Here is a 144,179-nt window from a genome sequence, read left to right as displayed (position 1 = left end):
GTAATTGTCCCGAACAAAAATTAAATAAGTCTATATTTTAAGCTTGTTTGTAGCGGAAGCTTCTCGTCTTCTTCTTCTTCTCCTCTTCCTGGTCCGTCCAAATATCGCGTGATTCGCAGTAACCGCACTGACGCCGGCGCAAATCACGCGATATTTGGACGGACCAGGAAGAGGAGAAGAAGAAGAAGACGAGAAGCTTCCGCTACAAACAAGCTTAAAATATAGACTTATTTAATTTTTTTTCGGGACAATTACGCAATTTGGGGCTTCAGCACAAGACGGACATTACATACGAGCATCATGGAGGTATTTGGATGTTTTTTTGTGTGTGCTTTTTTACGAAGAGCTCCGGTGTCCCTTTGCAACCGTTGCATTGAAATTCACTGCTACGCCGAGACCCCCTGTAACTAAGAGAAGGGACGGTGGACTCTGATAATTTTTCCAGCCCTTAGTCAACATGAGGGTGAGTAGATAATGAGCGAAATATCATTCTAGGGTGAACTATCCCTTTAAGGACATGGGATTGAATGGGATGGACTATGAGACCTCTGGGATGACAGTGCAGTAACACAATGTACTTACTGGACAGCACGGTGGTGAGGAAGATGTAATCAGAGAAGGAGATGAGGCCGCATTCTCCCAGTGTGAAAAATATGCTGTCCTCATCTGCAAATTTCTCCCTCTCCTGGGCGATCTTCTGCTCATCCAGGCCGGGACAATTAAAACAAGGAAAAAAAAAAAAAAAAAAAAAATTAAAAACATTTCACATGATTCAGCACAAGCCTTCTGGCCTTAACAGCTGCCCCAGGTGTGGCGTCGTGTGTGTGTAAGCAAGTGTGTGTTGTGTGTCTCAATTAGAGACGGTCAAACACAGAAACGTACACACATACTGAACTTCCACACACACAGATTCCATGTAGTCTCGGTGTGTGAGGATGACCATGTATAGACAGTTTATCGTAATAACATTCATGCAAGTGCTGCGTACACATGAAGCCAAACAGCCAGGTGGAGGGTGGTGGTGGTGACGATTAGTGTGTGGTCAGTTCAAGTACAAAACACGTTACCAGAGGTTTTACTCACAGTGTGAGACGGACATATAGAGAGGGAAAACATCACAAAGAGACCGCAGCACAAACATAAAGACGATTGATTAACCATGTCTTTAACACAACAACCGAAATGTAGTATTTGTGTAGCTGTTAAAAACAAAGTGACCTCAGCTCTCCCTCACACACACGCACGCACGCACGCACGCACGCACGCACACAAATGCACAGACGCAGTTTTTCGGTTAGCATGTGTATATTCACAGCATTGCATGAAAGTGTGACTTAAAAACACATGCACACTACACACTCAGTGATAGAGACTGGAAAGACAAGTGTCCAACTAGTAGGACGCTCCACCAAAGAGAGTGGACAGATGGACAGAGCATGCCTGAGGAGAAGGAGGCCGGGCCACTCTGAGCCCGCGTGAAGTTACCTCCGTCTGCAAGCGTCCCATTTCAGAGGAGGAGGAAGGAGGAGAGACAACTGTTAGAGAACAGCATGGCCTCTGCTGTCTTTAGCAGGGCCTTCAACAACAAAGACACGCATGTTCCTTCATATTGTCACACAAAAGCACACGCACGCACGCACAAAACAAGATAATTGGGGGGATACCACTCAAATTAGGAACGCAATTATGTTTTGCGGTTCTTTGCAGTCTGTAATTAAAATGAGCACACATGAACAACAATGCCTGCCAAAAGTAGACGGGAATCAAACAAAGGCTGTGATTTACCCGAAATACAAAATGATGCCGCTCTACTCATTTGCATTGTCAGTCCCCTTATACAATATCTTTCCATCAGTGTTGTCACTGAAGCTGTACACTCAGTGCACAGTACAAATGAAAGCTATATATTCTCTTAAATTTAATTGGAAAAAAACATATTTGAATAATATGTAGTGGGATCCCCCTTCAAAACATAACATGAGCAAATTCTGTCAAGTGTTTTCCCCTGTGGTCCGACTCCCTCCTCCCGACATATAGACTGTATAATGGCTGGTTAAGTCAAGTGGTTAAAAAAAACATCAATATGCCCAATTTGTTTCCATCTTGACTCTTACAAATCAATGTTGCAAATACAGCAAATTGTGGGCTTCTATATTCACATTTATTTTTGATGGTATTTACAGTATATGGGAGAAGGGAGTGGGAGAGAGAAAAGGGGATGAAAGAGAAAATAGTTATTTTGGAAGCAGTGATACTGGTTGAAGGTTAGAGACAGACAGATTGAGGTAATAAAAAACATTTGATGCCATAAGAGTTGAAGGTTTCCAAGCCGTGTGTATGTGTGTAAGCACAAGAAAATAGTAGAAATGGACACAGGGTTTGCCCATATAGAAGGAAGAAAGAGGAAGAGGAATAAAAAGAGGTTTGTGTTGGCCGCCTCAGTTTGGAACAAAGACACAAAAAGCACTCTCTGGGCCTGAGGTGAGCCAGAGCCCTAATGCCAGTCCACAAAAAAGGGTCCACACAACCGCACAGGTGTGTATTTCAGTGGGCAAGAACAAATTCACCACCACACAGACAGATGCACAACTAGGCACAGACATAAACACGCTCAGCCTCATTATAATGATCAAAACAGAGGCACAGAGCATATTAAGCACAATAACTCCCCTTTTTTCAGCGTCCCGAGTCAAGGACAAAAGCAACCCCCCCCCCCCCAGCGTAGCCAAAATAAGATCGAAAGGAAAACAAAAACCAAATGTAATAGCAACAACGACTGGAGCCAAATCGCATACTCATCTGATAAAAGGAGAAACTTCAGAGCGTGCACGGGCATACTAACTAATAAACAGAGCTTTTTGTTACTCTGATGCTGCCTGTGTCCCAGTGAGAAGAGAATATGACTCTCTCTTTGAGGATGTCAGTCTACAGTCCCAGACTTCACTTCAGAGCTGACAATACAGCTTTCACCCTTTCTCTCTCATATACAGTGGACTATCAGACTGTACACCTCCACAACAAACGTCTGATGTAAGACTGCGCTCTCAGGCAGACACAGAGCTATAGCAGGCGTATATCAAGCTGTGCTGTGGATGTAATCTTGTTCTTTTAAACCTTTTCCATGGAGCTGGTGGCACTGCTGTCAGATTATGTCCCGTCTTCCATCTTTCAGTCACTGAAAATTGTGCAATATTGGGTGCTCAAGCAAAACTCCATTTCAGATTTATCTATTAGTTTATTTGATTCTCCCACACAGACTTAGTTTCTGCCTTTCATTGATTCATCAACACAGGGGATATCATGCCTCCAAAACAAGCTGCTGCCATAACTAAAAGGGTCCCAGATGAAATGTTGGTATTTAACACTCATTGTTGATTTTTCCCAAAGCTCAGATCTTAAAAAAAAAAAAAACTGTAAACCTAAATACGGCAGCGTTCGAGCTAATTAGCAGCTAACGCCTTGTCTGTCAGTGACAATTTTGTGGTTGTGTAAATGTGAGCTGAGCATGAGGACTTTTTAAACTGCTGCCTTGAGCATGTTCATGTGATCACACATGTCTTCACGCGTCAGCAATTATGGCCGAGTCCGAGGGCTGTGTCCAGATGACGTACTGAACATCCCAACTAGCCTGTGAGCTGAGGCAGAAACGCGCCGCTGACAGAGCTTGCAGAGCTGCTGGCCGGTGCTGTCGGCAGGGCAGTCAAATGTACTGCTGTCCTATACACACACAAACAGGGTTAAGGGTTTGGTCAGGGATAATCTCTCCAGTGCGCAACGCTTCATAGCAGCAGCCCGATGGCTGCCCTGGACAAATTTCATCAAGCTGAAGTTTTAAGAGCCCAACAAATGAGACAAGTCAAGTACAGCCAGGGGCATGCATGCAAAAGGGCTGAATCTCTTTCTGCTCATTTCGCACGAGAGCCTAAGAAACACTTTCAAAGCGTATCACTGGAAAGTGGCATCCTTAAAAACTTGGACGGAATAAAAGTTCTTTAGGATTTTCACATTTCACTTAAGAATTCTTTGCTTGCAGCAACATCTATCAGCCATCTCCCACTACAGGAAGCTCAACAAATGATAGAATTTGTAAGAAATTAGGTCAATTTGTTGGCTCTCTTTTACTTCAAAGAACTTATAGCTTTACATACCCATCATGCCCTGATGGGTTCAATTACAACACAGCTGTACTAATGAGAAGGTACATTCCTGTCATCCTCTATCATCATATAATGATGCGAGAAAAACAGGCAGCCGTGTGTGATATTGTTTAACACAGTATCCTTCAGTCCTCTAATGTGGACAATAGGATACTAAAAATATGTCATGTGCCATCATCCATTTTCTGCCAGCTTCACTCTGGTTATTTTACACTGCTCCACAAGCACTTTGTGCAGCCAGGCACTTGGCTGCAGAGGTGATGACAGCTTAGACTTGGCCCTCTCTAATACCACTGTACTGGCTGCAGTGCTTTGTTATTGATTAGATCTGTGACCCTGTCCAACACTGCAGCTTCAGACGCCCCCGATAACAGGGAGAGGAAAAGAGGGACGTGGATGATGAAAGAACAAGATACAAGCATAGTTGAGGCCTTAAAAGGGTTATGGTTAGCTACAACTATTGCACAACAGACACTATTACTTTCTAAGACGGTCAAATGAGTGTGTTGTCTGCGCAGTCTGCTCCGGGCACTGCCACAGAAGAAAAAATGAATTTACGGGTCTAGGCTGAGACCTGCCATTAAAGATGGAAAGCTTGGGTTTCAAAGAGAGGAAAACTGCTCTGATTCCCTTTACATTCGTGTGAGTGGTGTGTGGCAGCGTGCTTGAATGATGCCTGTCCCTGAGCGACCTCTCATCTCTTGTACAAGTGAGTCTCGATTAAAGTCTGTGTACTGGAGCGTTGCACAAGTGGGCACATACTGATTAGAAAAAAAAGCAAGAGATGTGTGTACAGTGTGATGGGGTGGGGAAACGAGGCAAATGCATTAAAAATGGATCAGTACCTTTGTGCCGCTTTGTGTGATGTGGTAGCTCTAGGGTTACGGTCACTTTGGCAGGTACAATGAAAGAAGCCACTTTCAGGAAAACAGGAATTCAGAATGACCTGCTTGAGGGTAAAGCTGACCCCAGTCTGAGGCTGACCTTTTTGAATGGTGGATGAAAGCCCTCATAGTGTATCAATGCACTTGCCCTCTACTTCAACACGTACAGTTGGAGCACATTCTCTCTCCAAGCCCCAAAGAAAACCACAGAGTTTCCACGTTACACACAACCAAACACACATAACTAAAAGACCAGAATGTCTGACCATCACAGTGGTCAAAAGAGAACATTGTTCTCTTGACGCTGCTCGGAGTCGGCACCAGCCTATAGGTGAGAGGGCAGGTGTGTGGGTGGACAGAACATTCATGCATTAGCTTTCCACCTCCCAGAGGTAACTGCAGAGCAGGTGTACCATTAATAACTCATAATTATTCTGGGAGCGCGTTCAGAATAATGGACCCTGATGTGGAACGCCCAATAAACAAATTGCAGTCGCTGAGGAATGGCAGCTGTCTCGTAAGAGGAGAGGGCGAACCAAATTAGTTGACCAGGTGCACAGACAACCCAACCTCTTCTAGATTAGGAGAGGGAAGAACGACAGAGGAAGAAAGGGAAGGATTTAGTGTGTAAATGTGTTTGTGTGCTTATGTGAGTGTGAGTTCTTGTTTATAGACACAAAAATAGACAAAGAAGGGCAAAGAAAGCATGTGAGCATTGAAGACAGTGTGAAAAGACAGAGAAATAGAGCTATGACAGTCCAAACGGCGGCCGCTGGGAGCTTCCTGTGAAATCAGAGAGTGAACATGACAACAGTCGGTGTGATAAGAGGCTCGTTTCCATTGGCCCCTTGTCGTGCTCCCTCTGAGTGACAGGTGTCGGCTCTCAGTCATAGCTGGTCCTTCAGCAGATGCTGTGGCTTCACGTACAGAGAGGGCCACAGCATGTAGGAACAGTTTGGACACATCGGACAGACTAAGTCCCGCCTCGAGTAAATAATCTCAACCATGCTCTACAGAAAATCATGCATCACTGACATCTGCACAATCCAGAGGATGGATTTGTGACGGCTATCAAGCACACATCAATACAGCCTCGATGTTAGCTAACAGAGCCATTTCCTGGGCCCGAAACCACCCTGTGATGCCACCATGCACAGAGAGGGGGCTCCACCACCAGCTACTTTCTCTGTGAGAAGCAGGCAATAGAGCAGTGCATGCTAGGAAAAAGGCTAGAGTGCCAAAGCAAGTGAAAGCTAGAGGTGGTAATTCTTAGAGGATATGAAAGGATGAGGAGAAAAGGTGTGTTTATAAAGCAAGAAGTAGGGAGTGCAGGGGAACAGCACTGCTATGATTTGGCATTGACCAATACAAGTTCCTTATAAATGACTTATTTTTGCAGCTCTTTGCACCTCAGCTTTGCAAGACTTTACAGTCTTCTTAAAATTGCACTATAAATGCATGTGAACTGACTAGTGTGTAAATTATGTAGTGGTGCAGCACTGTTTAATAATCCCTGTAAAGGTAAAGTATTAAGTCTTCCCTTTTAATTATTCAGCAGGGGAGGCACGGCATGCACCTGCTTCCAACAAGCTATACAAAAGGGCACCGGGGATATCTCCAGCCCACTGTCCTATAACAATACAGAGTTTGCGTTTGCATATTATATGTGATATGAGTGTGGTGCGCACACACAATAGAGCGCATACCAACTCCAGTTTCTGACACTCCCTGTCATTAGAAGGTGAGCAGGTTGTTACCTGTCCTTTGCTGCGCCTGGCTTATCCTCACGTTGATTGACAGAGGCATTTAGACCTGCTCAAAGGCCAAATCATTTAGTAGATAAAGCTTATAGGTCAAGGCTTATTTATCTACACTCACAGACATGAATGTGTATATAACATTTTAAATACACAAAAACATTTCTCCAAGGTACTCTGGAGAAACATTTAGAGGATTGCTGGAAACTAGCAAGCAAAGGCTAAACTGAACAAACTCATACACATTCATGTCAGTGATATAAGTGACTTGAGAGTATTAATATAAGAAATTAACAGATAAGGCAGAGGTGGAGAACACCACGACAACAATCAGACTGGTGTTTCCTCAACCAAATTTGTTATTTCCCATATTAAGACACCTCAGAGTGTATTACTGTGCGTGTGCTTATACCATGGCCACTTACCACAGGCTACAAGAGACAAAGTATTCAAATCATCGCCCATCTTCAAAGTTTGTTTAAAAACGGCTGACGGTGGAACAGACCCAACCCATGGTTGGCGACACAAGTAGTGCCAGGGTTATCTGCAGTTTGATGTACTTTTGCGCTGTGGTTAAGACCAGCCAATCAGAAACAAGAGTTTACCATGGCCATGATATAATCTGCTTTATATAAGAAAATATGATGGCAGTGCTTTATTCTATTTCCATCCTCGTACGGTTTGACTTCCCCCTTCTGGATGTGTTTCACGCCTACAGCATGTCTACCCTGTGAGAGAGAAGCTAGATGGAAATTCAACAGTTTATTACCAGTTCACTGATTTTTTGTTAGAAATTAAGAACATCAAAAGCACATTTTGGCTGCTGTCCTATCCACAGTGGTTGTTACCATGACTGAAGTCGTGTCTCTGGTTTCGCATTTCCTGAAGCTAAGATGTGGTAAATGGAGAAAAACTACTTACTTAGCTGTTCCCCTGTACTAACAACAGAGAATAGCTATGCCCTCCATGTTACTAGAGAGGAGTGAGAGAGTGAGTAATAGAAAGGAAGGAAAAAAGAGAGAGGAAGAAGAGCAAAAAAGTATAAAGGAGAAAGAGGATAAAGGAGAAAGAGGGAGTAGGTCGTGACTACAAAGTGCAGTTTTTCATTCAGGTGCACACATGCTGCTCGGCACACACCCCATACCTGCCAGAAGTCCTGCAGAGAGGGAGGGGCAGAACGGAGAGGTGATGAGAAGGGACGGAGGGAGGGAGGGAGGGAGGGAGGGAGGGAGGGAGGGAGACAGAAGGAGGAGGAGAAGAAGTGGCCGAGGGAGTTTGGATGTTTGGATAATGGGGGATGAGTAGATGGGATTATTTGGGGGAGGACAAGAAGTGGGGATTTGTGGAGACAGGGAGTTGAGGATGATGGTTATTCATGAGGAAGGGAAGAGAGAGAAAAAAAATGGAGGGATTACTTGTTATGTGTATGAGAGAGAATGACTGACAAGAGCATGAGAAAACAATGGCATCATCAGGTCACATAAAAAATAAAGATTACAGCAGCTGAAAGCATGTCCACATGATCAGGGGAGATGGAGAAATCACAGAGATGGAACAGAGTGAACAACAGAGAAAAGATGCAGTGAAACAACTTGAGCAAATCAAGCAATCCCATTTATAGGCTTTTAAAATAACAGGAAAATAAAAGTAAAACAGACAGGGTGAGTCAATATGAACAGTTGTTTAACAGCCATATAGGGCACGTAATGTTTGCCTGCATAGAAACTGAACCTGGAACAAATTAGTGTGTGCAGAGAGAGGGGAGGGAGCTCACTATATATAACTATATAACAAATACACTTATAAACAATCTTCCACTCTAACTGCAGATAAACATTATGTGTGGGACAGATGTCTCTGTTAGCTTGGCTATTTTAAAATGAAACCACAGGAAGTGCAACACGGGTCTTTTAAGAGAGCTCTCATGTTACTTTCACACAATACTGCACTCCCGTCTGCCATCGACCTCAGCCTCAGTCGCCGCTTACCCCCCAGCCCCCCACCTGAAACACTCCCCTCGTACTTCACCACGCCCCTCGTGATTTACACACTACAGATATTGCACCACTGTACTTGCCGTGGCCATTTCATCTCGGTCTAATTCATTGCAGTTTTTTAGTTTCATGTGAACTAAATTTCATGGTTTCTTGGCAGGAAACAGTAACGGTTTATTCCTCTGCCAACTAGCCAGAGGTGCCCATTAAGCCAATGAGTAGTCACATGTCTCTTGGCGAAAAACGGGAGGTTGGATACAGCCTGTGAGGGAGGGGCGCTCACAGGCTGCTCTAGCCATGGTAGGAAAATCTCAGGGGACAACCAAAGCTAAATACAGTGTCAGAGAAAACCATGTGTCCAGAGATTTGCCTCACAAATAAAAGAAACACAAGGCCTCGAGATAAGAATGGCATTTACATAACATTTACAGGCGCCATAAATGTACAGGGCTCCATTTCTATAGGAGGCTTCCAGAGAATTTAATATTTACTTTTCTAAATGTACAGTACACGCCTACATATTTGAAATAAGGGTGAGGGTTAGGATTGTAACTTTCACAGGAGGATATTTCTGACAAATAAATAGACTGTCTTTTACTTAACTGACTTGGTGCGGTTCATCTTCCTACAATATGGAGATGAGGTACAGTCTTACTCATAATACTGGCCTAGGGGCCGATGGACTTTGTAATGAGGTTTGAGACTACAATCATCACAGTGATGACCAGTAAATGACAAAAGAACGAGAATGGTTGGCTAGTGGGTGTGAAAAATGCTCCCTGAGATCTGAGAGAGGGCAGCAATGGTCACAAATCAATGTCAAGGAAGGCAGACACGGAAATAATGACGCTGGAGATTTATATTGATGGTTTCTATTTTCCTGACTGTGAGCAGAGAAATGTTAGAGCGGAGATTAGGGTATTTTAAAGTGGCATTGTAGCCATTGAGGGGAGGGTGAAGGGGGGGCCCTGTCCAAGGTTCACCTGCTGTTGTTGTCTTTAAGTAGGTCACTATAGGTCCCATTATTCATTAGGTAGGCACATTTTGTCCCTTTCAAATGATTCAGTATGGAGCTGTTCAGTTAAAGAATCCAGGCTTTTCTGAGCTAGGATTATCTTACTGGATGCTTGGGGAATGAAAGTAGGTAGGGAGAGGAAACCTGTGTAGGATGAAAATCATTTTTCTTCATTACCTTTAAAACCTTTTTCTGAACTTTTACAGTTCAACCAGAATTTGGAAAGCAAGATTTTCTGATTACTGACTGCAGTCTGAACGCCTTATTTTCCATTCACAGTAACTGACTGCTGAGAAGCTGAAGTCAGAGAACATGAGGGGAAAAAAACACATCGTAGAAAGGGTATGGTTTTGACTGCTGATGTATAATGTGGTAAAAATGTTCTTCTATGATTTGTACCTGCAATGAAAGCATCAAAGTGTGACACTGCACAATTTCCCAGATATCATCAGTAAAAATACCAACTAACATCCATGTGGAGCCAGAAATGCCACCTAACTTTCTTATAGATGTGTTTCTAACAGCATGATCATTTCTGCACTCCTTGCTGACCTGACAAAAATGTAATGTTGTTTTCTGGTTTTCCCATTATCTCTTTCCACGTGTCATCTTTTAGGATACTGTAACTCTACTGCCCCTCATGAGTATTTATTCATCTCGGTGACACTGAGTTATCACCTCAATTTATACATTGTTTCTGCTCTATTTATCCACTTTCTTCAATGTCATTTTAGCCAAAAAGATGAATGAATGTGGCAGTTTTTGTTTTTTTGATTTATATCGCCATTCATAGAGGGATTGCATTGTGCTATTATATAATACTAAACTTATGGGGATTGGAAGTGTGCAAAAGACACTTAAAAATATCATTCCATACCATTTCCAAATTTAGGGAACTTATGGAAATAGCACAACACTGTAGATGTTAAGCTGAGAGTTAACAGATTTGTCTTCATTTCATTAACAGTTTCATGTCTACTGCCCTGAGTTGTGAGTCGCGTTGGTATATTTAAATCCCAAACAGGAACAGATAAATCCTTAAGTGTGTGGTTATACAGGCTAATTATTAAGTGTAGATGTAATTAGCTTGCTCTTTTCGGGAAATAAGATCAGTAGTTAAATTACAATTTTCTGATAAACTTCTAAAATGATAACTTACTGCAAACACATGGCTATTTTCTCATGTTCACTCAATTTTTACATTTAAGGTGTTAAGTTCACCTTCATGATATTGTGGCAGAAGTTTCAAAGGCAAATACCTTAAAACATCAGCTAAGACTGACTTTATCTGCATACCAGGACATCACCGTAGGTAAGTGGCATAAGAAATGAAGATGTGCTTTGAGTATATTGGAGGAACTGATTCTTTCAGCCGTCACTGACGTTGGCCATTCAGAGGGAATAAACCCCTGTGGTGGACTAGAAAGTTGTTCAGTGGGAAAATGCATAAGCTTTGATAACATATTATTAGAGCAGAGCTTTCTGGGGAAATGCAATATTCATTGAGTTTGGGATAATTACATAAACTCCCTGCTGCTGACCTTCATGATTGCTAATATCGCCTTCACAAAGACGCCTACTTCTTACCTTCCCATCATAGCGCTTGACAATGAACTGATCGAGGCCTAGATCTGAAAAAGAGACGAGAGAAAAGAAAAAACAGATGCAGATTAGGAGACAAATATAACAAATGAGATGAGAGGCAGGCTAGTGACACAGCAGGGGCATCAAGATGTATGCCAAACATGAAGCAGAGCAAATGTATATTTACTTGGTCTCATTACTGAATCTCTAGCTAGAGATATAAGGATAGGATCTAACCCTAATATCATAGCATCTCATTTCCATGTTGCCACTAAACAATCATTATTCAGCTTCGACCTCCCTGATAATTAGTTATAAAGTTCTTAATTGGGGTTTATTTCATAGACCTGTCGTATTTATATTTATATAGCATGGCTTCTTGAAACCAGTATCTCCGTGTGTTTCATATTGATGTCATTACATTAAACAAAGGCAATGAATAATCACTTCCATGAAGCACACCTAAGATTATCTGGAAATTAGAAAATGTCTCTGTTGCCTAGGCTTCTTTCTCCCCGATCACTCTGGGTCTATTTCTGTTCCACGTCTTTCTATGCAGACGTCACTGATTCATTTTCAAGCTGAATACAATTCTGCTCCCTGCAAGGAAGATATGAAATGTGACTTCCCACACTTTCCACTGAACTTAATCAAATATACTTCAAACTTGAGTTATGAATTTTGCATCAAAAAGACAACCATACCTCCAAAATAATGTAATTCATACTAACAAATCTTGTTGGGGTGATTTTCTAAACCCTTGTGAGATGTAGCAGTTGTCATCTGTTCAATGATGAAGGATTTAGTGCTTGAGCAAAAAGAAAATCTGGGAGTGATGCGGGCCTCTTTATATCACACAGGAAGACTATGCACAGAGAGACTGCCTGACCTGATAAAATAGTCTCAAACCAGATTAACTTTAAGGGTGGCGGTTAGAGTATAATCCCATTACACTAAATGCTAATAAAGTGAACATCATAATTTAGTTTGAAGTTGACTTCATCACAGTCATAGAAAACCTAATCACACCCAAGACCTCTGCAAACAGTTTACCACCTTCCTCTGCTGGGTAAGTCATTCTTTAAACTCAGGCCAGTTACTACAATGAACTGAGATTTCCTGTTCAGGGGTTGGAAAGCTGAGGTCCATATTTCTCAACCACCAGATATTGTGCAAGGGCCTCTGTCACATTTCAAAACCTTTTCAACCACAACCGAAAAAGACAGGCTTCTATTGACACAACTGGTCTATTCCCAGCAGCCCTTACTAGACTACAGTCTTCTTTGTTAAGTACAACAACCTAATTATAAAATTAACATTTTAGCTTAACATGATGATAAGGAACATGAATATTGGTCCCCTCTGAGGCTGGACCTTTGGATTTGACGATGTACTGCATCCTCCTGAGGATCGATTGTATTTCTGTATCACCAAACCCTGTCCAAACAGACTTTTCAAAATAAAAGGGTGGATAAAACTATTTTTTAAATTACTTACTAGGTCCATGGGTTATTCATCATCTATGAGCCCGAAAATCTGCTGAGCATTAAAACAACAAAACCAACTGAGACCATTACCTTTTAAACTAACCAAGGCCTGTTGATTACCTCACTAGGGTTGGGGGTGGGGTGCTATAAAAGGAAAGTGTAATCGTTGCCTGTGAAGTAACATGCAGCTATTTCATCTGCTTTCCTGAACCTTCTCTTAACAGAGCTCAGCTGATCATTAATTTCAGTTTGGAAGAGAAACAGTCGAGTTGTGACCCCACATAGCTGGGAAGAGAAGCATCTGAGAATGGAGGCCCGTGGGGGCCAAGCTGGGCCAAGCCTTGAACATGGTTAACAGATAGAAGTGCTGAGGTGAGCAGCAGAGGCAGTGGAGGCATGACAGACTCAGCTAAGTGATATGATAACTGCAGGCTTACTTCCTCAACTGTGGATGAATACTCAGGGTGTAACAGTTGTTACATGCCCAGCATTTGCCCGCAAGACTGTGATGGAGGCTAATATATACCCATACTAAAAAATGTCACACATATAAGCCGAGTTTAGGTTCTAAAAAGCAGAGTAGTAACAGACAGAGACAAGACTGGCATTGAAACACGTCAATGCCAAGTAAAGCTCACTGCCGTCCCAACCCTCCCATGGCTGTAGATCAAATATCTCTCACTGGCTCCATGTTTGACGCCTGAGATCTGCTCTGGTTTGAACCCGTTAATTGAAACACCAACTGCTGTGGCGCAGTTCCCTCAGCTCAGTGTGATCGGACAGCCTCGACACTCCTCCTCCCTCATCTCCGCCTCCCTTCATACTTGTGAACACAGTCAGTGGGAACATTATATCATGAACTGTCAGACATCCCAGACTGCCATGCCAGTGTGAAAGTGGGCTGTGTCAGGTAATGCTCCACCAGTGGAGAGATACAGGTATAATATCACAGCTGCTAACTGGAAACATTTCACCCTGGATAACCCTGAGCAGTAACTTGTCTGTCAAACGTGAAATTCGTAGAAAAGGACAGTAACATGCCAGAAGTAGCAGATAAAAAGCGTGAGCAAAGGCAGCAGAATTAAAGAGGAGTAACTCACTTTCAGGCTGCTTCTCGTTGGGTGTGATGGAGCGGATGAAATCCTGGGGCGTCATGTAAACCTCAGCATCTCCATGCTCGCCAATGACCTTCAGCGTGGCAAAGTAGCGGAAAATCTTGTCTGGAGTTGAGTAGGCCCTTATCCTGTTCTCGTACTCCATCACCTGCCAACCAGACGGGAAGTACAATTAATGAGCTGAAATTTCACACATTAGACACAAGGACCACTCTAGTAGCCCCAGACAACAAGATCAAAGAACCAGCAATATTTCAATCCAGTGAGCAGCAAAAGGTAAATAATCTGAGGGAGAGTTAAAAGTGAGCAGAGGGGTTGAAGGAGTGACTGGAATAAAGAAGCAGGTGTCAGCAGGATGGGGAAGTATATTAACCTCCTGACTCAACTACCACGGCACGTAGTAAAACTGTGAATAAGTGTCAGCATCAGTCTGACTGATGGGTTAACATGAGGGGAGAATGCAGAGCTATCACAGCTCAGAAAGCAGAAGTGCAAAAGGCTGGGATCAGTGTCATACTGGTGTCCAACAATTCAGAAAATACAAAAAAAACACACCAATTTATTCAGCTCTGTTACACACATAAGCCACATCAATGTTTGTCTAAACACATGCCACTTTTAACTAGGAAACCGACAGAGTGGCATCTGTTTGGGAGCTGGGAGCAGCCACAGTCTGCACAGGCCATTATTTTATGTGACACTGAATGATTGTGTACACTAGACAAACTCCCTGCGGAGAAACCAAAACACATTTTACAGCTTCAACTTTTCGATGCTGTTCTCTGCTTCAATTGGGATAACAAAAAGAGTAAGAGAGATTCGTAGAGTTTGATTCAACTGGATTCTCTTTTTTTTTTTGACTGTAGCTATGATCAGGTGCATCAGTGATGGTTCTAGCTGTTTAGCAGACTTTATTGGTCTTGAGGGAAATCACCAGTAACGTGTCGCCCAGAAGAAGCAACCACCATCATTGTATGGATGAGAGGTTATAGGACAGTAACTGATGGGAAGCCTGTGACATGCCGTCATCTCTGTCTAGCTCTCATCTCCTAAGATTTACAGGCTACTGAACTCAGCGTCAACAACGCTGACGGAGACTCTGTTCTCTTGAGCATCCGGCCTTTCATGCTCTGTCTTTCCGTTACAAATATTTCTTGTACCAAATAAGGTGAGTTGAAATTCAAGTCACACCAGTTATTTATTCATTTTACTTCAGATTTTCAAAGATAGTTGTGCAACACCTGAGACCATAAAGGTAAATCCATTTAAAAGTAAAAAGGTGACAGCGCTGAACTTTAAGCACACCAGAGTGGACGTTCCCTAATGCTGCGTAGTTTTGAGTTCATATTATTCAGAAAGCCCAAATGGCCTAAAACCTTTAAATAAAAGTTCTACCGACATGTTGATGTTTAATGTTTAAGTACGTCCAAGTTCCCACAACACATACTGCAAGCCTCCATCAGCATTTGACCATTTTGAGAGCAATCTCAGTCTGAAGCACTGACGCACATGCATGTAGATTTGTATGCACACACACAAAATTTACACTGCAGTCAGTGAGTGTACTTTATCAAACCCACTCTCTTCAATGTCTTTGACATAATCGTGAGCTGGCAAAAACAACCTATTTTTATCAAGGCACCAGTGAATCCTGTGTTGCTGTGATTCACTAAAATGGTTTGTTCCCTAGACATCTATATGCTTTGAGCAGACTATGGCTGCTGCTTTTGCTGCTGCTGCAGCAGAGGCAAGAGTAATTGCACAATTTCTCCATCTGTACCCATAAGTCAGCAACCCATTGTTTGAAGAAAAAAAAAAAAAAGAGGGAAAAGGCCATAAAAAGCTGCTTTATGCACCTGGGATACATATTGGTCAAATAACCTTCCTTGTCTTCATGCATTTTTGTCATCTGCTGCCTAATTAACAGCAATATAATCTGATGAGTGGCAAATTTCTGTTGTTTATGACAAAAGAAACGCGTGCTGATTAAACCTGTGCATCTCCATAAAATATTTTGTCAATATGTACTGGCGTTTGCATATTGGGCATTGGTTAGGAAGGCAATCAAACACCATTCTCCAGCTGAATGAAACAGGGGACTGTCTGAACGGCTGAATGTTTATTGTTTATTGATTACCTTGCGGTCACGGAATCCAGAGCGTGGCTTCTTCTTCTTCCCGTCTCCACCTTCATCCTTCCCGTCGTTATCTCCACTTGTGGCCTCAACCGATTTCTCCGACTCCGTCTCAGAGTCTGTGTCCTTACCAAAGTCGGCTTCCTGCCCTCCATGCTGCTCGGAGTGTCGAACGGAAGGCCCTGCGTCTGCATACGCTCTTTTTCAAACAACGAAAGAGAGGGGTAAAAGATTAATACCCGAAGGACAGATATATATATATATAACTGTCCAAATGGTTACCTGTGGCAATTTCCCTTTGTATTTCGCACTGGTACCAGCCAGGGAGAGAACAGGGGAGGCATGTAGCTGTGCAAGTGTGCACTTTAGGTATGATGCTAAGCAGAGTTGAAACAGATAAGGGGGTGGGAGAGATTATGTGCTGCACTGTGTTTTACTTGCCTGTGCAATGCAGAGCCAACTCCCACTTGACCATTTTTCTGACTAAATTGAAAATTGGAATAATAATAATAAATAGCTGGGTCTGTCTGCAGCAGGCTGAATAATTCAGTTTAATGAGACACAAGGAGAATGAAGCCTGGGGTGAAGGCCTGGAACAGTCTCGTCCCATCAGTCTCAAATGCCCCCAGGCACCATCCATCACTCTGCCTACTGCAGCACAGTCATTGCGTCCCCATAGAGCTCTCACGTCAACACCCTCTCTACTGCTTTGCTTTAACTAAACACCAGTCTCCTTAGTAATGGATAGCCATAAAAACATTGTGACGTCCCTTGGGTGGTGGCCTGGAATGTCAACAAAAATGCAGGTGAGCAAATTCATTGTGGTGGTTTCCCTAACAGTTGTGTAATGTTGGGGAATCGACTCTGGCATCTGCTCAATAGTGGACCTGCCGTTGAATACTGCACCCCAAGCAAATCCTACCATGTGGATCAATGCCTCTTCGTTTAATGGGGAACACACCTGATAGCAGATCCTGCGAGTCATAGTACAAAATACAAAACAGTGCACTGAGAGGTAAAGGTGTATCATTCCAGGGGAATGTATAATATTATAATTTAATATACAGCTGTAGAGATATGTGAGAAAATGAAAACATTGGGTTTGGGGGTAGAGAACTAGTTTTAGTGAAACTTTGAAAAGTTTTATAGCAAGCTATAAGCGATCAACAAAAAATATTCGTCATCATTATCTCTGGGCAACAAATTGAATCGAAGGCAACAAATACCCAGTTGCCTTCGATTCAATTTGTTGCCCAGAAATAACAAGCAGCTTGTCTCAAACTGATTAAATAATAAATAAAACACTTCTAATTGTAGGCCAAGTATCAGAAAGATAAGTTATTTTATAGATGTACCACAGAAGCACAAAGGTGTGAGGACAGACTGAGATGTACCTTTTCCAGAGCAGCCCAGTACCAGCAGAAACACCAGTTACCCCAGCGAGGGCTGCCAGCATCAGCCTCCTTCGTCCAGACCCGCGCACTGCCCCACTGTGGTAGCGCCGGGACAGCTGCACTAGCCCCACCGTAACTGCAGACAACGCCCGCAAGCGGAACATCCTGCACTGAGGAAAGAGTAAAGGTGTGGTGAAACATAAATCTGACACAACATGAGACAAGAAATGCTCTGCAACTTTGTTTAAGGGAATTTTGTCCAGCATCTGACGGCAGAAAAATTTCAAGAGCCACAGATCAGCTTCTGTTATTCTCAATACTAACAACAAAAAAGATGAAACACCTTAAAATGACACAAGGTACATAGTATAGCTACACAAGATGTGATAAAATCACTTTATTTTGGCAGATCCTGCAGTTGCTATGTGCGATTTCAGTTCAAACTGTTGTTTTTTCATTACTTTTTTTTTACATGATGATGTGACGCTTGTTGGGTCTTGTATCAAACAAACGTGTTCCTTCATGTTGCGAGAATGTGATTAGTAGGTTGAGGCTTCTCTGCAGTACCACATCACTTGTGCACAATGCACAACAATGTTGTGACACATTTTTACCTTTATCAAAAAGAGAGAAAAACATTTTTTGATTGATGTTGCAGCACTAGTTCATCTCAATATCACATAGAAATAGGCACACCGCTACTACTGCGTTAACCACATTCCTTCTCCAGTTATAAGCCACTGAAGTGTTAGGTAAGGATTTGGAGAATTTGACCAAAAACTAATTAACACTTATCTCAAGAGGCAAAGCTTAGAACCAACAGCAGTTCACTCTTGGGATCCATAGTCATACTGGACTACAGGCAAAACTGTACCTTCAGTAGTCGACGCATAAATGTGCTGAAATCCTAACGCACACCTCAATTAATAAACAACGGAAAGTAGGGATAAAACTAATTGCCACCAGTGCAGCTAAGCTCCAGAACTTCATTTTCAACCAGACCACTGCTTAATTCATCAGTGTCACGGAAAGATGATTAACAATTAAGCATGGCGGCTACTGGTGTGTATCTGTAGCTCCTGTGTGTGCACTTTTTAAACTATGGGACAGAGTTCATCCCAGCGAGGCCTGAAGCTGCCACCTGTCAATACCCTATTAACAATTAAGACACCTATTGTCAAACTGATTCAGCAGAAAGAAAGAAAAAGAAGACATGGTATGGTAATTGGAGTGCTCAGCGGCCCATGACAACTGACTGGAGGGACAGTGGGGAAGAATGAACATGCATGTGGACCGTTTCTGTGGAGCTGGAGAGCGCTTGATCTTAAAACACTGTAACCAAAGACTCTACAGAAACCAGCAAGAGGAAAACCAGTGCAATGCAACAGGACAGCTTGAATGAAATGTCCTGGTGTGGATGGTTTTATATGTAAGAAACCAATAGAGCAATGATGCATATTTCTACAAAACAAGATAAAGAATTGGCCATCTGGATGTGGATGGTTCCTTTCAATGCTTCCCTCTGAAATTTTGTTGATACCTTGTAAGATCTGCTTGAAATGTATTTAGAGTCTGGAAAGAGTCTCATCTGCACCCTGACAAAATCGTGACACAAACACATAATGTGCTCGGCAAGCATACGCAAGAGACCGAAGGACAAACACGAAACACTGATTTGTTTTTCTTGATACCACTGACTCTGAGCTGCCAGCTGAGGGTCGCCAATTTTGGCTACTGTAATTAAAATCCACCTGGGCCTTTGAAACATGTCTACTGAGATGAAATTAATCATTTTCAAAGTGAGAGTGGTCCCTGAAATGCAACATCCCCAGCTGGGGGTCTTGGAGTTTGTACAGAATTTTTACAGGAATATTTTTCACAGCTGAGGCATGCCAATGATTTCTCTTAATAACAATAAAGAGTAAAATGATTGTCTAAAATTGACACCTTACTGAGGATGCTCAGCTGTATCATGTTACAGTGAGCCAAGTGTTTTAAGGCATTCATTTTCCTATTCTTTAAAAAAAAGCCTTGAATCCATCAACTCCCACAGCACAATCCTGAATCCCATTCAGCCCCTGGGATCAGAAAATGACCTGGGACATGACAAATCAATACCACTCTTGGTCATTAACATCCCCCTCCTCCTAACAGTGATGGGTATTTCTGATGTGCTCTGATATGTGAACACTTTTTGGTTGGATGATCACTTCTTAAAAAAAATAATCTGAACATAAAAGGGGAATAAACAGACTGGACTTGTCACCTCAACGGCTTGGGGCACCAAGAATGTGTAATGCACCCCGTTGAGACTATGATACACTCTTCATAAATAACAGTAAACTCTGTTGCTCCAAAATGCTTAACTTTGCAGTTCTTCTGCTGCTCAGGGATGTTTTCTACCTCCGAGCAGTAAATATAAACAGAAAGAGGGAATTAGTGTCAGGAGTAACAGAAGCACAGAGAAAGAAAACTTTGTATGTATACCACCTACACATGAAAAACAATTGCGGCCATCTGGAAATTCACACATTGCATAGACTTCTCTAACTTGCACAAAACTTACGAAAACTTCCTTACAGGTTGATCCATTAACCAAAGATGACGAAAGACGTTAAAATAGTCAATTTCCCCACAGATCCTACTGTCAATAATGCCTTAAGGTGTATCACGGTAAATCAAAATAGGCTTCTGCTGGACAGTGGACAGACAGTAAAGACGTAACAATACACAAAGGTTGAGCTTTTCTTTACAGTATAGTGACTCACACCATAGTAAGCCACTTCTCACTGCCCAACTGGAATATCAAGTGTATAAAAATAAAGTGGTTTACCAGTATGTAAACATTCTTGTGTATTGTCAATAGACTATTGTGTATTGTGACTGAATTTGGTCAGACCCAACATTTTCCAATAACCACACTACAGTCCAGAAACACTCAAAGGTTTAACTGACAGGTTTACTTTGAACAGAAGACACTATAAAACTAACATGTCTGCTAAGGGTCATGTCTTTATTCTTAAATGTCACCAAATACTTCCAACCATATAATGTAAACAAATGTGTTCACAGATGAGAGACAAACGCTGACTTTGTCACGTGGGGTGTGGCTGGTCATTTTGCCCCAACTGAGGTCGGGGTGTTTGACATCAACATTTAACACAGCACATAGTCGCCAAAAGTTAAAAAATTAACCATTAAACGTCACTTGCAACAAACGACATAAATGTGACGTTTAAGGTAATAACACTGTAATAATTCGCACGTCAAAGCGGAAACGTGAAGAACTTAACTTTTCTCATGATGCAAAAATCTGTGTTTTGTTTTTAGCCCCAAGTTAAGCTTGCTGACAACCCTCCGTAATAACATGTTTACTGTTAGCTGTCTGCCAGCTCGTAATAACCTACACGTTTTCCTCGGCAGTCGTAAGTTTGTATAATTTGTTACTGTCGGTGTGACATGTTTATCCATCGTTGCCAGGAGTCAGAAAACTGTTTCGCAGCTCAGCTAATGCTAGCTAGCTACCAAGCTAACCGTTAACGTTAGGATAAATGTGCACTGTTAGCTCAGGAGGCTACCACTGGTTTGTTAAAAGGTTACACGTTACCTGGTTACAAAGGTTGGTTCGCAACGAAGCGACACGGTTACTTACATTAGTGACAAGTCAAACACCAGTCAGTCCGAAACGTCAGCGTCTTCAGCGGTTCAGGGGAGTGCGTCTTTTCCTCCGGTGCCTGCAGCGACGGAGCGGTGAGCAGCAGTTCCGTGTTGAGCAGCGGCGGGGCGGGGCGGCGTGTCTGCGCTCCCCGCCCCCAGACCCGCGCAGTCAGCCCGGCTCCCTCCCTTCCTCCCTCTCTTTCTGTGGAAGTAAAATCAGATGAAAATCCAACGATCAGACATTTTATATTATCGATCAGAAACATGGCTTGTTCCCTAACTTGGTAATCATGTGAGGAAAATGACTTTTCACGGTTGAATAGAGAAATACACATCAATTTAAACGAGCCTCCTCTAGTCTTATTAACTACAAATTGAAGTTGGAGTGTGAAAGATGAAACAAACTGACTCCTTGCTTGGACACACTGCATGATAAATATAGCCTAGGTGATTAAGGTCAATAATATTATCAGCAAATGCCATATTTTGTTCAGATCAAACTTTTTTCTTTCTTTCTTTTTTCTTTTTTACAGGACAAACTAGAAACTGGCTGTCCATGTTCAGATGACAAATACTTAGCATTTTGTTGTGTGTAGGCTACATTCTGAAATTAATACTCTATGACCAGCTACAACTTTGGTCTGCTTTGCTTTTTCATTAAAAAATAAAAAAAATAAAAGCTCACTCATTTCAATATCATGACTGAACTGGGAAATAGGGAGGTTGCCATCAACCATGCATGCCTTGACAGAGAGCCAGCATTAAAATTTATGATGTAAAAAAAAAAAAAGAAGTAAAATGTAGGCCTATCAGAACTAAAGGACTTGCCTCTTCCCAGTGTGCTTGGTATATTTGTTAATACAATTTGCTGGACTGAATGCATAATGTGAAAGGAAAAGCTGAGGAGCTGCTGAGCTGGCTGAGAATGTGTCATAGATGACAGCAGGTTGCACAGACCTGTCACATCCAATCAAAGTGTAGGTCAGATTTCTGCTTGACAAGCCCGTACGTCAGTGTTAATGAGATTATAGACTGCTAGACAATAAGGCACAGCAGTGACTGTTAAGTTGAATCCAAGCACCAGTTGCAAGGAACGTCAGTTTTTCTCCCCCTAAACACATAAACAAATGATAATCATCTTGTAGATTTCTCTCTCTCGTCTTTTCTGGTTTTACATTTTATTATTTCATAGCCATATGCATATTCTTAAACTTAAAAACAGCCAAACAAAATTGCTCTGTGCAAAACCTCTCTGATAGATGTCTGGTCCATTGATTTTTCATTAAGTGCCATTGACAAGAAACATTCTGTTCATTGCTGCTGTGGTCTTACCCATCTTGATAATATTAACCTCTCAGTTCTTGGCTAAGTGAAGTGATTCAATACACCTTGATTCACAAAGAAATCTAGATAAGTTAAGACATGCAATCAGAGCAGTAAATGCACATTTGTGCAGTCATAAAAGCAGGATGGGGCACGTTTGCTTCTTTGCTCACATTACCCCTGTTTTAAACTCTGCACACGCTCTTACACATTCTTTTTATTGTCATCACGCTTTGGTAGATTAACTTGTGTTAAGCTCCTACAATGTGAATACACCAATCTTGTGTAACTACTGAGAGATCATTTAATTTTCTTGAAACTTGTGAGGTGTGAGACATAATATGGATTGATTCATAAGCTTTAAATTGATGAAAATGAAACCACATTGTTTCCTTTGAGGATCCATGACATATGAGGAGCATTAATGCTTTATAAATGGAATACTGTCCTGACAAGTGGGACCAGAATCGGAGCATTCTGTCAATATATTGCTTAATCAGTACAACAAATGGACCTGTGGGTCAGAAAGGTCAATGCCCAGCAGTCATCTATGACTGTTTTCTATAAGCTTGTTTGATCATTTATTGCTGCTTCATGTAGCTAGCACAAAGGCATGACCATTTTCAGTAAAGGTTTAATGACGTTGAAGTAATTATTGCCCTTACAGAGCAGCACTTTAATATCAAGTACAGATTGCAACTAATATCTCTAGTTACTGTATTACAAATTACTGTCTCTACTTATCTCTTTGTCTCCTCCACCAAGCAATTTTCAAATTCACCACCTCCTCCTTTCTCTCTTCCTCATTTTTTAAATAAAGATGGCTACTTAATATGCCTGAAGCCCTCCAATGGAGGATTCATTAATGGAAGCAATTTATTGCAATATGCAATATGTCACTGTCCCCTATTCAAATTATATATTGAATTGAATAGCTTCATAACAATAGTAACATCAGCACAGGCCAGGAGTGCACAATGGTAGTGCAAATTCAAAGACATTCATAAACCCAACTGATTTTACATATGGTACTTTTTTTTTTTTAATCATCCAGTAGACATGAGTTTGGACACTGGGAATAATAAGCTCCCCAGTTAAATGTAAAATACATACGTACATAAATTCTTAGTCTGAGAGGGTTAGCTGCCAAATAGCTGTTTTTAGCGCTGTAACCATGTCTGAGGCACCTAGTCACAGTGTAGGGTTCAGTGTCCAGGCCCATTAGACATTAGGCCTCAAGGATCAGCTAACAGTCATGTAAACCGTAAAACACACCACATGTCTTGCTCCTTCTCAGGTTTCCACTTTCTGAGTCAGTGCATCCCATTAGTCTGACTTAATTCGTGTTTAAGGTTAAGTGTTTGCAAGGTAACTGTTTAGCTTGTAGACCTTGTGTTGCACTGCCACAGCAATAGCACTGTCTGCACACCAAAGCCAACATGCTGTAGTAGTGCAAAGGTGGAGCAGGAGATAAGATAAGTCTGCAGAGGAACCCCCTCAGCTCAAGTGTTTCCAGTGCATACCAACAGTGTTACCACTGCCGTGACATGTGTTTGGTTTAAGAGGCTCTATTACTCCTGGGTGCCACACAGAGATCAGACTAGTGACTTCAGTGGGAAGTGTTGGCTTTACAGCAGCAACAGCAGCTTTTGTGCACCCAAGTCCCAGCTGAGTTGCTTTGTAGAATGAAAACTGTGGTGAAACTTGATCCACAAGTTGGACCTAAGTATGAAGGTGAATGTTGGCCCAGGTAAACACCTGCAGACAAAAGCAGGCTCCAGTTTCAGCAGTTCATATTGCTGCGTGTTGTCTGTGAGTCTTCATGTGAAATGTAAGCAAGAAAAAAAAGGCAGCACACACAACCTAATTAGGTGTGTGTTTACATTACTGCGTTTGACTTAACCTTTTTGGGTAGGGATTGTCAGTGCTGCTAGGAGAGTCTTGCACAGACATGCAGGCACACACATACAGAGCATGGATACACAACTCATTGTGTATTCTGCTCCATTTATTCATCTCTGACCTTGAGATATGGGTACAGAGAGTTCATTTAAAAGCTGCTTTTTTCCTCTTGTCAGATTTTTTTTTTTTTTTTTTTACAGTTGGCAGACAATTGAAAAAAAAAGAAAAAAAGATTAGTGCTAGTACAAATTTGAATTGCAGAAATCTTAATTTCGCTTGAATTTGCCATGCACATATTGAACATTACAGCTTTTGAAACTGGAATTTAGGAGGCACAATTTGAAATGAAAATTAGGCTTTGGACTAAAAAATATGAATATCCTTGTTTTTTTCAGTACAGTCCTCTCTGTAAGTTTGTAAATATATATTTAAGGACTTAACTGCATTATGCAGAAGGCACTAATACTTGTTATCTGTTATCTGCTCTGTTATTGGCTGTCTTTATGGAGACTGGCTAACTAAATATTTGTGAGTTACCTTTGTTTAATACTATAAATCCTGTTAAGTCTACACGTGAAAATTAGAATGATGAGTTAGTATTGAGTAGATAAGTACAGCTACTGTAATCATCTTGCAAATACCATAAGCCATATTATGAACGAATCTGTGCTATGTAAATAACTGTTGGTAAAAGTATTGGTAATTACGTTTTGTAACACTGCTTATAAACTGATTACAATGACTGATTGATTGATTTCACTTGACCACAGCTTCTATTATTTTAACTGCTGACACAAATCATGTGTAAATGCGTTCTATGGTGGTACAGTAGTGTAAAGGTTTATTTGAGACTGTGCTTGGTAGTGTTTGGCATCACACAAAGATTCGCTTTGTGAATCGATGCAGCCTCGAGGCCTTGAGCAGGTCCTTGTCCATAGCTGAGAATTTGCATTTAAATTGCATCGCCCACACAGCTTGATGCACTGCACCTGAAGAACTACAGAAGGAACTGGTATGAGGTTTTGGAGCAATGAAATATTACAGTTGTATTTCGGAAACAAAGAGAAGACAACCACAGTCTATTACAACAAAAACCAAATCTCTATTTGTTTTTCTTATTCTCTAAAGTTGGAGCCATCTTTGTATTACAACAATGAAAGTTATAAATTGTGTTTACGCTTGTACATTAATTATTCAAGATTTACTGTATGCTATCTGTTTCACCCTTGACCAATACAGGTGTGGCGGCGGTAGCTATTATATGACAGGCTTGGTCAAAGATTAAGCAGGACAGGATACATTCCACTGAGGGGAGTCTCCTTGACATTCATTGACCAAACAGACCCATTAGTACTTCTATTACCTGCATTTGCAGTGGTTGGGTGAGTCTACAGAAAACAAAGCACTTCATACCTGACTGCTCGCTCTTATGTTCTACCATAGGGGCAAGGGCTCTGAAATGCATTACCATATTTGTACATTAAGAAGCTCCCCTTGCTGTCATTGGAGTTCATTGAAGATCAGTTCAATTAGATTTGATCCAGCAGGTTTCTCTTTGGGGACATATAGTCACAGGAGTGAGAGTGACTGAAGGACAGGCTAATATTAGACACAGTTGTGGGAGAATGGATGGCGTGGCCAGTGACAGCAGGCCTGCCAAGACGTAGCCTAACAGAGGGACAAGTTATATTGTGTCTGTCTCTTTCATGACAGCTGGAAATCTTTGAAGCGAAGTCACCTCTAGACTAAGTGCCAAGTTTTACTCCAGCAATAGCAAAGAAAGCCAGTATAGCATTCAGCTATGGACAAGTAACCTATAATAATAACATGCTTTGATTTAACAATACTTTATAAACAAACAAAAAAGAGGTTATCTTGACTATAGTGTCAATGATTTTAAAGCAGGTTTTTTTTTCTACATATAGTACAGGATCTATTTCTTATGATGAGTTGCTTCTTTCACTATTGTGTGCATGACAGATGTATGCTGTGGAAGGGGAAGGCAAACTCACCACATTACACACCAGAAACTACACATGTTATCTTGCAGGATTTTTTTTTCCATTGAGAGAGATAGGCAAATCTAAGAGGAAGCACTGATATAGGCTAATTTATGTTGCTTTTTTTTTTCCTCTACTGAGCTAGAATATGGTCTAATTATTCATGCAAATGCAGCACTTTGAGAGCCACTGTCCCATCACGGCACTTTTGTTTACTGTCACGTGTGCACTACGTCTGTAATCAATTTATAATGTGACATTTTTTTGTGACCTTCAGTACAGGAGTAGCTGAGTGATGGGCTGCTGCGGTCCGAGGATGTGTTTGTTTTGAATTAGCCAGGCACAGGACGTGTTTTTATCTATGCATACTGGTGCAACACTGGGCATGTGTACGAAGCAGTAGTCCAGCCCCGCAAACCCGCCCACCACCCTCCCTCTTCCCTTCGGTGCGTCTCGGTCCGCCCGCAGCAGTCTCCTTCTCGTCTCGGTTTCACTACAGAGATGGCTGCTAAAGTGTGCAGATCAGTACTCCTGTTGTCCCGGAGCAGCGGAGCGGCGGCCGGCAGCCTCCCCGCACTTGTTGTCTCTTCACAGCGACATCATCAGCACATAAGACCGGTAAGTCCCAGGACGTGTGTAGCGCACAGGCTTAGAGAGAGAGAGACACAGATAGAGAGAAACAGAGAGAGAGGTGTAGGACCGGGCAGACAGGGAGGGAGGCTGGCCGGGGAGGGAAGGCAGCGGTCGGGCTGGCTAAGGAAGTAAAGCTAACTAGCTTCAAGATTTTTTTTTTCACCCCCCCCCCGTCCGCGTCTTTCATTGAGAATGAGCTGTAGGAAGCGGAAGGTGAGGCTCAAGATGAGTCATGATATGTGTCCCAACCCGGTGCCGTGTGGTATTTGAATCCACAGTGGGACGTGTGGAGCTTTGACAGAGGCAATGCAGTTTTTTTTTTTTTTTTTTGAGTGAGCGCTTGCTGAAGCCCATCAACACCCCCCCTCCACCCCCCCCTTTGGCGCTGCCCCGCCGTTTACTGTAACCAGCCCTGTGTATGTAGACTCTCTGCCCTGTGTGCTTCCACATAAAGCCTCACACCTCATCTTCTCTCTCGCGTCCTTCAACTTTGCAGACATTTTTTCTTCTCATCCTCCAGCCACTGCTGCTCTGATCGCTGTGTATGAATGTGAATGTGAATGTGAGCTCGTTGAAGGTGTTTTTTTTTTCTTTCTTCTGCAGGAGATGTTGTTGGGCCGACCGACATGGTTGTCTTATTGTTATGATTTATTATTTTTGTGCAGTTGCAGAGTGGATGTGTGATGTGAGAGGTTTTTTTTTTTGTGGTGTGTGTGTGTGTGGTTTTTTGGCTGCAGTTTTCTTATCATCTCTTTGCTACACGGTGTGTGAACTGCGGCGTGTTGGTGCAGCAGCAGCAGAAACTCAGAATAATGAATGTCTGCACAGAGCTGGAGAGTGGAGAGGAACACCACAGTTGTGCTGGTGTGAGGGGAAAAGACACACACACACACACACACACACACACACACACACACACACACACACACACACACACACACACACACACACACACACACACACACACACAGATATATATATGAGACTTCGCAGAAACATGCACTGCCTACACTTATGATGTCAGACTCTCCAGCCAGCCTGCTGTTTCTCTCCCCTCCCTGCGGGTGTTTCCCCATTCAGCTGGGAGATCCTGGGTTTTCCTGCGAGCCGATTGCACAGCCACTGTCAGCAGTAGATGCGGGCTAAGAATTTCTTACAATAACAGGAAGGTTATCGTGTGTGTGCAGAGCTGTTATTATAGTGCAGTGGTTTGCACATGACCCTCTTCTTTGGCTGAAACTCTCAGCAGCTGCCCAAGAGAGAGAGACAGAGAGAGAGAGAGGAGGGGTGGGGGGGGGGGGGGGGGGGGGAATCACAGGATGGACCTGAATGTGAAAGAATGAGGAAGTCGTTGCAGCCCAGGACAGAATTGCCCCCTCTCTGTAGCCAGGGAAACTGCTGTGTTATTTTACTGTCTTCCTTTGTCACACAGCTCACTCCCTTTTTATGTCTTCCTTTTTCTTGCTCTACATTTGGCTCGAGATCACCTTTATTCTTTCTTTCTTTTTCTTACCCCTCCCTTACTGACACACGCACGCTCGCCACAGGCCTTGTGAAATCAAACGAGGCTCCCTTTCCTGTGAAAACAGGCCAGTCTGCGGGTTAAGTAGCTGTCAAAACACACACTTGGTCCAGATCTCCACACCAGCCCCTTGTGCTGTCACCTACTGTGAACTATCTTAATAGGACACATTTGCCCCTGTGGAGCTGAAGCATACACCCCTCTTCTAAAATAAGTGGGCCTATTTAAACCTTAAAGATATTAAACGGGATGAGCTGTGTCTCGGCAGAGCTGGCACTAATAGGTTTTCATTTTATTTAGCTAGGCTCAGGTTGTAGTTTTGTTTGCCTGTCATATTGTGTCTTCATCCATCGAGGCGTTGCTGCAGCTCTTAAAATCAGGGCCTGTCACTGTGTGACAGCTGAACCTCTGTACTCAGTTATGAGTCCTTCGCTGCAGTGTGGGAACTCTCTGGTTCTAGACTTGCGTCTATAAAGCTGCAGAGGGACATCTGCTAATGAGTTGCCATTAAACATTTTGTCTGTTGGTGGGACATGGGCCTCTGAAGACACAGATATGCTATCCTAAGCCCAATTTGAAGCAGTGAGCCAGCTGACTGCAGCTTCTATGACGTGGTCCGGTCATGAAAGGTCAACTCCTCAGGGATGCAAAAAAGACTGTGGGCTCCAGGGGCTCATATTTAACCTGCACTGGATTACTATTGAGTCAGCTGTCATATAAAACGCTGCTGTCTGGAAGTTTTTTTTGCAGAAGAGTTGAGTCATTGAGAATAGATAATTGTTATAAAAGAGTTATAGCTTACAGGTTGAAGTGGTATTTTCTATAGTATGTGCAAACAGAATCGATGTTTGCCTCAGTTACGTACAGCAAATGGAATTTCAGGGTGAACTTTGGAGTCAAAGAGATCAAATTATCATTTACTTTAGTTATTTATTTCCATTTAACCTGACACAGCACACACACACACACACACACACACACACACACACACACACACACACACACACACACACACACACACACACACACACACACACACACACACACACACACACACACACATTACACAGCTGTTTTTTTTAAGCTGAGCATGTAGTGGCTGCAGTCTTTGGGGCCAGGGGTCAAAGCCCACTCCTGGTTTTTAATCCAATCAGTGTAGGAGTAAACTAATTTATCCCTGCTGCTTTAACGGGCTCCCTGCTGAAGTTATCCGGATTAGTGTGATAAGAGAGTGACTGTCGGCTAGTGGCTGTTGTCTGCTGAAGGTGATAAGACAGTTGAATGATTGATAAACCTGTCCACATTGGCAGTTTCATTAATGTGGTCCTGCCCTCTATGGGCAATCTGGGTTTTGACTCTGTTTATAATATCACATTTACATGTATGTATGACTACAGAGGGGAAACGGGTGTATTGAATGAAAGATGAAACCTTTTCACGTGAAATGATGAATGGAGTCTCGTATTGGCTGCAATGTAGGCATATTAACGATCTCTTTCTTCAGTTTAGAGTTGATTGACAGGTGAGTGGCCCCCTCGTGTGAGGAAAATAATTGATGGTGTTCAGTGCTAATGCCAGATTGACTGCTCATGACATGACAGATAATGATGATGACCAGCATGTCTATCCTCAGATGTTATCATATGGATTCTGCAGAATCTTAATAGCTATAGGCCAGCTCGGCCTCACCGATCCATCATCTCATTGATATCGGATTGCCATCTGTACACAGACGCAATTGTAATGGGCATGAAGTGCAATCTGGAGGGTTTTTCTTACGTGGGTGAGAAAATTGATTTGAATTTTCCTGAAGGGTTTCACACACTCTGGTGAGGCTATATGAGACGAAGTGATGTGATACAGTTTCAAGTCAGACAAAGGTAAAGTTACAGTAAAGATTGATTCGTTGACCTGATGTTCCATTCGGGCCATATATAATGGGCCATGTTCCTGATATGGCTTTATGTATTGCTTACACTTTCCACATTACTATACAGTGTCTACTGGTGGACCAGACTTGCTATATGTATAAACTGCTAGGACGTGTTTAGTAAATGACACGCAGAACTAATTCAGTGAAGCCAAGGCATAAAGATGAGAGTAAACTGCAGAATAAAAGTCCTAACAACTTCAGGAGAGGTCACACTAAAGACGACCGTCTTCTAGCAGCGGGAGCTATGAGTTTGGCAGCATGTCAAAAAGGAGATCAGCAATATAGCAGTTCTGTAAATAGACCACTGCTATTAAAACGCTGGATGAAAAATTGCTGTTATCATTCAGAGATGCTTTCAAAAATATTACAGTGCACTCCACCTTTGGGTCAGACCGATATCTACAACTGAGCGGTGCGGTCCACTACTGACGGCCGACTTTTTCACTTTTTGAATTAGTTTTAGATAGTGGGCTGCAGAAGACTGTACGGGAAGCGGAGGAAAAAGTCTAATCTTGTATTTACAGGCAGGCATGCTGGTCCTTCTGCATGAGCAGCAGCCTACCTAATCTATCTGAGTTTGACCAATGTCTAGATACAAAATGACTACATTTTCCTTTCTATAGGGCCCCAGTGCCTGGTAAAATCTAGAATTTGTCCCAAGCTTTGACCCCTGTGTGTTTTGTGTTATTTGTATTGGAATTGGTTCCCCAGAGGCTGTGTTGCTTTGTGTTGTGCGTAAAGCAGAGTGTCCTTTTTGCCACTGCTGTTTGCTCTCATTTGTTTGTATGTGAGCAGGGGATCAGTGTGAAAGGTGGACTTACAGTAAACACACAGCAGCTCATCATTTGATCATCAAAACGAGCAGCACGAGACATTGGGAGATGAAATATTGAAAGGTGCAACAGCACACTGGATAACACCACAGATGTTTGAAGTTGTGTAATCTACAATTCCTCACATTCTTTACTTGAAAGAAACAGGTGAGACGTATCATTGCAAACCAAGCCAACGCTTTTAAATTCACTCCATACACATCACATCATAAAAATAGAAGTTACGGCATAACAGTTATATTGGTGCATTAGATCGTACAGATACCACGCTCAGTGTCTTTATCAAAGCAAATTTATCCGATATAATTAGCTCTTTGGAAACTCGGCTGAACTTTGGCCAAACGCCCACTTTAGTGTTTCACTTTGTTAGAGGACATCTAACATTTGTCATCTTGACATTAAAGTGCTGTGCTTACTCAGGGATAGGGCTGGGCAATTAAGCAAAAAGGTATCGAAACCGACATTTAGAACCCTTGGCTGACTTAATCTTGCTCATGGCGGCTAATCCTTTCCCCAGTGTCCCTTTAAAAAAAACCCGACTACCTGGTGTTTACTTTTGTAAGTCCTCCTTGTCCAACTCGTGTCAGTCCAGCCTCACTGTAAGCAGAGCTGGCAACACAGATGGTACTAAGCCTCAGCCTGAGCACCTTATACTACTGTATATCATTTTTGCTGAACAAAATGAAGTCAGATTGTAATATTGCAGGAAAACAATTTCAGCGATCAAAGGTTACACCACCACCTTATTTAATTACTTGGCACACAATCACATTGCCCAGCCCTAGTCAAAGGCTGAGGCAATGATACAGCTTACTAATGGCCTACTGAAAACACAGACTGCTGACTCTAAAACAACCTAGTTACCACATGTGTATCCAGTGCTCTCGTCTCACGACCTTCACTGCTGACATCATGGATTGTCTCACCATCAAACCAAGACTCTGTTGTCATATCGGTGCAGTGATGAAATGCCGATGGCCTCGGCTCGGCGGCTGTGTTTCTGACAGAGCTCCTGTCAGCTCAGGTGGCGATCACCCCGCCGAGCGGTAGCCGGAGTAATTTCCAAGGTCTGCTGCGGTTCAGGAGTTGTATGGCCGACCTGGCAGGTGTTCTGGAGCTGAGAGTGGAACATTTGTTTCTTCCTTTCTTTATTTTTTGACAGTTTCTACCATCCTACCTCCTCGCTGTTTCCATTTCAATTAAGCTGACAGGCCTGTGAAACGGGTGAGCCAAAAATTCATTGTTAGCCAAGTTATGTGTGAAATAAGCATTGAAAAGACGATATCCTGACAATGCTTTGACATCCCATCGACTAAAGTGGATCATCATCACGCTGTAATTGTTGGATATTGTATAATGATAAACACATTACAACATCTCATGGCTTTCCTTTATGTTTTTAACATTCTGGTTAATTGCCTAAGGTGTTGCTGCAATCGAACGCAGCCCAGTTTGAACAACATACAAAGCAGCTTCTACTGCAGGTATTTTGACACTTCTCCCTAAACAGCTGTGAATTGCAGCTAAAGGGTTACATAATTCTTCCCAACAAGGTCTTTTCAGAGAGAAAATAGTCCTTTTTCCTCCCCCTTCTGGGCTCTTCCATATCTCCCAACATATACAGTATATACCAGTGCGTGTCCTGTTTCCCCTGTGCTCTTCTTTTCTAATTTCCCTGAGCTCTCTGAGTCGGCACCTGCTCAGCACGGTAACCTCTCTCACGCTCACCAGCTGTTTGCCCTATAGGGAAAAGAACTGTCCTGGAAGGTGAAATGTGTAGTATTAGACACTCTACTGAAGACAGTGCTCAGTATTTAGCAAGCGTAGCTGCTGCTGCTGCTGCTGCTGCTGCTGCAGCAATATCCCCCATCTGTCACCCTGTTTGAATACACAGTTATTATTTCAATGCTTAGAGTCGACTCCTCACAAGACGATGTGGCCACATGCTTCTGTAATCAGCTGTTCATTATGGAGATGCTGCAGCATTGTAATGGATGAGACTATTGTGATGGACAAAGTCCTCATTAATACTCGAGAAGGGATTTCACCCTTGAAGTGCTAAATGACTGGTGAACCTCTGCTGTTGGCATCGACTAATTAGCTGCTTCCCGTGTTTCTGTGTGGCCCAGCGTGTCTCCAGTCAAGTCTGAAAAGGACATTAAACTAGGCCAACGTGTGTAATGCGATGATGGATGGCAGCAACGCTTGGTTACCCCCTCCTCTCATCTCTGGGACGTCTGGGCTGGTGGCGTCCTCTGCCAGGAGGGCAGGTGAGGCTGCCGCTAGAGAACCTGAAGGTCATCGACAGCCCAGCGTTTCATGCCATTAGAAACGGGGATTGGGCTCATTATTTTGACAGCAAAACAAATCTGTGGCAACGCTTCAGTCCAAATGAGAGCTGTAAATTAGACCGGGCAGATTTAGCTTGTACGAAGGTCAGCTGTGTCCAAATCGGCGGGAGAATGTGCAACAGACTAGTTACGTGAGGTGATGTGAGTTTTCCACATTGAGGCTTTCTGCTACCGTTTAGTCAACACATAGTATACCTTACGTACTGCAGTTGTGAAAGCATTGCAACTCTGCTGACAAGATTTTCATATAGTTTATCCTCTGAATAACTCTGCATAATTCTGCATAACGTAGTTGGAAATGATGTGCTGCTACCTGTATTGTTGTCGGCCCCTTTGGATGTGGAAAGTTGGAAAATTACACAGGAGCAACAACAGTACAATAGAGGAACTATGTGAAGGGGGGGAAGGGGTAGAGTCAATTGTATCTGCAGGGCCAAAGAACCTCGAAAATAGGGCGGAATGAATTGCAAACAGTCATGAATATGCTAATGTGTGTTACCTGAGTCTGCTCGTGTGTGGTGGTCGTCCACCTACTGGCTGCTCCCAAGGTGCCACATCACCAAAAAAAAAAAAAACTCCACAGAAACGGGACGAGATGCATTTTGCTTCCCGTCGTACATCGATCCTGTCTTGTTTGCTTTTCCACACACAGTTAGATTTGATAGAACTTTGCCCTGCAAATATCAAGACCCTCTAATATGGAGCTAATTAGCGCCAGGGCTGGGTGGGGTTGACCTCTCCTTCAGGAAGTATTGATTGATTGTTTGTTGTTTGTACAAGTTCAGGGTGAATTAATACAGGCTGCAGAGTAGGACAGATGCTGCCTCATGCAGGGACCTTGACAATGGATAGTGATAATTATGCTTTTGATAAATCGGTACAACTTTAACCTTGTGAATGATTTCTGCCTTCCCCGCTTGATTACTGATGCTCCAAATGTTACTTTTCCAGTTCAGGTATGTCCTCACCTTTACTCACAGGAAGAGCCTCTTAATTAAATACTTCTCAGTGTAGATCTAAATGCCTAAGAAAAGAGAAGGCCTTTAGTCATGATTGGATGGAGTTTGTATTCAAATGAAAGTAAAAAACCATCATCAGATTATTGTATCCTTGAGCGTCTATGTCCCGTGACAGAGCCGTATCCTCCAAACACAAACTGCCCGGCGTTCCTACCGCTCTCGCTCCCACTTATCTACATTGCACTGTTTGTTAAATTGAAAACAATATGGCATATTGAATCTGACAGAGCAGTGAATTACAATTGTGCAACGAAAAGCAGAAAACAATCATATCAGGGCCGGGCAGCGAGAAGAGAGTCATCACCGTGAGACGGCAGGAGCAGCGGGAGAGAAAACGCTGGCTTCGCTGTCGGGAGTGAGACAACTCTTAATTGGAAATGCTGCCTACAATGTGTGAATGAGCCCTGTCTCGCTGATTATTGGAGTAATGGCTGGGAAGATGTTCAGAGGAATGCTGGGATTCTGTGATGTGAGGTTTCCTCCGGCCTCAGGCTCACCTCGATTTGTTGAAGAGAAAGTGGTTGAGCGAAGCTGCCTCTCATTACGGTGTTCCCATGTCAATGCCAACAGAACTGAAAGGATTATTGCAAATATCTAACCACCAGACACAGTTTGTCTTGAAATTGGAGTTTTATTCAGAGGATCATTACCTGTTTCTGGCAAAATTAGTGAGTAAATATATATAGTATATATAGTCCGTGTGTGTATGTGAGTGATTGAAGTTGTTTTTTGTTTTCTTTTTTCTAGCTTATTTAGGGGACATTGTGCAATGACATTAATCATTTACAGAAAATTAAGAGATGATTGCACCAGATTTAGCTCACAGCTAATTTCCATCTGCAGTCCCAACATGTAACATATAACAAATAGGCCTACACAGGAAACGCAGACCACAAACTACTATACAGGAGTGATACACAAATAGACAGTAGACAACACATAGACAATACAAAAACAACAGTTTCCACATCTAAAAAGAACAGGTCAAGTGCAACACACCTGAGAAAGGTGAACCCTATCCTGCATAATCAATGGAAAGAAAAGCTAAGTCTTACAAGATACAAATATACATGAAACATTTTAAAATTCCACAATTCATATTCCATAAGTCCAATGTAAACATATAATATGGACAAAGAAAATAACTCAGTCATGGTCTAAATTAGATCATGTTGAAGCAAGAGAATTTAAACATCAGACACTAACTGATTTGAGTATAATAAACCTGTCAATTATTTATGCATGCATAGAGGTCAGTAAGAAACTCTACTGGAGGAACACGTAGCTAGTTATTCAAGGACACAATTCTGCTCCATTAGGTTATAGTTTAACCAAAACAGATACGGTTCAAATACTGAAATTTACATGAGTTTCAAAAGGGGGTACACCTCTGCAATCTTAAATGATGCTTTATTATTAGTGTGGATGTCCCCTGCCCCACCCCACCCCACATGAGCTCATAAGTAGTCCTTTTGTTCCTGCCGGATCGATGTAGCGGGTTAATGGCAAGAGAGCTTGACATTTTCAAGTTCGTTACACCTTTTGTTGCGGTGATTTGGGAGACCAGACCGGTGTCTCCTCTGATAAAGCTGGTTGATCTGTGAGCAGGAGACAGAGGAGGCTGCTCTGCTGGCCGGAAATCTGCATGCACATCCATATGTGTGTGATACACCGTGGTGTTTAGTTACTAGGAAAATAAGGGCCCTGCTGGTCATGGTTAAACAGGATGTACGGAGAGCTGTGACATCATACTTGTGTTGAGGTCATTGTGGCTAGTGGGAGTGTGTGTGTTGACTTGGGAGGAATTATCTCTCCACGGTGGCTTAGGGAGGCGTGGTGCCAGGCAGACGGCTGTTTTGTTGTTTTCTCCTCACCATCGGCTCATGTTGCTACTTTTTACCCTCGGTGGTTGTTGGCAGTGCACCCATTAGTTACAGCCATCACAATGGAGCTTGTTTAAACCTGTGTACAGTACAACTCCATGCTCCGTACTAAGAGCAAATTCAAGAAGTGTACACATTTGACACAAGTCGGAGTATTTGAACTCTAAGTAGATTTGGTATCACATATTGTCATGATCAAATTGCGAAATAATAATAAGTAGTAGCCTTCCTCTGGGCACAACAACCATCAAGGGGGGAGTTGAATACCAGTTTCTCGGCCGCTGCTGAGGCCTGGGACCAGAGGTGAGCAATTCTCCATTGATCTCCATGTTAAAATAGCCGACTTTACAGGTTTAAAAAAAATTTGTTTGTAACCGTTTTGGTATTGTTTAGGCTTAGAATTCTTACATAAATTGGAGCGTGGTTACGTTGAGTGACAGGTTTGCAGACATTTACCGGCAGTTAGCTCTTTGCTAAGGCATCGGCTGGACTAGGCTAGGCTACACCCAGAGGCCCGCGGCTACATCCAGCGGTTAACAGTCGGGTCGGACTTGGGGCTGACTGCCGGTTAGCTGTCGCTTAGCTTGTTAGCCTAGCTAATTAGCCTTAGGCTAGCTCGGTTTGGCTCGGTTGCTTCGAGTTCAGTGGGCCGGTTCTTGGCCGGCTGACCCGTAGAGTTACTGCCTCTCTACAATCCCACTAAAATCCAAGATGGCACAGTTCAAATAGTAGGATCACAAAACAGACTCCCCCAAACCAATGGGTGACGTCACGGGTGCTACGTCCATGCTTTATACAGTCTATTTCAACCATTTAAGCCATTGTTTCATGTGAAGCTGCTCTTTGATGGTGTCATTGTGTCATCATGGTGAGTTGAAGCTGTCTAGTTGAAAGGTGATGATGCTCTTTAAACATAAATCTGTATCTCAGAGTGCACACAGTGTTGTTCATGGTGGGGGGACAGGGCCTCTGCCACCCACAAACATCACAGTACATCAGAGTTGTTTTTATCCAGAAATTTCAAGGTCCATTTATGCTGACTCACAAAACTTGGCTGTTTCTGTTTTATTCCTTTTAGCGTTCCCAATACCAGCCTGCTCTGAGCCTGAAATGAGCTGTCTGTATTTTCTGAATGATGCTCGCGGCAAGCTCATTACACAACCAGAAGTCAAGAACTGAGCCTTAACTGAGATTGATCACACTCTGAGCACATCCAGGGAGTCAATGAGCCCCAGAAAGCAAGACTCTGTTCGGCCTGGCGCCCAGTTTGTTTGCACTGTAATTACCCAGATTGTAGCTCTGCCATGCTAGATGCAAGCACACACGGGGGATTCACCAGGACGAGAACAGACAAAAACGCACACCTTTGTCAAACAATGGACTCTTATCCCTCAAGTTGCATCTTTTAGATTGCATTTTTGCTTTATAGTGTGTTTTTATAGTATCCACTCTCCAAGGTCTGATTCTAATAGTTTTTCTGTTGATAAGAGGCCGCTCTCATCTGACTGCTTAACTGCTAATTTTAAATGAATCATGGGTCTGAGCTTTGATTCTTGTTTCTTTTAATTAACTCCAGTATCAGCACAAGTGGATCAATGGCTGGAGACACACATGGAGTGAGGCTGGCTACTATCAGAGAGCTGGGCTATGAGGTCGTGCTGGCGTGAGAAGAGATGGGGAGGGGTTAGATATATACGTTATTGCAGTGCTGGTGGTTATGGCTTTTCTTTTTGCTGCCTCAGCACTTTTGCAGCCTCATTCAGAACCGACCAGTCATTTTTATATGGCATTCTATATTTCTTTGTTGAACTTGAGGTTTTGACCAGATAATCCTATTAGAGGGGTTTTTGAGCAAATGTTGCTCAGCCTGGGAAATACTGCAGAATTATTGCATCACACAGTTTTGACTATACAAGAGGCAGGACAGTGTTAATGCAGTGTTACTGACAACTGTACTGCAGTGTTTCTTAGTTAGCTCCTCCATTTATATGCATTGCTCAATCTTCAATATATTTCTTCTCACAAAACATCTAAACACAGAGAGCAAAGGTTCTCCCTATCCCTATCTACTATATGATGTAAAATTAAATTATTTGACAGTTGCTGAACTGAGAACTGATGCATGACTTTGAGTGGCAAAATTGTCAAAGAGTCACTCTGGATAATGGATAAAATCTCCCATCATGGTTTGAGTCATAGAACTTAATATTGCACATTTTCATTAAATGTAAAATTTATTTTAATTTCCTGTTAAGTCAGTTGAATTAAGGTAGGCTACTTTTCTGTGCTGCAAAAAGCCTGTAGTTATAAGATTTGCATAAATCGGTTCTGCCCATTAACTTTATCATTGACCACAGTGACCTAATACAACCAGAGATACTGACTAAAGTAATTTGCCTCTTCATTATAAATCTGTAGACCATGTCTCTTATAATTTATATACAGTGCTTGTAAACACACATTTATATGGTTTGACCTGACTTTATGACCAACTTTAGCAGGCCAATCTATCACGACCTATTCTGAAACAGTGTTCGAATCGGTATAAAGTGGTTTTCTCCCTTTTTGTATGTGAAAGTCAGGCAGGACTTAGAATGGACGATGTGTGAGAGATACAATCTCATCTCAGCTCAAAGGCACCTCCGGCGAGAGAGGCAGTAACTAAATTGCTTATGTAAATAGCTCCGCTGCCATAATCCATTGGTGATTAGATGTCTGACGTGACTGTGCGTCGCAAAAGATTTCGAAAATTCTTTTGTTCTTGGGATTAAAAGAGCACTTAACTCTGGACTTGTGGCCGTATCATCAGGCCATCAATCTAAGAGGGGACATTCAGGAAGAACAGCCGGCAGCGGCTCAAGCAGATATGGCAGTGTTTGAGTAAAATGACGGCGACCCGTGGTCTCATTAGCGGACACTGAGAGTGAGTGTGTTTGCTAACGAAAGCTGACAGCCATAATTGTTGTTCTCGGTCATTGAGTTAACGCCATGTTGTTTGTCGTCGCTCATCTTTATGTTGCAACCGCAGCGTGATATCATTAATTTATGTAGGCTAATGCTAATTAGCCCCAAATCAGCATGACTGGGGGAGGACACTACAACATGTTCAGACTCTGACTGTTACTTTAAAGGCACTGAGGTGAAGTTCTTTTTTGCTACTCACTTTAATAAGCTGGGGCTTTGCTGTAGTTGTGCTACAGCCAATGCGAGTCCAGCTCTTTGTTCTCTGACAGACCTCTGAGGGAAATGAGAAATACCTATCTCTATTCATTTTACTGCAAGCGCCGGCTTCACATCCTCTCCTGGCTTTTACGTTGAGGAAGAAGCTGCTGACCTCAGACATGCCTGTAGATTTCTCATCCTCATTCCACACATGAAGGTCAAAAAAGCACCGAACGGCCGAGTCCCACAGCCCGTCTGCCAGAGAGGAGGTTAGCGGTGACCCCGCTGCCTGCTGTCTTCACTCTGATGTCTGGCATGTGTGTGTACGTGTCGTCGCATACCCTGAAGGCCTTGCATCAGCGTGAAACAACACACACAAGCATCTCCGCGGCTTCACACACACATAGAAACCTGGGACAGTTAGTCAGCCGTTTGTTTGAACGTTTGTTTCAGAGCCTTTGATTTGAAATGAAGCTGTGAGGGAAAAGAAAGGCAGTCGAGATACTAGACATTTCCATTCTCACTATACTGTTACTCATCCTTTGCCAGTTAGCCAGCACTCCACCATGCTATAAATAGGATGGAGGAGATGGTTGGAGAGGAGACTTTGTTGGAGAACATATTTCCATGGAGACAGTCATCGTTGGGCTTTTGCTTTGTGAGCAAAGAGCCAGTGTGCACTGCAGGACAGGACTCTGGACTGGTTTCTGTATGTTTGTACATTCCATATCTAGTTGTCAGGACAGTGTTTCCATAGCAGTGCGGGAGAGCCAAAATAAAACAACCCTGGCTCCTCTCTGCTGGTTGCTCCACCCCAGGAAGTCCTTGTAATAGGTTCAAATCACTGAGATGGTAAAGTTTACTCAGCATTGCTTGCTTCATGCCGCACGCATGCACAGACTGTATGCAAAGCAGATGCAGCCCTGCTCCTTCCCCTCACACATGCAAAAGATCCAGTGAAGCCAGACAAAGAAATGCAGATCAAAATCTTATTTTCATAGATCAGTCTCAGAGACACACAGAGAGAGAGGAGACAGAAAGAGGAGCGTCTCAGGTTTTCTTTTTGCACTGCTCTGGAATCTCGTGACCCACTGGCATTTAAATGCGTCTGCTTCAGTACAATTGTGCTCCATTATGTTGCTCATAAGGTATTTAAAAGAGGCCACATGATCGGCATGTGGCCGATATTAAATTATTTGAATGTTTCACTGAAGCTGTTTTCTTGTTCCTCTAACAGAACTGTGGGGTATTGACCTTCGAGTGGGTGCAGCTGTTTACGGTTTCTGTGGTTTTTAAATAAGAAATAAAAGGGTTGTGTTGCTTATGCAAAAACCCAGCTGATATAGATCTTTCTGACCCTCTTATTTGTGTATCTCCTTTGGTCTTTTTACCTGATGTGTAGTAGGTCACACACAACTCAGCCCCATAACTACCTACCCTTATTATGCAGGGAGAGAAAACGATCTGCTCCTCAGGGAAAGGTTACCAGGGATTCAGCCTGGCTGTTGTTTTTTCCCAGGGAAAAAAGGGGTAAAAAAAAGTTAAGCAGCGAGGATGCAGAAGAGCTGAGCCCAGCATCAGAGCGGATCAGTGCCTCCACCGACCTGGGTCCTGAGGGAAACCCGGGGGAAATCCCAACCTGGACATGAACTGCATGGGGAAGACAAAGAGGTGCAGAGGAGGTTGAGGTGAAGAAGTGAGAGGAAGACTATGTGAGAAGAGGGGAGGGGGAGTTAGGTATATTTGTATGTCCCATATGTAATGACAACATGATGACAGTGTTTTTAGTCTTTTGAAGTTGCAATGTACTGAATCAATGTCTAAATTCTGGTTTTACGAGGTTGTGAAAAAATCTGCTCGCCACAAACCAAGGCCACGAAGTGCGCATGGCTGTGACTAACAGGCAGGTTTACAGTACATATACAGGCTGCTGTTGCCTGGGTAACACTTTGCACATTGAAGAGATCTTTTACAAACAGACAGCGAGGTTATCCATCACATTCTCACCTGTTCTCTCTCTCTCATGCAAAAATGGCTTCTTCATTTATTTAGCATCATCATCTCATCCGGCCAACAGGCCCCTCCAGCTTCAACAACCACACAGTTTGTTGCAGCTTCTAATTCTAGTCTGTGGAGAGGGTCATGTGAAATGAGGCAGACACAAAAATGACTCTGGTTTCAGAAAAATCTTTGTACTATGTCACCCGACTCCTCTCATCGTAGTTATGAAGGCTGCTCAAGGTCACCTAACAATAATTAAAAAAAAAAAAAGTGAGTTGTAATAAGCTGCATGAACAAACCATCTTTGCTCATTTGTTTCACTAGAGGAAAGTCTCCATCTAGCAGGATACACAGTTCTCTATGCTGACATGTATTGAGCTGAAAGCTTTCTTTACAACCTGGCCACCATGGCCGCTGCGCTGCTGTGCACTCTTCACTCCCCTCCTTTGAGCCGGCTGTTAGGAATAAATGTAACGCTACGATGCACAGGCACTGGCAGGCGGTTTTCATTCCAGTCTTGAATTATTGATTTACCTATAAGGCTTTCCTTCAAATTTATACCCACTTTGATACAAAATTAAATAAGTTATTATTTTGTCAAATATGATGTAAAGAGAGTTGCTGCTGCCTAGGTTTTTATCTTTTCTATTGCTTATTTTTGCATTTGTCAGAAAAACCCACAGGGCGAATGCATGGAGTCTCATCTCCGCAGTCTGTCTCTTTATTGCCATTTTGCTTCATAACGCTTTCGTATTTATTCCTGTTCTCGCCTGACATCTTTCTGCAAACCAAAGTGTGTTTTGCATGTCAACAGCGTGAGAAGATTCCCCTCACATATAAAAACAGACAGCAAAAGCCACAAGGCCTCTTCTGTGATGAGACACAGAACAAGACGGGGCAGACTAGAGGCGTGTTGAAGCGTTGACTGTGATACCTTTACTGGCTCCTGTGATCAAGACTTGTGACGTGAGCGTGGCTTGGTGGGTGAAGCACGATAGGAAGTCACACTGAGGTTTGAGGTCACCCAATTTCACTTAGCACCTGTTGTCTTCGTGTCACTTTTTATCCCGGTTAAATGTCTGCAGTGGTTTTTTTGTGTGTTTTTGTTTTTTTTCAAATTTGTTGAATACCATTCCCCTTTTGCAACATTTAAACTATGCTTTGTGACTAAAACGTGATTCTCAGCATACCATGTATACTCATGGAAGTCTTTTAATGTGGTGGAGCAGCACAAAGTGTCGAGCTTGCAGTTGCAGTGTCTAAAATACAGCAGCTCTTAAACTGGGCCATAACACCGCGGGTCAGCGCCGTTACTTCCTGATGTGTGGCGGCAGTGGAAAATTATATACAAGCTCACATCACAATGGCTCAAGTGTGATATAATGATCCGCTTTGAGAGGGGAAACACTGCAGGTGAGAGGACAAGCCCTTCAGTCAAGTGGAGGAGGGAGTGTGCAGGGTGGGAGCGGCTGGTAATGATGTGGCCTCTTTAACCTACAGAAGCTGTCCATGTGAATCTTTAAAATGTAAATGATCCGCTCAATCAATCAGCCTGTTAATATTCTAATGCACAATTTAAAAAAAGATCTGCGGATGGGGAGAGTAGTTTGACATATGGTGCGAGCTGTCGCAGCTTAAGAAGTGATAAGGTCACTCGCATGGCCTCGACGATGCCGCGTTTTGAATTTCACGCCCTGTGTGGTGTGGAGCGGAGCCAGTTTAATGTATTTCCCAGAGGGAGGTCAGTGTTGTTAAAATGTATTTTAATTTGACTGATTATGATTGTCATTATAGGTGTATTACAGGATGCGCCACTGCTTGTAAGAGGCCTGAGATGCTACACAAATTGGGAACAATCCCAAAACAACTACCGACCCTGCACGTCCCATCCGCTTTTAATACGGCAACATCCTGCACAGAAGATGTCGGTAGGGTAAACAGCTCCAGCAGAGGCAAATGACAGGCCCATAAAACTTTGATTCATGCGGACGGATAGAGTTACAGTAAGGGCTCGGAGTGTAGTCAAATTTGAGCCGCACTGCTGTGACGCTGTGATGACAGTGGTCTCCTACAGACTTGTATGGTTACTGGAACAGCAATCTGGATACATGGTTGTTTTGCCTGTGTGAGACTCGACCTGCGGAGACACAGCGAGCAGACACCCATTGTTCTATGTAGCTCATGCAGCTGCAGGCTGTTGTAAGCAGCTACTTTATAGACCCACACATGCAACTGCTGGCTGTGTTCAAAGCTTCATACATAATATATGAATGCGTGTGTATATGTGTATGTATGTATGGAATAGGCCCTTTATTTTTCTGTTTCACTATTATATCAGAACACATCTATTCATACAGCATTGTGCCAGTAGGTGGTACTTGCTATTTGTGGATTTCACTGATGCGAAGAATGAACGCTTTGTAATGATTACACACACACACAGTGGCCAACAGACATGCAGCGACACACACTGTGACTGAAATTTCCCCTGCATGGTCCTTCCTCTTCTTTCTGACGTATTCACTCCATCTCTCTCTCTCTCTCTCTCTCTCTCTGCCTGTGTTTCCTCCCCCTCATGCCCACGCTTCTCCTCCCAGTGCTGCTGATCATTAGCTGCATCTCCACGGCTTGGAGGGTGTCTGTGTGTCTTCTGGATCATGTTAAGCAAACAGCACGTTGGTCCCGTCGTTGCAGGTCCCCCCCCCCCCCTTCTCTCTCTTTCTCTCCTTTAGCTCTTACCTTGTCACTGCAGTCTGTTTCTGAAATCCAGTTTTGTCTTTCCCCGCTTTCTCTTCATATTCCAGTCGTTCCTCCCTTTTTTTAAAAGATAGATGGAACAGCAAGCGTTATAAACTCGGCAGTGTTTGTTCTGACATTTCCAGGCCATTCCAGCTTTCTGATAACACCAGCAATGTTTTGGTGTTGCTCTCTCTCTGCCCTTTTTTTTTTAAAGCTTTATTTGGGTATAACACCCGGGGCAGTAAATCAGAACACTATTTTCATAGTAGATGTAGGACTTTTTTTTCTGGGATGTGTTGGGTATTGTGCTGTACACGCAGGCCTCTCTCCCCGTTCTATAGCCCCCCCCCCTCCCCTTCCTTTCTTTGTGTGTTGTCCGGCTCCTTCAGTCCTCGAGACACCTGGGGATGAAGCTGCTTTGTTGCCATGTTCCATTATGAATGAAGGCAGTTTTCAGCCCGGCCCATTCATCTCTGCTGCAGCAGGCAACGCTAAGTTGTCAGCCTCACTCCCTGTGCTCCCCCCCCGCCCTCGTGACCCTGTTTGCGTTATACGGCGTGCATCCCACATAAACAGTTGAATAAATGGCTGAAGGGCGGTGAGTTTTTTTTTTTTTTGCATCACATAACGTGCGCATGCAGGTGAGGTGAGTGTCCAGGTGATAAATGGGGAATAGGAGACGCTGGCTGTGCAGCCTCCTCTCCCTCTGTCTGGTTTATATTGGAACCTCGACGAAGCTTGACTTTTCTTTGTTCAGCCCTGCAGCAAATTTCCTGCACTTGTACACACACACACACACACACACACACACACACACACACACACACACACACACACACACACACACACACACACACACACACACACACACACACACACACACACACACACACACACACACACACAGTCACAATGTCTACAAGTCCTTGAGAGAAGAGGCTGACAGTTGGGTACACTGGGAATGTGAGCGTCTATCATGCGTTCAGTTTTGGGTCCTTCATCCTCTCGGCTTACCCGCACAGGTTATTTTCCGTCCGTCCTTCAGCCTCCTGTCTTTATGTGTCTGCCTGCCTATCATCTGGGAACATCCGGGGAAACCCTGCAACTGGATCAATTCTCCTTAGCTCTAGAAGACGGTCATTGGCCAGCAGCCTCTCAACAGCCCCCTCTATACCCTGCATGTGCAGTCAGTGGGTACCAGGGTGTGCTTAATGTGTTGGAAATTTCATTTAACTCTCCTCTTCACCCTCTCCTATCTCACTCTCTTCATCCTTCCTCTCGGTGACCAGTGATTGCCTGCAGCCTCCCCACTTTCTTGTCCTCTTACCCTTCCTTCTCACTCCCCGCTATCTCCCTGGGGCTGACTGCCTCTCTCTCTCTCTCTCGTACGAGGAGGATGCAGAGAGGGTGAATGAGCAAGGCAGGAAGAAGTACTGAGAGCGGAAGATAAGGGGATAGTGAGAGATGGGCAGATCAGAGTGTGTGAATCACAATTTTTATTATATATATATCGGTCACTTTGATGGAGAGCCTTTGAAAAGCCTGCAGCTTCCAGGACTTGACATATAAGATAAAGATAAAGCATATAGACAACAGACTCACTCTACATCATTCTCTGTATGTACTCGGCATGTAATATTTAAGCAGCTGTGCAGATGTGAACTTGTGTGAGGACAACAGGATGTGACAATAGGTTACAATGGCAGACTCTCTCCGTATAGGACACGATTTAGCATCTTGTGCAGCCGTGAATTCACTTGACTGGTGGGAACAGAGCCATTAATTTGTCTGCACTTATCTCACTGCAGCTTCTTCATCTACAGAAATGATTTAATCTACACCCACAGACCGACACACACCCCTGCCATATTCTGACACCTGCCTAACCCACAAAACCAACACACAGGAACCACTGTTTCTTCTTTACCCTTAAAAACTATATAGCTAGTTTGTGGCTTGTCATCAAATACATGATGATTTTATTTTCAGGTTTAAACGTGTGGTAGAAAATTTGGATTTCATTTGCTTTCTTGGCTTCTCCACACTTTCCCATTGGTCTTAACTTAGCTACTGCTGTGGCGTGCATTATTTTTAGATGTTTGCATCATTTAGTCATTTATGAAGAAGATTATCAGACACTTGATATTCCCACTCAACACCCAGGCTGCCTCACCGTCTGAAGTGTGCCAGAATTAGAAATCTGTTTATTATATGTTGCTCTAACACATAATTTGACTTGAGTTTGTGCGTTTACTTGTTGGGACTTTTCACCTTGCTGTGGTTCAATGAGCTATGAAGAGTGTACAAGACATTTTAGCATCTGTGGGAATCATTTTTCCAAATGAAATAGTTGAGGCCGGTCCAGTCGGGGGGTCTTAGGTAGATGGTGCTGAAAAACACAGTCTGACGCCGTCTCCACAGAGCACACCCTCAGGCCTGTTCGATTGCTCAATCTCACATGGAGGCCCTCTTAACTTAGCATCTGTGACATCCACGATTAGCCGTTAGCCAATCCGAGCGGTGAGATATCTTGCATAAGGAGACATCTGAGTCCTCTGGCTGCTTGCTGATGAGTCGTTTCCAGTAATTAAAGATGCCGGGGATCATGTCGGTTCAGGCATGGGAAATGTGCAGAGGTGACAAAATGCTGGAGTCTAGCCCTGGCTGTCGGATTCGCATAAACATGAAACATGTGCCCATGCAGGATCAGGATCAGGCTGCGCTGAGGTGTCGAACGCGGCACAGTGACGACACGGGAGGCTTGATGGATGAAGAGATGGTGTGATCAGAGTTACCTGACTCCGGTCACGCTGTGTGTGTGAGCTGCGGACTGGACAGAGTCTGGGTCTGGGTCGTCTGATGCGTCTGTGATCTGTGGAGATTGGTCCCAGAGCAGCGGCGCGCTCATAACACACCGAGCTATAAGTCAATCAACAGCTCAATACACAACAGCCGGAGGTCATTTATTTTCTCACTGTGAAGCAGAATGAAGCACCTTTTGTGTCTCACAGTCCTCAATGTGTCGCACATGATGCAGCTCAACTTTTTGCCATTTTGACAAAATTGAAGTTTGAGTCGCTCTGCCTCTGTTTTGACGTGCATTTCTTTTTTTCTTTTTTTTTCTGAATGCACACACGTCTTCGCACGACTGGTACCACCATTTGTGACCTGACACCACCCCAAAGTCCTGGCAGTGTCCTCAGCCAGCCCTACCCCAGAGCGAGTGCTGCATGGGCTAGAGCGCCATCCCAATTATAACAAACTATGCACCATTTTTATCATCACATGAGAGTAGAGAGAGGGCTAGCAGTGACAGTGTTGATGTGTACTTAATAAAAACATATCAAGCCAAATTATAGTGCTAAATGTAGTCACCGCTTTATTCCTCAGCTCTGCTTTGAGCTCGACAGAACTACTTATGTTTTAGTGCAAGTTTGAAATTCTGCGGGCTGTGTAATAATATGGGATGTTTTTCCTTTTGGTTGTATTTAAGTCGCTGGTTTGTGTAAAGTAGAAAATAAATCTGTTGGTGCTGTGAGATGGGACTTCTCTGTCTGGGGGCTTTTCTGTTATCAGGAGAATGAAGTGGTGCGTTGTGAGCGTGCATACATTCTGTATGATCATAGTCAGTTTATTGAAGCCGGTATCTAGAGAGAGCAGCTGTTGTCCTCTGTGGCAATCTAATCAACAGAAATAGAAGCGGCCTCCCCTCAGAGGGCCGCAGACCTGCTGCCGCAGAGAGGTCACAGCTACTTCTCAGATTGGCTTGTGCACATTGCATGTTTAGAAGGACATTTAGTTAGACTTTAAATCACACTCATGCTTGTTGGATGTTATCTTCTCCATGTAAAACAAGAGTTTCAACTAACAGCTTTACAGTAGCAATAAACATGTGCTGTGTTTATAGCAACGCGTGTTTCAGTCCTGTTGCACAATAAGATCATTTATTTGTGTCTGCACTATTGTTAGGGTAATGAAAGTACAGCCGACCCATCTGTCCTACTTCAATGTTCAGTTGTTTGCACTGTGTTTTCCATTGTGTAGTTAATGGTCTAGTGTGGAGTCCTATTGGTAGATCTCATAACGTGATTTCTCATATTTATTTTGTACACCTTACATAGCCTCACCTTTATTCCACTATAAGTTACACCTTATTATAGTATTTTTTTTTTTACCTCATTGACCCATACAGGCATATTATTCTGTGAGTGTATTGCTGCAGCTTGAATTCACTGCCAGGATGGAAAAATGAGTCAGTTTTGGCTGCTTGGCAGAGACCTCACTTCAGTAAATATCCCGCATCACGTCGACAAATGCTGTTCCTCCTCCACAGCAACGAACCAGAGGACGGATTCTCTCTTTACAGTTCACAGACACTTTACAACAGTCGGAGTCTTGAACGCATGCCCCTCCTGTGTGAGCTGATGCCTGACTTGTCACAGATAAGGGAAAAGGAGTAATCCCGTTGAAACATGCTATCTGAGTACCAAGGTCCATGGGCTATCTTAATGTTGAGGGTGATATTACACGGTGCCAAAGCTGTAATGCTCGTTCTTTGGGCTGGACAGTGTGTGGTCAGTTGAAATTGGGCTATTTAGGGGGGGTGAATAGTCTGCTCCTGCTTGTGCTGAAAAGACTGTCTCACATAATTGTGAACAATGGAAGGTCTATCCTCACTGAGTGTCCTCAACAGTCCCTTTCTGCTTGTTTGCTGTTTGCAGTTGTAGAAGCTGAGAGCTGGGGGGGGGGGGATGTCATCAGCGGCGGTTATTACAGCACCTCTGCAGCGTAGCTAATGTCTGAGCTTGACTGGGCCTCAACGTGCAGGTCTACACGCTGAGAAGAAAAGATTTTCCACCAATTAAAATCACATATCAGTCCCTGAGTATATTTGTGTGAGGGAATCTACAGACCCAATTTACCAAAGTGTTCCTTGTGTAAAGATATGTTCATAACCACTGGCAAAAAAAACAAAAAAAAAACACTCAAATGGGCATAATCCAAGCCATGTCCTTGCTTGTCAGATGTAATTTACCGAAGGCTGAAAGTCGTTAAAGGAAAGGTAATTGTGTGTGTAATAACATGTAGAGGGAGAAGGTATTAAGAAGACAACCGTTCATAGATGGGAGCTCTGATAGCAGAAAGGACACAGCAGATATGTCATTAGAGAATTGCTGCTGTACCGAGGCTTCTCGTTCCATGCTTCTCATAATAAGCTGTTTTACTGATTATATTGATTCATTAACCTAAAGCTTGCATGTACTGGCAGCGTGGTGGCTTAGTGGTTATCTCCGCAGGGTCACGGCTGGAGTCCAACCAGCTACATGGAGCCTCTTTGTGAGGCGCTTGCATGCTCACCTCATGTCGATGTGCAGGTTTCCATTTACAGTTTATTAAAAAGGATTAAATGGGATTGTAAATCAAATGTGGCTAAAAACACCAAGGCTAAAAATGTTCTTAGATGTAGCTGCAAAGGATGTTTACATGTTTTATTGTATACTCTAAGGTTGGGAGAAATTTTCGATTTAGCATAATATAGCGATATTTTGTCTGGCAATTTTTATTTTAACACATGGACACCAAGTATTAATCTTTTATTATGTAAATTGCAAATATGAATGTAGTTGGTCTGCTTGACAATCCTATTCTATAGACAGATGAACAGTCTCAGAACTTAGTCTTATGAAATAGACCAGATGTTGACAAAGTTTTCCTTTCAGGACATAATTTGCAGATACAAAAAGCTCATAATTCACAATTACACCACAATATGTTATTGTTATGCTCAGGGAATCGCAACATGTTTTCCTGTGGCTTAAGTTTCGTGATAATATACTGGGGCTTAAGTTTCATAATAAAATCATATTGTGGGCCCTCTGGTGATTCCCACTACTTAGTAAACACCTGCTGCCTCCCATACATTCTCAAAACTCAGTTAAGCACGTCTTGTTTGCGATCTTAGTAAATCAAGTCTTAACTATTTCATTTTTCAGCATTGCCTCTTAAATCTACTGGTGAAGGTGGATGGCTTTAGAAATACAAGCTTCACGCCTGACCTTTCTGCTGGTAATTGCTTACTGTAGGAGGCCCACAGCAGGTTTGTGGAGTGTTAAAAGTATCCAGCAGCTGGTATTGTTAAAGTGTCAGTGGTCAGCCCCCTCCTGGGAGGGTGAACAAGTCCACATACAGTAGTTTGGGTCTGATATGAGTTTATGGGGGTGCACTTGTTACTGTTTACAGTCAAGGTGCTCTCCGTGTTTATAATGGAAGAGCGTCCCACTTTATCTCCCATCTAATCTTTCCTCAGTGCTGGGAGGCATGCAGGGAACAGAGTGCATGCGCTGACTTTGAAGGTGAAAGTATTTTAGTCATTCCAGTCTACTGTGACCCTGTGCTATACGCCTGCCTACACACACACACACACACACACACACACACACACACACACACACACACACACACACACACACACACACACACACACACACACACACACACACACACACACACACATGCACACAAAGCTGAAAACCTTTCTTTCCCCCCAAACAAACACACAAAAGCTCCGATCCACACACGTCAAAGCAACAGTATTCTTTTTGCCTTTTCTCTCGTGCCTAGTCCTGTGCTAATCCTGGTTGAGGTGTGCACTACAGCAGCTGTAGGCCGGTCATTTCTTTGATCTGTGATTGACGGCCGCAGCAGCAGAGCCCCCCCCCCCCCCCCCCCCCCATGGGAAGTTTCTCATGATATTCCCTCTGACGTCCACGATCAGCATCGACTGCATGGCGCTTTTGAAACTGGCCCATGATGGGAACAGAAACATAAAAAGAAACACAGCTACCACTTTCACGCCTCATTATTTTAAGCCTCTTTTTTGGCTGGTAGTAATGCACTTTAGGTCCTGACGACGGCTGTTTGGAAAATAGCGTGAGTTTTTTTTTTGCCTTTTCCCATTTTGTGCTGTGATTATCCCAAACACACTGCTTCCGCTTTGAACTAATGATGATGCTCGGTTCGCCAACTTGACGCTCGTGTCTGTTTGTGTCTTTTTTCTCTCCAGCAGGATGTACTGTCTGCTCCTTTCACCCGTCAGACTGTCAGGAGAGCACATGGCCTACGGTCAGCAGCCCACTCCACACTCTTCACCCAGCCTCCCACTGCCCTGTCTCCACAGGTTAGTGCGTCCGCCTACATTTAAAAACATAGATTATCCCATTTTGTACATTATTGATTTCTGTTCCATACAGCATCCAAACAAAATCCATACTTGTCTGTTGTGTGTGTACATGTCTGGCTCATTAATGTGGACAGCATATGCCTCCGGAGCTTCTTTATGTACTAATAGAAGTGAGCATGAGCATCGTCAGCGCTTCGTGACGCCCGGTGCAGTCTTTAAATGCATTTGGAAAAGTCACTCAGGAAATCGTTGTGTCATTATGAAGCCAAATTTCAGATTGTTGGAGATATCGGATCGATATCGGCCCTCTGCGGTATTGGCAGCTGCTCTACCCTACGTCATTTCACCTTAAGAAGCTGCCAACTACTCTAAGAATTTGAGTTTTACTTTATTCCCTTGTGATCTTCTGAATGCTGCGAGAATAAAAGTCTGCTAATGCCCACATTCGGCGCAAAAATGTTCCCTGTTGGCAGTTTCAGATTAGATGTGTTTATCTAATAAACTGTCATCATCCAAATCCCAGGGATCCCTCGCCACTTGTTCATGTTTTGATTAAGACTAACCTGTTATTTTGTCTATTATTTTCAGTTTACCAGCAATTAACATGCAGGGCCTGCTTAGCAGACTGTGCTTTGAAGGTTGATGAGGTCACTGGACAGCAGCCCTTTGATGAAACCATTACCAGGAGAAATCTATTCAAATGTATTCAAAAAGCCCTCTGTTCAAAGCCTCAGCCTCCTCTCTGCTGTCGTCTCCTTGATTTTACTGTTGCACATGAAGCAGTGTGCGCCGCCGTATGAAGCCGGTTGAAGTTAAATCGAGCCTGCGGATCCACACGTTGACACTCACGCGATTTTGGAATCCAAATAATGCAGTCTGTGTGTAGCCGTGGAGAAAACGAGCCGCCTCGGTGACGTGTTGCTTTGGTGTGAAGGGAAAGTTATCAAAAGGCATTTTAACACACACTGCTCCGTGTGTGTGTTAGTGTGTGGGAGTGAACAAAATAGAAATGTAATAGCTGAGTAAGGATGCAACAAAGTATTGCAAATACTACTCAGTGCCACATGGGGAGAGTTTATAGCAGCCAGAGTCACGTAAGGTATCATCATATACTTAATTGAGTTGCAGATGTTTGATTCACTTGCCAGACTGTCTGGTCCTTGTGGGGCTTTCAGATTGAAATTTGTCTTTTGACAAAATAACGGCTGACTGCGTATTATTATGCACGTGCCTGTTGCCAGTGTGACATTAACTTTGCGTTAATTTCTTCCTCAGTTCTAAATTTGATCGAGTGTTGCCATCTGTTTGTGAATCACACTGTGGAGCAGGACAGCAACAGTTTGGTTGTCTTGCTCTGCAGAGTTGTGCCGCATTAAGTGCGTTGCAACAAATAACTGAAGGTCATATCTGTTGTTTTTCACAAAGCTGGTGTCCGTGCTGATGTTAATCGCGTGGTGCATAGCAGATGCAGAAGAACAGTGACTAATGATACATGTCCTCATTGATCTCACTGGAATCTATTGACAGTTATTGTTAATAGTGCAACATTATTTTTATTAACCTGTTTCAATTTAGGCTTTACAGTTTATACATACATTTAGTTTTGGGCCTTTAGCTGTTTGGGTGCTTTTTATCAAACCACATGATCTTCATCAGCACATGATGACGTTCGCGTCTCTGATGCAATGGGTCTAAAAGTTGAGTCCAGGGTCCTGAAGGTCCAGAGCAAAAATTGGAATAATTTATTTTCACCGATATTAGTTACAAAACGATGGCATGAATGACTGCTAAGGTCATGGGTTTCAACATTTTCTACAATATAATATTTAAAAGAAATACCTCAGGGGTCTATGGTTTAATTTGAGTAAGTTCAGAGGTGTTTAGAACCTCTGCGTTAAGGACTTGCTGGCTCTAGGTTGAGTTTCACCATCCGCACTCGGCTGTACAGTAGATGATCATGTGATATGACCGTCTGTCTCTGAGCAGCTACTACAACAACCTCTAAGGTGAGACAGTTTGCATAGACGATGTTGCACTTATTTAGATCATAATTACAGTTGGTATGCATGTGTGCACACGAATGTCAGAGTCCACGTCTTTACACGTTCGTGTGAATTTACTCTGCTCCCACATGAGGATTAGTACAAGTCTGTTGCAATGTTCCCAGCGCAAAGTGACAGTGTATCAGCGTCCTTCCAACAGAACATGAGGACCGGTCATAAGATCTGACTCCTCGGCGCTGCCACCTTGTCCTTCGTCTCCTCTCCAACTTAGCTCTGGTCAGACCACGACTCTTAGCTCTCTTCCTGCGCCTAAAGGTCCAGATAGAATTAAACGAAGGAGGCGCATTATGTTAAAAAGATCACTCCAAGGTTAAGTGTGTATATTTGTCACCAGGAAATATACTCGGCCCACCAACAGGCTTTGCACTGGATGAAAATTTTATGATGAGAACAGGATATTTGCTCCTTGAGTGCTTGCAATCCCTTCTGCCGTGCATAGCAGTGCATTAGCTCAGCTCCTTGTCTCTCTTTGTGCGCGTATGTGCACGGCACGCGTGTGCGCCGCTACTGTGCATACAAGCGAGTGCATGTTTCGCCGTGCTTTGTTTGTGTCGGCCGGTGTGTTTATGTGTCGTTGGACTGTGTGAAACAGAGAAGGCCAGGAGTGGTTTGTACACACACACACACACACACCATGGTGGGGGTGGTGATTGTACAGTGAAAAATGAGCCGAGGCTTCCCTCTGACTTTGCATACATTTTACTATAGAGGGTCACTCAGACAGGAGTTTTTTTTTTTTTGGGGGGGGGGGGGTGAATGAGAACAGAGGAAATGTATACATTACCTTCGCTGCCGGGAAGTAAAAGCATCAGGCATGGGAAGCCCTTGTTTACACCGGGGTGAAACAACCGAGCCGAGTGCCAGTCGATAGTCCCGAGTGTCCCTCTCTCCCTGCCACGTGGCCTCCGGGGGGGAAAGCTGTTTGTTCAGAGGGCGAGGGAGGGAGGAGACGTATAGGAGGCTCAGAGGGTGTTTGCTTTGCCAGGGCTTGTTGTCTGAGGGTGATATTGTCACAGCCGCAGCGGAAGGAGGGAACATCAGCAAGAGCAGTGACACCCAACAGAAATTCACAGAGAACGAAAACCAGGTTGCATAAACTTGTCAGCCTTGCAAACAGGCTCCATACATGCTTACTCCGCTGTCTTCCACTCGTGTACTGCATTGTTTTCCTCCAACACTTCAATTTCCCCCCCTCTTTTTTTTCATTTCATTGACATCCATTTCCCTTTTCTCCTGCATTGCTGCAGTACAGACACTTGTCTCCCACTTGGCAAAGCCAGCACTCCCTCCCTCCCCTTCCCCTCTCCCTCTGTTGTTCCCTGGCATCCATCAGTTTAGCTGCAGCTTCCCACAAGGCCTGATGGGTCACGGCTGCACACTCTTCCCCACACACACACACACACACGCACACATACACACTTGCTATTCTCAGCAGCGCCGTTCATGCGTGGACCTCTCGACCCATCTGCGAATCGGCTCCTACAGATGGGAGCTGTGGCAATTTGGAGAAGTTGTCAAATATCACACTGACACATGAAGAGGGAAATCTAAATGGGAGCGACACAAGTGGCTGGAAACTACCCAATTCACGCAGTTCATGCTAGTCCATGAATAAATTGCAGGGGAAAAATGCGTGGACGGTTTGAAGATGAGATAGAAGGGGGGGGAAAAAAAGATGCTCAATGAAATAAGGAAGAATCGCTATGGGAGCCGGTAAAGATTTAAGGGAAGGGCGGCCGAGCCGAGGCGTCGATGGTGATGCAACGGCAGTCTGCAGAGCCGTTGAGAAAGTCGGACTTGACAGGCACTTTGAACCTGTTCCCTGACTCATGTCTTCACTGAGCCTGCGTATGTCTAAGGGATCTCTCCTTTTCCTAGCCTGGCTTGTAATGCCCCTCTTGAAGAGCAGAGCAGAGCAGACATGGGTCAGTAAAGAAATAACATCAGTCTCAGCTGCTTAATGCTCTTTCTTCTATCTTTTGTGGGGCGAGTTTTGTCAGCAACCTACACTCACAAGGGCAATCGCGCATTGTCCAATCTCTTCCAGGTGGGTGTAGTTCAAGAGCAGAATCAGCGGCTTTATGCAGAAAGCTCAATGTACAGGCAGTGTGTGGTGTGGTAAGTTTGGAAAGCAGCCAACCTCTGCAAACAATGGCAGCTGGTTTGTGAGGGATGCAGGTGTGCAATGGAGCAGGTTGTTTCTTTATTTAAATGATGTATTGAACTGGCAGAGCTGAAGTAGCAACTAGCAAGCACCCCCCCCCCCCCCCCCCCACCCCCATCCCTCTTAAAGTTTGTTCAGAGTTTATTCCTCTTTCTGTTTCAATCACTTCCTCTTCTTTTATGGCACCATGTCAGCATGATTTTGTGCCATATACCATCCATTTACACTGATTGACCGTAAACTGTGTGGGATGGGTTGTCCAACCTTGTAGCTCATCACCCACACAATCGGGCTCAGACAGGGATTTTGTTTGAATGTTGTCACAAAGTATTTGTAGCCTACTCGCCGCTCACCTTTTAAAATCTGATTTATATTTATGTGCAGTTGTGTAATGTGGCAATGACAATGGAGATGCTTGCAACAAAAAAACCCCAAAGGCTTTAGTCAAGTTGTTTGGTTTCTTTATATCTGAACAATTCAGATATACAGGAGCTAATCCTCTTTTATATGTTCATATAACACTCTGCCTTTTCACAGTTTTCATTCACTGAAACCAGGTTGTGGAGGCTAAAACTTTAAAAGGGGTTCGCAAAGTGTGTGGCGCACCACCCTCCACTCCTCACAGATTTCTTCTCTGAGTCACAACTGAACAAGGAGACATTATTCACATATTTTTAGATGTAGTGTGACTTAACACCTCTTGAGGATCATTATCTGTTGTGAATAAACATCTTAGGAAAACAACTCCTTATAACCCCAGAACTTTATAACGATCATCATATTGTTGAGTTTTCTCCAGGATCAAAAGAAGTGCAGTGATAATTGTCTGGATATCCGCTGGCACATTTGCAAAGAGGAAATGCTGATAATTAATCCAGCATACTTTTAATGGTGATTTTACACAACATCGCTCCAAAACTTAGAGCGTTGTTATCTCCCAAATGTCAGAGAAAGAATATTAATAGATATGACAAAACTCACTGAGATCAACTTTTTCAATATTTCTTTTTTCTCACTGTTCTTATGTTAGTCTTAGATGGTGTGTGAGGGGGATGCGATGCCTTTGAAGCACCGAATTCCAAAGTTAGACTCACTGTACTTGTCAGTACAGTCTAAGCCAGCCTACTGTAACGTAACCTTAACCCCAGTGGCTGTTATTATAACCATGCCCTGTCGCACACAAACACACCCTGCCATCTGACATTTGGGTTGTGAAACACCTCCATTAACAATTCAAAGTTATGCAACCGACTCCACTGGATTGTTTCCACGCAGGCGGCGTTGTGTGAGAACGGCTTTGTGTGGAGTGGAGGGTGTGTTCCCCTTGTGCTACGTGGCCCTTTCACAGTATGTTTTTCCAATGTGCATCTGTTAGCTTGTGAAATTGCGCCACCACTGTTAAAATAGATGGAACATAAATAATTCAGTTCCACCTGAACGTGTCGAGAGTTTTGATAAACTCAGCGGTTACAGTCTGATATAATTGTCTGTTTATGTAATTGTCTGATTTGAGAGCTCCTACGGGGTGAGAGGAGTCATCCCAGCTGTTATTAGGTTTCAAGTGTCATTTGTCAGCTGATAGAGTAACTATTCCACTCCACGTTAGAGAGGAGACTCTGCACGAAGAAACCACACTGAGAAGTTCTTGAGATTATTGGCTTCAAATCAAATTGATCATTCCTGTGTGACATGCAGACACCGGTCGGCTTAGTAAAGCTTAAAATTACCTGTAAGACTGAGATAGCATCACTGTGCTTAATTACATTATTGATCTGTTTGTGTGCATGTCTGTGCGCCACGTTTCGTTCAGGATGAAGGTTTAAGAGTGTTGTGTGTTGTGTGTGGGATCACCACCACCTGTGGTTAAACAGTGTGTAAAGAGTCTCCACTAATTTGTGTATAATGTTAATTTGCTATAATCATTTATGAAACGAGTTCTCATTGAATTTCTGATTGTTCACACGTCAATATGAAGAAAGTAGATTTTCTTTTAGGAGTCTTTCTGCCAAAGCCTCAGCAGTCAGTTTGAACAAACCCATTGATGTTCACGTCTTAAAAAAAAAAAAAAAATCCTTCATTGACTGAAACCTGCTCTATATTCAGCATCTCCTCACCGCTGTGTAAAAGTTAAAGTCTTAAAAGAACAAGCAGGAGTTCACGATGAACTGCTACCTGGTGGTGGACTAACTTTAAGTCTTCATTCAGGTCCTCATACAAATTGATTTTATCAATTTGTGATGTTCAGAATAGGAATGTGGGGAGAAAAATCTATTTGGGTAAAGAAATTTGTTTGAATCATGATCCAGTAAATGATAGCTATTTCTTTTTAATCATGATTGAGTCATGAATTGTGGTAATACGACCAGCATGTGGGTGAATCTTGGTGGATGTGGATGCCACGGGGAGTTGATGCTTCAGCTAAAAAGTTGGGTTGGAAACGTGCCTGTAGATTTTTTTTTGCTGATATTCAGAAATTCACAGCCTTGCAGATAAAACTGTCCCTGTCATCAACCATCTTCTAAAATCTCATTAGACAGGGCATTAATGGTATAAAAAGTGTCATATTAATCAACCTTTATTTATATGATGCCAGCTTTTATGCACTTAACTGTGATGAAGGCTCGGGAATATCATAAGCTTTTGCAGATTTTAGTTATGAAGAAAGACGTAATTGCTTCTTTGGCACCTTTTTTAATCATTGGAGGACAAGGATGAGATGGAGCGGTGGGGGCGGAGGATTGGAGCCAATCCCATCTGACACAGGGTGAAGGCGGATCAGCCCCCAATTTTCCATGACCCAGCTCTTTGGCCATAACAAAAGGAAGGAAATCCACAGAGTTGTACTTGAAATAAAGAACAAATCCCATTAACTCACATAAAAGAGGCAAACATATGAACTGGAGGGTGGATTTATTGTTTATGGTGCAAACCATAGACTGTGGGTGCAAACTAAAACAGGACAACCAAAAAGTGCAAGAGGGAAATCCAGTGATGGAGTGAGAGGGTGGGTGGACTGGTGCAGTGACGCTAACTCCACCCCCAGCATCTGACAGAGCCAGAGGGCCGTCACTGCAGGCTACACCCTGAACAGGTTGGCAGCAGTCGAACACAGGGCTACATACACACCAACAACCATTCACAATCACATTCACACCTTGAGGGTGTTTAGAGTTGCTAGTTAACCTAAGCTACCTGTTTTCAGATTGTGGGAGGAAAAAGCTGGAGCACCAAGCTGAGCAGATGAACGGCCACCCTAAAGTCATTTCCAGGGATTATACGTCTTATATATTGATAAGGGGCGAGTCTCAAAACATGTATTTCCAGGCAACCTCAGGGGTGTGAAATGGAAGCAGGTAATTCCTGTAATGGGAATGTGCTGCCCAGGCGTTATGTACTGATGTAAGCAGCTCCTGTGTTTGTGCAGCAGAGAAATCTAAATATGAATAACTTCCCTTCAGCCTGTTTTGACATACATTGAAAATGTTCTCGGGAGCATAATCACATCCTCGTATATGGTTGCCATGGGAGCTCCACCCTACCTGTGTTACAGCTATGATCCCATTGTGACAAGATAATGTGTGGGTGTAGAAATGAGACGCTGTTGAACATCTGCAGGGTGCTAAGTCTACAGAAATGCACCGACCTTTATGTGTAAGAAGTTGGAGATGACATTAAGAGCTGATGTTTAACATTATAATAAGCTCCTTTTACACTAAATTAAACTAATATCTGGCATTTGTTGTTTGTTTTGGCAATGAAAAAGAGTTCAGTTGGCATCACACCTCTGCAATCGTTTTTGATTGGTGAGTTAAAAATCGGCTTATAGCCAGTTTTGGTGTATATGAAAACGTAAAACTAATACTCCAAATTACAAATTGGCTGTAATAATTCATCAGAACACGTTCTTTCTTCCAGTTTCCGCCAGTGCTCAGACTGGGGCCATGCTGTGTGTGGCAGCTTGCCAGAGGTGATGCTGCAAGGTACCGCTCTCAGAAAGACAGCGGTTACACTGAAGCTGTTAAAACCTCTAATTTGTAGTGATTGTAATTGTGGCCCTTTGAGATTAACTTAATTTACACATTATTACCATCTGTTCTAACTGCAAAAAGGGAAGATGTTTCCGAAGATGCTTCAAATGAGCCCAAATCACTCGGTAAGGTTAGCCCGCTGTGGGGAGTACCATGATGGAGAGACTTAGGTGCCCTTGCCTGAGCTCATTTGCCAACATCCAAGCTTGACTGAACCCTGCAGTGAAGGAGAGAGGAAAATAGGAAGGAACAATAGCGGGGGGGTAAGGGGGGGTTGGGGGGTGGAATCAAATAACATTGAAGCTGGAATCGCAGAGGAAAAGGCAGCACAATGATGATGAGGATTACGATATTGTGAATGGGGAGCAGGAGGACGGAGAGATGTGGAGACGCGTTATATTGTCAGAGCATTAGGGAGGCTGACTAGCTCATTTCGATTTTAGGTCACAATGTCACTTAGGGGAGATTAAAGGGCAGAGAAGAAAGGGAGAGCTGGAGGCCAAATGAGACGATGGGGGCAATCTTTAACAAAGACGCCGACGGCCTCGCAGCCCGATCCGCCGTTAATATCGGGTGATTTTTCTTGAGACTGTTCGGCGTAATCAGTCTTGTGTGGTCTTGTACGTCCAGGTGATGGTTCGTCGTGACTGCCCGCTGGAGCTAATGGGGGGGGGGGGGGGGGGGGGGGGGGGCAGTGGGGGAGGTCACATCACAGAAACCCTTTGAGATGTGAAAGCTCAGCCGTCTGCTTATTTGACCGCCGTGACTTCCATTCCCCCGGCCCTTGCAGGTGGCGGCCACAGCGATAGACGGTTCACAGACTCTGGCCCACTTTCTGCCGGCCATCCAAAGTCCGTATGAGAGCGAGCCGCTCACCACACACCGCCCCACGGCACACGACTTGTGAATTTTTGATGCCTGTTGTGAATGGCCTGCAGTGAAGCTTTTGCTATTATTAACAAGCTGACAAACAGGACCCAACAGGGGAAAAAAAAAAATCCCAGACCGACTGTCTTTGTAAGATTTTAGTTCATTTGTATGACGTGGTGACCACTTAAAACTACATAGAGCAATCTAAGCTAGCAGGGAACATGCCACTATAACTGCTCACACAGTTTATTCAGCCTTTTTACTTCTGTCTCATAACTGTTGAAATAAATGATGCCTATTTTTATTGGGGCTGTTTATGTTAATAAGTAAAAATGGAAGTTCAACACAGCTTCTAAGTTATACTGGCTTCCTCTGTTTTGGACTCTCAGTTCCCTCAGAGATGAGCTCCGGCAGCTCTGACGTCTGTTCAGAAGAGTTTAATTTGATGCTAAATGCCGGTGTGACTGGGCCTCACAGATCCCCACGTTCTACACTTCTGCTTCGTTTCACTGTGTTTTTCTGCTGTGTCTCAGTGTCTCTTCCCTCAGGCTTCTCTCTGCATCTCTAACCACAACAGGTTGGGAAGCCAGTCAGAAGAGAGGCTTTCTTTTGGTCTGCTAAATGTTGATCGACTTTCTGAGTGTTTGAGTAAAAATATATCACACAACACCCAAATGCAAAATCCAGGCTATGAATTACATACTTTATTATGGTATCGGATGGTGGGTGTGGATGGGTATAATGGCCGAGGGTAGTGACTGCTTCTTGTGACATCACAAATTTAAGGATGTCCCAACAGCTCGTTATAAATATAAATTTATTGGACTTGCACCTGTATTATGCATCAAATAGTAAAGAGTTAAGTGAAGTACTGCTAAATACAACACCAAATATAATATAATTAATAATATTAATAAATATATATACTACTGTTTTTACTTCTGCATTCTCTCTTTATAGTGCTCAGGCCTTAATCAGGCTGAATTCACATGAGGATTTTTCATATATATAGAGACAAAAAATGTTGCATTCATTAAGTGAGATGGAGAGTCTGCACAATTCTTTTCAAGTCGGGGGTTTTTGATCCTATACACACACACACTCATAACTAAGCCTTAATGATGCATAAATCCCTTTGTGCACTATAAAGTCAAAAACATTTTGTCTTCCCTGTAAAGTCACTGAGTGCAAACCTCCTCTGTCATCATTAGTCAGTGTAGCTGCTATATTGCACCAATGTATTGGATTTCCTCTCATCATCTAATGTCTTTATGACATGTGCATATTTCCATTTGTCTTAAACATTTATGCTGCTCATTTATGCCGCTTGATGGACCAAATCAAAATTACAAATTAGATCAGAGTTGATGGACAGATGGGATCTGTGCAGTGTTATGTATGGAGAGCAGTCAGGATCTGAAGTTGGTCTTAAGTCAAGGAACCATAAATATACTTTTTACTATTGCTGTGTGACAGGGTTCTGTAAATATTGATTTAAAGTTGATGTGGAGGAGCATTTATACTGCTCCACTCTTGGCTTTAAATGTGCAACATTCCCACGCTTAGTTTCCACTCCTATTTCAAACAAACAGCAACGGGCTCAGGTGTTTGTATTAGTTTCTTTTTTTTCCCTTTTTCTTCATCATACATGCACATCGAAGAGATGTAGTTTAGTGATGGAGATGTAAAACTCTGACACCAGGAACCAGGGTGTTAGCTGTGAAGCCTCCAGCCGGGCAGATAGTGTTAATCCCCGTGTATGTTCTGTATGCTCTCCCACTGAAACTCCTCGCAGGTCGAAGACACAGCTGCTGACTGCGAACAGGAGGCGTATGTTGCTGCTACCACACCCTCTCCAGGCTACAACTAGAAAATCATCACCATAGTTGGAAAAAATCTGTGGCCGTAACTCAAAGCTCTCGCTACGTGCGTCAAAGGCCACATGTAGTGGGCTGTGTGTGCCTCTGCTCTGTATGAGTCAGTCGTTGTGCTGCATGCAGCCTCCCCACAGCTCCTTCGAGCAGTGTCTGGTCCAGTCTGCGTCTGCATTCATTCATTAGCCCACTTCTAGCTCTGGCATGTGTGCGTGCCATATGTCCATGAGGACCGCAGCAAAGGAAAACTCAAAACAGACTCGCTGACACAGCTGAGAGGGCAGAGCTCTCCGATGCTGTGGATTTTCAGACTTTTCTAGCACAACTCCATGGACCATGTCCACGCGAGGCGTTGCTGCGGATTGAAAGCTGAATCCCGAGCTCCGTAGGATCGTTGTAGCGGTGCTTTCTTTAGAGCGTTTGTCCTCCAGGTCCAAGTCGTACCCAGCAGCAGAAGGCCAAGAGAGAGGCGACCTGATGGGAGAGCGCCGTCAAAGTTGGTCTTTCCCAGGCTCCTGCTCCATAAATAACAGCTGCTGCTTCGGGAGGAATTCATAGTAGTGTGAGATACTTTACTCTGAATGTCACCTCGCATGCTCTCGGAGAGCAGAGACACAAGCGTCCGGGGTCAGCTCTGCATCGGGGAAATGAAACATGCACTCTGCCAGCCGCTTCTTGACCATTTATGGAAGCAGCTTGTCTTATTCACTTACAAGATGCAATCATTACATCTTCAGTTCCTCCTAGGGTTCTCGGTATGCAGGGAGTGCATTATTAATAGTTCTTACAAATGATAAGATTATGACAGTACTTCGACAGGGAACACAGACCCACCATATTCTCCCTGTCCAGGTTGATAGTTTAAACACTTGGAGGTTAAAGTAGAGTGTCCCTTCTGGTCTGGCTTATTGTTCAAACAAATGTCACTTCACCGTCCTCATCTTTTACTAAAAGCTTAAAAGAAATGCCACAAAAGAATCACCTATAATTGAATTTAATAACTGCCCAGCTGCCTTGAAATTCAAATTTGACATTTAATGTTGAGTTTTCCTGCATTTGTTGTCTCAGCTGACATTTAATTAGTCAGTACCTCAACTGAAAAAAAACCCTAAAGCTTTGTACCTTTTTAAGATACTCGAAACTTAAATTAACTGGAAGGCGAACACTGATAACCGGATGTAAGACGCAACTCTTTCAAAAGTAAGACTCTATAAAGGAATAAGGGAAGGATGTATGGCCAGCTTTAAACTTGCAGGAGTTACCAGAGAAGTCCTTTAATTATAGATGAATCTATTGAGTACTTTTCTGATTAAATTCTAAAGAACCATCTTACGCTGTTCAAACCTGTTTTGTAAGCAGGATAAATATGTTAATTTACCACGGTTAGATGATTTACAAGGTACAAAGTTTGTATATTTGGTTTTTTGCCCGAAAATAACTGGGGGGTCAGATTATGGTAGCGATGCAAGATGAGATGAAGCAGGAGAGAGAGAGAGAAAGTAGAGCATCCTGAGCCCTTCAGCATCACAGATGAGAGATAAATTGGTGATGACCTAGTACTAATGCGTGCGCTGTGAACATGATATTTTATTCAGTGTGGATTTTGATAAAAGTGATCATGAACTTTGAAAACAGGCGGGATTTTTTTGCAACAGGAATCCTTAAAAAAAAAAACTTGTTTTGTGTCTCTTTTAACAGACCAATTTTATCTCACACCAGAGAAAACAGCACTGAGATAACGCTGCTGTTGCCCGGAGCAGCTTCAGCAGGAACAAGTGGTCACAGAGGACCAGGGTGCTGTCTTAGACAGAACTAATGGGAGGGGCCTCATTTCTCGATTAAAAGCAAGTGCTTTGCTTTCCACTATAATTAGTTTAGTTTAATTCAGGACAGTGTAGGCTACAATACCATTGAACAATTGTCTAGAGCAACGAAAAGATGGTCGTACCAGATTTAGATTCGATTAATGCATCCAAATAACTGTGTGAAGGGGCGATGAGGAAAAAAGAAAGAAAAAGTATCTCTCACCCCTTGAAAAGAGGATAACTGTAATGGTGGGAAGTAGAAATAGAGAGTGAGGCTTTCAGGCTGCTGGTGGTGAGAAAAGAAAGAAAGAGAGGAGAGTAAGAACTGCACAGTGCTTATTCAGCAGTATTGATCAGTGTGTGATATGTGTGATGTGCGTGGGTGGACGGTAACGAATTTAGTTGAGTGATGTACTTGAGTAAATTCTTCCAGTATTTGTACCTTCCTCAAGCATTTTCCTCCTTTTTAAGACTGTATAACTTTTTACCCTACACGTACAAGACAAATATATTTCTTTTGGCTCTTTATTACTTTGAAGAAGCTTTTATTTTGAAAATCCGACGGACCATAAGCTGTGTTCATCACAGGAGAAAATCCAATCCCAGTCACCTCCCACACTGTTAGTCATGCTGCGTTTGCTGCATGTTTGAACAGCTCACTTGGAGCCTGGCACCTATAAAGACGAGGAACAAGATTTTTCACCAGAGCCCCCCCGGCCTTATCTCAGGTCTATGCTTGACATTTTAGATATAAAGAGTCGTTTCATTTCAAATGTTTACTGTGTTTACCACAACCAAACAGAAATGTGAAAATTAAATGTGAAAATGATAGCCGTCTTTGTTGTTCAGTTGTGTTTTTATGGCAGTGTACACAGGCTTGGAGTTTGTCCTACAGGCTTTTTATTCTACAGGTTTTACATCCAGTTGATCCATTAGGTTATTTCAGTATCATTAGGCTCTGTAAATGTGCAATAAAGCAATGAGTTGTGCTTTTCTACATTACATTACAATATTAAGTGTTATTAAAAACAAGTTTGGTTATTAAAAGTTAGTTTATGCCCTTAATTAGTCCGACTGTGGTGATGTGAGGTAGTTCAAGCTGTTTCCCATCTTTTCATTCACCAGTGCAACCAGTAAGATCATGGGTGGTGTGTGTGTGTGTGTGTGTGTGTGAGATTGTGTATGACTGTGCAAGGCTGGATGGGCACACATCCTTCAGCTATATTCTGTCAGTGTCAGCAGTGTCTCATTTACTTTCAAGAGATGGAAGAGGCGATGATGCTAGAGGTTAAAGTGAAGAGGAGAAAAGAAAAGCTCCCTCTTCCAATCTTCCACAGCAGGTGAGGGCCAGAGGATTGCGTGACCTGCACTGAAATTAACCCTGGCACAAGCGGCTAGTGCCATCTGGTGTATGAGCAAGTCAAAGAGGGTCTTACTGTGCCTGCAGAGACTTATACCCTAATCGAGCACACCGTTTTCAAATTCTTCAGCTGCCCCCTCCCCTGATCTGGAACGTGACCCGAGGAGGAAGTCAGAAAACGCAGATTTTGCTCCTCAGCCGAACCAAATTCTTCGAGGTGCTGAGCTGAGGAGCACAATGACCGAGCGATGGCTGTCTTGTGAACTCTGAGGGCGTGAAAGCCTGCACTGCTGTTCAATAATGCATCATGTCCCACTAGTGTTGGTGGTTTCAAGAGGGTGTGTGGGGGTGGTGGTGGTGTTGGTAGTGATGGTGTGAAGGGCAGTGTTGGCATGACGGAATCAAGCTGGCCCCTCTGAAGAAGCCCACGTGTCATAGAAACAGATTCATTCACAGCTGAGATCTTATCCCCTGGATTAAGCATGCCATGAGCCAGGATTAATTAATCAAAGCATGTCCACAGTATGAAAGGCAATTTATTGAAATGGAATGAGGGATTAAACTGGAATTATTTATACCGTGCCGTAACTGGTGGTGGGGTTTTGATGTTTGAAATTGCCTAATCAGGGGGGAAGGTTGTTTTCACTATCAACTCTGCATTGCAGTGGAGAGATCAGATCGGTTTGGGCTTTCGTGGGGCGCGCTGTGCTTTGTCACGGCTTCCCCTCAGTGTGTGAGTGAGCGGCGATTACTTAATACGGTGGCGTTCAAGAATGTGACTGTAGATTTCATATCTGTTAATGGCTTTTACCAGGCGAGGAACACAGCCAAGAGAAAAAAAGCAGCATTTTCTTTTTGTTACATAAGCTTGCCAGCGCTGAGGCAGAAGAAATGACAGAGTGATTACTGTCACACTGTACTTAAATCCACTTTCTTCTGTAGCAATTGCTGAGTGGCCCGCCTTATCTAGGTGAATGTGTGCTTTTGTCTGTATTTATGAGACGGCCGAGAGTGGGTGTGTGTGTGTGTGTGTGCAGGGGATTGTGTGTGCACCTTGGAACTTGGACGCAGCTGTGCTTTTCGACTTGTTAACCCCACAGTGGAGGTGTGGGCAGCAGTGGGGCTGAGTGTACAGGACCTCGCTCCTGGAGCTGAGAGAGAGAGAGAGGAGGTGACATGAAGAGCAGCAGTGAGATACAAAACTGGACCCATCAGCTTTACTGCACTGACACAATTTGCCCTTAAGGTGTGAGCCAGATTTTTTTTTTTTGTCCGGCTCAATATGCTTTAGCTCAGTGTGAGTAAGCTCAAGCCAAGGATGACATCTTGGTTCATAAATCAATGTATCACTCAACAGACAGTTTGATAATCAATTACTCCTCATTTGTCCCCACAAAAAACTCATCAAGTGTGAAAATTAGCTGTTATTATTTATTTTTGTCACATTTGGCATAAATAAATATATATATATATATATATATAAATCTTAAGATGAACTGATTATGAATGAGCATTTATGGAGCTATTTGTGAGTTTTAACAGCTGTTGTTACAAGTTACTAAGAGCTGTGTCCAGTGGTGGAAAGCAACATTGGTTCTAACTGTTATTTTTATCATGTTTCTTTTATTGAAGTTAGCATCTAAATTAGTGCTTAGCAACAAAAGATATTTAATGTCTGACTGTTTTTGAGGTTGTGAAAAATCACCTGGCATCTAAAATAAAATATATAAAACATTTTAAAAATATAATTTAGTTGATATGTAATGATTTCTTTGGGAAAATAAGGAAGTCACAGCATTTCACTGTAAATGGGGACATGGCAGAGCTTTTAAACTGTCACAGTCAGCAGCCTCATAATGTGCTATGAAAGAGTAATAAAGATGGAGAGAGAGTGATACAGAAAAACAAAGCTCAGGCACCTTACTGGGTTAGTGAATGAGAGCGTCATCCACATGCATTCCCCTCCAGTAGCCGATGAGATGGAAGATGCAGTGTATTTCTAATTTTATAGCTCATAAACCTCATTCACCTATTCCAGTAATCCACAAGGAAATAGTCCTCCGAGGTGAGCAGGATGTCACAGCTAATTGTTGGGGATACACAGTAAACGCTACACTCAGCTCGGTCATATAATACACACAGTGTCGTGTTTACACCAGCGCTTAACGAGCAGGTGGATCACTAGGTAATATGTCTTGGATTAACGCCTTCGCTACCTGGCCCCCGTATGTCCTGTCTGCTACACTGGCTTCAAATTGATCCACCCCACCAGTCCTCACGTACTGGCGTTCTACGCGCAGTGACCTCCCGCTGACCCCACCCTGACCACTGCTGCTCTCCTGTGCCTCTGTCTGTCATGGTAGCATGATGGAGTTCCCCACCTCTCCTTGACCCCAGCCTTTATCAAACCACTGAGCCACTGAGAAATTGATCTGGGTGGCTTTGATTGTAAATCTATCCACACGTTATGACTTCTGCCAGTAAAAGGGAATGGAGAGAATGGAAAAAAACAAAAAATAAAACAACAACTAAGCATATCTGATAATAAGTAGTAGCATTAAAAGATAATTAAGCTGCATGCCTAAGACTTATGTAATGCATAGAATCACCTCTATCGGCTTGCATGAGTTTGTGTATCCATGAATGATTTTTATGAATGACTTTGTGGGACTACCCGCCTTATCCGGTCTGCAGCCGTGGCCCAGGACAGCACATTACCACCTAGATGGATGCAGTCATTGTGTAGATAAATGACAAAGGTTCCCACTCCCTCAGAAGGGCACCATGAAATGGGAATTATATCAGCAACATTATTCCTCAGTGTGCACACACACACACACACACACACACACACACACACACACACACACACACACACACACACACACACACACACACACACACACACACACACACACACACACACACGCAAAGACAATTTATGCCACACTTGGCACCCAGAATTTCCCTGCGGTGTGCAGAAGATAAAAGGATGTGTTCTGAGGAAGAGGAGATTTTTAAACTGCTGTGTCATTGTGTGTTCAGATCAGATCCAACCACAACCACAGAGCTGATAGTCCACACATACAAGGTGGAATAGCTCAGCTGATTTGAAAAAAAATTAAAAAATCCATAGACACAAACATTACTCTTATATTGCACATCTGAAAACAACATAATCTAGCAATATATTCAAATGTATTTATTCATTAAGTCTTCAGTAGTAGTCAGATTGAGATCAGTGTAATTAGCACAGTGTGAAGATGACAGGTGTGCCTCTGGGAAACACTGCTTTACATTTAACACAAGACCTCATATATTTCAGCAGTTGCACACAACTCCCGAAATAACTTGTTTTCTTACAGTAACTTCTTTTTTTTTTTTTTTTTTCCTGTGGCAGAACAACAGTAGCAGTAGTTTTTAATCCATCCTCAAAGCAGCTCTGCTAACAAGTTTATGAATCTGTGTGATTGAGCTGGAGGAGGAAGAGGAGGAGGAGGCTCATAAATCTTGCAAATTTCTCCACATACATAATCTAGGCTGAAATGAGAACAAGAATGTCATTATGTTGCTGGAATTTCACACAGCAAAAGGCAAACGGCTGCTGCACGAAGGGGAGAGGGGCTATTGATAGTTGGCAGAGCTGCAGCGCTTTCACTCTCGAAGGTTGTGTGTGTGGATTCCCTCCCCTGGCTTTACTGTATTAATGCAAGGTGTGTGTTTTTTTCTTTCTCCTCTTTTTTTTTTTTTTTTTTGGTTAAACCTGGCACGACTGTGTGAAGTAGTTCGAGTCATACTGTATGAGGAGGATGATTCATCTTTACTACAGATCAGTATCATATCTTCAGCATTGAGTTACTATGTCGTGTGTGAGCAGGGAAGAGCTGCCACTAAGAAGACTTTATATTTCCCCCTTAGTGTATCAAATTTATTTTCATCTCCTGCAGTATATCCTCCCTTATCTATTGGGTCTCCTCCTGCTCGCAGTGCATTTACTCCACTGAGAGAGAATTTAAATGGAGGGGTGTGTTTTCTTTTTTTTTAATTGATGGAAAATGCACCCATGCACACGGGGGAGATGGCTGTGGTAAAATGCAGTGGAAGTTAAAGCGCAGTGCAGATGAGAATTGCAAGGAGATCAAAACCCAGCGCATCAGGATTCAGTGCGAGTAAGACAGAAATGGAGGGAGGGGAGGAGGGAGGGAGGGGGAGTGGGTGAAATCGAGGGGCAACCCCCCTTTCTAGACGAGGGATTCCTTTACTGCAGTGATCAGCAGTCCCCCCCCCCCTCTCTCCCCTCCTCCTCCTCCTCCCAGCAAGTCTGCTGCTCCCCTCCTCTCTCCCCATGCTTTCACATTCACGGTGTTCTCTTTTTTATCTTCATCTCCCCTCTCCTTTCTGTTTCCCTTCATCCTTTCCTCCCCTTCTCCCTCCCCCTCTTTTTTTGTAACCACCATCTCCACTATACACACACGGGGTATCGGTCACGTTTCAGTGGGGAGGGATTGTCTGCTGCAGGGTACAGTATATGCAGCACATGGTTAGAAACGCAAGCGCACTCGTGACTCACACCCTTTTACTCCAGCCTTCATTTATCTCTATCGCTCCCCTGCTGCTCCTCCATTTATCCTTCCCTTCTTTCTCCACCTCCACCCCTCCACCCCCCCTCCTCACCTCCAATTCATCTGTCCATCTTCCCAGGCATTCCCGATGCCCGTTTCTGTCTTTTTTCCTTCTATTTTTTTGCTCTCCCTCTCTTAGTCGTATGACATTGATTCCAAGGTTGCTGTGCTATTGACTGCTGCTACGCTGTTAAATATTTCAGGCAGCGTTTCAGTGGCGGTGTGCCGGCCAGGAGGGGGGTGGGAGGTGGGTGGGGGGGCTTCGCTCAGTCGCTCTGCAACTACCGCTGACAAACAGGCTGGCGAACAGACGGGTTGGACGCACGCACGCACGTACACACGCACACATGCACGCGTGCACCGGCCACCTGCAAACACACTGAGGTACATTCGCACCTATACGTGACTCTCCACAGATGGATGCACCCGCACGCACACACACTCCAGCATATTTGCATATGTTTGTGTGATGGTGCCGCGGGTGTCGGCCGGTGTGTGTGTGTGTCTGTGTGTGTGTGGGTCCGTGCTGGTGATGTTGTGGGTATCTGGATGAAATCTTTCCTCCTGGCTTCAAGCTGCTGAAGTTAATGAATGAGCAAAGCAGTGCTGGGCTGCTCTCTGCAGACTGTGCAGTTATTCTAGACCGGCCAAAACGCCTTCCTCAGCATCTCATCTGATCAGCCACCTAATCACTGTTTGGGCTCCTCTTGGTGCCATGGGATGGTAATCAGGATTCTCATTTCGGACTCTCACTCACACATTTCATCACAGACTTACTGCAACGTTTGGTCACTTTTGGCCTGGTTACCCCAAATCTGTCAATCTGTAGAAAAATGACTGTCCAGTTACTTCTCATAAATGTTTACAGAAATCCCCATGTATTTGCAGGTGCAGAAAAAACATGAAAGAAAAAGAGTTTGCAAGAAGTTTTTATTTTCTCATGGGGGGGTGGTGTCATATGTTGGCAGCTCCAGCAGAGGGAGCGCTCAGTGGGGGGGAGGGCCTCCATCTGTGGACCCTCGCTGAGCCAGCCTCTGAGCGGTGGGGGAGCCAATGGTGCGTCGCATGTACCTGGTGAGGACAAAGACCCAGAGCTGACGAGGGGGCTCATCACTCATTAATGTAGCGATGAGCAATTTTCAGGCTCACAAGACTCAGTGGCTGTTAACTGTGGCAATTGGTGTTAATCTAGACATTTATCCTCATCCCCATCATGGTGACGTGTGCGTGCCGTGGTCTGACTGGTTGGGACCCTCTGACTGAAAACTGGATTAGCTGTGGAGATGTGATTGGCAGTCACCGCCGCTGAGTAACACTGGGACATTTAATGAGCAGCGACTGATTGTCAGCAGTGTTTGCCAGGTTGATGCTGGGATTACAGGTGTAGTTTCTTTGAACTGGCATTGAGTTTGACTGTGGTAGTTAAAGGAGACACATTATGCCCCTTTTCCACAAATTAAAATAGTTCCCAGGTGTCTTGAAGACATGTCTGTGACATGCTTCGGTCCAAATACCTCAAGGATCAAACATCACAGCTCTTTTCATCTGCTCAAAACAGCCCTGTTCAGAACGGCTGGTTTCAGTGCCTGTCTCTTTAAATGCAAATGAGCCACTCCTCGCCCCGCCCACTGTACCTGTACCTGTACTCACAGGTAGGGGTGGTGTTAAACAAATTACACTAACCCTAACTAATGACATAATTGTATGACAACTGAAGGAACAGCTCATAAAACCACATGGATTTTGAACCTAAGGAGCCTGAAAATTATAGATTTATTTTTGTCAATTCTTACATTTGGGGGGCCGGAAGGCAAGACAAACACCCAAATATATGTTAAAGAGCCTTCAAAAAGTGATATTTCCATAATATGTCACCTTTAAGTTCACACAGCTGTCGGTGACCATAAACCTGACAAACATACTGAACTGACTGTAGGAGCCATATTATGTATGTTTTTTTGTATTCATGGGCTTGGTTTGTGTGTGCACAGTGACACTGCACTGGCACTTGGGTGAGGGGTGTGTCACTGTGGGTGTGTGGTGTGTACTTACTTGTAATTGCACTCACCTGTTCTCCTCAGCTGGCATTTGAACATGGGTGTGGGGTGAGCAGAGTCGGGAGTGAAATTTTCTATCAACCTCTTTAATTTACTGGATCATGTTGTGTTTTAGATTGGATTAGATTTAGATTGTATTGTCCTTTTCAGGATAATTGTTTCCACCTTCCACACAGCCTGTGGAAGCCATGTGCAGCCGTGTGCTTTGCCTTTATTATCTTTGCGCAGGCGTTTGTAAGTATTTTGAGCTTTTGCATCATTGTGATATTGAAATAAAGGTGCTAAACAAAGCCTCGGAACCTAGAATGGATTTCTGGTGTGCGCGTCAACAATTTTCTCCCATGTTCAGCCCACAGCGGCTGATTGATTTTTAGTGCTTCCCAGTTAGCCACAATACTGCCAAAAACGAAATCTGAACTTTAAATGATCTTAAAATGTTTTTACTGTAACAAATCTCAGTATATACATTAAACATACAAATCTTACTTTGAACTATGAAATCTGAGCCACAGTATTCATGAGCTCTTGAGCTAAATTACCCGGCCTTGTCATGTGGCACACACAGGGAAAAAAAATAGTGCATTATGAGCTTCCTCTGCTGGTTCCTGTATCACAGAGTTAGCCAGGATATCTGTCCTGCTGAGTAATGATAAACTCTGGCCTTACGATTCAGACCACTGACTTTAGTGTGAGCAGCTTAGCCTTGATCCTGCTTCTCTGATGCTGATTTTCCAGCATAAAAATGCTGTGATTGGCAGATGGGTATCCATGGTTATTTTGTGCTTAGCTCAGTGCTTCAGATACAGAAAGCGTCTGCTTGCACTGACAGCACCCGCTAAGATATCTTTTCATTCCACAGCTGTCAGTCCAGAGTCGTAAAACGAGAAGCAGCGAGGGCTTTGGATCTCCGCTTGTTGTGATTCAGCTCGGTGCGGGTCAGCGAGCGAGTCTGTGCATATTGTAAAAAATCTCATATTACCCCAGTTGTACATAGAGCGAGTGCATCAGACTGAGGCCTGCTGGATGCTGGGTGCCATGCAGTCAAATCTGTTGACAGTGTGATAGCTGACCTGAGCCTCCAGGAACTGAAGATTGAAGTTATTGAATGTGCGTATTCACTGTGCACTCACAGGAGAACGTAATGTCGCCTGCATACCCAGTGAAAACAGTTAGATGCAGCACAAATCACATGGCCCCGGGCGCCACTTATTAAATATTAGGGCCCATTCTGCAGAGGAACAGAGCTCCTTCTCTTTTTTTTTGCAATGCAGTAGAGACATGTTTTGTTTGTGTGTGCACACAGTTAAAACTTTAATCAGAGAAGTTGTGTTTTCGCCCCCTGGCGCTCCTTCCTCGCTTGATGTCTCATCCTCGCTCCCAGTTTGCGTAAGTTTGAGGAAATCAGGAAACTGACAGCCCGCCTCATGCCTTAAAAGGCTTGATCGAGAAAGAACGAGGAGCTCTGTAATTTGAAGCATGTGCTCCCTGTATGAACACTCCTACTTCACTGAAAAGAAGGGGGAAAAAATAAGAGGGTTTCCCCGAGCTCTGCTCCAACATTTACCTCCTTCCCCTCCTCCCGCTAGTCTGTGACACAAGTGGAGAATTCATACTGAACCACACTGTTGTTATTCAAGCTGCATGTGGCTGCTGCCTTCATTCTGTGTCTCCCACTGTGGCGTTTTCCTCCGAGTGGTGGTTTCTGTGTCTGGATGCTGGTGTATGTGAGAAGCTATGTGTGTGTGTGTGTGTGTGTGCGGTTGTGTTTTTATGCGTCAGCCTGTTGTGGAGTATTTCTGTGACTGGAAAAGCTGCAGTCGGATCAGTTCAGATCTATTAATGTGAGCTTCTTTGGGTGTGGCTCCAGCCTGTACACGGGAACATTTCCAGAAACTGACGCCATTTTGTAACGTAATATAAGAGGTCAGCCTGACAAATACACAATGCACAGATTTAGGGTATAGTGTCATGTTGCTGGGTGTCGCACACTTGGCTGATAAAAGAGTGTTATGTACAAGTGGTGTGACCGTGTCGTTGCCCTTTCTCTCCTTGTCTGCAGGTTTGGAGGGGCGGCCCGTCATGGCACGGCCAGAGACTGTTGTGTACCTCCGCTGCTCCAGAAGGTAAGACCTCATAGTGCTTTATTTCTGACAATAACAGCTCTATGAAGGATTTCCCTGTTTTTAAGAAAACCCCAACCCCAGCCTCTGCCCCACGTTTCAAAACAAATGAGTGTTGTGCCTTTGAGGAATTCTGCATCGATCAGACAGGAGAGGCTCATTTGGAGTTAACAGGCAGTAGTCATTAATATGGAATCCGTCTTGGGGGAAAGCATCTGGTTCTCTGTGTGAGAGGCAGGAGGGATGGAGGAGGAGGAGGAGGAGGAGGAGGAGGAGGAGGAGGAGGAGGAGGAGGAGGAGGAGAGGGCAGCAGTGAGTTGATTTGATTTTAAAGCTATAGCATTAATAGCTGTAGCTTTTAGGAGCAGAGATAGGGAGAGGAGGATCCTCACGCCTTCAGCAATGTGTCTGTCTGTGATGATGAAGGAGGACAAAGGGGAACAGGTGCAGGGAGAGGACAGCTCAGCTACCGGAGGCAAAGTTTCCAGTCGTCGAGAAGCGGGTGCAGAGTGAAATGTCTGCACGTCGTGTCTTGGAGTTTGAACTTGGTCAAAAGCTCGAGCTGTGCCAGTGTCGCCGCCGCCGCCAATCCTTCACTTCCTGGTGTGGAGCCCATGCAGGCAGAGATGTGCTGATTCACTGCAGTGGTCCTGAGCAGGAGGGAGAGGTTGTCGGGCGCAGCAGCAACAAGGCAGCAGCTCGGATCTCCCTCGTGTGTGTGTGTGTGTGTGTGGACTCGCAGCCCTCTGTCTTGATTCATGGCTCTGTCATTAGGGGCCACTCAGCATGATAATGCTATAAGCTGTGCGGGATCATTACAACCAGCTTGGTTACGGAGCAGTAACTTCAAAATAGCGTTAGAAAAGTGTGCGTCCTTGGTACACACACGCAGCCAAAAGCTTTCAGTGAATGAATACACGGTGACGTGCAGCTCAAGGTCTGTCTGATTGTCAGTGGGTTCCTTTCTAGCCTTTCTGTCACAATAAGAAACATCAGTCGTTGGCGTCAATGAATCAACACAATCGTCCTGTGAGGAGCTTAAGAATAAAATGCTGCATAGATCAGTGGCTCTCAAAATATTCCACATTAACGACCCCTGAACTGACACATAGTCGTCCATATGATAAGATTTTTGCTTTTATTACAGAATAGACAGATTCTGTCATTGTGTTACTTACGGATGTAACAATAGTGAGCCCCCTCTTTTGCTGGGGACCTTCAGTGACCCCATCCAGGACCCTCGGGGGTCTGCAGACCTTTTTGGTATCCGAATTCACATGGTTTACAAATAACTATTGAATTAGCTGTAGATACTGTATGCAGTGTTTACAACATTGTAACTGAAGTATTGATTATAGTGTCTGATGGTGAAACAATAGACTGTGGCTGTTATAAAGGGCTGCTGCCGCCATCGGCTCTCTTGAGTTTTTTTGCAGTTGAGTTGGTGAACTCCTCCCGACAGGTGGGGCTGCTGCTGTACTGCCCCCTGCTGGGTCTCAAACCACACTCCTCTTTGGGGTCAGTTGGTTTTTTAGCTTGAAGCCGCAATTTAGCGCCACAGCAGCTGAAGGTCAGAGGTCTGAAATGTTTTGTGGTGCCGTCGGGGACAGTGTCGGCCTGTCGGGTTAGTTCAAGGCAGAGGTACAGACGGTACAAATGAGTTATGTTTATGTTCAAAAGCAAGTGACAAGTGCTAAGCAAAACAAACAGGACATTTCTCCTCATTTATTTTTATTGAATGTTTAGTGTCTTCCATCAGAGGGAGAGAAGTACCGGTACATGAAAGCTTGTTTCCACAGAAAGGGAAGGGAAATGAAGGGAAAGGGAAAAACTCTCTACTTTTTTTTGGCTGCTGTGTTGCGGTGTTATGTCTTTCTAGTTTTGTTTTGTGCTGTGTCATGTCTTTATGTTTGCTTTATGTTTGTCACTTGTATTGCACAATAATAATAAAAAAAAGCTTGTTTCCACGGTTCACTTGGAACCTCAGGGTGTCACTTTACATTTTCTGCTTTTGTGACATTTGTCTGACTCTACATTTTCTTTTCTTTTTTGCCTTGCAACCCCCCCCCCCCGGCAGAGGTGACAGTGGTGTATCAGAACGGGCTGCCGGTGATCTCAGTCAGTTTGCCATCCAGGCGAGAGCGCTGTCAGTTCACCCTCAAGCCTCTCAGCGACTGTGTGGGAGTTTTCCTGCAACAGCTCCAGGCAGAGGACAGAGGCATCGACCGGGTAGCCATCTACTCCATGGGTATGCACACACAGACACAATAACACACACACACACACACACACACACCCACATTATGTCCATTTGCTCCAGCAGGTTATACGTATACGTGTCCTCAACACGCTTTCAAGTGTTCTTGTATTTTGAGGCGATTAAGTGATCCTGCAGCTGTGGCTCTGCATCCCAGTTTAATACCACTGCATACGCCATGAAATGATTTTCCAGCCCTCGCTCTGCTCGCAGGGCTCATTATACAGGAACAACTGGTACTTGAAAATCTTTCTCTTAGCGTGTGAGTGCATCTGCTTTTACCTCTCGCCCGTAATCAGACAGCAACGAGGCTGATTATCAACAGAGGTGAATGGCGTTTGAAGTGGCCTCCTACTGTATCAGTGCTGCTCCATCTCTCTTACTCACTCGCTTTCCATTTGTCTCTTTCCGTTCCAGATGGAGCGAGGGTTGCCTCCTCCACGGGCATAGACATCCTGCTGCTGGATGACTTCAAGCTCGTCATTAATGACACCACACACCTAGTGCGGCCACCGAGGAGAGGTGAGGAACGGGCGACAGTGAAGCCGGAGGCCTTGTGCTGTTTTGCTCTGAGTCTTTCCCCTCACAGCCGGCCATTAATAACAAGAGAAAGAGGTTGTTTTATTGCCAACAAGTGGGTCACATTAAAGCCGGTGTGTTTGTTTTGCGTGTGCTTGTGTGTGTGCTTCAGAGCTGCTGCCCCACGAGGAGGCGGAGAGGCTGAATGACGTCAAGTTTTTGGTGCAGCAGCTCTACACCACCCTGCGCATCGAGGAGCACCAACTTAGCAAAGAGCGCGAGCTGATTGGACGACTGGAGGACCTCAACACTCAACTCCGCCCCCTAGAGAAGGTCAGTGCACTGACATCAGTAACATCTCTGTGTTTGGCTGCAGAAGGCCATTACTGACCCAGCTAACAAAGTAGAATTGAATTGAATTGAATTGAATTGAATTGAATACCTTTATTGTCATTCATACCAAGGTATAAACAAAATTCAAATTGCAAACCTCCATGTGGTAGCTGAACAGTGACCTTGAAAGACAAATTGTTTGCGTGCTCTTGCACACTTTTCAATCAAAATCGAGAGGAGCTGTGGTTGCTTAGCATTTTGAAAGCCTGTTTATAATCCTCTTATCTGCAGATGATATGATCATCTGCAGATATCTGGTGTTGTTTCTGTTCAGCCATTGAAGATTCACAGTTGAAGAAGGCCTGACCGTTCATCAGCGGTGTGATTAAGGGACAATCAAGTTGGGAATTTGATGGAAATAACAAAGTTGTTAACTCTGTAATCAGTTTGTGATCACAACAAAACAGCTAATCTTATGATAATTAACTCTTAAAGTGGGAAAAAAAAGAAAAAGTTATTTTTGATCTGTCTGACTGTCTTGCTCTCTTCTTGACGTCTGCACAGGTGAGGGAGGAGTTGAGTAGGAAGGCGGAGCGGCGTAGCACCTGGGTGCTGTGGGGCGGCATGGCGTACATGGCCACCCAGTTCGGCATCCTGGCCCGGCTCACCTGGTGGGAGTACTCCTGGGATATCATGGAGCCCGTCACCTACTTTATCACTTATGGCACAGCCATGGCCATGTACGCCTACTTTGTGCTCACACGCCAGGTAGGCCACAGCGAAACACAGTAATAGCTTGTTTGTTGTGAAAGATAAAATCTTTAGTTGAGTAGTTGATTAGCTATTTCATAAATAGCTAATTAACCATTTGTTTCAAGGAGGAAGATCCAACCTCTTACATTTTTTCCTATGTATTATCTCATTGTACAGGGAATATCTTTGGTTTTTATACAGTAAATCATTTGAATATGTCACCTTGGACTTTGAAACTGAAATAAATTCTGATGTGCTTTTCTTAAAATTTTCAGATATTTTCAAAAGATTAAATAAATTATCATCAGATTAATGTTGTTAATAACCTTACTGCTAGTGGGCACGTTTTAGATGCTTCCTTTGAGCCAAATACTGATTCCAATACCAAATATTTGGCGAAACTAATTGAACAACCAGAGAATGAAGCATCACAGTAATGAAATCCAACGGTTATGCTTCTTTTGCAACACCATGTGTGAAGTAGAAATATTTTTGGCTGTTCAAAAGGCTGAACTGTGCTCTTTGAAATTTGATTCAGCATCTGTGAATCAGAATTTGATGTTCGGTGTGTTGTGAGTGGGATTTGGCCCAAGGACAACCCCCTCTGAGTAACTAACTCTGTCTGTGTGTCTCTGTAACCTGCAGGAGTACATTTACCCCGATGCTAGAGACAGACAGTATCTGCTGTTCTTCCACAAGGGGGTGAAGAGGACACGCTTCGACGTTGAAAAGTACAACAAGCTGAAGGGTGATGTCGCTGAGGTACAGTGAAGTCGCTCGGCGAAAAGCTGAAGGTTGTGTGATGTTGAAATAAGCACGAGGGATTCGCACATTTTATGGTTCAATACTTGGATTTGTAACAGTTGTGGATAGACCTACTTTTAAACCTCCTCCTCCCACACACACACACACACACACACATACACAGTTACTTTCATCTCATCGTGTTTTTTCACTCCGCCCTCTCTCTCTCCTCTGTCCGCCCTCTCCAGGTGGAGTTGGATCTGAAGCGTCTCCGGGACCCGCTCCAGCTCCAGCTCCCAGTTCAGCAGCTTACCGCCAGTAAAAATTGATGGAAGGAGTGACTCCCTCCTCCTCCTCTCTCAGCTCCGACCCATTACCCTCTTCCCTCCTGTCGTCCAACACCCTTCTCCCTCCCCTTTTACCCCCAGCTATTTCTCAACCCCCTCCCTTACCCTCCCACACCCAATAATCCCATCCCTTTCTCGACTGTGGGAGTTAGTTTTTTTTATTTTGTTTTATTTTGTTTTGGGTTTTTTTCTTTTTTTCCTTTTTTCTTTCTTTTTACTTTCCTGACTGAAAACTCCAGTTGGAATTGCAAGTGAAAACCGCTTAAAGACAACGAAGAAGGATGGTGAGAATACCAGGAACTGAAAAACTACAGCCGAAGTTTGGTGAGGATGATGAAAAGGACGACGACGATGACAATGATGATGATGATGATGATGATGAGGATGATGGAATACAACTGGGCACTATGGATATGCCTCAAATCTTCAGAGTGACAGCCTGCAGGGAACTCCAAAGGGGGAAAATGGGAATTTACCACAACTCTATAGACACTCAAGGACAGAGGACACGCAGAAGGGCATTGTCAAGTCTTTGTGTGTGTGTGTGTGTGTGTGTGTATGTGTGTGTGGGACTTTCAGGGTACTCTGGGACACCGACCCTGGCCACACAGCGGGTCGACACAGCAGTACAGTCCCGCTTCCTTGAGCAGTCAAACTGTCAACACACAACACACCTATACTCTTGGCTGGGGCAGGCTCCAGGGAGACTCTCTGTCCCTCATGTTAAAGTTTACAAGGAAGTCCTGACTGCAGTCGCACCATCAGGGAGACGGTCGTCTTCCTGTAGCTGAACTCTGCTGCCTCTCCCTCCCTGGGCCACGTCTCCTCCAGGTGACGGACAGGTGTCCTTCCCGGTGTGACCTTTGTGTCAGGAGCTTGTCTCGTCCCGCAGGATGTAGGCACGGCGACGCCTCGTTTCCTCTTCCTGTTGACGTCCTGTAGCGGCCCGGTCTGCGCAAGTTATGAGAGTACTACCGACAAACAACATCACTGTGTGTTCTTTTATTCCAAAAAAAAATATTTTGGCACTTTTTATTTTGAAAGCCATAGTATATTTGTTATGAAAAGAATATAAAAATATATATATGTATACAATCAAATAAACAGATGACCAGAGGCTAGTTTTTTCAGTGGGGGGAGGAGCTCTCTTCCAAACGTCATCTCATGAGAATCTCATTCACATCCTCTGGAGATCTCCTGCCACGAAAAGACCCCTGCTACTGCATATCCACAACGTCACATTACGCACATTCACACTGTATGCTATTCCATATCTTTTCATGACAAACACACGTGGTATATTTTAACAGTAACTACGTCCAGGTTGGACATACGGCTCGTGTGCATGGCCAACAAAGGGGGCGACAAAGCTGAAGCCAAATCAGGCTGAACGTGGCTTTGATTGGAATTGATTACTTTTGAGCAATGCCACGTTTGGTCGGAAAAAAAAAAAAGCTGCTTAATGCTTCAAGTAATGAAGGGGTTAAAATGCTCAGAGACCTTTGCCTTCAGACAAACCTTACAGGCATGTTATAGGTTAATATATCTGATGAAATGAATGGCTTTTTAAAAAAAAAAAAGAGGAGCCACAGTTTACAGGAGGAGCAGAATCTGACTAAATGTCCTGCAGTTCAGTATCTCCCTCTTCCCTGTATCATAGATTTTACCTTTTCCAAATCAGCCTTTTCCTCTCAGCCTATAGACAAAATAATAGGCGACATCCTAAAAAAAAAACGTGGCATTGTATCATTGAGGCTTTTTTCATCCTGAAACAAAGCCAGAGTGTTCTCCTCCCACTGTTGCTGTAATGCCCCCCTGCTCCCTTGATGGCAAGGCAGGGTAGACTGCATGCTGTGGTATGCCCTCAGTAGAAATTTGTGAATGTGTAGGAGCATTATTGCAATTTTGTACTTAATTGGACACTTTTCTTTGCCACATCTAGCTGAAGTCTCATCCCCCCCGATCAGTTACATCAAAAGTGATAGAAGCCATATGTTTAAGTTGTCCATTTGTTTTACTTTTTTGGATGGTCACTGAATAAGCTTAGTTTTCTGTTTAGGGTGGGGATTGGTGGCCCTCTCTCCACTCCCATTCATGAGTCAAAAAAAGAGTCTCAGTCAGTTATTTTCACTCTTAACTGCTGGATATCGCCTCTGCAGAGGGGGAAGCACAACAACATGACGTGCCTGCACACAGACTCCAGCTCCAGATCATCTCCTGCTCACGTGTAAACAGTTGGCCGAGTCCGACCGAGGAGATCCTTGTGTTTAAATGCAATTTTGTTTTTTCCTTTTTATTAAAATGCATGATTTTAGGTGAAATCAGACGTTAGCCATGCAGATCTCAGAGCAGGATATGGTCCGATCTGTCACTGTGTGTGGTGGTATGTGTGCGTTATCTCCAAGGGAAATGGTGCCTTTTGGATGAGTAATTAATTAAATGATATTTCAGTTTGGTAAACATTAATTGAAATGACGCCTTTGCATTAAGGAGGGCTACATTTAAATGTTTGGAAGCTGAAAAAGATCTTTCTGTGTGTGTGAGAACGTGTGTTTAATTAATCCATATGTTGATGAGTGGTGTGGGCTCTAGGTGCAAAGTTCAAATCACCATATTCATGAACAGTTTGTCCCTAATCCCCGCTTGTCAATAGTGGTAAAAATCAATCCCACCCTCATCCTCATGAGCTTTAAATTCATTTTTTTCCCTCAGACACACACAATGACACTCATACACACACACAACGTTTCCTTGGAGATGTATTCTGGGAGCTGAGAGAGTTGAGGCCTCTGTCAGCAGTCCAATCCTCCCCTCTGCTGTTTTTCTGCACAACACTCCTCCCCATCATCACGTCCTCCTTTTTTTTTCTATCACACCATCCACCGTTAATTGCCTTTGTTTTTCTCTCGCTTTTATTTTTTAAAAACGAAATATATCAAATATAGGGAAACTTTATTATAAAGAGGGTGTTGCATGAATGTATGTTTACATGGGAAATTATGTAAAAATTAAAAAAAAAAGATGATTTATCAAAAAAAGGGAAAAAAAACAAAACAAAAAAAAACACAACAACCTGCAAAGATAATTTAAGAACGTTGTTCGTAGAGATTCCTAGATATAAAGGGCAGTGGACAGGACTGTGTCTTTACAACCTGCCCTGTCAAATCCTGACTTAATCCCAGCCAACCAACTGCGCAAACCCCATCAAAACCCCAGTTCCATCTCGTCCTCACCTTATTTACTCCCATAAATCTGCCATTTATACTCCCCAATAAATGGAAGAACACCCTCCATCCTCGGTGCACCTATAAGGAGGCTGTGACCTCTTGACCTCAGTTAATATCGTCCTGGATCCAAAGGAAAAGTCCTGAGTCCAAAGGAAAATTGTCAGGCGCACGCATGTACTTATCGGGGAACACCTCCCTTTCTCGTCCCTCTCAATCATTTTCATCCACCCTCACCCTTTTTTTTTCTCCCAAAGTCACATTATTATTCTCTGTTTTGAATGTGTGTTATGTTTTGAATATCTTGTTTGTGTGCACTTACAATAAGACATGTTTAAAATGCCTAAAGAGTGAAGCAGAATATAGGATTTGAAATGATCTTGTACTCCATTCTGACCTCTTGTTTTATTTTATTTTATTTTTCTTGTCTATTTTTTTCTTCTTCTGTTGACATATGATGCTGTAATGTTGGCAAAAAAGAAAAATGTAAAATCCTGTATCATTTATGAAATATGTATAAAAGAGAAATGTAATTCAATTATCAATAAAATCCTTATCCAGTTTTTGGAGCCAGTGGTCCAGTTGTATTTTTGTTGCTGTTGTTGTTCTTGAAGTGAAGAATGATTTATGGACTTACTGTATGTGAGATATTTACAAGAAGCAGATGTTCAAGGTCTCCTCTCCTTGGCCTCGAGCTCTGCCTCAGGCCACAGGACATCCTATGAGATAGACCTGCAGGGATAAATGTGTGTGTATCCAGTAAATACATGAAGCAACACATGGTTATGATGGTCTTTTGCAAGTTTACAGAAAAGCAATGGGAACACAAGGCATGAAATTACTTCATTAGTGTGGTGAAGTAATTAAAATGTTGACCTAATGGTGCTACCACTCATTGCTCATCAACATGTCCTCAAAACTTCATAATACTTTATACAGCTACAACACATGCACATTCACAGACTTGCTACAAATTAAGAAAACAACTTAATTTATTTGACAATATGTGCTGGAAACCCTCCACAACACCTGCATAATTACCTGCTGCAAAAAACTCACAACACAAGTATTTCCTGGGACACTCAAAAGTGAAGGACCTGACTAAAAGCTAAGGATAAACTAACAGTACACATTTGCAATAATATCTGGATAATGTGATGTTGACAACATAAAAAAAAACTCTGCTTATTTTACACTTACAGGTAACCACTTTTATTACTTCTTAAGTCAAGATGCATTGAACAAAAGTGCTCCCCACAGTCCATCACTTTTCTGTGTCCTTGGAAACACTTTCGTCGTTGTGCAAAACAAAAAATATATAAATTCAGTTGTCATTAAGATATTTCTGTATGGACTAACATCACCATCCAAATATGTCACTTTGCCAGCAGGACTAAACCGCAGTATAATCACTAAAACCAATGTAAGCACAGTTAATATAATTTTAAAGTTTACCCAAAAGTCCAAAGTCTGAAAACTATATTAAGATGAAATTTAGAGGAAAGTTGAACAAAAGGAAACCATTAAAAATAAAGAACTCTGCGTCCATACTGTATGACTTCCCTCTGCACAGTGTGGTTATGCAGTGGTGTAATAAAATGCTGATTGAATCTGCCTGTGCCGTAGAGACTTGCAGCCGGGAGGCCTAACAGTGTCTTATTTCCAGGGGTAATCACAAAAGAAGAATGGCATGTTCCACCTCATTTATTCTAACAGCCTTGAGGATTAATGCTTCCATTGCTTCAATTACATATAAGCAATAAAAACTGCTAGCAAGAGGTTAGTTTGGGCAGCGTCTAAATGAAAAGAACCATACTTTAGGCATTTTCTGGCCTGTACTGGTGGGTAAGTAATTAGTTGGATGAGAACATATTCAGTCACTAGGACAGTGTCGCTCAGAGTGTCTCAGTCTACTTTAAGGGAAATCCTGAGTGTGCAAACCCAACTATTGCCTTAAAGTGAAGGATGCTGCCGCCGGCTGCACAATGTTACGCAGATTAATCAGGCTGGTTTAATGCTGCTGGAGATCACATCATTGCTTTCATTTCAGTGGCCTTTAAATCAGGGGGGGATGAGACAGAGTAGATAGCCATGTATAATTATCATAAGCCCAAAACACACTTTTTCTGAATATGTTTGGGATAGTTTAGGGTAGTGTAAAGTGATCTGTGTGTGGAGACAGGGGAGGAGAGTGTGGGGACTGTTCAGTCTGAAACAATGGGAGGATGGTCCTGTTGTGGGATTTAGGGAGAACAAGGTCAGGGGATCAAGGTGAGAAACAGACATGACAATGTGACGTATACAGATAAGACAAGCCTATTAAAGACAGACCCCCAATAGGAATACACACCATACACATGAATCTGGATTTATTATTCATCCAACTGTGAGAAAACATCATGATTTTTTGGGTGATTACCAGTCTGCTTCAGGAATTTCTTGCAGTTGCAGGTGAAGGTGAGTGTAATATTTCCCATTTTGTTTACACTCAGAACAGGCAGGTGTCTCATGCACTAAGATTATTTTGCATTTTTGTACAGAAATGTGTCATTGTCTGTGTCCATTGTGCTTTACGATATAATAGGCTTTATGCACAGCTCCACTACTTCCTGAACTTAAACAAGTGTATTACATTATTGGACAAACTAATTAATAAAGGTGTGTCTGACTCTGACCTCAGTAGTCACAACAATGGTCAGGCACACCTGTATTAATCAGTTTGTCCAATAATGTAAGACAGGAAATAAAGGAGCTTGTCTAAGTTCAGGAAGTAGTGGAGCTGTGCATAACGCCTATAGATTAAGAAAAGGAAGCAGCCAAATCTTTCTTATTGTCAACACATTTTTAAAAAGTATTTATTTTGGGGCTTTATTTCTTTGCCTTTAATTGACAGGACAGTTGAAATAGACAGGAATTGGGGAGACAAAGAGAGGGGGAATGACAAGCAGCAATGGGCCACCGAGGGAATTGAACAGGGGCCGCTGCAGTGAGGACTGTAGCCTCTGTATATGGGGTGCCTGCTTAACCCAGTGAGCTATTCAATGCCCCACTTCCAACAGATTTAATGAAAAGTCCAAAACCAATAATGTGGCTGTTTAATCTCTTAATACTAGAGGACTTCTCTGACACTCAGCACCGAGCCAATTAATTTTTACTAAATTTATTTACTTATTGTGGAAAATTGCACATCAAATACATATTACTTCCAAAGGCTAAATATGTTCCCAGAATGGGAAGAGATCTATAGTTGTTGTTGTTGTTTTTTTAAATGTCACTCAAACTGGGGTAAATTCAGGCTGGGACCGTTTTACACTGTGGATTGATTTATTTGAAACAGTATTTAAAGCAGCAGTATCAGGAAGTGGGATTGAAAATGATTCATAACACACATGTTTATGATGAGGTAATATATGAGACTCCAAGGCTCACTGATGTGTTTTAATAGTGTCTAGATAATAACTGAGGTTTATGGCACAGGATTTGAAGATACTATATCAGATTCTAGATAATCGGCACATCTTTGTAGAACCGTTTCTTTGTTGGTTCTGCTGTTTTCATGGGATTTATTAAAGATAGTGAAAGTATATCTTCAGCTTAATTCTTTAACATGAAATTGTTTTTATGAGGAACAATAAGGTTGGACATTGTCAAGTGTTGGTCCTCATCTTCATCTATATAGATAACACACAGGAGTCTGACCTGGGTCTTGTGCTGCTCCACGTTCCCTTAATAGCTGTATTAAGTTATTCGAGCCCCATCTGGAAGATTTAATACCTCCATTAACATAGAACTGCATGAGTCAGCTCTGTCCTCTGCCCCCTCTGTGGTGCTCGAGCTGGAACACAGTCGGCCAGTTGTACGTCTCAGGCTCAGGCCCAGGACATGGATTGATCCTCCTTTAACTGAAGCAGCAGGTTGCGACAAGATGGACAGTCCATTATTGGTTGGTGTGTGTGTGTGTGTGTTCTTGTACATGCTACGTTGTGAGGACCGGAAGTTTTTAACCAACAGAGTGAGGACATTTTTGGGAAGTGAGGACATTTTGGCCGGTCCTCACTTTTTCAAAGGGCTTCTTGAGGGCTAAGACTTGGGTTAGGCATTTGTTTTGGATGGTTAAGGTTAGGGTAAGGGTCTAGGGAATACATTATGTCAATGACATGTCCTCACAAAGATAGATTTACAAGGATGTGTGTGCGCGTACGTCTGTGAAATGAATTCACATTTTTTTCTACCACAGCTTGTGCATGGTTGTGTGTCATCATGTTTACATGTGATATCAGATATGAGAGGAACTGTTATTGTCAGCCTTGACCTAGGTGTCACACAGAAAGCCATTTTTATTCAAGGTATGGAGGGGAGGGAGTAAACGTGGACATTTTATGTTGAGCATTAATCCAGCTAAATGCAAAGCATGGAGCCCTGGTTACGCTGGTGTTCACTGCTCCGTGCCGGTCCTCCGCACTGTCATGTTTCCTGGCTGTGGCCTGTCACTGAAGATGCTTTACTGCTGAGGTGATCAACCTCCTGCTGTGTCCTCATCACCACTGATACTCAGTGATTAACAGTTACTGTCACTCTTATCCAATTTGCCCATTCCCATTATCCCTCATGTCTTCTTCTTCTCTCTTTGTTTTACATCTAGCTCTTAATTACACTGTTGAGAGGGCATGATGAGGGGGGAGACTATTGATTGTGTAGCTGCACTTTGTTTACTCTGCCCATTCAGCTGTTCCCCTGATTCGGCACAACTGGCTGCAGTGAGAAGAGTCGCCACTGACAGAACTGGCTGGATAAAGAGCCCTTTGTGGACGGCTCGACTTTTAGCTCAATTAAAATTGACTGTGGTACAGTTTATCTTGAAGCTTTGCTTCATGGTAATGTATACATTTGCTCCAGTGAGCAGGATAGACACAATCTCACTGAAGAGAGTAAAGATTTTGTACTTGTTTATGGGGTGAGCAGACATTTGGATCTTTCACAAAGTGACAGCTGCTATCACCTGGAATCAACTCACAGCTAAAGGCGCATGCCACTGAAATGACGAGACAAAGACGGCTCTATTAACATGTAGCAACGGCAGGTAATTTTGGTTGTGGATATTTTAATTTTCACAGGAATTGAAGAAGAGTTTATAACATAATTTTGCCTCTGTTGTGATAAAAAGAAACCTGTCTAGAAGACTGGGGAAGCATAGAGGAAGTATACTGTTATTCTTAAGGGTGAAGTTTCCCTTCCATTGTTTCATCACATTATCATTTGCTTCAGTAAAAGTTGAGTCTGAGTCTGAAAAGTTACCAACTTTGACAACCCTTTCAGAGACTGTACAAAATTCTTCTCATTTTTTCCATCCCACACACATGCCTCAGCCCTGGACCCGTGCTCTGCCTACATCAGCCTGAACGAGCCCTGGAGGAACACAGACTACCATGTCAACCAGACGTCTGGTGTGCCCCTGTGTGACAGCCACATGTCTGGAGAGTGGTACCGCTTCACCGGCATGGCTGGGGATGCCATGCCCACCTTCTGCATCTCTGAGAATCACTGTGGCACCCACGCTCCCATCTGGCTCAATGGCAGCCACCCCCAACCCAGTGAAGGCATCGTCAGCCTGCCTGTGTGCGCCAGCTTCAATGGCGACTGCTGCCAATGGAGCGCTAACGCAGAAGTGAAAGCCTGCGCTGGGGGGTACTTTGTCTACCGCCTGCCCAGACCCTCAGTCTGCTTCCATGTTTACTGTGGCCGTGAGTGACCGTGTCTGACGTGTAAAAAGTCACCGCATGCTACATAAAACCTATTACTGAATTTTCATGCTGTTATGTTAATGTACATGTGTGTTGCACAGATTTCTATGATATCTGCGATGAGGTGGACTGTGAGGGTCCCAGATGTCCTCAGTCTGACTGTCGCTGTGGATCTGGAACTGTGCTGGGACCAGACGGACAAACATGCCTGGGTGAGACTGACAGGGACACAGAGGGACAAGGAAGCGAGGGGACAGATAAGATGTGCAACAGAGGAAGATAAGAAAAGGGAATGTTGAAGCAGGAAACACTGGAAATGGTTTCTGAAAAACAATAACAAGCCAACCCTTGATTTGTTTTGACAATATACATTCATATTTTAGGAGGCATGTTTTTATGCCATTCTGAGTCAGTGTTACATCCCTGTTTACCTCCCTCAAATGGGATGTCTGAGCTCTAATAAAGTTTATGTCTTTCTTTATTATAAGCCGGTGCATATTCTCATTTGCCCAGGTCATAGTATTTCAAAGGAGGTTAAATCGAAAGCAACTGGACTTAGTTATTTGTCTAGGAAGACGTTTCACCTCTCATCCAAGAGGCTTCATCAGTTCATGTACGCAACTGACCAGGCTGGGACTGGTCCAACTATCTGGTGTGGAGACTCACTATTTACACACATCCACACCAGAGGTTAAATAGTGAGTCTCCACACCAGATAGTTGGACCAGTCCCAGCCTGGTCAGTTGCGTACATGAACTGATGAAGCCTCTTGGATGAGAGGTGAAACGTCTTCCTAGACAAATAACTAAGTCCAGTTGCTTTCGATTTAACCTCCTTTGAAATTCTTTATTATAGTTTTTCACAGTCTTACTCCATTATCATTCATGTCAGGTTTTTTTTTCAAGAGCACAAAAGTTCAAAACAGTAAATCTGATGAAAATTAATTTGATTGGATTATTTTGTCACTGAATATCAAGACAATTAAATGCACTTTGCCATCTGACCACGTAGTGGAAACAGCGAGAGGATTCACCTATCATTCTCAGGGGTTTAAAACCTCTTAGACCCTCTTGCTGTACCCAAACTCGACACTCTTCATTTGAACTGATTTAATTGGATATTATTGAGCTGTTACAGTCACTAAATACTGTAATAAAAATGGATGACATAGCAGCTGTTACATTTCTTACTAAATCTTTACTTTTAGCCATTTTAGCAGTTTCAGCAAGCTGCTCCAACTTCTGACTCACTCACTTAATAGTTTTCACACCAGTGAATCGCAGCACTCACAGCACTGTGTGATTTTATTGCTGACTAAATGTGTGGATATTTATTCTTGTAAAATCAACTCATTGTATCAGCTACACCATAATATTTACACTAACCAGGGGGTTAGACGTTTTGAAAATCTTTTTTTTTTTTGGTTTTTGGTCATTTTCTCCAAAACCACTGGCCCGGTTTCAACCAAACCTTCTGCGTTGGACTCCACTCGGACCCCCCAGATGATATATTTGAGTTTGGAGAAATTAGAATTTTGGGCCAAAATGCCATTTTTCGTTAGAAGTTTTTAAAATCGCCTGTGGAGTTTTTGGTCATTTTTTCCAAAACCACTGGCCCGGTTTCAACCAAACCTTCTGCGTTGGACTCCGCTCGGCCCCCCAGATGATATATTTGAGTTTGGAGAAATTTGAATTGACACGCCCAGCCCCCTTCAACTGCAGAAACATTACACTGCACCATGACTCTGCCACTGCTGCTCCGGCCATTTGATCTAATTTCTATAACTGTATTCTGATTGCTGTTAACAGGAGGTAACAAAATCATGTTTTATATTTGCTGACTTCAGTATTCGTATGTGTGTGTGTGTGGTACACTGGATGGTACACCTGATTATCTGTGACAGGCATGAAGTAGGAATCTAGCATATTTGAAAACTGCCATTATCTCATTATTCATCCATCAACCAAATCAGCCTTTCAGTGTCTCAGAAATGACTTCCTCATCTCTCCATCCTCACTCCCTCCATTTCCTCACTTTCTTGCACGCTCACTTTTGTCTCTCCTCTTATTTCATCCATCATTATTTCTTTACAAGCCCCCTCAGTATTATAAACTTAGATTTAAAGTACTTTAAAGTTGATTTATCATCCTCTTCCACAAAGTGCTAAGCAAATTGCCTAGAGGTAATAACTCCACCCTTCTGCTACTCAGTCAATTAAAACAAGACTCATCTGATAATTACTGACCCAGGTGTGCTGTGTGTCCCATGTTCAGATGTGAATGAGTGTGAGAAGGGCAATGGTGGTTGTGCAGAGGTGTGTGTGAACACCAAGGGCTCCAGGCGTTGTGATTGTGGGCCGGGCCGTGTGCTGGATGAGGATGGACACAATTGCAGAGGTATATCTATATTTGTATAACACACCAGTGTTGTACTGAGATAATTAAACCATCAACCACACGGTGTTCTCCATCTTTTCCTTTTCTCTGTGTTGCCTTGTGCAGAGATAGCAGGTTGTGACGGTAACAATGGAGGCTGCAGCCATGGCTGCTCCTCACTGTTGGACTCTTATCAGTGCCACTGCCCGAGAGGACTGGAGCTGGGAGAGGATAAACAAACATGTCAGGGTGGGTATATGTACGTGTGTATGTGTGTGAGATAAGGGTAGATATTGAGGATAGATTATCAATGAGACAGCAAAGCAAACTGACACTCAGATTCATGCTTGCATTAATCTGAAAAGATGGTAGAGATTTGACCAAAACCCTTTTTTTAGTCTGTATCTAAAATTTTTTTTATAACATAGAACATGGTCATTTATTTATCATGGAGGATCTTTAATCATAATAGCAGTTGATAAGAGGAATGGCCAGTTCTTTTCTGCAGACCTCTTGGCTGGGGAATGGAATAATGCAACAGTAAAGTAAAAACAACGAGTTAGTTTTAATCCATTTACTTCTGCCAACAGTCAAAATCTCAAATATGTTCAGTGTATTATCACACAAAACAAAAAATAGACAGCAAATATTCATGAAACCAGTAGATATTTGGCGCATTTGATAGAAAAACTGCTTATAATAAAACAATAAAAGTGGTTGCCAACAAGTTTGATTTTGGATTATGGTAACCAATCATTAAAACAGCAAATCATTTCAGCTCTTTTCAAATTGGCATCAGAGACAATTGGAAAAAGCAGCATATAAACAGATGCATGAGGCTGCTGCACCTTGTACCTTGAGGGAAGCACAATATTGACAAACTCAAATTCTTACATTATTTAGCTAAGGGTCAGGCAGATGGTGCTGCAAGGCGAAACACATATTGGGTTTTTTATTGGTTTTCTTTCAAGAAAACATGTTAAAGAATACAACCTTGTTCTCCTTGCCTCTGCACTTTGCTTTCACTGTCATTTTTCATGTGCTCAGCAATAGAGATTGTGTAGTATGTCTTCATCTAATCAAACAACTGTGGGATGGTTTTACGCTGCCCTTTGTTATTGTACCCATGTGCTCTTTCATGATAAGAGACATTTTTCTCCCCTGCAGTGCCAGTCCAGTGTGATCCCAGCTCTATTACAGTGTCAGTTCCTAAGGACCTTGTTGGAGGACTGGAGCTCTTTTTGTCCAACTCGTCTTGTCGCGGCGTCTCCAATGGCACACACATCAACCTCAACTTCAGCCTCAAGACCTGTGGCACAGTGGTGGAGGTCAGGATTACTGAGTTGGAAATTTTAGACCGAATGTGCTCAGGGTTTAATCTTCATGGTTAGGGGTTGGGGAAATAATACCAGAGCACAGTTGTGTGAGCTTGTCACTGAAAAAGCTATTGAAGTAAAGTAAATGTTGACCCTCAGGTAACTGATGACAAGATTGTGGGAACCAACCTGGTGACCGGCCTCCCCAGGAGCAGCCCAGGGAGCAGCAGCGACTTAATAGTTCGCACCAGCAACTTGGTGCTCCCAGTCACCTGTGTGTTCCCCAGAGAGTACCATGTGTCAGACGGGTACCAGGCGAGTCTGCGCAGCTCAGCCCTGAAGCTGGCCGGCCACAGTGAAGGAGTCTTCCCCTTCTTCCTGGAGCTCTTCAAGAATGCAGAGTTCTCCGAGCCGTACCGCAACCCGCCCCAGCTCCGGCTCCACGACTCCCTGTTCTTCGGGGTGGAGCCCAAAGAGAGAGTGGACGGTCTCTCTGCGCTAGTGGAGAGCTGCTTCGCCACACCAGGCCCCAGAGCTGACCAGGCTCTCAAGTATTATCTCATCAAAGACGGGTAAATAGTTTGGAGGTTTTATCAGTTTCAAACCCTCTTGTGCTTCTCGATATGCCACACCTCAAGCAGAAAACAGTAATGCTTAAACAGTACCTACACATGTTTGTTAATGAATAGGTTTCTGTTCTGTTTTTCCTTTCCTTTCTATGCCAAGTTCTTCTACAGTATCACACTGAATGATGTTTAGGTTTGTTTAGCAGTGTGCTGTGTTTTAACAAAACAAAACAAAAATGCTTGGATATTTATAGAACCTCTGGTATTTGGTCAATAAATTCAATTTTATTTGGCCAGTTTTTAAGATCAAGTCAGTCTCTGGTGTTTCTCTCTCTGGATTACTTTGCTTGTAAAATAGCTACATTTTGTTTGGCGATTACAGCACTGTTAGTCTGAACTAAACAGTCATCAGTTTTCATTGTGACATTTTCTGTTTTTATTGATAGTCATTTCAATAAAAGTCTTCAACTCTGAAGTCATATTTCACATCTAGAGAAAGTTAATAGATGTTTCAAATCTAATTTTATATATATTTTATAACCCAAGCAAATGAAAACAGAAATGCTTAGTACAACAAGAAGTGAGAGGGTAACAGCTTTTTGTAATTTAGGTGAACTTCTTGCTCATGCACTAAAAAACTGCTGAATTCTGTCTTTTTAATGTTTTATCTTTAGGACCAGAGCTGCATTTACTCTGGCAACTTAACAGTTCTTCTAATACACATCGGCTGGATCAGACCCAGCTCTGTTTCCACAGCATCAGCTGCTTGACAGTTATAGGACAGGAAATCTCCGTTCCTTCAAGGAAATGTCAGATGAAAAATGCCACTGGCCTCGCGCTCTGATTAATGTGGAAAGAAAACAAGAATGTTTTGGGTCGAAAAAAAAAATCGAAACACAGAACAGCCTTATTTTCTGGGGAACACTCCCTTTTGGCAAACCATTTCTTCATTGAATCTAGAGTAAGAGTCCTCCATGTTTCTGTGTGAACACCAAATAGTAGGGGCTACAATCTATTTTCACGATTGCCTATTAAAAATACAGCAGATTTTCCAGGCCTTGGGGCAACTCAACTTGATGAAATAGCTAGTTAGAAATATATATGGATCACTGAGTAGCCTATACTGTGTTAAGATATCGTATGCACTTATGATTGTATTTCCCCTCCTTCACTTCTGATCCAGGTGCATCTCAGATGGAGCAGTGACACAGTATTCATCAAAGGACCAGCTCTCTAAGCACTACCAGGTCCCTGTGTTCAAGTTCATTGGCAAGGACAATCAAGTGAGTAAAAAGAAGCATGCTGGGAGCCAGCTGGCGAGTGTGTGTCTGTGTAACAGTAGCACCATAATGTAAAGACTGGCTTCACCTAAATTAGCAGTGTCCTCACACTCTGATGGTGGTCTCTGCTTAAAATAAGTGTGTTTCCTCTGTTTACAGCAAGTCTACCTCCACTGCCTGGTGTTAGTATGTGGGGCAGGAGACTCCCGCTGTGCTCAGCCTTGCCGTAGACGTGTGCGGAGGGAGACGCGGACGAGTGAACCGCAGCAGCAGCAGCACCACACACTGAGCGGAGGTCCCATCTTTATCCTGCCTTAGTCATGATGCTGACATACAGCCAGAAAAAACAACAACACAATGAAAACAAGCCAGCAGCAAATAAAGGACATTAACATTTCATTTGATATTTAAAATAGCAAACAAATATGGGTTTACACTCACAGAGTAGTTATTGCACTGTCCCTTTTTAGGTCATGTAGATGTACAGTAAACACATTACTATTTTTTGCCGGTGTCTCTTGCTTTGCTGTAGATCAGTTAAATTCTGCTTAATGTATCCAAGTGTCCCCCACTTTGCCTGGCAGCACAATTTGCTGACATTAATGTGAATGACATTTCTATTAGAAATCATTCAGAGGGGCCACAGTTCATTTGTAACAACTCCAGCATGACGGATGTTTTTCTAGGACACACTTTGAGGCATTTCTCAGGCTTGATTACAGCTTAAAGATTTAGTGGATTTATAAAAGTGGTTTATATTTCACACTATCACTGGCTTGAAAAATACATGTGCAACATCCACAGATGCATCCTGACTCATTTGCTCAGTATAATCGATGGCTGGGAAGCATGTCACACATTACAGTGTGGTGGGAAAGAGATATTAGTGCTCTGTGCCCGGAAATTATGCAAACGCTTCATCACTCTGACAATTAAACTAGAATTAATCATGTCATTTAAACTGCAATTAGTCATGCATTTATTCATTAAAAAAACAAAACAAATAACTGACAAATAACTTACATCAAACATTAACATAGTAGATGTAATAAGCATTACATTTTACAATACGCAGACTTAAGGTCTGAACAGACTAGTTTGATAAATGTTAAATACCAGAGCACAATGTACCGTGTGCGCCACAGTAATTATCTTGTGACTTTCTATCTGGAGCAAATTAATCCTACTACAATATCCTTCCCATCAGGCACTTTGTTTGGAGTCATCAGAGTAATTTATGGTAATGGAGTCATAGAGGCCTAAAAATGGCTTAAAATGTAATGAACTATGGAGAGTATAACATGCATGAACAAGATTCTGCAAGTCATATTCAGATATCTAATATTTGTTTGTAAAACCTATGAATAAAAGCTAAGAAACTGTTCATTTGCACTGCTCATTTATGTCCCTGGCTCTTAATCTTCAGAGCGCTCATGTGAAGTATCTCCTCTTTGACAAATACCCTATAAATATACAGTATAATCAGTGAAAATACCCATGACCCTCTTATTTGTCTGTGAAAGTGTCTGGGAGTTATCCACTGTGCTCTGTGTCACAGCTCGTCCCTCTCCTCTCCCTCGCAGATGCATGCTGCCCTCTGGCTGTTCATGTAAGGCCTGCAACCCAGAGTCCACACCGTGTTGTAGAGTCCATCTGCCATCGACTCACAGGCTAGGACAGAGATAAAGAAGGGAGACACGTTTACTTATCTTAACTTTTTACTTTTCCATAACTCACAAGGAAGAGTGATGCTCCTGTCAGATATTCTAGTACACAGCCAGGAAAAAGTGAGAAGTAACTCTTTGCAATTTTCTCACCTTGCACCCTTGACCCAAAGCCCAGGCTCTTCTTGAGGTCAGAGCAGATGCCGTGCAGACATGTGCGGAACTTGGAGTCGCAGTCGTACTTGTTTGTTCCACAAGTGTCGTAGCACCCGTCCAGCTGGTTGCAGCACTCTGTCATGGCAGGGATCCCCAGGTCAAGCTGTGAAATGAAGAATCAGGTTGTGTCAGCACAGTTTACTCACACAGAAGCTATAGTGTTAGAGTTGAAGCCAGCTTCACAGTGATGTACTGTAGCTCTGGGCTGTTGGTCCTATAAACAGGCCACCTACAGCGGCATTCACCTGGAAACCAGCCAGAGAGGAGCTGCAGCCGTTGGGCTCAGGAGGCTGGTAGCTGGGCCGATGCTGAGGAGTTTCTCCTGAGAAAACAACAAAGAAGGTTCCATTTAATTCTTGGGCAAACATAAAAGTGTATTGACAAGGTAATGTCATCATCAGCTCCCAGTCAAGGATTCATATCTATGTATGTTGTGTCATAGCAAAGATAACACGTAACAGTTGTTTTGATTGTATAACTGTAAGGTACAGTACATCTATACCTCCCAGACTGATAAAGACTGTATTCAGGTTTCTGTATCAGCAGCAGCCTACGAGCCGTTTTTGTAATCTCAGATCAAGACCTGAAGTGGCTGATAAACTTAAGTTTAAGTGTTCTTAGGAAACTCACACATAGTAACAGAAGGGATATTGGATCTGGACAGCATAATATTGATTTGAAAACACCCCAATAACAACAGCAATCTAGCTATCTGTTGGTCATTCCCACCTCCTGGACACTAGACATCTGATTTTCTCAATAACATGACAGTGGATTAATTCACAAGATTCATTCTTACCATATCTGCAGCGGTACTGGCACACCCCATCCTTACCCCCCACCAGCTCCACCAGTGAGTCAAAGTATCCATGCACATTCTGGAAACTATTTCTAATTGAGTTAAGGCTCCAACTGTTTTGTTCTTCATTAGCCAAGGGTTTGTCCAGGGACTGAGTCTTCATGGGTCTGATCTCATTCTCATTCTCACTCTCCTCCTCCTCCTTCGCAGAAGTTTGCTTCTGGGTGACAGCCTCTTCAGCAAGAGCATCCATAGCAGGGATGTCTCTGGCAGGCCCATCACTGTCTATCCCTGGCTCTTCAGCTGGAGCCCCATCTGCCACTTCTTGTTTCTCAGCTGCTGGGTTACCCACTGCAAGTATGTTAGCTAATATTTTGTCACCAAAGCTAGTATCAGCTACAGCCTCCTCAGCTGCAGGTGAATCACCCACAGAGGAAGCTGCAATAAAACCTTCATCTGCAGTAGCCGAGGTCGCAGCTCGGGCCTCCTCCTCCACCTCATTTTCTTGAGCCTGGTAGTGGCCTAAAGTGGCACACATGCCCATGGACACGCAGAGGAGGAGCAGGACCACAGTCCGGGTCAGCATGGTGTTGAGCTGGCGACAATCCAAGCCGAGGAAGCTCCCCACAAGGCGAGGTGTTGTTAACAGGGTGAGAAGGGCTTAGACAGTGAGGGACAAAAACACACTGCGCTCCTACCGGCTGTGTCAGCCAGAGAGCAGACTTTGACCTCTGATTAGGTTCTAGCAGACAGCAAGGCACCCCCTCTCATGATGGGGGCAAAGGTCACCAGCACATCAATCCAAAGAAATCTAATTCAATTCCTGTAATCTTCTCTTTCTCTGTGATTCTTGAGCACATTAAACGAGTGATTTCACTACAGTTTTATCTCCAGAGTTCATAATTGGATTTTTGTGACTCAACAGTCACATGACTTCAGCCTAGAGGAAAACCCTCTTCCTATTCACTTTAACACTTGCCACATCGAATGCTGACATTTCAGCCTGTGACCTTTATCAACATATCATCAACTTCAAACGGGCGCCACTGTATTTTGATAAAGGTCACACACTGGTACTTCAGCGGCCAACAAGTAGAGAGTGGTGCATTATCTTAATCATTCAGCATGAGGTTGTTTTCAAAGCAGCTTGTTCCAGTGCAAACTTCAGAGCACTTCTCTGATATGTATGTGCTGCCCTCTTGTGGTTATATATTAAAGTGCTCCTAATGCTGTGGAAATGTATTTCTTTAGTGTCCCTGCCTAACAAATGAGGTCTGTTTTACTCCTACTTGTGAATCACGTTATGGGATTTCATTTTCTTGCCTTATTGAGTCTGTATAAATGAATACTGATTACTGTCTTGTAGCCATAGAAGGGCTTGTTATCCTCCTGATCTTCTTCATATTAAAATATAGTAATTGAACAGCCCTGGGCCACCAAAACAACATATGGGAAGTGTCAAAATCACTGCTGCTCTTTGGCTGCAGGGGGACTAGAAACTGTGAAATCTGACATCTTCTAACATGAAACACCGCATATGCATGTGATCACTGAGCCTGAAGCCCTTTCATAGTCTTAGGCCTGAGAATACTGATGCTTATGCAACACAAATAAAAGTAAATGTTCACCACAAACAGCAGAACAAACTAACTACATGAAATTACTCTTATTTGTGTTTAACCCTCTATAGCATGCATTTGTATTTTAGGAGGGAATACTGTAGCTATGTCACCCCAGTTTTGGGAGCTGGTTAATACACTTAATACATTGCTATGTTACTCTACTGACTGATCCTGACCTCCTAACTATGCTACTACTCGGTCCACTCTTCCTCACTGTCACTCTCCTCAAGCTCACTGTCCTCACTGTCAGAAGGAAAGAGCCTTATTGTTCGATCACATTCCTTCCACACATGAAATGTTCCTGCATCCATTTCCTGTGAGGACTTAAATAGTAAATAGTATAGCAAAGACATTGATTGTGGTGACCACATCTGCATGTTGCATGTTATTGCCCAAACAAAATTTCGTTGGTCACAGACGTGTCATGTTCCTTTCTAAATTATATTTTATTTTAAAATATTTACAGGGGCAATGTGAGCACCATGCCAGAGGGTTAAGTTCAGTTTTGAGGTATGTGTACTAGGTGTAATTGAACACTTTACACTTTCAGAGGCAAACCTTTTACTCCAGGTGGTTTAATACTAGTATACGAGTAGACTACAAAATACATGATCATCCTCTAAACTGGAGGAGATTGTTCCAGATTAAACTTTCAGACAGTAAATAAAGTAGCTAATATTAGCTTCACAGTAACCATCAACAATATCAAAATACATGCTAAAGTGTACCATAGTAGCAGCTGCTTCAATGCGGGACTTGTAATAGAATATTTTCAGTTGTGTTATTGATATTACTGTACCAGCTTTAACATATGATCTACATGTTATATTCAATAAAGAGATTTCCTACACACTCAGCTTGGGGGCTATGAATACTACAAGGTTTCTATGTTGTTGCTGTGAAATATGTGATTTTTTAAAAACATTTCATTGCATATTTTCTTGTGCATACCATGTGACTTTGAAACAGCCATCTCGAGAAGTCTGTTGTCTATTTGTTGATGAATTTATTCACTGTCTGTCTGCAGATCGTCCTGTATTTCATCCCATAACATCCTAGTGGTAAAAACAGAGAGCAGCAGTTAGCAAGAAATAGGCCCTTGGATCCTCTGATCAATTGTGACATAGCGTAAGTGAAATATTACATGTACCGTCTCATGGTCTTGTTTAATTTCTCCTTGTTCAGCACTGAGTTGATTTTGTTTTCCATATTCTTAAGGGAAAAATACAGAGCAAAAAACATGACCCTCTGTCACACAGCAATTTGTGCATTTAAAATCTGTAATACTATCACAAAAATGATAAGGGAGGAAAAAGGTCAAACTCCCTTGCCTTGTTGGCGGCCTTCAGACGCTCATTTGAGGCTATCAGTCCCAGTGTCTCTCTCTGTATGTGAACACAAAAACAGGTTACATAAAAAAGTGCAGCTATATGCAGTTTTACAGTAGCAATCGCCAATCACACATCCTGTGCTAACTTTATCTCTGAAATGTTTAGAGTTAGTGGAGGAGAACCAGGTAATTTGCCAGCACCCTCAGGTCTTTGATGCGTCTTTCAGTGTCGGTGGCTGTAACAGTGGACACCTGGCTCTCCTTAATCTCTTCCTCCAGCTGTTGGATCTCCGTCCACATGTTCAATACCTGAAGCCTCTTGAATTGCACACTGTCGGTGTGGTCTGCGTTCTGCGGCCCTGACAGAGGTATATCTGTCCAAACAGGGAGGAGATGAGCATGAATGCACTGTAGTGACTAATGATGCATTTGAAGTCTGAGAAAAGTTGAGTCTAGGGCAAGGCAGCTGGACTAGGTCGTAGATACGTGAAGACGTTTCACCTCTTATCCAAGAGGCTTCTTCTGTTGTTCTGTACTTGTACATTCACACCCCTGGAGGCATCATAAAGTCACAGCTGACTCACCAATACTACAAAACTCTCTTTATGTCTGTTGGCATGACAAAGTGATTATTTGTTCAGTGTGTCCAAAGACTGAACAAATGTGCTGTTGCCCTGCAGGATAGTGCAGCAAATGCTTAGATGTGGTTTTACCAATGATCAGATATACCAATGTAGTCTTGAGACTTACTCTTCATGTCACTGTCCTCTGGGCCTGCGATAGCTGGAACATTCTGTAATTTATTTTGGACTCTAAGGTTAAAAAAGAACAAATATACTTAATAATAACACAATATATTATTATATAATTTTTTCTTTTGGCAGAGATGCTTGCAGTACCGTTTATTCTCCCTCAGAGCGCTTCTGAATTCCTCCTCCAGCCTGCGAACCTCCTCTGCAGCCTCATCCACCTCCACCTCCCTGAGTTTGCCAGTGCTGGGGTCTTCAAGTGAAGTATTCGGTGACTGCAATGCAACAACAAATTATAATTAAGACTTTTATTGTTTGCCAAATACATAAAGAACATATATCCTAAACCAACCGTTGAAATGAATTACAGGCCTTGTGATAAATGTTATTTATCATCAGAACTAATATTATAGGATGCTATTTTCTTTCATTCTCACATACTATGCAAAACGATTTCCCCAGACTTTGAAGTGACAAATTCACAGGACTTAATAAGACATTAGATTATGCTTGCAGTGAGTCACCTACAGAAGGGAATCAATGTCCGTAACATCAAATAAGACCAGAGAGTCACACCCATGTTGTATGTACCATCTAAATCTATATTGATCACATCATAGCCAGCGTGCTTTACCTCGTCATGTAGAGGTAAGTGGGAATCCATCAAGTGGTTAACATACAAATCATAATCTGTCTGAAAAAACAAACAAAAGACATTTATCATGAACACAACAGGGTGGTACAGATTTTGTGAATTAGTGTGAGTTTTTACACATTACTACAACATTTGTGCCCTTATTAAGGATAATCTAGAGAGTGCTCATTCCTGTCCATGAAAACATATGAATGCCAAGCAATGATTAGTTTTATTTAATCCTAGTTTATTTCACATGCAAAGTGCACAAACAAAACTTGCATGACATTTCTTATGAATGAGCTGTAATGGAGCCGTTGCCCTCTGATGACCTGCTTCCTGACGTTTCATGACCAGGGTCCAGTGGTTGCTCTACTTCCGCTTGCTACACGAGGGATTCACTCTCTCTTGGCTCTAATACGTCTGACGGCACATGCTAAAAATGTGCTAGTGGGTACAGAGGAAATGGAAAAACCTTAATTTCCCTGAGGATGCGTCCAAATACTGGCGAGCTTTCACATACATCATCAAAGACGTCACTGAACACCGCAAGGCGGTCTCTGCTGGGCCAGCTCTGCACTGACAGCTTCTTCAGCTCCTGGATGTGACAGGAACACACACACAGCGTTAGCAAGTGAAGATGTGCGTGCCAGTCTGTGTGCGTCTTTATTCATGCACCTTCTGCAAGAGTGTGGAGAAAGCATCTCTTTTCAAAATAGGCATATTAGAAAGACTGAAGATAAGGAAACCAGTGCAACTACAGAACTATGATGATGTCATGATTTGTGTACCAGGCTCACCTTTTGTAGTTTTTTCTCATGCTTTTCTGCAACATTTATTCCAGCCCAGTGAGTTTCCTTGGCTATGAATTGCCTACCTAACCACTGATTTGTCTTTGGTTGGTCTTCATTGTTCTGTCCCTCCTGCTCAGACTGGCATCTCCCCTCCACATCAGATGAAGGGTTAACCTCGTGGGAAAAATCTCTCGGCTGGAGCAGCAACAAGTTTGATGACGAGCAATGAGCTTTGTCAGATTGGCTTGTATCTTCTCTCCTGTCTGCATGTGATGAATGATCAGTAGCCTGGTCTTGTCTTGACTCAGAGACTTCAGACTCCACTAAAGCAGTGCTAGCAGTGACCTCAGATGGAGACTCGTTCAATGCTTTATTCTTCACACAGGTCAGTGCCTTTGTTCGGCGTTGCTGGAGTGTCACAGGGCTTGGGGTTTCCTCTTGGCACTGAGACATCTTCCAGAAAGACTGCTTTGTGTCCATATGAGGCTGACCCTGGTTCAGACTGTGGGGCCCCAGATGACCTGAGGAGTAGGTCATGATATCAGCCTTCTGACCAGCCTCAGCAGCCAGTAGCAGGCTGTGAACGTCGCTCCCAGAGCGCCTAGTTAGCCTACTGTATGTACTGATATTGAATTGAACTATTATCCAAAGCAAATACACAACATGAAAATGTGTGAAAAAGAATAAGAATGAAAAAAATTAGGGGAAAATGGGCCTATATAGCTAAAACTGTATTTCAACCGTTCTTTAAGTTAAAGCTAGGGAGGTAGCTAATGCTAAATAGTTTTACTTTCATGCGAAGTAAATATTTAGTTTGTAAGCAGCTGAAGCAAAGATGAAATAGAGAAACCATAAATGATAAGCTCACCTGTTTGGTAACTAGCTGTAGGCTACTTACAGTAGGACAGGAAGCAGAAAACCAACTTTCCTCAAGTCCACAACAGTCTCGGTTGCCAGGAGACCCAAACGCGTAGTGCTTGCGTTGCGTTCACTGTCTTGTTAATAATCGTTCCCATGAGCTTTGAGGTGCAAGATCTCATTTGTGCCTGAGAAGGTAAATAAGTGACGTTAAAGTCACGATGTTAAACCCCAAATAGTCTGTGATGGGTTTAATAAAAGATGTATATTGCAGTAATTGTTGTTGCCAATTAAAAACAAAAGTTTTTGCTATTTGATCAGTTGAAATGAATGATCCATTCCATGATTGTATGGTATAGTAGACTAATGCCAAATGATAAAGTGTTTCATTTCTCTGTTTTACCCTACTTCCCTTTTCTTGCAAACTGAATGGCAACCCCCAGCTCATTTGAGTCTCTACTGTATCTAGCTACTAAAGGAACCACTCTATTTTACTGCCCTATGTTGAGCATTATGCATTAAAGGAATGATGTCTCATAAGCAGTGTTAAATATGTGACACAATGAAAGAAAAAGAAAACTGAAATAAATAAATAAATAGGCTACTGATTAATACTAAAGTCACAATGTCTCACTCACCAGGCTTCATCTTACTCATACTTTCACTTCTTAATTCTCATTTCACTGTGACTGCAGAACCAGTCTCTACAAGTCAGCACAACTCATCATTATTGCTGCTGCTGATGCAAGCCTATCTGAGTTTCATCTCATGAGGGTAACTCCAAGTTTGGGCTTTTCTTCTCCTTTCAAGAGTCCTTTAACAGTATAAGAGTTAAACTCATTATCACAATTGATAATGAACACATCTACATCTGCATCTTGTTAGTCATTTGACATGGCTGCTATGAATTTAGTCAAGATCCAGAAAAAACACAATGTGACATTGTTCAAATTTAATTCTCAACACTGCAAATGTGCTCTGTAAATTATTTAATGTGCAAAACAACAGACTCCAACAAATTCTCCCTATTTACCATTTTTTTCTTATTTTGTGATACTCAAATTTCCTGCAGGCTACCACAAATCCTTACACACAATAACCAAATTACCAGATAAACCGTGTAAACATTGGTTGTTGGGGAAATCGGGTTACTGAAAAAACTCCTGCAAATGCTTCAATCAAACTATTATCTTAATCGGGTTAGTCACAGTAATTGGGTTATTGTGTGCAAATACACAGTCGTGATGTAGCCTTTACTGCAAAAGAGAAGGAAAAGGGGAAAGGGAGTGAGACTCAGGCCTAAGGGCTGGCACGGCCAGAATAGGAAAGCACCCAGATGGCAGAGCTGAGCATGAGGGCAAATACAGTGTAACATGTTATGCTTCACTGAAACAAGTTTCCAGTATTTGGTATTGGGAGTCTGCATTACAGTAAGTTGCATTCTTGTGTTGTCCTTTAATGTTTGAGGTAAAAACAAACAAACAAACAACAACAAAAAAAACAGGGCTGCAGTGTATGATGTCTGAAGATCTGAAGTGTTTACCGGCCAACTGAGCTTGTGTTGCTCATGACAATGGGATTTGAGAAAAAGCATTTATCTTCCATAATATCCAATCAAGCACTACTAAGTACTACTAATGTAAATAAAAATAATCACCACCGTAGCTTGAGAGAAATGAAAAAGGTGCTTTAATTAAGCAGTTGCTGTCCGGAAATTGTCTGTATTCATAATGACTATATATCAAAAAAAAGGAAAAGGAAGAAAAAAGCTGCAATTGTAATTGAAAATAACACAAATTAAAGATTGCTGAGCAAACAGCAAAAAAAAAAAAAAAAAGACACAGCATGTGAAGAGTTATTCATCATCCCCGCTCCACCCATTTCAAATTAATTTAAAGTTGGAAAACCCCAATGGATGGCTTCCAGCCTCAGTGTTGGTCACCAGCTGTTAAACACCAGAGTGCAGCCGTGTAGTGGTGGGCAGCCTTGTTGTTGGAATAAGTAGGTGTCATTGTTTTACTGAGAGATAACAACTGAGCATGGTGAAACGTCCTGACGGGACCATTGCATTTATTCAACAAATTATATATTATGGATGACAAAATATTGAAACACCTAAGGTGTTTCATCTCTGCCACCAACTCAGCCAAACATTCCAACACCAAGAAAATTTGGACATAAAATATAAAAAGAAAGCCTTTTTAATAGATGGTGGAACATGATGTAGGAAATGGATCAAACGTACGAATGGGGATTACCATGTGTCTGATAAATAAAAAAGACTAGTGCTAGGCGTAAGGGCTAGAAAAGTGATTTGAAGTGTTGGGGGTGACATAATGTCACTACACATGCAGAAGTAATCTGATAGCCCACGTGCCATATTTTGTATTAAGTGCTAATAATGTGTCTTAAAATGGGGCCAAAGTTATGTGCATACTTGTATAGTTTTAAAATGGTGCATGAACAATCTGAGTCCTCATAAAATAAAAGGAAAATATTCTCACCATTACCAGACATTTTCAATATCCCAATTTTTATTCATATTTTGACTATCAAAAAAAAAAAAGAAAGAAAAAAAAACAAACAAAGAAATGACATTGACATATCTCTGGGATAATGAAACAAAAATGACCTGATTGAGTGCAATAACATAATGTCAATCAGGAGTGACGCATCTTCACCCAACACTGTCACTGACTCTGCAGCTCTACCAATAAAACAATGTGCATTAAGAGTTAAATAAAGGCAAATAAATAGGCAGCTCAAACATGGAATAAAGAATGATCTGGAACACACATGTGTTTTTCAGATATTTAATAAAATTCATTTGGGCTACTGCTCTTACATTTACAGTTGAGACATTCCTCAATTATTCTGGGTAACAGTAACATGTCTAGACCGTTTTGTTTATCTTGATGTTTACTTTGTACAAAACAAAAAGGCCAACATTATTTTTCTTTGTATAAAAAATATAAGTTAATTTAAATTTAACTCTAATTAAGAAAATAACAATAGTAATAAGAGCAATAATAATAATCATCAATAATAATAATGATAAAGATCATAAGCTAAACATAGTGCAGACAATGGGATATAACTGGTGCTGAAAAATAGAAGGGACAGTGCAGTGTTATGGACTTAACCATGTTCTCATGTGGGGTTGGAGTGGGGAAAGAGACAGTCAAAGCTTCCTCTCTCTCTCTCTCTTACTCTCTCTCTCTTACACACACACAAATACACACCCTCTCTCACACACATACACACAGACTACACACCCAGTCAGAAAGCGCATGACTGCCATTCAGTTTAGCACCATCAGAGCGAACGTCTCAGTCTGTACAAACTAATTCCTAGGTTGCACACAGTATACACCTATTACCGTATATGCAAAACTATATATAAACTTCAGTTCAGGTGCATGCTAATTGTGGCTCTTGGTTGAAGCTTACTGGAAGCAGTTCTGAAAAGAGTAAGACAGAGGACATCATGGAAACTGATGGCGCACTATAACCCACATGCCACCACCGAGGATCTGCAATCAATGAAACATTCATCGAAATGTACATTCACACCATATGGGTGAAGGGGAGCGGGAGCGGGGCTGGGCTGGGATGAGGGGGTAAGGGATGGGAGGAGGGGGCACAGTACCAGTTGTAAAACAAATTATTTGAGCGGCAATTTCAGTCTTGGAGGGACAATGTCCACTGGAATGACAGTTTCAGACAAAAATCGTTTTGTCTTTTGGAAGATCTTGGGAACTCATTTGAAAGAGTCCAAATGCAGCCTCCGTCTGAAGCGCGAGGGGACGTGAATTTATGTCCTTCGGGGTAGGTCATGGACGTGATGGGGGTGAACTTCTGTCACACAACCTGCAGAAAGTCAACCGACATTCTTTTGAGCTTTTGAGTCCCAGACATGTGATGCACTTTAGCTTTACAGGTTTGACAGTACGGGAGAGTACGAGGCTGACGGGCGCTGAGAGCTGCTGTGCCCTGCATCAACAGCAAAATGACAAAGTGTTCAGTGTCACTGATGTTTCATACTACAGCTTTGAACCTGCAAGGACACCCGTTTATGTCAAAAAGGAGAAAACATCTGAGACTGTGCAGGCTACCAATTATCCCACCTTCCACTCTTAATCTGATTTACATCTTTAAAATTCACCACACCTTCACCCTGTGCTCTAGATCAGGGTGCTGTCTGGACATGACACGTGGTAGTTGACCTGTAAAACGTTTTTTGTGGCTCTGCAAACAGACTAATCTTTATAATCCACTCAGCCAACTTGTGCAGTATCCTTACTATAGCTGTGAAGAAGTGATTAGCGATTAATAAGAAGAACCAGACTGTTGTGTAAAATAATTCATGATGGGATAGTGGTGTGGAAAATGTTGTGAGAGTGGAAATTCAATCGAATGCAGTCTTGGTGTACTATAAATGGTTTTAAGTGATGCTATTTGCGCATCTTGGATTTTTTTTTTTGTCTTGTGAACTCCGTCCTACAAACATTATGACTGCTGGCCTGGGGTCAGATCCGGTTGATCAGAAGAAAAGTTGATGTACTATGCAGCAGGTTCCTAAATGCCAGGGGGAGCCGGGGGGCAGTGCTGTGGGGGGTCCACTTCAGGGAGAAACATTGTGACTCTCTTGTGACTTGTGTTCACAAGTGTCGACATTATCTAACTCCTCTCATCGCAGTTCATCCACGTTTTGTAGAATATGCTGCAGGGGGATTTCTGCAATTTCCACGTAAAATAGGCTGTATCTCTTTATTCAAGTACTGCAAAGGATTTTTGCTCAAAAAAGTAATAAAAAAACATTCTGACACGCACCTTCTCAATAAGGTGGCATTACACCATACATCTGCTCTACACATTCCTTCTGTCTCTGGGAACACCTTGCTGAAGTAGTGCGTGTACGATAAACCTACCACAGAAGGCAAACAGTACCATTTTCAAAAAAGCCTGAACCGACAACAAGATTTCACATAACCAAGCCTGTGAAAGGTTCAGAGTAAGGCCTCTGCAAATACAAGACCATAAAAGAAAATTAAAAAAAACAAAACAAAAACAAACATAAAACAGCCAAACTAAAACAACCAAAACGGCACAAGTCCATTCTACCAAATGAATTCCCAAGCTGAGTGGACGCAGGGTGATGGGTTGAAGTCCCTCAGCCCCATCAGCTGTCTGTCAGTCTCTGGGATCGGTGAAACCGCCAGTGTTGACACCTCCGTCACCCAATGAGGTAACTGTGTGTTTTCAAAGTCAAGTCGCCTTTAGCTGATCTGTCTCCTGCTCACACAGGATGTGGGCTCTTCCTCCTACAAAGTTCCAGGTCCGTGGCAGGATTCACGTTGTACTCCTTTGGTGGGCCAGCAAACCCCTTTGGTAGTCAGTTGTCCACCTTGACAGGGCCTGAAACGCAAGGTCGACTGGGCACTACATCCTCCAACTCTCCCCGTGATATCTTCTCCCACTGGCCCAGGTTCTCCCTGCAAGCACACATCACCTCGGATCAGAGTCGGACTCTGCTGCGTGTCATGGGTTCACAATCATGGCAGTGAAAACAGATATTACTTGAAATTGGAAATAAGATAAGAACCAAACATATTGTAAACTTAATAATAAGACAAAAGTATTTCAGTTAATTAAAAAAAGTGAATGAAATGGCTGAGTGTTTTTTTTTTGTCAAATCCAGTGATTTAAGGTTAATTTGAATTAGTATCTTATAATTTGAGGAAGCTATTATCAGATCTATATTTGTGATTTTTTTCTACTGCAGTCAATGTACAGTTGTTTTCTTAACAACTTTACAACTCCTTAAATGTACTGACATATGTGATGATGGTTAGTTGAGACACAACATTATAACACTTTGCTGCCACAAGGGTGTGCATCTGATTCTGACTGTGGTATGGCCACAGTGTTGTCATGTCATAATGAGACAGACTGTACTTTAAAAAGAAGAAGTTGGAGAAGCTGAGCTTATGCAACTGAAGCATTGATGTTGAGAAACAGAAGAATATGAAGTCACAGCTCTGATCGTGTTAAATCTCAAAATCCACAATGTAAAAAAGCTGCATTAAGCACAGACTTGTTTTGCTCTTAATTCAAGACAAAAACTCGACTCAAATGAGCACATGTCACCACAGCCAGGGAGCAACAGTGTAATTCATTAGTCACCTGCTGTAGCAGTTCCATCAGTTCATGTTGTCATGAAGGTAACCTCTGCTCCCTGCGCCATAATCAAGCCTGACATACGAGCGCAGAAAGTGCTGCCCTTTGCTGCCACTCCATTCAATTAGCCAGCCTGATGCAGTTTACACGTCTGTGGCAGATCCCACAACAAGCAGCCGGGCTCCGCGGGGTCTAGGCCTGCTGCCCACCGAAGGCCCCGGTGCTGACGTACTGCCGGGGCTTAAATATTACACTGCTCACTTTGTTTGCATTCCCCGCAGAGCAAGGTCACAACATTTTAGAAACCAGCAGGTTACCCCAGGGGGGGCGGCAAATGTGCAATATGATCCTGCCCAACAACCAGAAATCACACTTATAAATACATTCTTACCGTCACACAAACACACAGCTACACTGAGTTGGGACGAGCAACTGTTTCCTGTTCGCCCACTGTATAATGAAATATCTGTGCCTTTAGATATAGTATATATTAAGTTTATTTAATTCAGTGTCAGTGCAGAAGTATGATATGTGTGTTTGCATTTTCAGTGGAATGTGCACCTATACACACACACACATTTCTAATCAACCTCAAATCTCATTTGTCTGGCCGATTGCTGCTGAAACAGAAGCTGCTGTCTGTATCAGACCATAACGTTTGAATTGTTTTTGACTTATTTTCTTTTTTTATTTCAATAATTATTCAGTTATTTAATATTCTTATTCAACACATACTGTAATCTATGTACATTCTCACGTTCTTGCTGAGTCTTTCCTCACATAAAGCACACGGTGAAGGATGAGGCTTGGAAAACTACAGCTCTGAATACTTACTTGCAGGCTCTTAGAAGAGGACTAGAAGGAGGGAAAAGCTCAGATAGTGTCGTGTAACACGGAATTGCAACAGCATTGTAGAATCCCACCTAAAAAGACAAACATAAAAAACAAACACATATAGATAACTGATTAATTGTCATTCATTAACAAAATTTACACCATTAATATCTGACACGAGTATTACAAAACCTACAAAATTATGGATGTGTAGGGACTGACAATACATTTTATGGAATTTGTTGATATTCTTTCTATATCACTGTTTCATTATGCTTCATAAAAATTATCACCTTGTTATGCTATTATTGTATTATTATATTGATATGTTTTTTCAGGCTGCAATTGTTTAAAATGACAGTACTTACTATATTAGATAACTGATGTATCTGGTTTCTTTGGCAGTATTTAAAGCGTATATGAAAACACAGGCTCAAACATAGCTTTGGAGAATAGTTTAACCCATATTAATTATTCTTAAAAACTCTATTAAACTAGATATAACCAGAGTATTATGTAGGAACGTCTTTCACTGGATGTTATTATATACAGTATAAATGTGTTTTTTATTTTTTATTTTTTAATCTCGGTTTGTAGTGATACTTTGTTATTTAAGTTATCATTTCCTACATAAGGAGGATTTTCTAGTCCTCTCTCCACCACTGGCATCTGCGATTTCTTCTCTGTATTTTCTTCTTCTGAGAACTTTTACAAGAATCACCAGCTTCCCTCATGTGGTTATTTCACACTACACATCAGAATGCTGAGATTTTAAACTTCTTTGTGTGTGTGTGTGTGTGTGTGTGTGTGTGTGTGTATCTCTCTGTGTGTGTGTGTGTGTGTGTGTGAAGTGGGGAGAGTAAGTAAGTATAGTCAGAGACACGTGAGTAAAAATGCTGGTCTCACTTGGCCCTGGGGAACCTCGGCCTTCTTGTCTCTGTCCATCATAGCGATCGGCTGCATCCCAATCTTCTTCATCTCGTCTCCCTGTAGAGGAACAAAGAAGTAAGGAGAGAATTTTTATTTTATTTTATTTTATTTTATTCTTGCACTCTGCGTCAAATCTCCTGACCATTAGACAACACTACATTGTGCCTTATAAATTGTAGGACTGCTAGGTGTAGCAGTACTTACAAGGAATAACAGAGATCTGGCTGTTTGACTGGAGGCATGATCATGACACTAAAACTGTTCAAACTCTCAACAGTATCCCACTGTACCTCAGCCCAGAACTCAGCATAGATGTCGTTGGCTGTGAGTCGTGTGATTTGCCATTGCTTGGTAACAGAACACAGGTCACATGCTGTCATCATCAGACCAATCACACGGTCCCTGGAGGGGAGCAAAGCCTTATTATAGCCATGTGGAGAAACTCAATGTGCCGTTTATGCGCACCGGGTCAAAACATGTCTCGGAGAGGTTTAATATGATCCTGTGCACTAGTGCGAGTCGCCGCCGCCGCCGCCGCCGCCGCTCACCTGTGCGTGTGGTTGTTAAAGTCCAGCCCACCCAAGGTCAGCAGCTCCGACAGCTGCTGGTGGTTGTTGAAGTACAGGGCGAGGTCCGTGGCGATGATGGCCTTCCGGATGATCTCCAGCACCTGCTCGTACTCGGTGGAATTCAGGTTGGAGAAAATATTGTGCCCTTCCAGCTATGAGAAACAAAGAGATCAATAAAAAAGCAAAAGCTCCACTTATGAGGCGTTCAGCTCAGCTAGACTACAACAGGTTGTAATCTCAGATTCATCTCAGGTTCACGCCATCCAAACAGATCCCGGATATCACAGAAGAGGGCAGTGAATCTCTGTGTGCGTGTGCATTCATTTCCAGTAATTATGCGTCATATTCTATTTGTGAAAATTAAAGAAAGCCGTGTTTCATGCACAGACAAAAGATCTGCTGAAAAGATTTAAACTTTACACCAGTTCAATTAAATTTGTAATATTGATTTTTTTTTATCTTTGTGAATTTTAGTCTCTAAAATTTAGCTCTATGGAAATATATTTTTTTGCTTTGTAATTCCTTTGATGACATGTGGTGTTCCCAGTCGTTTGCCCCATCTGCAAGTCTTTAAGTGAGATAATGAAAGAGATGTTATATTAGCACGGCATTTTATACTAGATTATAATATTTAAAGAAAATAAATGTTTATTGCACAGTAAATTCTGCATAGCTGAGATCTACCTGTAGGATGGAGACAGTCTGAGAGAAGTGGTGCTGCTCCATGGTGGAGGTGGAGTACAGAGCAGCCAGCGGATGGTCGAACTTCTGCAGGTATGCGTTACTGTACCCCCGATGGTCCAGGTCATGGCACAGACAGGCTATCAACAGACCTTTCTTCTGTAAATCAGAATAGGTAGTTTAAAAAAATGGTTATAATGGTAGATTATTGTATTGTTTGTTTGTGTGTCTGCTTTATGTTTTGCTGTCTCTGTTTGGGACCTAATCTCTTGTTTTATCTATTTTATTTGTTCTTTCTCTTCAATGTTGTAGTCTATGTGCCTAGTGTCTCTCTCCCATGTTTTTAGTTCATGTGTTGTGAGCCTGTCTTCCTTGTTTTAAATCCATGTGTACCATCTACCATCAAATAGGACCACAAGCCTTTGGGCTTTATTGTGTTTTTTATCCCTTTAAACACTTGTCTAATGTTGTTCAATAAAGTTTTCAATCAATCAATCAATCAATCAATCAATCAATACACAGGTGATAATCTGTCCTATACAGCTTAACTAATTTTTGTCAAACAGAGATAAAAAGTCAGACCCAACAGGGAGCAAACCTCCAGCTCTGTGAAGATCCCAGTGGTTTTCTGTAGGATGGCGTACATACAGTGTGCCACCGTCACCGCGTGCTTCCAGTTGTGGTAGGGAACACGCCGGTAGTTCTTCCGCACTGACATGGTGAACCGACAAAGTTTCTCCAACTCAAAGCTACGTGCAGAGGAGGGAAGACACGGAAGGATGATTAAACGCCTCGGTGAGGAACTGACAGTGACGTTGACATCGGCCCTGTGACACTTTACCTGGTCTTTCCACAGGAGTTATGAACCATGTAGATGAAGACAGCAGGCCAGATCTCCTCAAAGGGACTGATGTCAAAGTGGAACCTGAAGGAAGGAGGAAGAGATGGGAGGAGAGGCTTAAATTAGCATGAACGGCACACCTGGGAGAGGGAGAGAAGAGACAGATAAAGGGACATCTGAGGTCTGTGTGTGTTCAACTGACAGGCTTACTCAGAAGGCACGCCCCTTCCTGTACTGTGCAAGCACACACACATACACACACACACACCCCCTCCCAACCCCCGTCAGGTCTGGACTCTTTCACAGACGTGTGGCTGTGGGCCAGCCACACTCAGGGTCACGGGTTTCGTGTATCAGAGGAGATAGTGACCCAAAGCTACTCCGGATCTGAACCTGAGAGGGCACTCACATTTCGATCTCCTTATAAATGGGTGCAGGGAGGTTGAGCTGGGTCAGGGTCTTCCATTCCTCTGATGTGCAGATGCTGTGATAAGACAGTTTTTCCATCGTCACTCTGTAAATGCATTCAGAGTGCCGGATCCTGTGGTACATCTATGGGAATCACAGAACAGGGATTAGACTATAAAACATCGGGGGAGAAGCTGAACAATCCAGTGCAATAAATACCATGCGAATGAAAATATCTTATATCACTGTTGAATCCTTTAAGTATTGTTGTTGGAATTTCCAAAAGGGTCAAACAGAGTTAAGTTATCCGCAACAGTCCTGTATCATATTTTATCTGTGTGTCTCCAAAAAGTGTCTCCACATCTGGTTTGTATCCCTGTCCCCCTTCCCAGACAGGCAGGAATAAGACAGTCAGGTACAGGCGCCAGGCCTTACACCTTCCACCATAAATCACCATAAATCAGGAGCTGGCGAGAGTCAGTTTCCTAGAGACGTGAGGCATAAATTACAGCTAAACATAAATCCTGTCAGTGGACGGATGCAGACTGCTTGTCTTAAAATATTAACGTGCCTCATCAATTTTAAAACCAACTTTGTGACGCCGCTCCTGCGTAAGTTCGTCGCACGAGATGATGGTGAGTCAGGCCCCACAGAGAGGAGAGGCTTTTGACAGACAGACCACACAAGGCAAGCTTCGAGAGTTAGCATGATTCATGAAAATGTCTGTGTGTTCCATGTAAGGGATAATCATCACTGTCAACCATCAAATAAGAAGCTTTTGTTCAGATTTTGGGGCAATGAACACTTTAAATAGAAGCTGTTGGCACTACTTTTGTCAGCCTTGGAGAAAAAACGATATTACTACTGTGAGAAACAGGGGAACAGTGGAAACAAGCCTCACAGCAGTGAGAGTGATTTCAGGATGGTGACGAGGCCACTGCGTCAAAGGTGCAGTTATCTGAAAATAAGCCAGGACGGACTATTCATTTCTTCAAAGTACTACACAATGTTCACATAATCTACCCACACTGGATGAAATACATAACAGGCCTGTGCAGACTGACATCAAGTGAATGGATAATATTTTTTGCAGTTAGTCATTTAAATATTGTAATACTGATTGTGTGTACTCACATTTGCACAGTGTAAGGCCAGAGCACAAAAGACAGCAAACATCTTAAAGTTGTTTTCATCTGTTTTAGTGAAGGCACTTCCGCAAAGCTTGTTCACCATCTGCACCACACCTATAACACTCCCCCTGCTCACGATGGGCATGCACAGGATGTTCCGCGTGGTGTATCCGGTTTTCAGGTCCACCTCTCTGTTAATGGGTTAGACACATAAAAAAAATCAAGATCCTCTCGATTATCTCATACGCTGACAGCAGAAGAGAAACAACTTAAGAAAGTTAAATGAATGATCAACGATCACATATAATGAAAAAGTTACCGGTTGAACCGTGGGTCTGCATAGGCATCTGGGATATTTAAGACTTCCCCTGTCCGAGCCACTTGGCCAGCTATTCCCTTGTCTATAGAAAACCTACAGGGAAAGGGGAGAAGAGAGGAGAGCAGTTCAACCTGTGGACTGTGTGTTAAGGCTTCTCAGTTGGTCTGTGCTGGGTGGATGCATAAAAATATGCTTTGAAAAAAAAATCAATGATAAATCAATCAAAGAAAAATCCATGTGAAAACTGAATTTTAGAAATTGCAAATTTACAAGACTTCATATTCTCATTGTAACTGAACTGTTGTAGTACCAAATCAGCAGGTCATTTGAATTGTTTTTCTTTTGACTGAACACAAGAAAATCCATTTAAAAAAAGAACATAGACACAAAATTAAATGAGCTTGGTATATTGTCAGAGAAATACTGTAGGTAAAACGTACACACCTAATTTCTTTGGTTTTCCTAAAGACAGGTTTGCCTTCTTTCTCTTCCCCGATATCAAACAGGTCGGAATACAGTTCTTTGTTGTTGTGATCTACCTGGAAGAGTGCGCACCTGTCCGCATTCACCAGGTCTTTTGCATATATCTGCAAAACAGCAGCAGGCACGCAGACTTATTAAAAATTTGAAAGGGCTTAAAATAAAACCATCAGAAAATTACACATAGCACCTGCCACTGAATTAAATCATACACATTGCTGCAATTTGAATTGTTTGGTTTGGATGTAACAGTTCAATCTAAAACATACACACACACACACACACACACACACACACACACACACACACACACACACACACACACACACACACACACACACACACACACACACACACACACACACACACACACACACACACACATCTAAGACTACAGGTCATTCCAGTTCATTTCAGGGTTTGAAACAGATGACTTGAATGACCTGAGATGACACCACGATCACAAGGCAACAAAACACATACGAACACAGAGGTGGGTTTTAGTAAAATAAACACGCATCCAGACCACGTCTTCTTTAGTAGTGAGCTGAAAAACCAGCTTAATTCAGGCCAAGCCAAGTTTAAACATGTATTTACTATGTAAGCATGATTATAAAAAATCAGTATCACAACAAGCAAAGGTACTGAGGTGGCCAGTGTGTATCTGCATTACATTACTACTCAGTTTAACACACATAGCCTGACACACACTCCCAGGATGTGTAGCCTTGAAGACAATGTGAATGAACACATACTTGCAGAAATCACACTCACCATAATATGTTCAAGTAGAGAATCTATTGCCACAATGTTATCAAAGTATGTTCTGTGCGAAAAGAAGAAATGACGCATTGAGATGTTTGACAAATGGGAAGCTCTGATGACGTTCACATTCAAGACATGAAAGCTAAGTTGGCTAAAATTCTTTTCTATTTAGCGAGCAAAAAAAAAAGAAGTTTTATTTAACATTGGACCTGACAAGAATAAAGATTAAATACAAACTCACTTTTTTTTGTTATACTTAAGACTAAAATAGGAACATGGTGTCAATACAGAGTTGAAAAGATTTTCAGCAGCATTCATCTAGTGTTAGCCAAACTGTCCCACCATCAGCTCTTACTTTGACACATCTAGTAGGAAGTCATTGAGCTCAGTCTGTTTGGCGAGGCCTCTGCACACCTAGAAACAAAGAAAACCAGGTCATGACCCGGCGCACAGGCGATTCAAACATTTCCCACAGAGCACATACAGCATCCTGCATGTACTGTAAACAGACCGACTTGCTGTCTACACACTTGGCTGTGGGCCACCTCCACGAGTTTCAGTGGCAACAGTGTGTTTTCGCAGCGAGCAGCTAACAGCGCTGCAGTGGGACGCTGCTTCTCTGAGGTGTTATGCTATCTGTTCATATAAAAACACCACCGGGGCGTAATGACGTCCTCGGGGAGCTGTTTGTTGAATCTATGGCTTAGTTGATTGGACTGGGCCGAGTGACAACCCAGTTCCTGTACACAGTGGATTTCCCCATTAAAAACACCCGTGCAGAACCAGAACAAACAAAGTCACCCAAGATCATAATAAGTGGGACGGGCGGGCTTCACCTTACTCCCAGACCAGTCTTTAGTGAAGTGTTACATTTCAGTTTACCTGCTACAGTGTGCAATCTGAAATTCAGACCAGCCATGTGTGGAAATTTGCTCACCTGTACTTGATGAATGGCAACTGACGCCCACGCTAAATTTGCTGTTGCAACCTGGAAAAGAAAGTGAAGTTTAGTCCCAAAGAACAAGCAGAAAAAACAAACAGCAAATTTACAAGTTGCTACACATTTCCAACTTTAATTTGCTCTTGTCACATTTCCACATTTCTTTTGTAAAACTCGACTTAATCGTCTGTTCTGCACAGCCCACAGATTCAGAGTCATGATTGGGACACCATCCGTAACACTGCTGCATGTGCATGTTTGCTGTTATGGGTTAAAACTGAAGTGATGCAGAATTAAAGCTGCACTACGAGATATTTTGCAACCCAAACGAGGCCAACCCACATTAGAATTAGAGCCCTGCAGTTTTCCTCAGCTCAGCAGAACATTTTTGTTTCTGTAACCTACAACTTTAAAGTTTTGTTTGACAGTCTCTCCCACCTCTTTACCTGCAGCTGTTTTAATTGAAAAGCTTTTGATAAACACACTGGGTCTCATTCATGAAACGTGAGTAAATCTGTGTGTAGATTTGCACATAAAAGCTCACTCTACTAAAACTCTACTCCGGATTCATGAACGGTGCGGGGAACTCAGATTTGATCGTAAACACGTGTGTAACTTCATGAATGCCAACCCATCGTAAACTAACAACACGCCCCCGGTGATCAGCAATTAGCATAGATCTCCATACATGAATAGCCATATACTGTAAGGAGATCCTGACCACCATATTAGGAGGTAGGTGAATCCTGTTCACCTGCGCGGCCATGACGCAAACGAGGAAAGAGGGAGAGAGAGAGAAAAAGAGAGATCACGGATCGAAGTCATTTTGGGTGAAGTAGAGTCCAGAAATAATATTTAATTCTCTTCTGTTAGTGGTGGTGTGACTGGGACAGGTCAAAGGCGTGGAGGGAAGAAACAGATGTAGTGAATTAAGTAGGCCTATCCTTGGTTGATTAAAGAACTGTTTAAGAAGTAAAGCCAGAATAGTTCGATATGAAACATGAAAAAATAAGTAAATAAATACACACAACTACAGAGCTACAGCAGCGACGGGAGGAGGAGGCTCTTCACAGCCTCGGCTGTAGAGGAGCATGGTTGTATCAACACATGAAGTTATATAGGCAGGTTATATTCTTAGAGAAGCACCAGCCGTCTGTCACAGCTCCATCCAAACCGGTGCTGACTGTGCTGCTGCGCAGGGTGAAGTGTGCACCCACCGAGCGTATACTGTAGCAACACAAAAAAGTTTTTTCCGGTTTTATATCAGATTATTATCATCATAAGATGGAGCCTTGACGTGTTTGTGCGTGTCCGATCCCTAAAACGTCTCTCTCTCCAAATATTTCTAATTGTTTGTCATGTTTAAATTACGTGTTTCAAAGGCGTCGGCGTATTTTGAACATGAGAGAGAGTAATACGGATTAAAATTGTAATTTTCAACAGTGACAAGCAGTATTTATTTGCATTCCTACATTTACACAAGCGCTACACACAGTCCGGAGCAGGTGTAGATTTTGTGAGTAGCTACGAAAAAATCAGCACTACTAAAAGATTGATGAATGCGGAAATCCACGTAAATTTGCGCTGCTCAGGGTTTACACACAAATCCGTGCTGCTCACGTTTCATGAATGAGACCCACTGTGTGCTACCCACACATCAACAGTTGGCAACGGTAAGGTGAATATTGGACTGTAAGTTGCCAGAAATTCAAAGTAACTGTCCTCAAGCCAGTTTTACCTGTTGAATTCTGCTGAATCTTCAAACCCATGCACTGTAAGTGAGCAACCTGTATCTTATGTAATTTTCTAGCTTATTACACTGACACGAGTACTACGTATATATCTCATTAGCAGCTAGTAGACAAAAACATGAGTCAGTATTTTCTAGATGAGCCCGACAAAACTTGTACAGATCTTAAACAGACCCAGATTAAGGTGAATACCAGGCTAACTGCCGTTCTGTGAGCCTTGCTCCAGCCTCCCACTCTTGGTGTGTTTTGTCTGGGTCAGACTGACCTCCTGGTGGCTGAGGTTGAAGGGCTCCTTGCCCCAGTGCCGATGCAGCTCCAGGATGGCAATGAGGTCCCCGATGGCAGTGAGGATGGGGAGGCACAGGACAGAGTGAACATGGATCCCTGAGTCCTGTCCTGTGCCGTCGGGGAAGCGCTCGTCCTGCGAGACAGAGGTCAGTGAAGATTGTTATCACCTGGTATAGATGGCGAACAAGACAAATCCTAACATTTGCCCCTCAGCAGGGCAAAAAACCCCGTTACTGAAGCTGCATTTACCACTGTACACAAAATGTGGTGTGATACCTGTCAGAGTGTTACCACATGCAAGGACTTCACCTTAACAAAGATTTGTAGCTTTCGACTTATTTTAGACGTGGTATTTTCTCACAAAAGAACACCTTTGATAATATTTTCTTTCAAAGCATAACAGGGTTTCCAGTTTTATGAGTGTGTAAAGTGTGAAAGAGGACGCATCTCCATTATTTATTATCTTTGCTGTATTATAACAGCAGCAGAGCATGTGAAGTGACTCTGAACATGTAAGTCCTCCATCAATCCAAATTTAAATATTTCTACAGTATTTTTGTAGTTTTACCTTGAGGTGCTGAGTACACTGAACCAGATGATGAAGAACACGGATGAGTTTACAGTATAAGGAGTTCATTAGGAGGTTTGCAGTTGCACATCACAGCTATGCAAGTGAAATGTTCCTGTGATGGCTGAATCTGAACTGGATGAAAGAAAACAAGTCTTACCCCCATGATGTCCTCTACCAGCAGTGTTTTGCGAATCTTGGCAACATGAGCGGCAATGGTTGTCCCAAATGCGATGGGGCCTGAGGGGATGAGGCTTGGAGGGCCATCCTTGGCCCCCGTTGGAGTGAACATACATAAACTCTGTTGAGAAGCATCGACAAGAACAAAGAACAGGGGGAAACAGAAACAGAGACATGTATGTCAGAACACATGCACACAACTGTATTGTTGCATAAAATGTCTTCAGCGAATGTCCTCTGTACTTACATTGTTGCATTCTCCCAAGAAGTAAAGTGCAAATCCATCAGCTTTTGTTGCTGTAGAAACAAAAGACACACAGGTCACAGGTGTGCAATGTAAGTGCTTTAAATATGGTTAGACTGTTACAAGTTGCAAGCGACCGATTAGCCGTCAGTGTACGTATGTCATAACATCTGACATAGATATGTCCAACAGCCAATGGCAGGTATACCTGAGAGGGTAACATGTCAAGGAGACAACAGTCCAGTTACAATCCAATAACAATCTATTAACAGTGTCCCACATTACAACAAGGGCACTCTGACCGAAGGCTTTGACTGCCATCCAGTTCATCTTATTCCCTGTCCTCCGCTCCAGTCCCCCTTCACACTGATATATAGGTCATGTTATCATACAATGTGACAACAGATAGACTGGAGGATCATCAGTGAATACACAGATGATCAAGAAGTTAATGAGCAGAGTGGTTTTAGTGAACTGATCCTTTTGGGGCTTGGTTAGACCCTTCACTTTGTCTTGGATGCATTTCTATCACTGATCCTGTCCACCAACTTAATAATCATGATGAAGTAAGCCTTTATTTCTACAGTAGCCTATATGACATTGAAAAATACTGGGCATTGGAAATTAAACACTAGAATAAGGTGTATTTTAACAAACTTTGAGAAAGTTAGATGATAAATTATTGATTTTATATTTCATTTGTATCAGTTTTCGTTATCGCAGCATATGGGGACAGACGTCCCACAGTGGGCGATATAGTCAAAATTTGACTTCAGAAAAACCTCCCTCTACTGCTTAGGTTACGCACCAGGGAAAATCCTGCTCCCTCTCTCTCAAGTTGTAGGACATTTACAATATCTAACCCCCCAACTCATGATGAGAAATTTACATGAAGGTATGGATGTTTTTCTGGAAGAAACGTTGCTGTCAGTGTCACTTTTGGGGTGCGGAACCAGTGTGATGTTACGTAAGTGAAAGTGAGTGGATCAATAATCTGTGGGATTTCTACAATTACCTGTTTTGATGATGTTGCACAACTCATAGAGCAGGAGTTTGTTGTCTCCTCCAGCGTCCAGGCGCTGCTCCATGTAGCTGTTGAGTTCGTACACCACACCCTGCATATTTGTGTCCTGGTACTGCTGGACACAAGACACACAGAAAGTTGCAACTCCACAGTCTCGCATAAACACTGAGATTGAATTTCAAAATTCAGCAAGTGCTTCGACAAGGGAAAAAAAAGTGACAAGCTGCACTCTGCATGGATCCAGTCTAACGTTACAGCAGCAGACAGCTACTAATTCAAATAGTGAGATTTTAATTTTTTTTTTTTTATGAATGAATGAATGAAAGGGGATTATCTTCCTGCCATTCACAAAGACAGAGCCATTCATCACAACATTACCCTTCACCCACCCTTACATTTCCCTTCACTGCTGCATTCTAGCCCAGGGATCCCCCTGCAGTCCCAAGAGGGGGCCGCTGGAGCCCCACAGCTCTGATTAGAGGCTTGGCAAGCTCTGATGCTCAGCCTCAGCTTAAAGGTGTGGTTACGTAAGAGGCAGCCCTCCTGCCTTGTATGGGGCCAGAGAACTATTTCTGCGCTTGCAGAGAGGGTGAGGACAGGACGGCAGGGAGAGTGGTGTACTAGAAAGCTTCCCCCACGGGACGCCTTCTATCCTCCCACATCCTGTTTGCACAGACGTATGGATGACGCACTGAGGGGTCGAGTGGCCCTCGTTTTTTTTTCTTCCTGTGTGTATGTGTGTGAAATCCCCTCTAACCAGCTCCGGGGCCCTGGTGTGGGTGCTGACACCTGGACTCCTCAGGGCATGATGGTGTTAAGCTAACAAAGGTGTGAACACAGGGATGTGGAGCGCAGGGTTTTTACTTTTCCGTTTCTCATTAACTATCTATGTGGTGCCGACTTGGACACTCACAGAGCATCACTGCTGTGCTACATCTCATCCAAGACTGCACAGGTATGAATTTGTAAAGTATTTAAGGCCTTTTATATTTTTATCAAGCCACTGAGTCAACATCACACTGGCGCTGTTCTAAAGAAAGAAAGGAACAAGGACAAAAAAAAACTAAAAGTGTAGTTAATCTGCATCTTAATTAAGCACACCCAGACGATTCTGCAGTTTGCAGAAGGACAGTGTCCTGTGTTCTGTGCTGTCCTTGCATGAGTTCAGGCAAAGTGTCCATTCCTGAGTATGAACTCAATTAGTCACAAAGGTGAGCTTTGGGGAATCAGGGAGGTTGTAACAAAAATATCTACAGAAAATTAAGCAAAAACCTACCCTGCTGACTTCTTTAGCTGATGTGTCATCTGTAAAGAGAGAAAAAGCACAAAGTTAAAAAGAACTTCACAAAAAAAAAAAGATTCCCTACAAATTAAAACTTTAATCCATAAAAAAAAAAAAAAATCTAATCAATCCTTGCAAACTGAAAATACTCAGGTATTTTGCCACTGGTTAACTTGGTCTGGACTGTCCAGCAGCAGCAACTGACATTACTGAGTCAGTCTGCACAGTTGAGGACTCCCTGCTGTTTTACATGTTTTGGCACTTCTAATGAATTTTTAAATGTGGCCACAGTGGCTTTTGTTTGGCAAAAGTTACTCACTGAAGTCTTTCTTGATGTAATAGTCTGTGAATAGGATTGGATATAAACTTAGTTTGTGTTAATAACCTGGTGAAGGCAGATGTGTGAAACCAATTTTGTCTGTACTTTAAAGCTGAACACACACCACTGTGTGTGAGCAACACACAGACCTGACCCGGCTGTCTAAAGGTTGGGTGGATACATTGGATTTGTGCACAGGGGGATAATGAAGACACAGCACTAAAAACAGCAAGTAAGCAGTGTTTGCCCTCACAACCGTTGACAGGTAAATGGCAAATGAGTCAAGGCAAAAAATATGCAGTGTTTAAGCATTAACACGCATTCTATACATAAATTATGGATGAATATATTACCTGCTTTTGATGGGAGACATTTGCTTAAATTATGCTCCTTTTAAAACAGAATTAAGAGAAGTATTAATTTAACCTGACAAGTGCAAAATTTTGTGGCCCCGAGTGCAAATTCTTGGTGTGATTTCAGGCTGTTGGAGAGACAGTAGACATATGACTATTGTCTTTGGATGTCGACACTGAAGTATGTGATAATAATGAAGGCTTCAGCCAATCAAAACACTTTCTGGACTTATAGTCTAGGAGTGGGCCTGGGAGTGCTACTTGGGATGAAAATAAAACCATTCACACAGCTCAAGCGGTTCTTCATTACACGCGAGTCACCAGCACACGAGAACAGTAACTGCTCAGATCTCTTTGATAACTTTTCATGTGATCAAACCATGCAAAAAGCTGGGCAGATTTTAGAAACAGCTTCTGAAGTGCTGACTTGAGCGGGCGCTCCTTTGAGACAAACCTCTTTGTACATGTGAAGATAGAAATTACAGCCAGCAACATTGTTTGTTGTTTTAAACATTCCACCAGTATGCTATGAGTTTCCTAACTTAGCCATGAGAGCTATTTTAGAGTGAACCCCTGGCCGGGAATGACGTCAATCAGAGGACAGAGCGTTGCACTTGAAAAGGACTTCAAACCCTTTTTGAAAGGAGGAGAAATACAACTTTTTTTCAAGAGAGAATCTTTTTTTTAATAATAGCTTGTTGAGACTTCTTTAAAGGACAAATATTAAAAAGTATTACCTATTCAAAGTTGGTCTACATTTATTAGAGCAGTTCTCTCATTGTAACACAAACACAGTGATGTGTCCACTGATTATTGTGCAGAAAGAAAGAAAGAAAGAAAGAAAGAAAGAAAGAAAGAAAGAAAGAAAGAAAGAAAGAAAGAAAGAAAGAAAGAAAGAAAGAAAGAAAGAAAGAAAAATAATCATGTCTTAAATTCAACCTGTATGGGAACTGAGAACCAGTTCCAATTGAGAACTGGTTTCCTTTTCAGATGTTTCGCACAAAACAATGACGTCAAACTCACGCATGGGTGAAAACAGCGATACGTTACATCTATCTACGCAACATGGACTTCAGCTCCAGGAATGTCATGTATTTGACACTTTGTTCACAACCGAGCAGCATGTCCTTTACCAGGGCAAATATTTTGTGTTGTAATAGGCTACCAATATCAGACACCTTTTCATTAAATTCATTAGAAACTTGGTTCACACAGACAATTGTTCAGGAATCATTAAGGGAATCCATAAAGAATCAGACTAATTATCAGACACTGATATTAAGTCTTGTCCAGTGACATGACAGGTTGACAGGTGTCTGATGTCATGTGGTGAATGAATGCGAGTATAGTGAGTGAGATGCTGGAGATAAAGGGCTGAGCAAATAAACCTGATTTAAACCATAAGATGAAGTAACTGTAAAAACATACCAGGAAATGTAATACTGATTCCATATTTGGATTGGTATACAGTGTGTCGGTGTTTGTGGTTTTTGAGCTTTAAAATATATATTTCCCCCTTTCAGGACCTGAGGTCTCATCTCTCAGGACCCCCTCACCCACTTGGCTGTGGCAGGGACAAGCAGGGAGGAGGGGCAGGATAGGTAAGAACCCACAGGTCATAACCAAATGCAAGCAACACTATAACAAGCTATAACTCTAGATTTTAAATACCAGAGGGGTGGGTTTTCTTTTTTTCTTCTGCCTTGTCTGTTGATGTTGGCTGCCATAGTGCTGTTGTTGGTTCTCAACAACATATCATTGCCACTTAACATTATTGTAAGGTGCCGCAGTGCCAATAGCTCCAGCAACACTGATACGTACGAGTGGAACTGGGCAACAAATCCTATCAGTGAATAAGTATGTGATGATATGATCACGCAGTGTTATCATGTTATTAAATTCTTTTGTGTGAAGGAATGAGTCTGAAACTAAATTGAGATCTAGTTTTACACATGAAAAGAAAGTGATGTAATGTGTCACAGTGAAATACAACCCATCAGTTTTTTTTTCATGAGCTTTTACGAACATTTCCAAAAATAATAATTATATTACGCAAATATTATTATCAATATTTCAACTGTATCACTCAGCACTACATTAAAGCCTTCCTTTTCCCAGAGGTATTCACTCAGTAAGGGCTCATCGGTCCTACAATGCTCAACGTCCCTCCTGGAGGAAATGGTCACCAGGCAGTGTTTGTAGTGTAGCAGGTCCAATTACAGCCTTGCAAAGCTCCTCTGCCGGCATCTCGAGTGGAGCTGTCCCAGTGGAACAACAGGGTGAGCACTGAGCATTGTTTCCGCACACTGGAAATGTCTAAGGGGCCAAAAAGTAACACGAAGCTGCTGTACTCGCGGACTAGACCCTGTAAGGTAAATCTCTAAATGAGATACGAAAGCGAGTGCCGTTTAAATCTGCTACGCTTAACCAGGCGCCTGGTTGGATCAGTTCCAGTAGTTTATTTAAAGTAAGCATGCACACATTCAGCAGGTGGAGGTCCAGCATGACTCTCTCATATTCCTGGTTTTCCTTGAAAACAGAGGAAAAAGAGAAAACGTGCTGCTGCTTTTTGGCCGGGACAACTTTGTTGAAGAAAGTGCGCACTAGCTGCTCCCTGTCTGGCCGGCTCTGTCAACGTGGAAGAGGCTTCAGAATATATAAAACTGACACTTTGCCTGCCCCATTTTGCAACAATAACATCTTTGTTTCATCAGGTATGTGTCAGGGGATTAACCCCAATTATACACCTACCCCTGAGGCAGAGGGGAAAGGAATGTATGTGTGTGTGTGTGTGTATATGTGCATGTCTGTGTGTGTTTTATCAGCACACCATGTGGTCAGCCGCCACCAGCACGGGGACAGAGACCAGTAGCCTGTTCTAATGCCATCCCATATTTTCTGGGACCTGCTGTGCTTTGAGTAAACACAGGAGGAGAGGGCCGACATGTTCTTACAAAATGCGCTGCCAGCTCACTACACACCGAGCACTAAACACAACTGTCGAGCAACTCCTGCACCCGGCGGAGGCTGAGCAGACACTTTTTGAGCAACTTCATCACACCATTCATGTTTTTCCCTGGACAACCTCAAAAGCTTTAAAAGGATACAACCTCTTTATTAAAGTAAAGCTCAGAAGATTACAATTACTAAGGTGGTCAATGTAATATACTGCACATACTGATCTGTTTGTCTACAATCCTACATAAAATATTAATAACTACTTTAAACCATTTTCACACATCTGGTTTACAGAGCGAGAGGTCCATGTGGCTATTGTAGATAATCATTAACTACACTTTAATGTTTTCATGCACACTATTTGGATACAGTGTTTTAAATTTGAGGTTGGTAGTCCTGATACATTAGCTGTTCTGACTTTGAATGTGAATCTCGCCCCAGTGTAACAGTTCAGACGGAGGAGCAGCCAGCTGAGGCTGGAAAGAGAAAAACCCTCTCACAGACCATTTTTGGAAAAACAGAACAAACAGCAAAGTTAAAATAAATGGATCAGCAGCATGACGTCAGACAGGAGAGAAACCCTATCCAGAGTCTGCATCGAAAATGTTATTCTACTTCCATCACCACAATAACAACAAGAAGGCAAAAAGCCTTTTCTCACCCTACAAGGATAACTGTGTGAATTATTACATGTATTGATTTCATCGTGTGTTTCATCTTTGTGCCAGACATTTGTGCTACAGATGAAACACACACACACACACACACACACACACACACACACACACACACACACACACACACACACACACACACACACACACACACACACACACACACACACACACACACACACAGAGGAACCACGATTAGTTTAATGCCTGGATTCAACAGATTGGGCAGCAAAGAGTGAAGCAGACACAGTCCAAGTACTGAATCCATGATAACGTGTAAAAAAAACTTTTCAAAAGAATTCAGCTGCAGATTCAAACAGACTTTTTTTGTTGGCTGGAGTGAATCGTTAATAATACTTTTGCATCAATAGATACTCTGTCATCAGTTATGAAATTCACTAACCGAAGTAAAAGAAACATCTCAAACTCCAGCTCTACTGGTAATTAAAAAGACTAGATGAAGATGATTGTTGCTCATGGTTGGCTGCTGTGTTTATTACACGGCTTCCTCAGGTACGTGGCGTTGCCTGCACCTTTGAATGTTGAATCAAAAAATATTTGCTCTGCAGCAAGTGTGAAAAATATGCAGGAGAAAATTTGCGTAAATAAATTCTGATTTGCATGCTCACACTGCAAAGTGTACAACGTATCAGTGTCATATGACCATGGATGACAAATATACTGTTACTCTGAGAACTACTTAGTGAAACTTAGTTGTCAAAAATACTAAAAGGAGAATAGCTGAGAGCATAAAAATCTGGATTATAATTGTGCCAATATCGTGCAGCCTTATGACAGACTGATGACTTCTGGAGACCTTAAAAGAGACACATCTGCAAACACACCAACACACAAAACCGGCATTAAGGTCTCTGGCGAACTGTTTGATAAATGATTTGAAGAAGCATCACAGAAGATATCAGCAGCCCCCAAAGTTAAGGAAAAAATCCCTCAGTCAGCTGGGTCTAATGTGCACAATACTTGATGGGTGCTTTATTGATCTGCCGCCAAGGATACACAGTCTCCCACAGGACGGTCAGCTAGCAGTGACTCAGCGGTCAATATGTGTCGACCTAGTGGTTGTCCTGCATCGACCTGCTAGATAGAGGACGTGCAGCTGCCAAAAGCAGCAGCCTTCTTCTTCTCCTCACCTACAAACTCATCCTCCGCTGTTTTTTTTAACTGTAATGTTGATCTGTTTGCAGGTCTCTCTTTAAAGCAGAAGTAAGCGATCCGGTCGTTTTGGCTAACTTCTTGTCAGCCGATGGAGTTAGCAGTCCCCGCCCTCGTCCCTACGTCACCACATTGGCACATTCACGCGCATCCCTTGGCTGCACACACAGAGAGGACCGCCCCTTTATGCCGTTCTCTCTCCTCATTGGATAAAGGTTGTAGGATACAAGGAAAGTTTTCTCCTCGGCTTACAGCAGAGCAGAGTGACTGACAGACCCGTGTTTCGGACCAAACACTCTATATAAGTGATTGCTGTCGGAAGATGTAACTATTTAAGACTTATATTAAGGCAGAAGTAAGCGATCCGGTCGTTTTGGCTGACTTCTTGTCAGCCGATGGAGTTAGCAGCCCCCGCCCTCGTCATGGATCTATTGGTCCTCGTCCCTACGTCACCACATTCACGCGCATCCCTTGGCTGCACACACAGCTCTTCATGCCGTTCTCTCTCCTCATTGGATAAAGGTTGTAGGATACAAGGAAGTATACAAGACGTTTTCTCCTCGGCTTACAGCAGAGCAGAGTGACTGACAGACCTGTGTTTCGGACCAAACACTCTATGTAAGTGATTGCTGTCGGAAGATATAACTATTTAAGACTTATATTACTGTAACACAAATATTCCGCTTACTTCTGCTTTAACACAAATATTCCGCTTACTTCTGCTTTAAATTCCCGTGTGAAAAAAAGGGTTTAACTAACTTTCACCAACAAATATATTTTCATGCATTTTAAAGGATTTTTTTTACTTTTACTTTTATTTGGCATATTCAACCATATTAATTGCATTTTAAACTACACTAGCAAGTTGCACCCACTCAGTGCTGCACAGGGGGCCCACTCCTCCTCCTCCCCCTCCTCCTCCCCCCTGCTGGAACGCCCTGCAGGTGAGACAGCTCTCTTATCACCGTGGTTGCTTATGAGTGTCTGCTACACAAGCACATCTTTGTTTTCTTGTGACTACCATCCAAACACATCTGACAAACAGTATCAGCTGCTCAACAGTTCAGCCCAACTCCTGCCTCACTCAAGGCCAGGAGGAGACTGGAGGCTCAGCTCAGCCGGCTTCCACAAAGTTTTCCATCTCTAATCAGGCAGCCAGTCCCACTCGCGAAGGATGTTTAACCTTGATGTTCTCATCATGTGTACTGACATAGGTTGTCAAGAGAAAATTCTGACCTATTGATCACTTGAGTGATTTATCAACCAAAAGTTCTATATATGCTATGGTTATTTTTTCACAATTTCCTCACATTTGATTAATGAATATACTGTATCCAAACTATCCAGGCGTCATGGTGTAGGAAATATATGATGAGAATACAAATGAAACGCAAAAACTGAAAGACTTTATCCAACCTCAAGTCTCAGCTTAACTGGGCTGAGGGACTAAGAGTTGTTATATGTGTAAACGTGTACATTGTGTGTATGTGTATGTGTATGCAATATATAAGGTGGGGGTGGAGAGGGGTGGCGTAGCAGCAGAGGGTTTGGGATTTGTTAATTACCCTGTGGCAGCGTGTGGTGTGAACAATGCCAGTGGGACAGTGGTCAAGAGAGGTTGTAATGGTGAAATGACATCAGTGGGAACTCTGGGAAATCTTGTTCAGCTCTGTATCTTATGAAACACCTACATCTGACTAGAAAGCCTCATCTCGACGCATAAGCACAGCTACTTAAGTAATAAAAATAAACTGCACAAAAGAGTATAATTCAGGTATGTGAAAAAGCAAATTTTCAATATTACCAAACAGTGATTAGTGTGCAAATGTGGCAGCTTTTTCTGGAACCACAGGCTGTAACACAACATTTGGGAACACACACACACACACAGACACTTGTGTATGTGTACAGAGAAACTGATTTATGTAATCCAATGTTGTCCATCACATGATAAGTGAGAACGGGACTGGCTGCAGGGACGGCTTCCAGGAAGCTGTGGTTATCTCAGTGACGATCACATGATGACAGGTCCTGCTGCTGCTGCACTCATAAAGAATATAATATCAATCCTATCCCTAAAAAAAAAAAAAAGTCACAGGAAAAGGAAATACATCTTCCGAATAGACGGCAGAAATAAATCTACAAGTCAAATTCCAGCCATCATCCCATCACAGTGACCGTTCAGCCTGTGTGATGAACCAGAAATTAGACAGTGCTTGTCATTGGAGTGTATACAGCCACTGAGAGTGAGACGCAGAGAGGCTTCAGAGTGGTGCCCAAGTGTCTGCTCACAGTGGTCCGACAGAGGAAGTGGACTCAGAGTGATACTACTGATGTGATATAGAGATCAACCCCGAGAGAGACACGAGGCATAATGGGGGAGCTGTCGGGCTGATTACTGATGTTTTCGCTCTGAGTCTGGTCGCCTCTCGCGCAGCTGAAGAGCCCAACTGCTCCGAGCAAGTGGCTGAATATTGTTCAGTACCTGCAATGTGTAAATGCATTCTTGCAACTTGGTAAACTCAGGAAGCCTGGCGTGAGTCTCCACTGGTCCAGACACAATGTCAAAACTGCATGGCCAAAATTTGGCAAGTGAATTTTTTCAAACTAATAACCATCCAGACCAAATCTTTCTGTCCTCAATCCATCACAGGACCAATCAAATTTTATTTATATAGCAACTAATCACAACAGATGTTATCTAAACTCACTATTCAAATAAATGTTTTGTTAAACTGAAAATACTACTGTGTTATTTTCTGGGTAAATTCCTACATAACCATTTGGACCAAAAGACATTTTACCCCCCCCCCAAAAAAGGATAAGCATTGCCGCTGATGAAGTAAAATATTGTTTCATTCCATACATATACATTTTCCTGGTCTTCAAATTACCCAGAATGCAACTTGACTACAGACAATTCTATTGAATCTTCAGGTATCAAATAATTTCTTAGGAAAATCAGGTGAAAACTAATGTATCATATTTTATGCTATAAACACTTCATACATATTTTTATTAAGTTAATGCTAAACAGAGCATTAAAACAAACTGACGTAAGCTACATTGCAAAGATACACTCACTGTAACACTTCCAACCATGTGTAAAATCAAATAAAAGATGACGATGTTATTTAGCAACTAGGACGACAGACACAAACAAACAAACTAATCCAACAAAATTAAATTCCAAGAAATAGGAATAGCCCTTGGTGGTCCGCATGTCCCCCCCCCCCCCCCAATCATCTGTCCATCTGTGATTTAACTGATAGGAATTTTTGGAGGTAAAAGGTCTAGACACTCATGGCATGGCAGCGTACTGCATACCTACCTGCATCTGACCTACATTAATCAGCAAGTGCTGGTACTCAGGGAGAGCTGAAGGTATGCAGGTGGGCAAATGCTGAAAATTCCCAGCAAAGGAGCGGTCACAGTGTGATGTCGTCTTTATCACCACATGAAAAAAACTATTATCAATTATATTATCTAGTAGTCAAAAAAACAACTGTGATTTGCTTCTTTATCAGTCCAGTAATTTTATATTTTTTAACACAAACTGTGTTGTATCGTTGCTCTGGCCCTCCTCTGTGCATCCTCACCTATAACAAACTGATGCGGGTTACCATTTCACCAGCAGCTTGACACATAGTAGGGGATCAGTAATGTTGTTTGCATTACTGTTCACCACTGACGTCATTGCACTCTAGTTTTTTTTCTCTCTCTCTGTCTTGCAGGCTGTCAGTGTTCAGCATGCTTCTCTGCACAACATGAGAATCGGCTGAGATCAGAAAACTTGCTCGAGACATGAAATCCATCATAATGAATGTCATGTCAAAGTGAGGTCACGCCTGTGTAGTAATGCAGCACAGACGTTTCAATGATAACTTTGTTCACTGATTGGCTGCATGACTCGAGACAGTTTCAGTTTTATGCGAGCTGATTTTCCAACCGCACTGAAATAACTAGTAGCTGAGATAAACACAGATTTTAAAACATGCTTTGAAAAATCTGTAGTAAACAAAGGGGTTCTTAAGGTTGTGGAGTTTCTGGAAAGGATGGGAACAACATGACCTTTGCACTGTGGGGAATTTGGTTTCATGACTCATATGATTACTGAAAACTGATCACAACGCATCAGCCTGAAAGTCTTTGTGCTCTCTGCTATTAAACTTTGTGAATCAACGTTCTCCTTTTGCTCAGGCTTCATCTGCTCTGACCTGAACTACATGGGTGAAATTAGTTATTCCCACTTGGCGCCGGCTAGAATCATTTTGGCCTCTATTTCTACCTGTTAGAGTCAACACACACACACACACACACACACACACACATGTACGCACTGCACTGTATACAGGAAACTGTTTTAAGTGCAGGATCAGACCTGAGAGACCAACGTCTCTGCATGGCAGCAATAAACACAACTGTCTGTAAACCACATGGAGAAAGCAGCAGCTCCCAAATGTGACAAATCCATCCTCCGCCAGCCCCCCCCCCACCCCTCCCTTCACTTCAACACACCCACACCCTGAGCCAGCACAACCCCTCACCACCACCACCCCCACCCCCACCATCCCCGCCCCTCCCCTGGGCCCCCTTCAGCCGGCTGCATGTCTCTGGAGGTCGCCTCTGACGTCAGCAGCTCGACTGGGCAGAGTGCCAGCTCTGTGGGCCCTTGATGGATGCGGTTGGTCTGAGAAACAGTCCGCTGTGTGTGGAGCGCACGGCACAGACTCAACTCGGCCCGCTCAAACACATCTAATGACCCGTAAACACCCGACAAGCCCGTTCCCTCTCCCTTTCGTCTGTCTATCACACACACACACATATACACACACGCGCACACACACAGGCGATTAAAGGAAACACGTGAAGATGAGTGATTTGTACTGCAAATGGCCAGGATAATAAATGGAGCCCACAGAGTTACACTCTGCCTCGGCTCCAGTTATCCTTTGGTCTTTAAGAGAAAAGGTTTTAGTTTTTCAGAGCAATAAAAGCTAAAAGACTGACGTGGCTGCAGATATTCATGGCAGCCTGTATTTGTGGTTGACTCCTCGGGAACTCGTATGGGATTATGTGAGCTAAAAAGTACAAACATTTAACCAAAGTAAAATATTACAGAAATTACAACTGTGCGTCAATACACTGAAATCCGCTGATCCAATCATTATGTCACAGTGATCCAGAGAGCTGCAGCATGTGTGTGTGTGTGTGTGTTTCTTTGTTTATCCCTGTATGTCTGTGTGCATGCATGTGCGTGTGTGTGTGAGTGTGTCGGAGTGGTATACCTGCAGGCCTGCTGCTGGTCTTCCTCTTCAGCCATCTGTCCAACGTCTCTGCACTCACACTCTCCAACACAAAGTCGTCCAGCATCTGCGGGTGCAGCGAGAGGTAGGCCTTCACTTTCTCATCTGTCAAGCCTGAAGAGCACAGAAACAAAAATGTCTTTTAGTTCATGCACAGCGCAACTTTATCCATGACTAAGCAGAGCATAAGAATAATAATAATAAAAAACAAAACAAAACAAAACATTAAAGTGACGCAGGGAGATGTTGCACAAAATCATGGAAATAGCAGAAAAGTGTGGAGAAGAGAAACAGAAAGATATAAGAGGATGGAAATAACGTCTCAGTCTGGCCCACAGTGTTCCCGACAGCCACCCAAACAAATCCACAGGCTAGAGGCAGCAGAAGGTCATCTCTCTTTTCGCCGTACCGTGAGGTGAGTGCAGCAGCAGCAGCAGCAACAGCAGCGCCTAGTTTTCCGGCTAAGGCTCTCAGATAGCTGGGCTAGCTCACTTATGTTTACTGTAAAGCTGTGTCTCCAGGGATAGGAGCCCCCAACAGAGGCAGCAGGATAAAGGAGGACTCGATTGTGCTTAATAGGCAATTAGGTTCTTGAGAGCTCGCTAAGTGCTGCTGTTTACTGTCTTTGTTGTCAGGGAAAAAAGCCATTTGCCAGACCATCGTTGAGGGAAAGTTGTTTTTAATATACCCGCTGGCGTCTGAGAGGCCGTCATGATGCACTAGGAAACCATCATGTTTAGGTCACTCACGCAAGATGGAGTGTGTGTCTAAAACAAAGACTAAATCCAGTCGTGAGACGTCATCTCATCCTGGGACAGTGAACTCAACGCTCACAACCAAAAGGGATAATTCCTAAAAAAAGAAAAAAAAAGAAAAACCCAAAACAAATCCTATGGCAGTGCTGAATTTATGACATGCTCCACAGGATTGATATCTGTTATCAGATAATAGCAGAAAAGAGAGGTGCTGTATTCACACAGCCCCGATCATTTCACTGCTTTCTCACGAAACGTCTGGTTATCAGCAGCATCTGTGTAGACTCCCTTCAACTATGAATCACAGGAGGACATGCAGCTGGAAGGCATGTGTTCTGCTGTCAGACACACACACACGGCATGAAAATATTACTAAGTGGGGCGTCTGTCTGAAATCCTTTATATCAGGTTAGAGAATGGCTACAGTTGCTTGTGGACAACAAAACAAGTACATGAGGGGTGGCACAGACTGCAGCTTTGTGCCAGATGACAAAATAAAACCAGCTGCAGGAGATACGACTATCCATTCCACTTAAAACTGCAGGTAACTTCATGTGCGTCAATAAAGAGCGTTTCAAACCTGCATCTCAGGAAAAACTTTAACTTATTCCAATTTAATTTGAGCATCAAAGTGCTCCTGACTCTGGTAAAAAAGTCAGCAGCTACCTACGACCTTTGATTTATTCCCCCAGAACAAATAATTTGATCTTCAGTTACGATGGATCATCTGCTCAGCGTGTGTGCCGCGTCTATGTGTGTGTGTGTGTGTGTGTGTGGAGGTCGAGGAGGCTTGTGGTGGTTGCAGGCAAATAAGGCAAACAGAGGTGGGGGTAAGTTTGGGGGGTGGAGGACGCTGCGGTCTGACGCTGTCCAGACACGAGACACAGCTCTTCAGGAGCGGAACGCCTCACGAGACTCCTGGCCAGCTCTGACGCACATCGGCAGAATACGGCTTAATAAATGAGAGAAAGTTAAGGGGGGTTGAAGGGAGCTGCAGGGGACAGAAAGACACACAGAGAGGAGTAAAATGGGAGCACTGCAAAAGACCCGTACGACTTTGTCCTATCTGACACACAAAGGAGGCACTGTGATTGGTGACACCACAAAAAAAGAAAACACAAGGAGGCTGTGTGAATTTATGAATACAAGTTTTGTGTCGATCGGCTCTGAAAATTATTTAGGAATCATATGTGTGCACATCAACAAAAATAGTCAAATGTCCTATTTCCATGGGGCAAAAAACAAACAGCAGTGATAAGAATATTGCAGGGGGCATATAATGGTTCATAAAACAGTGCTGTGGGTACACCCTTGTGCTTAGAGTTGAGTCCACAGTAGCAAGAACTGTGGAAAAGGGGGAGTTCAGGACCCCTTACTCAACAGTTAACTGTCTACAAGTACAACAAAATTTTCATTAAAGTAATATATGGCTCGTACATGTCAACTAATACCCCAGTAATTTCCTAAAAGAAAAGGCTACCCATACATTTTTGGTTTTGTCAACAGGACCAGTCTGTCTCTCAGTACTTTCCAACTTCCCCAACCTGTCTGTGTGTCAGCTCCAAGCTCATTTCGTCCTGCTCAAGACATAAATCGAAATAGTAGTTATGAATATATGCTTTTTATTAAAATCAGGAAAAATCATTTTCTAAAAGGGCAGAGTAGGCTACCGCACATTGTATATCAAACATTATTAAAACAGAAGTCAGAGTGCATTCGCTGGGGACTATTTTCAGCTGCGGATTGATACACATTTGGAGCTCTGCTGATTATTTCAGTTGGCAAGACGGTGTTTCTGGGATTGATTCAAAATAAACTACAGTGCCCGACCGTGTTCATCAGAATGAAGGAGGATGTCAGCCAGTGCAGCTCTGTGATGTGTATTTATTAGTTTCTGGTCAACAATGGTGCTCTACTGCACAGAGCAACAACTGTATCAGGCTTCAGCTGAACACACACAGCACTTGTTACTGGGATTACTTCAATGTTTCTTTGGGTCTTTTCATGGTATGTGTGACTATCACCAGACTTATCCTCCAGAACTTACAGTATCTTGCTATCTTGATGCATTAATTGAGTTCTTGCAGGGCAGATGTATCACAATGTAATACAATAATGTGATGTATTACCGGAAGACAGTCCACATGACAGGAAAACCTTCAGGGGTCGACTTCCTCTAAATGTGAGAGCAAAGATGTTTGAAAATGTCAAATCAAAGTTACATAATTTTGACATTTTGTTGAAGTAATTTGAACATTTCTTTCAGTGAATGACTAATGAATCTGCTCCACAGTTAGTTCAGGTGAACTCCAGTGGGGGGCATCTTGACCTATTAAATGTATTTATCTGTATCAGTTTAGGAAAACAAAATGTAAACGTCGTCAATCTCTATTGAAGTGCCTTGGAAAAAAGAAACCAGAGGAATGACTGGTTTGATCTGACAGCCACTATATTATGGCACGATGGTGATTGATGGCACTTTTTTTTTTCCTGTACATTCCTGCTACTTTTCTGCCGACCTTACAGGCTTTCCCTCTGATTTCCTCTGAAGTCTTTAGAGCCGCAGCTCACCCTAATGTGACCGCAGTGACACTCAGAGCTGTGGGATATGCGTCAGTGTCCCGAGCCTGCGACTACGGCGGCTAATCAAAGGTGCAGCCAGATCTGTCCCACATGCTGTGGTCCAGAATGGTTAACCCCATTGGGAACCACATGTGCTCACTCAATCAGGAGAGAGAGAGAGAGAGAGAGAGAGAGCGAGCCGTGGTATGAACAACAGCTTGGTTGCTGGTTTGACCAAAGCGTTTTGCTTTTATTTTGTAAAGCCACAGTGATATTTTCCTTCCCACTGGGGCCGACGCTGCTGAAGACAATGGCGTCATCAAGATAAGATAAAATATTTTTCATTTGTTTCTAACAGATATCGTGATAAGGAAACACGTTTGACATGTCTAGCCCGAACTGATTTCTAACAGCTTCATTTTTGAAGATTCGTTATATTAAAAAATATAAATCTTAATCCAGTCCATGATTTTTATTCGTGAGCAGATACAACATTAAACTGTGTGTACTTTGTTGGCAGTGCAAAGCCTGTGGCAGGAGATGACTGCCATTTACTTCACATGTTCATTATCACACTTAAAAGGCCAGTCAAGTAAAGTAGTTTTGCACTCAAATCCTATTGAAGTCAAATATCTACTTCAAGTATCAAAAATAAAAGTTCCAGTGACGCAGAAAAAACATCCTGTGACTGATATCTTATTATATATGACTCTGTTTAGACTGTGAGCACCGATGCATCCATGCATGAGTCGAATTTTACTGTTGTTGGTGGAGATAGAGCTGGTTTAGTAAAGTGGTTCCCAACCTCAGGGTCAGGCCATCTTCATAGGGTCGCATGATAAATGTTGGGGGTTGAGAGAGGATTAATGGGGCAGCAATTAAGAAAAAAAAAAATCTAATCTTTGCTTTTTTATGAAATTTGTGCCTTTGAACATTTTTTTTTTTTTTTTTTACATGGATCCATTTTAAAGGGGGGAAGCAGCTCCTTTGAACTGTGACTTCACACTACTTTAGCTGGAAATGGTTGGAAACTACTATTTCAGTCTTTAACAATGTTTTGCATTTTATGCATTCATCATGTTTCTATGTAAAATCTCGATTTACTATAGATGTGGAGGAGATAAAAACAGAACTATAGGAATATAGCATAAAACAGAAACATTCATGTAAAATACATGTTGAGATTGCACTTAAGAGCTTAGTTACTTCCCACATCTGTGTTTCAATGAAGTTGCTCCTTTTCGACAAACCTATAGGCGGGAAGTAGTTTGTTGTGCAGTATGTTTATGAGTGGCTGTAGCCCAGTTGGCAGAGATTTTGGTTCCTGACTCAGACTTGGGCTTCCTGTGTAAAAACTGAAGCCTGAGTTCATGCAGTGAGGTATTGTTGCATAACACTTATCTTGACTATAGCACACCACACCCTGGGACTGGGAAGGGAAGGCCAAACCAGTCTCAGTCCGTCTGGGTCTCTCAACATGAGCACGCTCCTGTTTGACTGGGAATGCGCTCACAGACAGCACCAGTTCGTGCTGCTAATATGGAAATTCAGGCATCAAAACATCCTGAAAAAGCGTCAAAATAGTCAATTCTCCAGAGTAACAATTCCACTTTATGAGAATTTTTATTAAGGAAATCAATTAGGCATGCTCTGATTTTATATGGAAAAGTAAATGGCTTGTAGAGATGCTGTAAACTGTTAAGTAATTCACTCCATCGTATAATAAAATGTGCTTTGAATAAATATTTTTTATGCATTGTATTAGCACAACAACTTTAAAGTGTTGAAATCAGCATCAGATTCGAAACTTGACACTCAGTCAGTTGTGGTGAGGTATCACACATCAGCATCAGGGACAATGCAGGTCAACGTTTATCAATGGTACACAAGAGGAAAACCCCAGTGTACTCTTCTGACTCCACATCTCTTTATTAAACAAAACCACCATGAAGTAAGCAAGGCTTCATTTCTCTGTGTCCACAAGACTGTTCTTATTTTCCCATTAACATTTTGTTTGATTTAAGCTTGCACAACCTCCATCACTGTAAGCAGCACAGAAACACCACGCTGCATGTCAACCCCTCAGTCTTCATCTGATAGCCCAGGCACAGTGACGGTGATTGCAGTAGACGTCTCCAGCCACTGATCAGCTTCCTCTTTTACTTCTTTTCTTCAAAGGATTCTATTTTAAAATCTGAATTTCTCAACATGAACGTCAGTGATGAGAGTAACCTCACCCACATATCACAAGTTTCTTACCCAAAGCAGCGCAATCAGTGTCTCACTGTTATGTAGGGGAATTCATTTTTTAAAACTTTTTTCTTTCTTTGATTCACTGAATAATCCTTTTGTCTATAAGATGTCATAAAACTGTGCACAGAAATGAATGCGATGTGGAGGTTTACCAGGTCACCAGGACACAGTGACATCTTTGATATTATTATTATTATCATTACATATAATATTATATTATAATAAGAATATATACGTATTTGGTATGGTTTTCCCTGGTGGCTGAACCCAATAGTGTGTACCATGTATAGGCTTGGTTCTAGTAGCAGCAGCCACGGGTTTGAATCCGTGTGTGAATCCTGTGTGTGAATCCCCCTCCCTCTCCACCTCACCGTCCTGTCAAATTTAAGGCAAAAAATGCCCCAAAAAATAACTGGAAAAAAAAAAAAAAAAAAAGTGAAGGTAGTTTATAAACTAACTCCGAAGTTGAACATGCTTGGGACACTTCGTGCACTAAATCTTGCCTGTCAGGTTCATTCAGATAAACTCTTTGCCCAGACACTTCATTACTAGTGGGCTGGTGTGAGGTGTGGAGGAACACTTGGTGAAGTCTGACTTGGCAGTTGAAGCTTGTTTGGTGCAACAGACATTACACCACAGGTGTAGAGGCTGTTTAACAAGGCTGCTCAGCTGAGAGAACCCTGATGAGGCATTGACTCAGTTGGCAGGAAGGTGGTTACTGTAGCTAAGGGTGAAGTGTGAGTTCATTTCACTAGTGGTGTGCATTTTTGTTTTTTCTTTCCTGAAATACTTTAGGAATTACACAAAGGTTGAAACAATATGAGAACTGGTTGAATTGTCTCATTCCTGCTTTGTAGGTTTGCACATTCCTGGAGGTACTGTAAAAGGAAAGTATTGCTTTATCTGAAACAATAAGCTCACGTGCACAGATAAAGAGATGGAGAGCTGTTAAAGACAACAACCAGCTCCACCCATCTCCATCATGCATTTCTATTTCCCATGAAGCGGTTCGCTATCATGTGCGACTGACAGACAGATAGTGCCGTAACGGAGGCGAACGTGCGTCCCCAGCGCTCCTGTCCTGTTGAGCAGCACTGTCAACAGCAGCGCCGAGTGTTTAGCGAGCAAGATGTTCCTCCTCTGCAACACATAGATGAAAAATGCACATGAGAGAAAAAGGGAAAAGACCACTTCTCTAGAAGCGCACTCCTTCTGGCAGAGAGTCAAGGGCAAGCTGCCAAGGTACTACTTTTCACTCTCCTGACATGAGGCTGAGGCAGGAAAAGGGGGTGGGGTTGGGGGGTTGCTGCAGGGTGCGTGCGTCAGCAGGTCCGCCTGGGACTCCCTTGCCAGGAGGTGGGAAGAGCATGTGGTTCTTATCTTATCTATGGGAGGGCTGGAGCACAGCGTCCAAGACTGACATTCAGTTAGCGGCAAAGAGGGAAAAAAGAGCTAACGCTGAAGATGAAAACGCTTTGACTCCTCTCCCACTGCTCACCTCATTTATTCATTGAGCCTGTGCCCGTGAAAATGTGTGTGTGTGTGTGTACAGGTGAGCACTGCACATACATCTACGTACACACACTCTCCCCACATTCCACAGGAGTGCCAAGGGTGAGGTGGCCGGTGTGGCTAAATCAATGCACCAGTCAGTGAAAAAGTGTCAAATTAGGAAAACGCTGTTTCGCCCTGGACTTAAGCTGCAGTCCCATCACTTCCACAGACACGCCTCCACATGGCAAAAACAAACACCACTGCACAAACATGCAAGCTCACACCTCTCTCTCTCTCTCACACACACACACATAGTGCAAGAGAGAGAGAGATTTCCATGGAAATGTAATTTGCATTATTTCCACCTCCATGGTCCAGGTCATAGACGTAAAGGGTAAGGGCTATAAATGGCAAACTGAGATGTAGATAAGGCATGTCCCTTGATCCACAGCCGAATAGTGTGGTCACAGGCAGGCGGCAGCGCTCTAACTGCAGCTACAGACAGACACACTGCAGGTCGACCTTCAACTCCAAACTTTCTTGTGCTTTTCTCTCACTGAGAGGAAACTGAACGACAGCCAGAGGTGGGGAGATCACGCAGCCTGTAACGCTGCAAACAGTAAAGCTGGAGCTGCTGCTTCAGAGTCAGCATCTCGCTCGAACCGGTGATTTGATGTAGCGCTGCATCTGCCCCCCCACACCCCCCACCCCCCCTCTGCTTTCCTTCCCCAGAGCCACATCAGTTATCAGGGGTCATGTTCCCCGCTCCACATCTGGACTGATGCTGAACTCTGCAGCCGCTCTGCAGAGGGGCCAGTTGGGACCTGGTAATGAGAACCACAGATTCCTTGCGTCTTCTCCAGTGCAGTGTTCTTTTATGAGCCCTGACACGAGGACAAGTTGTAAAGAAATCTACATGCATGTGGCCTTTTCCCATCCCCTCAGATACCAACCCACGACAAGCTGACGAGGGGTCAACGGACGCCTTGAGGAGAATGTCATCTGTTTCCCCACTCTGATCGTGCACTGTGCCCTGGCGCTGATCCAGTCCTGCACAGATCTTCACATTAAAAAAAAAAAAAGAAGGGTTCAAACCGCAAACAAGCTAATTTTCTTTGGCTTGAATTTTCTGAAAGTTTAAATAAACACAGAAGACAAATCACAAAGAGAAACTATTTGGCATGTGTTCAGCCCAGTCTGGAATTATTTAGCCATTCAAATTTCAATCAGGCTTTAATTTTCATAAGGCAGTCCTATCAGGTGCGTTATGTATTTACATATTCTGTGACAGTGCTGAGAGAAATCCTCGCTGCGAGAGAGAAGGCATGCGGTGGGACAGGAAATGTCCAGCGTGAGCACTTCCTGCCTGACAATGCAGCCTTCTTCACTGAGTTAAGCAATTCGTCGACAACCAATTGGGTTTGAAAATGCCTGGGAGATCACATTAAGGGTGACCCAGACTGACCTCTGATACTGACCAGAACTATCCACCAACAATGCACACAAACACGCGCATGCATAGCCTATTTATTTTCCCACAACGTGAGGCTACAAACAGCTATAATATCCCAGGACCAAGTCACTGCTGAGAATTATATGAGCAACCAGGGAGTGAAAGAGCCAACATGTTGTCTTTGACAAACTGGAGTCTGTCTCTCTAGGGAGCAACTGGACAGTCCAACAACCAGTCCAATTTCAGAAAGGACAAACAATGATAGGAGGATAAACATACCATCAGTGGCTGGAAAACAAAACCGCACTTTTACACCACAATAAAAGCCCTCCTCTACCCTTTGTTGGATACATTTTAAGTCATCTATCATACATGGAATATTTGTAGAAAGCACTCTCCATAAACAACAGCGTTGTAAAAACATACAGAGTCCATAATGAGTTGTATTCTAGTTGAGAAATGAATGTGTTCGGGTGTTTTTATCACTGTCACAAAGCCTTGGATGGAGCATAATCAAATTATTCCCTGATCCCACACGAATCAGAGGGAAACATGCAATGAGAAGGCAAACAGTGTGTCAAGTTAATCCTATATTTAACCCAGATTAATTGACAGCTGTACAGCATTTGAAAGAAAAGAAAAAAAGACTGAACAGCATAAATGTGAGTGACGATACTCACACAAACACCAAACTATGACAGGAGTGGAAACAACAGTGGATGATATGTATTTTCTAAGGTCAACATATTTGTGAATGACATGTTTATGATGTCAAAAAAAGGATGAGTATTCAGCTCAGTGGATGTTACTTTAAGGCAGTCGACTTTTCACATCCACTGCTGTTTTGTAAATTCAAAACGTTTGAAGGCTTTGTGAAATCTGAAATTCTTGTCCTTTTTTGGTCAGTGTGAGGGCAGGATACCTACATACTGTACCTCAATAATACATTCCATGACTGCAGTTTACTGCTATGTGCGTACTTTGGCATCACTCCCATCCCAGGCCCCAAACTTACTAACTTGTTATTACAGGGTTGCCACTAAAGGTCACTTGAGGTGCCACTGAAACAACTGGAACCACTGACGGAATAATTCATGTGGCATACAGACAGACAGACAGACAAGACAGACAGACACCGGGAATTATGGAAAGACAGAAGTGATAAAGTTTGGAGTTCCCACAGCAACACTGCAAAGATACAACAGCAGATGAATGTCAAAATGTGGACTGGAAATCACCACTGAACTGCTCTGACATGCAAAGGAAAATTAAGTATTTTATAGAAGCATACAGGAGATATTTAATTTAGTGACAGATTTTTTTTCTGTATTTTTCATCATTTGTAACAATTTAATTAATTTGTAACAAATTATTTAATGAGAATAATATTAAATTGTTAGGATATCTGCTTCCAATGTGTATTAACAAAATCTACAATAAAGGAAAAAAAATATTATCATAAGAGCCAAACTGAATAGGATATTATTAGTGTAGGACACTATGGAATAAGAGCTAGTATTAGCCTACAGTAGCCTATATAGATATTATTAGTTATATGAGTTTACAGGAAATAATAATAACAACAATATGCTAATTCTGACAGTTATATTTAGGCCACCTAACCTTTTCTTCTGCAGTATTTTAGGATTTATTTCTATTGGGATAAGCAGCATTACACTTTCTCTCCTCACTCCGGCTCCTGCTGCTCAGACTTCGCTTCGCTCTCTGATGACATGTCTTGTTGCAGCACTGCTGACACACCGGACTCAGCTCAGATCCGAGACGGGATTCACGAATCTGATCTAAATTGTGATTAAAACCCTGAAAAGAAGAAGACTGAGGAGACGCACGCTACATTTGACGAATTGCAGTCCTGCCTGGTCCCCCACCAATGAAGTCCCCACCCATCTAAATCAGCTATCAATCGGTCATTCATAAAGTTGAGTAGACAAACGGGCAAATAACGTCCGCCTGCAGGACCAGCAGAAATAACGCATCCCAAATATACCAGTGTTTTTGTGATTTGCTCCCCTGTTACTGTTAATTCAACACGGTCTGTATTTTATGCGTACATTTCTTGTCCATTCTGAATGTTAATAAAAAATAAAAAATAAAAAATACCTACTTGCACCCAAGAAACAGTCCGTTAACCTTCTGAAACAGCTTGTTGAAGACGGACCATCTTCCATGTCGGATTGTGAGCGCAAGAGGAGAGAGGAGCCACGGAGAAAAGTGCGCCTCTGCAGCTGCAACTTGGTGCGTCTGGGCAAAAAAAAAGCAAAACTATTCCAGGACGCGCTGAGGTGATGGTGTCCTCAGTGCTTGAGGCTGTGCACGGTTTTAGGAAGGGCAAGAAGAGCAGTGTGCTGCCCCCACCCCCCCACCACCAGCGCTATAACCCAGCACCGCTGGCCGAGGTGTAGCTACAGTCGGTCCGCCTCCTCGGCGTGGTGGCTCCGCTGTGGATGTGCAGCAGCAGACTGGAGGAGCAGGGACGACGACGCATAGACACAGAGAAATGGGAGTAAACACACACACACACACACACACACACACACACACACACACACACACACACACACACACACACACACACACACACACACACACACACACACACACACACACACACACGGGGAGAGAGAGCGCGCCAATGTCAAGTGTACTGCAACGACAGAGCTCGACTTCCTCGGATTGGTTTCAAATTAAAAGCCCCCAAAATA

General features: G+C 42.8%; 6 protein-coding genes across 10 annotated transcripts in view; 2 read left to right on the top strand and 4 right to left on the bottom strand.

Moving 5' to 3' along the window:
* micu1 (mitochondrial calcium uptake 1) overlaps positions 1–21,312 on the bottom strand; it is a 31,121-nt gene extending 9,809 nt beyond the window's left edge. The window contains exons 1-7 of one of the 3 annotated variants that reach the window (XM_083987606.1): positions 21,174–21,312; positions 17,522–17,691; positions 16,131–16,326; positions 13,979–14,141; positions 11,395–11,438; positions 7,943–7,954; positions 583–697 (exon numbers count right to left, since the gene is read on the bottom strand). In XM_083987606.1, the coding sequence (XP_083843732.1) occupies positions 583–697; positions 7,943–7,954; positions 11,395–11,438; positions 13,979–14,141; positions 16,131–16,326; positions 17,522–17,685 (694 nt within the window). In that variant the 5' untranslated portion in view covers positions 17,686–17,691; positions 21,174–21,312. The remainder of the gene's footprint in view (positions 1–582; positions 698–7,942; positions 7,955–11,394; positions 11,439–13,978; positions 14,142–16,130; positions 16,327–17,521; positions 17,692–21,173) is intronic. The other 2 variants (XM_083987605.1, XM_083987607.1) reach the window with 2 other exon arrangements.
* Positions 21,313–26,856: 5,544 nt separating this feature from the next.
* Positions 26,857–82,647, top strand: mcu (mitochondrial calcium uniporter). The gene is made up of 9 exons (XM_083988387.1): positions 26,857–27,021; positions 51,543–51,656; positions 74,562–74,625; positions 76,700–76,870; positions 77,297–77,401; positions 77,571–77,731; positions 78,296–78,499; positions 79,130–79,246; positions 79,477–82,647. Exons 1-9 carry the CDS (start codon positions 26,905–26,907, stop codon positions 79,555–79,557), a joined length of 1,134 nt encoding a protein of 377 aa, XP_083844513.1. The 5' UTR covers positions 26,857–26,904; the 3' UTR covers positions 79,558–82,647.
* Positions 82,648–85,138: 2,491 nt separating this feature from the next.
* Positions 85,139–95,461, top strand: oit3 (oncoprotein induced transcript 3). Its single transcript, XM_083988162.1, has 9 exons — positions 85,139–85,256; positions 88,166–88,540; positions 88,642–88,752; positions 90,814–90,936; positions 91,042–91,164; positions 92,083–92,243; positions 92,391–92,803; positions 93,981–94,080; positions 94,237–95,461. The coding sequence occupies exons 1-9, from the start codon at positions 85,199–85,201 to the stop codon at positions 94,393–94,395; spliced, it is 1,623 nt and encodes a 540-aa protein (XP_083844288.1). The 5' UTR covers positions 85,139–85,198; the 3' UTR covers positions 94,396–95,461.
* On the bottom strand, positions 95,030–98,677 carry pla2g12b (phospholipase A2, group XIIB). Of its 2 annotated transcripts, none has more exons than XM_083988163.1 (4): positions 96,757–98,677; positions 96,191–96,279; positions 95,895–96,060; positions 95,030–95,748 (listed from the first exon to the last, which is right to left on the bottom strand). In XM_083988163.1, exons 1-4 carry the CDS (start codon positions 97,340–97,342, stop codon positions 95,630–95,632), a joined length of 960 nt encoding a protein of 319 aa, XP_083844289.1. In that variant the 5' UTR covers positions 97,343–98,677; the 3' UTR covers positions 95,030–95,629. The 2 variants fall into 2 exon arrangements, with proteins under 2 accessions (XP_083844289.1, XP_083844290.1); XM_083988164.1 differs by having other exon boundaries at positions 96,203–96,279; positions 96,757–98,674.
* Positions 98,570–103,391, bottom strand: LOC310997781 (uncharacterized protein; the record flags this gene model as incomplete). Its single annotated transcript, XM_083987573.1, has 10 exons — positions 98,570–98,621; positions 99,529–99,590; positions 99,710–99,763; positions 99,910–100,082; positions 100,459–100,520; positions 100,608–100,732; positions 101,092–101,151; positions 101,567–101,689; positions 101,892–102,523; positions 103,382–103,391. 10 exons carry the CDS (start codon positions 103,389–103,391, stop codon positions 98,570–98,572), a joined length of 1,353 nt encoding a protein of 450 aa, XP_083843699.1.
* Positions 103,392–105,649: 2,258 nt separating this feature from the next.
* Positions 105,650–143,895, bottom strand: pde10a (phosphodiesterase 10A). 2 transcript variants are annotated; one of them, XM_083987866.1, is made up of 22 exons: positions 143,582–143,895; positions 132,922–133,053; positions 122,151–122,179; positions 120,866–120,989; positions 119,854–119,903; positions 119,587–119,727; positions 118,836–118,991; positions 116,817–116,867; positions 116,235–116,293; positions 115,889–115,940; positions 115,079–115,221; positions 114,635–114,727; positions 114,320–114,506; positions 113,187–113,329; positions 112,778–112,861; positions 112,535–112,685; positions 111,940–112,095; positions 111,235–111,407; positions 110,977–111,088; positions 110,663–110,743; positions 109,757–109,845; positions 105,650–108,237 (listed from the first exon to the last, which is right to left on the bottom strand). In XM_083987866.1, exons 1-22 carry the CDS (start codon positions 143,643–143,645, stop codon positions 108,138–108,140), a joined length of 2,370 nt encoding a protein of 789 aa, XP_083843992.1. In that variant the 5' UTR covers positions 143,646–143,895; the 3' UTR covers positions 105,650–108,137. The 2 variants fall into 2 exon arrangements, with proteins under 2 accessions (XP_083843992.1, XP_083843993.1); XM_083987867.1 differs by having other exon boundaries at positions 120,866–120,986.
* Between the last annotated feature and the right edge of the window lie 284 nt (positions 143,896–144,179).

Source organism: Trachurus trachurus (assembly GCF_905171665.1).
Source record: "Trachurus trachurus genome assembly, chromosome: 15".
In the NCBI taxonomy this organism is placed as follows: domain Eukaryota; kingdom Metazoa; phylum Chordata; class Actinopteri; order Carangiformes; family Carangidae; genus Trachurus; species Trachurus trachurus.
Note: the sequence above shows the minus strand (reverse complement) of the source record. Positions and strands in the feature narration are given on the sequence as shown.

Coding starts and splice junctions, on each gene's coding strand:
- mcu (XM_083988387.1), top strand. CDS start 26,905: ATGGCTGCTAAAGTGTGCAGATCAGTACTCCTGTTGTCCCGGAGCAGC. Junction 27,022..51,542: donor ATCATCAGCACATAAGACCG/GTAAGTCCCAGG, acceptor TTTTCTCTCCAG/CAGGATGTACTGTCTGCTCC. Junction 79,247..79,476: donor TGAAGGGTGATGTCGCTGAG/GTACAGTGAAGT, acceptor CGCCCTCTCCAG/GTGGAGTTGGATCTGAAGCG.
- pde10a (XM_083987866.1), bottom strand. CDS start 143,645: ATGGAAGATGGTCCGTCTTCAACAAGCTGTTTCAGAAGGTTAACGGAC. Junction 122,180..132,921: donor GACCAGCAGCAGGCCTGCAG/GTATACCACTCC, acceptor CTCTCTTTACAG/ATGACACATCAGCTAAAGAA. Junction 114,507..114,634: donor GCAGACCCACGGTTCAACCG/GTAACTTTTTCA, acceptor ACCCATTAACAG/AGAGGTGGACCTGAAAACCG.
- oit3 (XM_083988162.1), top strand. CDS start 85,199: ATGATTTTTTGGGTGATTACCAGTCTGCTTCAGGAATTTCTTGCAGTT. Junction 88,753..90,813: donor AGACGGACAAACATGCCTGG/GTGAGACTGACA, acceptor TCCCATGTTCAG/ATGTGAATGAGTGTGAGAAG. Junction 94,081..94,236: donor TCATTGGCAAGGACAATCAA/GTGAGTAAAAAG, acceptor CTCTGTTTACAG/CAAGTCTACCTCCACTGCCT.
- pla2g12b (XM_083988163.1), bottom strand. CDS start 97,342: ATGCTGACCCGGACTGTGGTCCTGCTCCTCCTCTGCGTGTCCATGGGC. Junction 96,061..96,190: donor GTTTCCAGGTGAATGCCGCT/GTAGGTGGCCTG, acceptor TTCATTTCACAG/CTTGACCTGGGGATCCCTGC. Junction 95,749..95,894: donor CTTTGGGTCAAGGGTGCAAG/GTGAGAAAATTG, acceptor TCTCTGTCCTAG/CCTGTGAGTCGATGGCAGAT.